The following is a 144179-nucleotide window of genomic DNA, read 5'->3' as shown; positions in this document are numbered from 1 at the left end:
ATTTCAAAGAAAAAAACTAGAAAAAATGTCAAGTATAAATATGACCTATTATCTGGATTTTGGAGCACCTTGAGCAAGATCTATTTCTAGGATTAAGAATAATCTTACCAATGAGATAATAGAAAATGATGTTACAGGCCAGGAGTTTGGCCTAGTGGTAGAGTGCTTGCCTACATGCACAAAGACCTGGTTTTGATTCCTTGGTACCACATACATAGAAAAAATCCAGAAGTGGTGCTGTGACTCAAGTGGTAGAGCTCTAGCCTTGAGAAAGCCCAACGACAGTGCTCAGGCTCTGAGCACAAACCCAGGACTAGCAAAAAAAAAAAAAAAAGAAAAAAATGATGTTACTTATACCTTTATAAATCTGAGCAATTGAAAGAGAAGCATTGCTTTTCATTGTGAAAATTTGCACCAATTTGTTTCTAAACACTGAGAAAATTCTAAACTGTAGAAAGAATAAGGAGAAAAATTTAGGTAAATTTTCCCAACAGATTGCTTTTTTTTTTAAAAAAATGGCATTTTTCTGTCAATCTTATTTTACATGCATAGGAAGTTTGTGACAACCATAAATATTTTCCCATTAATTCATTTCTTTTCTATTTATTAGTTACATATTCTTTCTTTTTTCTCCTCCTCATCTTCCTCCTCCTCCTCCTCCGTCTCCCCTCCTTCTCCTTCTCCCCTTCTCCTTCTCCTCCTTCTCCCCTCCTCCTTCTCCCCTCCTCTTTCTCCTCCTTCTCCCCTCTTGCTTCTCCCCCCCCCTCCTCCTCCTTCTTCTTTTTCCTTTTTGTTGTTGTTGTAGGGCTTAAACTCAGGGCCTGGGCACTGTCCCTGAGATTTCTTGTTCAAGGCTAGCATTCTACCACTGCACTACTTCCTGCTACTGCTATGTGTTCTTTAGCAACTAACCTTTTATGGGAACTCTAGTTCTCAAATACCATTCCATATACATCTTCAAGTAGAAAATGCCTGTGCCTCAATTTTTAGTATTTTTCATAAATAGGATTTCAGACCTGCATTATTATAAGTGCTTAGTTCAACTGATGTTCATCAAAATCATCAAATAAGTTTTAATCAGGATGAGCTGGGTGTGCTGTGATAATAAGCGATGCTAATGTGTCAATGACCTAACAAAATAAAAGCTTCCTTCTTAGCCATACAAAATTATTTTGGGGAATCCAAGCAACCACAATCCATGTGGCACTTAACACTCCAGATCATTCTTTGGGGCCCACTGGGCTAAGAGGTAGAGGTGGGGGGAGGGGAAGTGGGGAAGCCGTCTCCTGTGACCACATACACCCTCACAAGATGGCTTGTAAGTGCCTGCTCTCACCTCCTTGGAGAGAATGTGGCTAAAGCTCCAGTCTTCACCCCATCAAGGTTCTTGTGATTGACAACTGCTTTCTGGCCAAGTCCCAGCAACTGAAGTGGCTGTCAGTAGGCACAAGAAGGTTCCTCTACCAGACTCATTAGACACTGTCCCTTAGAAGCCTTTGCTACATCATTGGACAAAAACAGTGGTATTAGAATTTGAACTTAGGGTCTCTTCTCTGATAGGCTGGCACTCTCTCACTCCACCCCTTCGTCAAGTCAATTTTTTACTGGTGATTTTTGAGATGAGTCTCACTTCCTGCCAAGGCATATGCCTGAGCTGTGAGCCATCTCCTTTTTCTGGGATCTTGGGAGCACCACCACATCCAGCTTCCCTTCCATAGACTCCAGAGATGGAGTCTCACGGTCTTTCTTCTTGGGTTGGCCTTGATTCCTTTCCTCCTATTCTCAGCCTTCCACATAGCTTGGGAGGACAGATGTGTGCCGCTTGCATCTAGCTATCCCCAAATCATGGTTCTCCCATTCCTAGCCCCCACAAACAGTGAGGATTAAAGGGATGAGCCACTAGCATTTAGCTCATGATCCTCCTATTTTAGCAATATAGCCATAGCTATGATGACAGGTGCATACCACCACACCTGATTTCTTCTGCCATGAGGAATTCTCAAGAACTTTTCTGCCAGGGCTGGCAACCATCCCTGTCTCAGCCTCCTGCACTTGACAGATGTGAGTCCAGCTGTTGGTTGAGAAAGGGTCTCATTAACTTTTTCCCTAGGCTGGCCTTGAATCTTAAGACCCCTGATCTCAGCTTCCTGAGTAACTAGGATTACAGACCTGAGGCCCAGCACTTGGCTTCTCTTTTCTTACTAATTACTATTGCTAATCTCATACTATGACTAATTTTTAAATTAAATGTTATCATTGGTATGTATGCATAAGAAAAATGATCTGTAGGTTTTGGGGGTCTTGGATAAAGAGGAATCCTGTATGAATCTATTTGACCTTCCCTTTATGTCTTCTTTTAAGCTAAAAGATGGGTTATTTTTGAGTTGCCTTATGATTGTGCTTATGTTGTTCTGTTAGAAACAACTTTGTGAGAACACACACACACACACACACACACACACACACACACACACACACACACGAGAAGAGGACAGAAAACAGAGATAGAGTCGGAGTGAGAATAAACTCAGAGCTGTGGGCAGGTCGCGAATTCCAGCTCATTCCAGCACATCCCTGTGTCCTCCTCCTCCTGGTCGTCCCAATCTGGGCTCCTCCTCTCCCCTCCCTAGTTCCTCACTGCATTTCCACACACACACCGTTCCTCTGGGCAACATCTTCCGACTTGTGCATTTTAAGTGGAGGTTTTAGTCCTTCACCTTCAAAGGATTAATTTCCCAAGGAGAAATTGCAGGCGCTGTGACAAGCGCCTTCCTTATCCTAGGGCCACACTCCATTCAGCCTTGAGTGATGCTTACCAATCTTCTGTTGTTCTTTGTGCTGACATTAGACACAGAGCCGGGCTCTCGTGTGCTCACCTTGGCCGGGCTCGCTCCACATAAGCAGCTGCCTTTCTTGTCGGCCTTCTTTCTGTCCTTCACCCTCACACTAATGCACAGAACATTCCCAGTTCTGTGGCTTATTTGCCGTCCCGCAGCATCTTCCAGACACTCCATCTGTCTCTGTGCGCTGGCAACATTTCTCATCTGGAGTGTTCTTCATCTTTAGCCAGAGCCACACAGGCAGAGCTACCATGAACCACGTGCTCTTCTGAGTCCACAGTGGACCTCCATGCCAGGGCCTCCGGAGCTGGGTGTCTGTGGGATATAACAAGAACACTTGATTTTTGTGTATAAAACATCAACCTTCCAGAACTTTTATATGTGTTTTATTTTATTTAATATTTTACTTTTAGTGTGTGCAGGGACTGGGATTTGAACTCAGGACTTTTGTGTTCTTGCTTGACTCTTCTGCACGAAGCTGGTGGTCAACCACGGTAAAGACACTTCCCCTTCCTTTGTGTATGCTGTAAAATGTACAGAATATATTTGTTGAGAAATACATGACCATTAAAAATCATTTCTAGGGCATGTATTATTTATTTAACCTTTTAATGTCTCTCATATTTGGATGCATTTTACAATTGATGCGTGAAGAAAGCTTATTCATGATTTAATTAGAAATGACAATTTTCATGGTATATAATATGGAATAATCATGTATAATCCATAGCATATTTCTTACTCAGTAAATTCTTGACTTTAATTCAGTTACCAAATGAGAAAAATTTAGAGGCTACTCAACCTACAAACTTGGTTGTTTCTTATATCTTTTTCAAAGGGGAAACTTCAGACAAATACCACTTCTGTTCAGAGACTGTACCCATTTGGCCACAACTGCTTGCCGAGTTTGCTGAGAAACTAAGTCTAGTCAGGTGTTTAGGAGAGAGAAGAATGTGGGTTTTTAATGGGTATTTAGCAATCTGCCACAAATACAATGGTCCTGTTATAAAAAAAAAATAAAAAGAAATGGAAAATTAAAATATGACATTTGTTACTCAAATCCTTAAAAGCCCACACTAGCAGACATGAGTCCAGTGCTCATTCCTATGTGGACAGTCATGTGACCCTGAAAGTCCTCACTGTGGCTGGAATTGGTGTGTTGTATCAGTGACAGACACATTTTTTTTTTCCCCATTTACCATTACTCTCCAACTATGGTATTGCCATCAGTGACCAGAGTTCCTGAGCTATTAACAACTCTTGATAAAAATATGAACAAAGCACACTCTCCCCCCAATACTGGGGCTTTGTCCCTTAACTTTTTGGCTCAAGGATAGCATTCCATCACTTGAGCCACAGCTCCACTTCAGGCATTTGCTGATTCACTGGAGCAATGTCATGCATTTTCCTGGCTGGTTTTGAGACACAATATCTCTTCCTTAATTAACATGACACTACCACATCCCTTCCTGGAAAAATTCAGTGCATACTAGAGTTCTGTAAACAACAACAACAAAAGAAAAACAAAGAAAGAAAAAAGCAAGCAAGTAAGAAGCTTTACACGTGATGTAAACTAAATAGCTAGACAGGTTCAGATAATTATGAAGATTTTTTTTAACTTCATTAACATCCAATGAGACACCAGGAGGCTCAGAGGGATGAAAGATGACCTTTTATTTTGTAGGACTCTGCTGGGTTTCCAAGATAACTAATGTCCCTGGGTAGCCTTCTGCTAAATTCTAGTAGACGCTACAGATTGCCAAATTGTTCCCTATGGAACAACACTGTTTCTATTGAAAGCCATGGGCCTGGGGCCAGGAGTTTGGACTAGTGGTAGAGTGCTTGCCTAGCATGCGCAAAGACACAGGTTCAATTCCTTAGTACCACATACATAGAAAAAAAAAGCACCAGAAATGGTGCTGTGGCTCAAGTAGCAGAGCTCTAGCCTTGAGAAAGCCCAAGGACAGTGCTCAGATCCTGAGTTCAAGCCCCAGGACTGGAAAAGGAAAAGAAAGAAAGAAAGTCATGGGCCTTGCCCAACAGACACTTGTTCCAGTCACCCACAGATGCATGAGTAAGTAAGTCAAAATTCACTCTTCCTGGCATACTGATAGGAAGCAAGGAATATGGATGTATTCACAATGCTTGTCTTGTGCTATACTTGATGATATTACATATCTTAGCTCACTTAATCCTCATGACAGTAAGTATAAATAGTTTCATCACAGTGTGTGAAGTGGGGCCTTAAAAGGTGACTTAGTGGGCTTTTTCAAAGCAAAGAAGGGAGCTCCTGCCCCTCCTAAAGCCAAAGCCAAGGAAAAGGCTTTGAAGGCTAAGAAGGCAGTGTTGAAAGGCTTCCACAGCCACAAAAAGAAGAGGATAGGCCCTTCACCCACCTTCCAGCGGCCCAAGATGCTGCGGCCCCACCGACAGCCCAAATATCCTCAGAACACTCTGAGGAAAAACAAGTTTGACCACTATGTGATCATCAGGTTCCCCTGATCACTGAGTCAACCATGAAGAAGACAGAAGACAACGATACTCAGCTGTTTACTGTGGATGTCAAGGCCAACAAGCATCAAATCAAACAGGCCGTGAGAAAGCTCTATGACATTGATGTGGCTAAGGTCAATACCCTGATCAGACCTGATGGAGAGAAGAAGGCCTATGTTCCACTGGCTCCTGATTATGATGCTTTAGATGTTGCCAACAAAATTGGAATCATCTAAGCTGCATCCAGCCGGCTAATTATAAATATACATCTTTTTCCCACTGGAAAGGAAAAATTACTTAGTGGGTCTGCCCTCCCTTGATCAGTAGGTGTGGGGGACGGGAATAAAACCTGGACCATGACTCGACTCCACAGTATTCTCACTGTTCTTAGGATGACAAGGTGTCTCTGTTTACATCTGTTGTCCAGGATTAATGATTACTAACACTCCACTTTCAAAGGGCCCAAGTTTGGGTAATAGACTACATGACCCCCTGAATATTACATTCTGTGATTTTCACCATTATCTATTGTTGGTAAGGTCAGAAGGAAGAGTGAAAGAGAAAAATATTCTTTCATTTCAGACATCAATGAGATGAGTCAGGATGTGCAATGTGCTTTCTCTTTAGCCTCTGTGCCTTCACTTCTTAGGTCATTTGTGGAGGTTTTAGTACAACAACTTCGTTTTGATGTTACTGGGTTTTGAACTCCAGGCCTTGTGCTATAGAACTTGAAGTATGCTCCTAGTTATTGTAAAGTAATTTTAAAGTCAGCCAATAAACACATTTTACACATTCAACTTTTTCCCATTGAACAAGATGCTGTTGTTTCTCTTTCGGCTATGATGTCCATCGAGTAATGAAAGGATACATTCTCTTGTATCTGAGAAAGAGCTATACACAGAGGAAGAAGAGATGCTAAGACATTCTAAGTAAGGTGAGAAGTCAAAGTGTGCTTGCTTTGGACGAACTGCTCCCATTTTACACTCCTCTCTCTTTTAGGTCTATCACATTCACTTGTTCTATCTCAGTGTTACTGGGCAATACCAGAAAAGGTTTCTCAGGGGCAAGTGGGCACCTAATCATCGTGCCCTTCTTGGCTGGACACATGCAGTAAGTGTCTCTCTCTCCTTCCATATCATTTGAGTCAAGGGACACGCCCCCGCCCAGTGCTCTGCTAACCATTGGAGTGTTGCTTTCGTTCTCTGTAGTATATATTTTTTTGTCTCCCAGTCTCACCATTTACTTGTGAGGCAATGTGGGGTCATCTCATATCTTCCTCCCATTGCTAGACATAGCTTCAAACATGGACCAACTGAAACCCACTCAGGCTTCTTTCCCAGCTTTCACCACTCACCTTCTCATAGGTGCTTGAAGATGCTTCTTTAAAAAAAAGGCATATAGAAGTTGTTCTCACCTTCTTGGTTTCCCATCAAAAGCTCTGACATAGGGAGTCCTGGTGAAGATGCTTAGTAATGTTTGAGCCTGTTTGTGGGAAGAAGTATCTCCGACTCAGATCAGACTGGTATAGAACAGGGAGGGAGCGCCTGAGTGGGGCTTCTTTACCCAGGCACCACTGACAAAGCTTAGGCATGTGCTTGGCCAACAGTGGCAGAGATTAAGTAGAAGGATTGTGGTCCAAGGCCAGTCTGGAGATAAAAGCAGGAGATTCTCTGCCTGAAAAACAAGAGCAAAACCCTGGAGGTATATCTCCAATGGTAGAGAAACTGCCTACCAAGCACAAGACCCTGAGGTCAAACTTCAGTGCTGCTAAAAATATATAAACAAATAAATATTGTTAAAAATAATGATGATGAACTGGGGCTTTGAAAGACCATCCTAGTACAATGGCTTCTTTCCTTTTCTGTTCCATCAGCCAAGAGGATGACTGGATGTCCACATGTTAATTAAGCTTTGATTTTTTTAAGTAGATCATAAAAGCTCAGACCTTGGCAAAGACCAATCTATAGGTGGACATTGTATCTTTTCATTTCCTTCCACAGGCAGTTCTTAAAAATCTCCATTCTGAAGACCTCTTGTCCTTCAATCATTTTTCACATCTTATACAAGCCCCCAGAGTCACCCTGAACTCATTCCTCCAAGTCACCCTTCTTACCTACTGTTCACACTGCTACTGCTGTTTCTAGCACATAAAGCTGGACGACTGGCAACCAGAATGCCACTATGTTAGGGAGGTGAACAGGCAGTTGTCAAGGCAGACAGGCTTGGGACTGGAAGGGACCCCCTAACAGCTCTTATAAATGAAAGGACTCTAGGTTTGAACAAATGTCCTAGAACTAGAAGTAAAGAGAGAGGAATTGGATAAAAGAATGCAGAGTGGATTCCTGAGCCCGGTAGTGAATTGAAGAAAAAGAAAAAAAGGAATAGATTCAGGGTCTAGGGGACAAGAATGGCCAAAGAACACTTCAAATCCTTGCCCCCCCCCCCAAGTCCAAAGTAAGTATAGAGAGGAAAGTTGTTTTGAATATCATGCTAAATAAACATAGAAAGAAGAAAAGTCCTAGAGATGAAGATCAACGTGTAAAAAATAATATGCAAGACATGCGCACCAGAGGGTGGGCCTCTCAGGTCCATTTAGGATTCTGTCTACCTTTGCCCCACCACTCCTTGTGTGTCAGCCAGACCTCTATGGGCCCAGCCTCACAGAACAACTCTTCTCTCTGGCTAGTTCTGCTCCCTCTGAGCCTACTGCTGACAGCCACTGAATTCTCTACACAGAAGTCTCTGCCTGAATATCTATCTCCCAAGGACTCAGATCCACAATAGCAGTGCTGTAATACCACTGTAGTAGATGGCATAAAGAACTGATGGTAAAAATGTAAATATATAGAGAGATACAAGTAATATCTGGTGGGGGGGGCTTCTTTAAAAAATGACTGAAGTTGAACATGGTGGTCCATACTGTAATCCCAGCTGCACTCTGGAAGTAGTAGCAAGAAGAGTTTGAAGCCAGGCTAGACTATATAATGAGACCCTGTTTCAAAAGAGAGGGAGGGAGAAAGGGGGGGGAGAGAGAAAGAGGGAGTGGGAAAGGAAGAAAGGAAGGAAAAAGATGTTGACAGAGCTATAGGTGTCAAGTCTAGGACACTGTACCAAAGGTGAATGACAGCCATGATAAGCAGTGGTCATCCACCAGTTTACTGGAGAACTTGATCCCTCTTTATCATCATCACAACCATCATTGTGACATCATGCCTACCACACACTATACACAAAGAGCTCTCTTCCAGAAATAGCTAAATATTTCACCCACTATCCAATGAATCATGATACCAGAACAGCCAAGAGTAGGTAGAGTGAGACAACTTGAATGCTGAATCAGCTACTCCATTAATGGCAACGTGGATCCATTTATATAATCCTCCTAAGCCTCAGTTTCCTTACCTGTAAACAAGGGCTGGTATCTATTCAGTTTTCCATATAAAACTCAACACAATGCTTCATACAACCAAGCATTTCATAGATGTTAGCAAGTTATTATCTCGTTTAATTCTTAAATAACTTGGCAAGAGTGTTTTGTGGCAGAATAAACAGAGGTTCAGAGGTGAAGTGGCCTCTCTAATTCAACAAAAGCTGAACAGTGCCAGAGGTAGGATTGTAACTAAGTTCCTTCTGAGCATCAGCCTTCTTATTCTGTCTCATTCCAGCATCCCAAGGATGTGTGGGGTGATGAACCAATGCTGCCTTAAGTAGAATGTAGAAGGAAAGAAAAACAAAGATATTCTAGGAAAGAAATTCTGTGAAGAGGAGCGCCTGCTCTTCCACCTGACCCATTGGCAGGTCAGCGCTTCCTTAGTGGCATAAGAGAGAGCTTTGGAATCTTGTTTTCTGAAAAGCTAAACTGAGCTCCCTAATGCAAACATTCTGAAATTCAAGCAGCTCTGAAAATCCAAAGCTTTCTTTAAAAAAATTGTTGTTTCTTTCTTTTCACCCTGGTGGCATATTTTTTTTCCCCAAAACTCTTTTTGTAACTCACCTGGTGGCCAATAGGCCCAGAGAAATGCATGCTTTTCCCAGTCATCTGGCCTCATATGGATGTTACATCAGCATCAGGGTTTGGGAGTTTGGCCTAATTAGACCCAGATTTGATTCCTCAGTACCACATACATAGAAAAGAGATGAAAGTGGTGCTGTGGCTCAAGTAGTAGAGCTCTAGCCTTTAGAAAGCCCAAGGACAGTGCTCAGGCCCTGAGTTCAAACCAGGACTCAAAAAATAACAACAACAACAAATAGAAGATGAATTTTTTGGTGGTGGGGAGGATGTTATGTTTGTAAAATCTGAAAAACTGTGTTCTAGACAAATCTGACCTTTTGAATATTACAGATAAGGGATTAGGAAATTTTAAATTGTTTATTTACTTGGTCATTTTATTTATCTATTTATTTATTCATTTATTTATTTTTGTGTCCATATTGGGGCTTGAACTCAGAGCCTTTGTGCTGTCCCTTAGGGTTTATTTTTGTTGTTGTTGTTGTTGCTGTTCTGAGCTAGTGCTCTACCTCTTAAGCTATATTTGACAGCTTCTGGAATTTTAGTGGTTAATTGAAAATGAGACTCACAGACTTTCATGTCTAGGCTGGATTCAAACTGTAATACTCAGATCTCAGCCTCTTTTCTTTTTCTTGTCTGTCTTGGGGCTTGAACTCAGGGCCTGTGTGCACTGATCTTGAGTTTTTTGCTCAAGTCTAGCATTCTACCACTTCTGATTTTCTGGTAGTTAACTGGAGATAAAAATTCACAGGCTTTACTACCTGGGCCTGGCTTTGAACCACGATCCTCAGATCTCAGTCCTATGAGTAGCTAGGATTACAATGTGAGCCACCAGTGCCCGGCTAAAGCTCAGCCTATTGAGTAGCTAGGATTACAATAAGAGCCACTGGCTCCCAGCTTGATTGAAGTCTTTTGAGATCCCGTCTGAGTAGCTTCACTGATTGCTAGACAAGAAAAATCACTGACCTACCACAGTATATTCACTGAGAAACCTTTTGAAGAACATTTATCTGAGTTGGGGTAGCTCAAGTGAAAGAGTGCCTGCCTCATGAGCTATAGGTTCTAGGTTCAAACTCCAGTACAAAAAAATAAAATTAAAAAAAAATTTATGTAAGGGCTTTGCAAAAATTCCTTGTTCTCCAACAAGGAAGAACAATAAAGCCTTGGTCAGGTCATAGGAACCTGCTCAGATCTAACTGAAGGCAGGACCAGTTTCTCATTGACCACTGACCAGTCTTTTCTATTCCCTAGCACTATGGATTTTGACTCTGTGCTGTAGAACTTCCCTGCCTCCTGCCCTTGCCCCAGAATGCTGAGTGTGGTGTGATATAGGACTAAAGGATGGGGAATATTGTAGCTTGGCATCAAGGAGCCTCCAGCTCCTTTCCTGGAACTCCTGGATCAGTAACCACTTGATCACAGTGTTCTCCCCTGTCATCTAAAAGCAGAAACTTTACACATTTTGAATGCATCAATTCTGCACCATCTTCTTCATCTTCACTGTTTATTTAAATGAAATTAAGTGTCCAATGAGAGACGTGCTTGGTCTTATTTAAAATAACAGATTCAGAGTTGCAAAGGAAGAGTGCCTCCGAATAAATGACCCTTGTCTCAGAATGTCTGTTGAGTCTATTTTCTACCATCAAAAACCCCACTCAACTGCTTAAATGTGGAGCTGAACAGGTGGAGCATCATTTGACTACCATTTGTCTAGCTGTGCTTTGGCAAATGTCAAGTTCAAGTTTGTGTATTTGGATGGCGGTGGACAAAAATGAGGTCAGCAGCCTCCTGGTGGGCTTTCTGTCTGACTCACCCACCTTTACTTGGCTGGTAATCAAATGACCCATAGGGAAGCAGCGGATGACTGAGGCTTCTGGCAGCTTTCCCCTCATCAGGTTAAAATTAAAGATCAGTGGATGCAGATGACGGCCAAACCCCAGCTCCAGAGCTGACCTAAGAGCAGATGCAGTGAAGACGTGAAACATTTAAAAACAAATATAAAGTGTATGCTAGTATCTCAGGTCTATAACACTAGCTATTCAGGAGACAGAGATCTGAGAATTGTGATCTGGAGCCCACCCACCTGGGCAGACAAGTGCTCAACAATCATCTCCAATTAACTGGCAATAAATGGAGACATGATTCAAGTGGTAGAATTCCAGGTGAGAGCAAAAATACCAAGTAAGAGTGTGAAATCCTAAGTATAAACTCCTATATCAGTTACCTCCACCCCGCCTCACCCCACCCACAAAAATAAAAAGCTTTGAGGCAAAGCTTGATGGCATACATCTGTAATTTTAGGACTTAGAAGGCTGAGTGAGGAGAATTCATGAGTTCAAGAATGGTCTGGGCTACATAGCAAAAACAAGTAAGTTTCTACATTTGGTCACTCCTAAGTTATTCTCAAATTTAGTCTGTTTGGGGTTGTGTCTTAACCATTCCTTTCTAATGGATGATCTCTGGCCAGCCATAGAGGTTGGTGATCCTTTTTCCAATACATTGGTGAGATGCAAGGGGGAAGAAAAGTAAGGTCAATCTCTTTGGAATTTGATCCAATTTGGCAAACAAAAGGGAGTCCTACCAAAGAAATGGAGTTGTGAGCTGGGAACAATGGTTAAAGTGAAGGGGGTAGACCAGATGACTCTCAGGAATAAGCCACTGATAGACAGTCTAAGAAGAGGCTGCACAAGTACATTAGAGTGGCAATTAACTTCACTTTGTAAAGTGGTGAATCAAGAAAAACTTCCTAAGGGAGGCTTCCTTGGGTGATATGTAGGATAAATAGGAGTTATTTGTGCAAATGGACACAAAGGAGACAGACATTGCATGCAGAGGTCAGTCTGCACTGAAGCTTGGATGATATTGCATGGATTTTATTTTCAAGTCCATCCACATTGATCAAGAGAGGGATGTATGCTCATTTTAATCCAAACTGTAGGGGTGATCTGTCAACATATATGGGATGTGGTCAAGAGTACAGATGCCATAGTGCTTCATTAGCTGTCAAAGTCATGAAATGTCTATATTCAAGACACCCTTTCTGGAATAGCTTTCACAGTCCTTTTCCTACAGAGGGAATCATGTCTTCATATATGATTTTCCACTGGTAACAGGCCTGGTACGCCAGATATGTGGATGGCTAGCAATATAATGTGGGCCTTCCATGTTTGTATGAGAAGACAGAATTCTTCAAGTTCAAAAGTCCTTCAGAATGGCCTACACAGCTAAGACCATCAGTCTTGTGTGCCACTTAACACATGATTCTTGGCCTGACTTAGCTCTACTAAATTTTGGAATATTTCTTTATTCTTCAAGGTGTGTGTCAAAGAGCAAAGATCAGAGCTTAGAAGAAATGGCTGTGTATTACTATGATGCCTGCTTTTGGTATAACAGAATTCAGTGGGGGTTTTGTCCTCAGCACAACCTGCTCAGATCCCTTAGTTGGGCAGTCGTGGTATCTATGGGTAAGATTCTAGGATCTGTCTCTCCCTTTAAATATGGCAGGCTCTAGATATTTTGCCAAAAGAATGCAATTGTCACATTCAGCTAAATTGGCTAGAGTTACCTTCCACAGCATGGCTCCTGAGTTTGTTTTTGATGGTGCTAGCCATCCTTCCCTTCCACTCTGGAGCAGGAGTCATCCAAGGTGGCTCAAGTTCAGCTGAGCAGCAGGAAGAAGCAGATCCCATGGAAAACTGCCCACATTTTACTAGGAAGAGAGTGCTAAGCCCTGACAACTCTGCAGAGTGACTGAAACACAAAGAATAAGAAGATCTTTTGGCAGTGGAGGAGACAGGATCAGGAAGAACAGGGTGTGTGAGGATGAGGCTGTGAGCAGCAGGTAATGTACACACCACACCTTTATCAGAGGATATTGGGTTGGCTCAAAGCAGCCACTTCTACCCAGCTGGACCAATCGGCTGTCCACAGTTAAGTTTATCTATCTGTTGCTCTTCTACTTGCCTCTCCTAAGTCTGCTCTGCCTCCCATTTCCTGTTTATACAGTGGAATCACCATCATCCCCACAATTTTAATCACCAAGTGTAAGAACTTCTACCAGTGAAACACCTCTTGACTTCATCCCCACTGGGCCCACTGGCCTCAATTCTGCTTCTCTTTGTCTCTCCTTTGGAGCAATGTCAATGCAGGAGGCCTTTCTGATCTCCCCATACCTGCATCATCAGCTATGGCACAGAACAGCTGCCTTCCCGAAGTTTAGATTAAAGACCTGTACAGACAACTCGTTGCCCTCAGACTATGGTACATTAGAAGTACTTTGATCACAAGGAATAGGAACTTAACTAGGACTAGCTTGAGTAGAAAAGGGAGATCAATCATTGGTTCATATGACTGAATTGCTAAAAAAAAATGTAAATGTTGCACCTGTGCAATCTGAAGGACTCAAATGCCATTGGAATTCTCACTCTTTGTCTATATGTTGTCAATGCTGTCTTCTCTGCTACCTTGCCTCATTTCCTGGGCAGCCTGGGCCTCTGATCTACCTACTTGCACCCGTTTTTATTTGTTTTTCCTTTTTAGTTCTGTTTTGAAAATCCTAGGGAAGTCTTTCTATTAGTCTGGCTAAGGATTATGAATGGGGTAAGGTCAACAAGATGGATTGTATAGGCTCCTGGACAAGGGCCCAAGTGTGATGTTACACTGGTAACAATAAACATCCTTAGATAATCCACTGTTCTGCCCAGATTCCACCCTCAGCCTTGGATCTGGTTGAGGAGTCAAGCCCTTATGCTTGGGAATTAGAAGTACCAGCTCTTCAAATAAATTGTGTGGTCTTAGAAATGGATGGAACCCCATGAGCCTGTTTCCTGATCAGTAAAATGGAAAAAAGGAAACATAGTGAAAACTTGAGGAAATAAGGCATTAAAAGCCCTTAGAACACATCCTGGTTCACCATGTGTTCTTCTCAGCTCTTCCTCCTCCCAGTAGCCCTGGCATGAGTGGGCAGCTTCAGGAGGCAGCAGGGCTTCAGGCTACTGCCTGCTGCCAACTGAATGAGATCAGGGTTAATCAGAGGAACAGTCTGACCTGATTCCCAGCACCCCAGTGAAGTGGCCCATCTGACATCTTGGAGAAGATAGTGCCAAGAAGAGGTGCACTGGGAGCCTGTTCCTCTCCATAAGGCAGAGCTGAGAGGTCCATTCAAAGCACCTATGTCTCCTTGCCAGAGCAGGACAACCTCTGGGAGACAGAACGTTTTCAGCTCTGTGGTTATAGTGTTGCTAGCCTTGCAGGCCTCAGCCTAGAATCATCTCCTTATTAAATAATAATTAAGACACCCCTGTAAAGGGGTTCTGGGTATAATTATCTGACTCATTAAGCTGCCCAGTTGAAAGTGGGAGACCACTTTCCTCTTGTGGTCCTCACTCCTAGGCAATTTTCTTCTATCTAGAAGCTTCAAGTGGAGCCTTACCTTTGCCTTTCCTTGTGACATGAGGGGGGGGGGAGAGCTGAGACTCTAGGTCACGTCTTTAAGTACACCAGTCGCTCAAGAAAGGCTCCTGCCAAGCATCCAACTCCATGTCCTCCCCTTTCCTGTGCTGCAAGATCAAAACTGGTCTTGGAACAGCAAACATAAGGAAGGGCCAAGGGACTAGCTAGGCAAAGAATCAGCTCATTAGTAGCCCCTACAGAGGTGTTGAAATTAAACAAGTTAAAAGCAAATTAGTTTAAATGAGACTTTTTCTAAATGAAGGGAGGTGTTTAGGTAGGAAGAAAACGTAATCATTTTGCAACCCGGGCCATAATTTGATAATTAATGGGAAAGTTGTCAGTATAATCTTGAGGGAGCTGCAGGAAATGAAGAAATCTGTCTTTATTAAGGAACACAAGAGAAAAAGTTATTGGAATGCAGGCAATTCACCAGCAAGGCCCTGGTAGCAAGTCTTTATGAGATATGTGTGTTGGGACAGTCTTTCTGCCACATCTGTATTTTGTCCTGATTCTACAGGTCCATTACCTCCTGGAATGGAACTAGAGACAACAGGAGAGAACATTTCAGGAGTTGCAAGCAAACATAGGTTTCTTTTCTGTTGCTAAGAACCCTGGGGCACTGGCCCCAGAACAGGGGAAGACAAGCTACCTAGCTCTCCACAGGGTTGGCGGCATTCTCTATGTTCAAGTCTATCCTACTCTTCCAGGCCTTGGGAAGAAACTCCCCATTAAGTCCCTAAGAAGAAGAGCTAAGCAGATTCCCAGGTGTTCAGAAAAGGGATGGATCCTGAGGAAAACCACCGCCCTTCCAGCAGTTGCATCAACCAATCAGATGCCTGGGTTCGACACTCTGCTTGGCCATGCAGCATGCTTGATCTTGGCATGTCATTTAAGTCTCAGAGTTCAGTTTCCTGGTGTCCATCTCAGAGGGCAGTAATGCTGGCACCTACAGTGTGCTCAACAGCTGTCACTGTTCTTTAGAGTTTTGTTGCTCAGTACCCCAGCTACTAGCCACAGGTACTTCATGAGCCCTAGAAATGGCTGCTCCTGGTTCATATGCATGTGTAAAGAAAATATACACAGATTTTAGAGTCCGTTTGGGAAAAGGAATAAAGTATATAATGTTTCCTTGGTACGTTTTTTTTTAAAGAATTTATTAATGTTGATTTTTACATCATATTTTAAATGACAAGCTTAACATACAAGTGTTCGAGGAAGGAATCTCTATTTACAATCACTGGGACTTAGTATTTAGAACTTAATCACAATTAGGCTAAGGGTTTGTATGTCATAGAAACATATTAATTTATGAAATAAAACATTATGTCTATAGAGTCATAGCTTGGTATGTTTTATATTGATTAGTTACATGGATTTTATTGATTGGTTTCTACTGAGTTAAATACATTAAGGTATATTATCAAATTTAATTTCACTTATTGCTTGTATGTTTTATTTTTTTAGTTGATACTGGAGATTGAACTCTCAGGGCCTTATGCTTCTTTGACAAGTGCTCTAACACGTAAGCCCTGTCCTTAATTCTTTTTGCTTTAGCTGTTTTCCAGATACGGTTTCAAGCTTCAGATTGCAATCTTCCTACCCTGCCTTCTGTGTATCTAGGATTATAGACAGGTACCACCACAACCAGCTTATTTTTGAGCCTAGTTTTTTATCTCACTTCGATCTGGGCTGGCCTCGAGCATCAATACTCTTGTGTATACCTCTGGAGAAACTGAGATTTAAAGTAAAAATTGTTGTGATAAAATAGCTCTGAACATAAAATTTACCATCTTGATTTTAAGTGCATAGTATGGTAATGTCAGGTTCTCATTGTTCTGAAAAAGATTTCCACAATGACTTCATGTTGCAAATTGGAAGCCATCTCTCCTCATTTGTACTTCTCCTCAGTCCTGGCAGGCTTTGTTCCCCCTTTTTTCCCCTACAAATGTGACTACTCTAGATAGTTCATCTAAATGCAATGGTAGCATTTGTCTTTTTGTGCTGCCTGTGTCTACTTAGCAGAATATGCTCACGAGGGGGCATGGCTTCAGTGGCAGAGCTTTTGCCCTCAAAGTTTTGCAAACTCAAGGCCTTGTGTTTGACTCATAGAACTCCACAGAAATGTCATGTATGTTGGAGAATGGGACAGGTTGGCCAGAACCAGTGTTTCCCGATACTACTTGTGCCAGATCACCTCATAACCACTGATTTTAAAAACTATTCATTCTTTAAAGCCATCTCACTCTTAATATAACTTGCCATACACATAAAACTTTCAGAAATAATATAATGGACATCCAGATAAAAAGGATGCAGGAAAGGAAATTATTTCAGTGCATGGCTAGACATGTATAAAGACAAATAACCAGATGCTTGAGTGCCTGTGCAGAATCACCATTAATGGAATAATGTTACAGGATAAGAATCAGAAGTTTAGACATGGTAGTACCATCAGAGATGATGTACTTTTTTCTTCCTCTTAGTTTAGGAGAAAATTTAGAGCCTAGGGTTTGCTTCCTTTTCTTGCCAAGATGGCCTTCTATTACTTGAGCTATACCCACCTCCATCCTAGAAGTGAAGGCTCCAGAATTTTTCTTCCTGGGTTGGCTAGAACCACAATACTCCAGATATCAGCCTTCTGAGTAGCTGGCATCATACACATGAACCACCATGCCTAGCAGAGATGGAATTTTCTAAATTGCAACAACTCAGTCAAGTTCCAACAAAACTAAGCATGATTTTCTCTCTACATATAATTCTACTCTTGGGAAAATGAGATAAATTTAAATGGAGCAAAAGATATGAGTATATATAGAAACTGTAATTAGATTCTAGACCTAGAGACTTCCAAATAGGTTTTTCTATCAAACATTCAATGGGATATTTTGATAAGTGCTCTTAGATATGAGTATGCTAGAGCAATTTTTCATTATGCATGGATACAGGATCTTATACCCATTGCAGGCCCAGGTATCCCCATCCTGGGACAGCCCCCCGTTTCTAGTTTCCTCGTTGAAGGCAGCAGAGCTACCTAGAAAAGCATCCGTGTTATGCTGTGAAGGAGCAGTTTGGTAACACCATAAGTTCCTTGTTCTGTGGGCTTTTTGCTTTCCTACCTAGTGGTTCCAGGCATCTACAGATCCCACCTTGGCTTTCAGTGACTCACCATGAGATTGGGATGAGTCCAGCATGTTCCAGGAGCTTCAACTCTGAGCTTCCTCCTTGAACTTCAAACACGAAAGACTCAGCATAATTCTCTTCAAACCCATGCCCTTCCTTGACATCCAGGCTCAGCATCATTAATGTTTTCTTAGGCCCAGAAACCTCTCTCTCTCCTTCCACTTCAGCCCAGATGTTTCCCAGCCGCAGAGTCACTGATACAGTTCCCATTGCCTTATTGCTCTTTCCTTTCCCTGCCTACAGCTCACTGCTCCGTTTGGTCTGTGGCTTCTCTGTGGCTCCTCATTTCTCCTCCTGACTCTAATCATCACCACCCCCTCCCGTCCAGTCCATGCCAGTCTCCACTGGTGTGAGAACTGGACCACATCCGCCAAGACATCAACATTCTGTTCTCTACAGTCAGGCAGAACCTTCCTTTGCTTCTCCTGTGAGAGGAAGGTGATGTGGCCTCATGGTGAATCCCTGGCTCCCTGGCTGGGGTCAGCAAGGCCTATTTCTTCTTTTTTTTGCCAGTCCTGGGCTTGAGCTCAGGGCCTGAGCACTGTCCTTGGACTTTCTCAAGGCTAGAGCTCTACCACTTGAGCCTCAGCACCACTTCCGGCTTTTTTCTATGTATGTGGTACTGAGGAATCAAACCCGGGTCCTCATGCATGCTAGGCAAGCACCTTAACCACTAGGCCAAACTCCCGGCCCCAGCAAGGCCTATTTCTATGTTGACCTAGTTTTATATTGGGTTCCAATCCACACTTAACCCATTATCTGCTGTGGGCAAGAAAGTCAGCCTCATACATGTCCTTCTGCTCTCAAAATGGCATCATATATCTGCTTTGTGGTACTATCCTGGAGAACAAACACAAATGAAAATGTGTTTGTAAGACACCAGGGGTTAACCTAACATCCAGGAAAAACTAAGTGATTGCTGGGTTTCTAGATCACCCTTTCTTCTTCCTCTCTTCCTCCTCCTCCGAATCTCCCCAGTACTGGAGTTTGTACCCATAGCTGGCATTTGCTACCTAGGCAGATGCCCTACCACTTGGCCTAAACCTCAATCCTCCGACACTGTCCTCAGAGACAGTAACAACAACCCCCTCAGTAGTACAGCTGTGCTAGGAGATACCCAGTAAACTGACACAAAAGAAGGATGAAAATGAGGGCCGGGAGTTTGGCCTAGTGGTAGAGTGCTTGCCTAGCATGCACGAAGACCCGGGTTCAATTCATTGGTACCACATATGTAGAAAAAAAGCCAGAAGTGGTGCTGAGGCTCAAGTGATAGAGCTCTAGCCTTGAGAAAGTCCAAGGACAGTGCTCAGACCCTGAGCTCAAACCCAGGACTGGCAAAAAAAAAAAAAGAAAAAAAGAAAAAAAAGAAAGACGAAGATGAGTATCAGATCATGAGGGGTGGATGGGAGAGCTGGTCCTGCCCAGGATCCACAGCTCTTATCTCACCAGGGAACTTTGTTCTTTCCAACACACCTATGCTGGGGCACTTAGAAGGAAGCAGCTTCCTCTAGGAAGATTTTGCCCCAAATTATCAGGTAGAGATCAAATTTAGGAGTGGTCCTTGCTAACTGATGGCTGAAAACCTTTACACAATGCCTTAAGAAGATAAAGTCTATTTAATGGGGTCTACCATTGGCTGGAGAGGAAACTATTTTGGCATCAAAATCCAAACATCCATTTGGAACCCTTCCTAAAATAAAGGAAAAAAAAAAACTCATTCCCAAACTTGTTTCTTCCCATTATAGAATCTACTTGAAACAAAGCTTGAACTTTGTAGGGTTCAAGTTCATTTATTCTTTGCCTCTACTACTTAAGCAGCTTCTTTATTTTTAAGAACAAAGGCTTGTTAAAAGGAAAAAAAGTCTTTAAAGTCTCCTTGAACATCAAATAGTTCTTCAGAGGAAACCCTTTGATGAGTTAAGTGTAAATGAGTAAGAAGCATAAGGATTAGATTTCTCATGGAAGACACATGGACTTGAGAAGTGAGGGGGAAATCTTTTCTGGAAAATGTGGTTTGCATTTGGATTGTGCCTCCTCTACAAGCTCTGATGACGTTCAAGAATATGGATTTTCCTTGTGTCTTGCTCCCCACCCTCCACCCCAGGAACTAGCAATCATCTCTCTCTCTCTCTCTCCAAAGAGTAAAGTCAGATACCCAAGGCCCCAGATGACTGGGAAACAGAGAGCACACACATTACCCATGTTGAAGAACCAAATATGATTTTTCTAGTAGACATTGTTTGCATACACCTCTCCTTTAAATAAATGTGGCTCGGTTACCATGAGAATCCCTGAGCTTTGTGTTGGTGAGCAAAAAAAAAAAAAAAAAAAAAAAGGAGGAGGAGGAAGGAGGAGGAGGAGGAGAGGGAGGAGGAGGAGGAGCAGCAAACAGTTTACCGTCTGGTAACCAGATTCTGTGGCTGGTAATCCCATTTGGGGAAGCTTCCTCCTCCCCTTGGATAGATGGTTTTACCAGTTGTGGCCTTGATGTGATATTATTCACACACCACAAGCTGAACCAGATCGAGAATGTTTTCTTTGAGTCAGCATGAGCTTTCATTTCATTCTGTGCAGATGGGGATTAAGTGGGATTAGATTTGTGAAAGCAGTGGACACAGAATGTGGCACAGAAAAGGTGCTCATTAATTGTTGGTTCTGTCTGAAAAAGCTGAAAATAGACTTTGATTGCCTCTGAGGATTCAGAATTGACCATCCCAACACTGCCGGCGTAAGCGAGGACAGGCTGGGAGGCCCAGGCAGCCCTGCTCCCTGTCCTCATCATGCAGAGCCTGGAGAAAACAGAGAAACAGGTCTGGCCAGGTCTGAGGCCCATGTCTGGGTGTGTCTTATTTTATTTATTTATTATTTATTTATTTATTGCAGTACTAGAGTTTTAAACTCAAGGCTTCAAGTTTGATAGAAACTTCAACCCTGTGTGCTTTAGGTATTTTTCAGATAAGAGTTTCGTGGGTTTTTTTTGTATTTTTTTTTAATCTGGGCTGGTTTCAGACCAATTGCTAAACTTTCCTATAACTAGGATTATAGGCATGAGTTATCATGCCCAGCCAAGGGTCTTGTTTTGTTCAGTAAACAGCTTTAGTGAGAGGTAGTGATTTATATGCTGTACTATCTTCCTACATAATTCCACAACAGGCACAAAAGTTATCTCAAAATTGATTGAAGAATTAAGTGTGAACCCTCTTATAGAAAATGAGGGGAAAGCTTCCAGCCATTGGATTTGGCAATGGCTTCCTGGCTATGTTGACAAAAGCACAGCTAGACAAGTGGAGTGATATAAAAAAAAAAAAAGTCTACATAGTGAAAGAACAAAACCAGAGTGTGGTTTAAAAAGTATCCCTATGCCATTAGAGAAAGAATTTGCAGATCCCATTTACAAATGGGATTATTCTCCAAAATAGGTAAGAGCGTGCAAAAACAAAACATAAAAACAAAAATAAAACTAATACCTTGTGGGCAAGTGGGCAAAAGACCTGAACAGGTATTTCAACAGACAAACAAGATAGTAATGGATGTGTGAAAAGAGGCTTCACATCATAGAGCATCAGGGAAATGAAAATCAAAACAGTGAGATCAGCTCCAAGCCTGAAGATACATGACAAAGTTTTCTTAAAGATATAAAAAAACAAAGCTACACCATGCTTCAATATTACTTCTTGGTATATTTTCAAAGAATCTGAAGTCAAAATCACAAAGAGATGTCCTTGCATGTTCACGGCAGTCTAACTTGCATTCGCTGAGGTAAGGAAATAATCAAAGTATCTATGGGTGGATGGACAAAGAATATGGTTCATGTACACAATAGAATATTACTCAGTCTTTAAAAAGGAAGTCTTGACAACTGCAACATGATTGAACAGGATAAGATATAATGCTACATGAAATAACTCAGACAGGGAAAACACTATGTGATCTCCTCTTATGAGGAATCTAACAAAGTGAAATTCACAGAAGCAAAGCTTGTCAAGGCAGATGGGAAACCAGAAGAAATTAATGAATGGGTGCAAGATTTCTGTTATACAAGATAGGTAAGTTCTATAGATCCATGCTATTGAATAGTGTCCTAAGGTAACAATATTATACTATACTGCTACCGATTTTCAGAGAGAGCTATCAGGTTAAGTACTTTTATTACAAAAGAAATATTAGCTGAAATATATGTGTACATACATACGTATGTAAAATGATACATATCATATACATACATAAAGTGGGTGGTTGGACACTTTTGGAGGTGATGGATAAATTTATGATCTTGATTATGTGACAGTCTCATGGGTGTGTACTCTAAACTCAATGAGCTGAATATAGTGATTGTATGTCAATCATTTATCAATAAAATTGTTTAAACATAATCATATAATTCAATGATCTTTGATATATTCACAGATTTGTGCAATCTTAGAGCATCTTCATCACTTCAAAAAGTAGCCTGAACAGTCTTCAACTCTTTCTTTCCCTTAACTTCCTCCCCATAATACTGAGCATTGCTCAGCCATTTCCTGTCTCTATAGATGTTCCTACTGTCGGTATGTTCCATGAATGGAGCTATGTAATATGTGACTTTCTATGTCACTTCACATGATGTATTTAAGGTTTATCCAAATTGTAGCATGTGTTGCTATTTTATTTATTTTCATGGGTGACTATATATGGACTGTACATATATATGAATAAATGAACACAGCAATTATTGGATGGACATATTATATGGATAGATCATTTGTTCATCTATTGATAGACCATTGGGCTGCTGATACCTTTAGCTGTTGTCAGTAATGCTGCTTGAAGCCATTTTGCTGAGTGAAATATGTCAGTCACAAAAAGACTATATGGTTCCATTTACATGAGGTATCTATAGGAATTGAATTCATAGAGCAGAGAACAGATTGGTGAGTGCAGGGACTGAAGGAGAGAAACAAGCACTGTGAGTATTCTGCTTAAGTTTTGTAAGATAAAAGGAGTGCTGGAAATCAGTTATACAACATTATGAATATTCTTGATACTGTTGAGTTACTCACTTAATATTTTTAAGGTGCTAAATTGTGAATGTGTATGTCTATGTGAGGAATACCAAAATAAATATTTTGAGGAGCGCTCTCTGCTTCATATTCTCTTCCTTTTCTGGTCATATATCTGTAAGGCTAGCCAGGGCACACGTGAGGCAAGACACTAGCTAAGATTTAGGACCTGTCCAGAAGAAATCATGCCTCCCCTCCCCACGAGCATCCTCACTGGGTACCTTTCCTCCTCTGCAGGGCATGAGATGAGATGAGGGCAAAGTCAGTGCCCACTGTCACATCTGGAGGCCCCCTTGGCAGCCAGCACAAGTAGAATGCATACCAGGTATTTGTCTTGTAGATGCTCCAGGCTGGCTAGGTTGAATTGACTGTTCTCTTTTCTGGCTAGGTTGAGTCAACCCCACTTTGGTCTCCAATTTTGCTCATTTCCTGTTGATTCTTCTTTTCCCCAATCACAAATGCTGCTAGAACAAGATGAATAGGCTTAAGTAAGCTTATGGCATGGTAACCAAGAATACTGTCTAAGACAAAATAGTTTGAAATAAGGAGGTGTAGGAAGAACCAATTGTTCCCTAAGCCTCATATTTTGCAGTCAGAAAACCTCTGTATGAGTATTAGGTGGATTTATGTTCACTTTGATAGCAACTGCAAAAAATAATGGCATCTGTCATTTATTGTGTAAGTACTATTTTTCCACAGGACTTAAAATTCCCTACGCAACTTTATCTCATAATTCTGTAATTACTACCTCCAGCTTATAGATGGGGAAATGGTTTCACAGAGAATAACTCGAGCAAGATGTAAATCCAAGATTCATGCCTGTGTTAGTCCACATGGACAGTGTGTAGACTTGATTTGTCCATGAACATTTCTGAAGGGCCCATTTGTGGACAAGTCTCTGACCTATGAAGTAGTAGAAACAACAGAACAGAAGAGAAAGAACCCATCCACAGTTCAGGACAAAGGAATAGCTTTACATAAGTGCACAGCATTGTTCACGAATGCAGGCTGACTAGGTAAGTTTCCTACACCAGAAGAGGATAATAAACAGTCTAGCTGATGCTGTATCTGCATCCTGGGATGTTAGGGTTGGAAGGAATCTGATTCTCTGTCCCACTCAATGTAGAGATCTCTCCTGAAGCATAAGAGCAACCTGACTGTCAGCTTAAAGACAACTGAGTCATTCCACTATTTCTAATCACTGGGGTTTGACAAGTTTCTGCTTTTCAGCAGCCAAATCAATCTCCCTTTGGGGAGTTCTTCCATTGGTTCCTATTTCCTCTTTGAGATCAAACCAAATAGATTACCTTTCTCACTGTTTTGATTGCCTTCTTCACTTGGAGAAAGAGAACAGAATCATGCATCGACCACTAACTTAGCTCCTGGCCTGTTCTAAATAACTTGCGTAAAGATGGATGATGATGTCTCTTGTAAGGATTCTGAGGCTAGGAGACATTAAAAAGTGTGCCCAAAGTCACACAGCCTAGTAGACTGGAGCAGAATTCATGCTCAAATATACTTTTTTTCTGCCATACCATCCCAGTTGTCATCATCAGATTCTTCTCTTCCCCAGACCACAGAAAATACTGAGTTTTTCATCATTCCTTCTCAGGACCTGTTCTCCAACTCTTGTGATGAGATCCTGGAGCGTGATCTCTGAACATGCTTAGGTTGTCAGTGTGTCTCTTCACACGCAACATGAGAGGAGGGATGTGCTCAGTGATTGCAGGCTATCTTGTCTGCCTGCTTGCCTACTCAGGCTTCATGGGCCTAAGACTGGGCTGTGCTTGGCTTCGGCTGATGTTGGGGTAGCTATAACCTCAAGTCTTTTTCATATGGTAGTTTTAAGGTATATTTGATCTCACTTATGTCATTCATCCTCATAAGTTGGTGAATTCTCTCTTTCTTGGTTTAGAGTGTTCCACTGCATTCATTTTCTGGATTGTTTTTATGTTTGCCTCTCTGGATGGCGATTAATGGAAACATTTAAAAGAAGGTTCTCAGTACTGTCATGGAAGTCAGGGAGAATATTGAACCTGCTAGGACCAATGGCAGGATCTTGAGACATTCCATTATAGACAGTCTACTCAGTGGCTAGTAAGAGAGTAATTTGTGCCCATTAGGGACAGTTGTCTATCCAGCTGTGATTACAGTTAGCTGTTTTTAATCTCGCATTTCACTTCTTTCAGTTTGCATTTGCATAATGCAAAAGCTTTGTAAAACACTTTACTGAAGTTTGTCTTAAACATCCTTTTTCCACATGTGTTTTGCAGGTTTTTTTTTCAGTAGAATAAAACTAAACACATTTCTTTAGTAGACGACTTCTTAGAGCCTCTAATGTTTACAATGCTTTTCAGCTCTCCAAAAGGAGCTATCTGTGTTTCTCAAGATGGGTTTGTGTATGTTTTTTGTTGTTGTTTGCTAGTCCTGGGGTTTGAACTCAGGCCTGGGCACTGTTTCTGAGCTTCTTTTGGTCAAGGCTAACACTCTATCCTTTGAGTCCCAGGGCCACTTCTGGCCTTTTCTGATTAGTTTATTGGAGATAAGCATCTCTTGGACTTTCCTGCCCAGGCTGGCTTTGAACTGCAATTCTCAGAGTTCAATCTCTTGAGTAGCTAGGATGACAAGTGTGAGCCATTGGTGCCTGGTGATTTTTTAGGTTGGATTTTTTTTTTTGCCAGTCTCAGGGCTTGAACTCAGGGCCTGAGCACTGTGCTTGAGCTTTCTCAAGGCTAGATCTTGAGCCACAACAACACTTACACTTTTTTTTCTATGTATGTGGTACTGAGGAATTGAACCTGAGTCTTTGTGCATGCTAGACAAGCACTCTACCACTAGGCCAAGCTCTTGCCCAGGGTTAGATTTTTGCCCTGAGAGTTGTTCATCTGTGATATTCTCTTGGCTTCCTGATCTGTGAATCCAGATTGGCCTCATACAACTTGTTCTTAGTTAACCTCTGCTCTCCTGTGGGGCCAGGCCCAAGCCAGCCTTTAATAATCTTCTCTAGGATTTATTGTGGATTAATGTTATGCTTGTTGATGTTGTTTTCAAAATCTACTTCCTTCCTTTTTCCTATGTGACACTTTCTTATTCATCTGAGCTTTACCAGCAATATCTCTGCAATTCAGTGTCTCAGAGTTCCTGCCCAGGAGCCCAGACTAATAAACTCAGTTAGAGGTTGTCTTGGGCGTTGGTACCATTCTATCTTAACTAAAAACTTGTAAAAGAAATCCAAGTAATCAGGTTCTCAGTCAAGGTTGATTCCAAATGATCCTCCCTGAGAAATAAGCTGGGTGTGTGGCTCAAGCCTGTAATCCTAGCTACTCAGGAGGCTGAGATCTGAGGATCAAGATTCAAAGCCAGCCCAGGCACAAAAGGACCTGAGACTTTTTTTTTGTTGTTGTTGTTTGTTTGTTTTTTTCCAGTTCTGGGCTTGAGCTCAGGTCCTGAGCACTGTCCTTGGACTTTCTCAAGGCTAGAGGTCTACCACTTGAGCCTCAGCACCACTTCCGGCTTTTTTCTATGTATGTGGTACTGAGGAATCGAACCCGGGTCTTCATGCATGCTAGGCAAGCACTTTAACCACTAGGCGAAACTCCCAGCCCAGGACCTGAGACTTTTATCTCCAATTAATCTCTAGAAAATGGGAAGTGGGGCTTGGCTCAAGGGTAGGTCGGTAGCCTTGAGCTGAAGAGCTCAGGGACAGCACACAGGCCGAGTTCAAGCCCTGTGACCCCCCTCCCCCCCCCCCCCAAAAAGACCACCTCCTCCTGGAAGCATTTGTGAGTCAGAAACTAGATAGCTTTGACATCTGGGAGCAGCTTTCTTTGGGTGGGAAAAGGGGTGAAAATGTGTGATTCTGTTTCATTTCCTCAGCCATCTTTTAATACCATCCAGTCTTCTGGTTCCCATCAGCAAAAAGAGGCTGGGAAGTGATTACAGGATTGTAATCTTGCAGAACAGTGAGTTGGACTCTCCCTGAAGCCAAACAAGTGAGTGGTGTGAGGCTCAGTTAATGCCAGAGAGCAGTCAGGGGCCTCATAAAAGGAGGATGTTGCAAGTAGGAGGAGTTTTCTCTAGGAAGTGTATTAAAAAATGTTGTAGTCCCTGGAATACATTTTCCTCAAGAATCCATCATCACCTATTTGAAAAGCCTTTGGTGATTACATGCAAGAAGAAAGAACAAAAAAGCAAAAATAGTCACCCCAACTAAACTGGCCACAGCAGGATAGAATTAGCAGAATGAAAGGTGATTAATTCAATTTGGGGAGCAGCCACCAACGGCCTTTTTTTTCTGGGTTCATGAAAGTAGTGAGCAGGCTTTGCAAGATGTGAAAGGACATCTTTTCTACACAGAGGCAGATGCAGACGGTCACATCCCAGAGCCTGACAGAGCTCTAGAACCTTCCACCAATGCTGTGGTGTTTATCTGAAAACCAGAAAGAAAGGAGCTCATCGAGGAAGCAGAACTTCTTTTTAAACGTTCAAATCCCATGAAGTAGATCTTGAAGAGGTGGGGTTGGGGTGGGGAGAGGAGCCTGGCATCAGTGGCTCGTACCTGTAACTGGCTACTCAGGAGAATAAAAGCTGAAGATTGGGGTTCAAAGCCAGCCTGGACATATATCCAGGCTGTTAAGGCTGATATCCAATTAACCACCAGAAAGCCAGACATGGAGGTTAGCTCAGCACTGGCACAAAAAACATAGGGAATGAACCATAAAAGTGAGGACCAGGGGCCTGCAGCAGTTGAACGAACACTTCAGCTCTGCTTTTGCAGCCTGGCAAGGCACCTTGCAGCAAGCTCTGTTAGCACAGGATCCTAAGGAGAAGGTAACAAGTCCATTAACAGTTTAAAAAGGGAGGAAAGAAACTGAGGGCTGCAATCTTTTGCTTTAGAGCAGTCCTTATAGACAGCTCTTGGGTGGATTAAGTTGATCTTGGAAGGATGGTACCTGGATACTGAATGAAGGCCCTCATGAGGAAAGAGGGGCCTCCAAAAGAAGAGCTGGGTTTGGGAGGATATATGCTTGAGGCTCAATATTCCCAAATGACTGGGAATGATTGCTGTAGGTGATGCTACCAGAGCCCCTACAGCTAGGAGCCTGCGGCTGTGGGATAGGTTTGGTAAGAAAACACCATGGCAGATCAGATCCTTGTCCCTTGCCCTATGTGCAGGCAGGAAGGTGGAACATCTAAATCAAGTAAGACCTCCCAGTTCACTGCCTTGGTGGATGAATCCACGTCCAGTGTTCTTCAATCTGAGTGAGGTGGTAGGCCTCAGGGAGGGCGGGGGCGGGGGTAGTGTTATACTTCCTGCTGATATGGCACATTGGGATTTGAGATTAATTGGAAAAATATGACTTGTGGCTTTGCTGAACTCTGGGCAGGTGAAGCAAGTTAGAGTGGTTCTATAGGGGTCAGGGTGCAGACTGACTGTGAAGTTAATGAAAGGAATGCTCTTAAATCCCTCCCCTTGCATGGGCTCTTCTAAGGTGGGGGGTGGGGAAGCAGCCTTGATATTGGGTCACTCAGCATTGGATTGTGTGACATTTTAAGAGTAAGAGCTACTGGGATTGTGAATTACAAATATAAGACTCCATAAAAACCTGGAGGTTTGAGTTATAGCTGTGAATTAGCATCAATGGGACATAGGTCCTATGATCTCATTTCAACATGGAGCTGAGGAAGTAGAGGCTGCATGACTCAGAGCAAAGGGCAAGCCAGGTGTAGCTGAACCAGAAGATCTTGTGCGGGTCTTCCCAAGAATCAGACACAAACCCTGCACTGGGTTATAGGAGTTGTCCACGGCCTCTCTTCTCCCACCTGGTTCAAAGAGCAGCAGATGGTAGGTGAGGTGCTGGAGATGGATCGCTCAAAAAGCCTGCAGTCTAGTTAAGGAGATGCAACCACCATCAGAGGCAAACAACAACATCTAAGAGAAGGAGCTTGCCCATGTGCAGAAGGGATTGGGAGCTTACAGGGTGTATCTGAGATGGATTGGCCGGATGGTGGAGGCAGGATTTGAACCACAGAAGTCTGGCATGTGAGTCAGGATTCTCCCACTGATCCCTCTTGGATAGAGAGATCAAGACTCACATTCTGTAATTAGGTTACTTGAGTCAGCTCACTTGTTCAAACCTCTTGTTTCTCCATCTGTAAAATGGAATGACACCACTGAGGATCTGGTGAGGAATCCATCTTCTCCTCCTGACCATGGGAATTACAAAGCTGGTAACAGGCACATAGTCAACCTAAGTGTTAGTGTTTAATATCAATTATTTTGCCATGTTGGACAAAAGACACCACTTACCCAGCACATTAGTAAAGTGTTGGAAGCAGAGCAGTTGTGTTTATATCATTGTACCAAACTTAACAGCAATTCTGCTGTTCCCAGCAATGTTGTCTGGGAAAAAAAATCAGTGATAAGTTAAATTGATACATCAATATGTCTTGGAATAGCTATTTGTCCTTTCTTAAGTTTAGCTTACAAAGCAAATCTGAGGCTGACGAATGTATTTTCTGTGGGTACCACAGAACTCTTCCTGTTGAAATGTCTAGATACACACAAGCTGCAATTCCGGATAAGGATAAGGTGCTGGGGAAGGAACCCCCAACTGAGTTGACCCGAGTGGCCCAAGTGTACATTTTTGAGGACCAGGATCTTTTCATGTGCTAGGTGGGTTGGCTTTTCACACTCCAGCTGAGGCTGGTATTTTGTGAACCACAAGTGGCCCAAAGAGAACAACAGGAAAACACACAGAATGAATGAGAGTGAACTGGTGATTCGGAGGCAATATATTCTGGGGCAGATACAGTTGTGATTTTTAAGCATCATATTCTCCAGTGTGCATACCGTTCCTCTGTCAGCAGACTTCTGACCACACCAAGAAAAACAGGAGCCTGGTGACTAGTTTAATAGGTGCTCTGGCAGACTCAAGGCTGTTTTAACAGTAGCTTGGGAACTTTGAGCCCTTTGTGTTTTTTCAGCTTTCACCCATCATTTTGAATTGGGCCGTGGCTAGGTTTAAGGGGGGAAAATTGCTGAACACTGGCACAGCGATACCAGGCATTGGCTTCTGTGGTCTGAGGAATCCGGCAGCAGGAATTCACGTGGCCAGGGGCCACTGCTGCCCAGCTTGTGAAACTTAAGGAAGGAGCTGACCCATGGCTAGAATGAAAACTTTAGGATGGCTTTGTGGTCATCTTGACTGCTTGCAGCAGCAATAAGTTGTTCCCAATCAGTGAGCAGAATCTTGACCCATAAGGAAGACTGGAAGAAAATTCCAACTCTCTCAGCAAAATCTCTTCCTATGAAGTTAAAGCTGGGGGTATCTAAGTGCAGACACTGGGAGAATAGGCTAGGATGATGAGATACTACATCACCAGATGGATAAGTATGGAGGTATCACTGTCATCTACTGCCCCACTCCCTTCTGTGAAGAGTAACAGTTCAGAGCATCTGGCCAGTGAGTCATCACAGAAATGCTACTTTCTACTTTGGTAAACCACTGTACCTCCACAGGGCTTTTGCTCTTATCTATCCTCCCTAGATATATATGGAGGATATAGATATCCTCCCTAGATACACACACACACACACACACACACACACACACACACACACACACACACGTTTATGAGAGAGAGCAAGAGAGTGGGTCTCAGAAATTAAAGCCATATGCATCACATATTAAAAAATAAAAACCCTACCCAGACCATTACATTATTGCTGACCATAGGAATTCAGCCTTTATGATTTACATTCTTTCCCATACTTGCTGTTTTCCAGAGGTGAGGAACAGTGCTTTATGACCTCTGCTGATTGTAAATCACATTCCTGAGGGCAGAGGGAGCTGCTACAGAGAACAGGATTTGTTTTCCAATGGCTTAAAGCATGAATCAAACTAGCAGAAAAAGAACCTACATGGAGAAAAGAGAAGAGGTGAGGCCCTGTATGGCATCTTGGCCTATTTAAGCCACAAAGGAATGGGAAGACTGGGAACCATTTGCCCATCCAACATGGTAGATCCTGATAGCTGACGCCCGTCATTCCCTCTACTAAACACATACCCAGTCAATGCTACCTTGAGCCAACATCCACAGAGCAGCTTAGCATTTGCTCAGAAAGTGATCCCTGAGAGCTGAGGCTCCTTGGACGCAGGGAAAGACCAAGGAGCTAGCTGGTCACCATCCATGTGCCAGCTGCTTGGGAGTGGTCATGAGGGAGCTTGGTGCAGACCTCTGAGGGCTGAGGTCGGGCAGTGGGGCATAACACTGCACACCATGGCAGTAGGCCAGGGAATCTGGAAGGTGGAAAGAGCCTCAGGTCTCAGGGTGACATGACACCACCCTCTTCCACAATTAGTGTTCCTGAGGCAAATACCCAGCCCCTCTTCATCTCCTGTTCTTGGGAAATAAGTTACCACCCCATTCACAGGACTCAGAAAGAGCAGCCATTTTTGTGGGGAATCTACAATATTAGGAATTAAGATGTTACACTTGGCTCAGTAGGAAATCCAATTTTACTGGCTGGTGGGAAAATAGATGAGCAAAATGGGGACTTTGTCTGGGGAATTTGTCATCAGGAAGCCCTGGTGAGATTACTCCCCTGTTCCTGATAGAGTTTTCTCCCCTCTAAGGTGAAGGATCCTAAACATTGTGTATGCTCAACACCTTTAATTCCATCCTGGGACTTGCCTCATAAATAACCTCACCAGTCCATGACATTACATAGCAGTCAGATGGACCAGAGGGAGTGCAAGCAATCCTTTGTTAGGGTGGCAGGACAGTCAGGTTTATAGCACACATTTCCAAGCACAGAGCATTCTATAACCCAGCCTGCAACTTGACTCTGTCATTAAAGCTATTGTGTGTACAGTTCAGATGTGAAAATGAAATCTTTTGGTTCTTTGGTCAGAGAGTTTAAGAAATCATTTTCTTTTAAAGGCAGAAAAAGAAAAAAAAAACCCACCTCATTTCCTGTGGTCTGTAAAGCCACAAGTCCCCTTTACTCAGCATCCAGAAAAGAGACACACCCTGCCCTGGAACTCTAGTTCTGATTCCTGGGAACAGGAGGAGGTTAGGCAGTTGTGAGGAAATCTTCCTGCTATGCCAGAGCATCATGGGGTCCTCAACGTGCAGGCCTTGGGCGGCATGATGCTTTTAGAACATTCCAGCAGCGAAGAAAACAGTCATGAACGCAAGAGCACAAAAAGTACAAGCAAGAGCCCAGGTCAGTTGAAGTGGCTTAGGCGTTGACTCAGCTGTGAAAGCAAAGCCCTCCGGCAATTTCTTTCTGAAAGATGTTAGTGGCTTTGTTCAGCTTTTGAGAAAGGGAGAATTACTGAATGCTCTGATCTCTTCTCCATGAAGACAATAAGGCTGGTGGCCTGGGAGCCTCTTTTACTATGTCCCTGGGCAGAAAGCTTATCTGTCACCCCCCTCTTTAGCCAGCCAGGTAAGCTGTACCTGGAGTCTGGTTTTCAACAAGAGTATTATGATATCTGAGAATTACAGGGTGTAAATTCAGCAGAGCCATGTGAAACCTTAAAGGGATCTGCATTTGTTGCTGCCTTTGAATGGTGTTGGGTTCTGGCCACAAAGGCAATGGTGCTTAAACTCAGGACCTAGGTGCTCTCCCTTAGCTTTTTTGCTCAAGACTAGCTCTCATGAGTCACAGTTCTGTTTTTAGCTGTTTAGTAGTTAGTTAAGAGATAAAAGTCTTTTCTGCCCAGGATGTTTTCAAACTGCAATCCTCAGATCTTAGCCTCCAGAGTAGCTAGGATTACAGGGCCTAGCTATCGATGACATTTCTGAAATATACTAATGGCAGCTTTAGTGGACATGAGAGGCAGGGATTTCACTATGCTTACCAATGAAAAAGAAGCACAAGTCCTCTCACTTCTGTAGATATAAATGATTCCTCATTCACAGAGGAGAGCAGACTCAAAAGGCCATATTCATTTACATCAGATTCCAAAATCTAGTTAAACATTGCAACCCTCACCTATGAGTCTTTAGATTTAGAATAAACACTAATAGCAGAAATGCCATAACTATGGTTTTGCAATGTGAATGCAATCCCTATCTTGACCATTCCCACATCGACCCTTGCATCTCAACTAGTGCTGGAAATGAACGTATACATATAGAAAAAGAGATGTTGCATTAGGTGATGTAATACTTATCAATAATCCTGGCCCAGCCTCACATTCTGATTCCCATCAAGCACTGCAATAGTCTGCCTGTGGGATTTCTAGCTGTCATAACAATAAGAATGACATAGACAACACCCATCTGCTAAACATCTTGGTGGGTCTGGAGATTCAGAGAAGCCACTGAATACAATGCAGACAGCATAGAATACACACCAGGTTCAATAACTCACTTTAGTCTAGCTCCTATGGTTACATTCTTTTCTTTCCCAGTCTACTACCTCTAGGTCCAACCTCCTTCCTTCTTAGTGACTCCTGTCATCACATCACTGAACCCAAGCCTCTCTGCAAGCCCACTCTCAACAACATCTGGATGCCATGGAGTCAGTACCTTATGAGAGCAGACCAATAAGGCTGGACCCAATGTACTTGCTAATGAGTTTTCTTTCTCCTGGAACTGGAGAGCAGAGTGTAAGGAAGACAGGCATTTCCAGGAGGTTTTCTGTCACTGTATAAACGTGTCAGAACATACTTAACATGATCAGAAGGGTAGTTTGGCCAAAGCTTTTATGAACAGTGAAGTGGACAGACAATGGGTGGGGCCTGAGGCAGCTCAAGGTCCCTCTAAGAGCAGAATGATGAGCAGAAGAGAGTACCTAACATTCAACACAATAAGATCTACTGAGAAAAATGCATTAGAGCAATCACCATGCTTTATGCCTTCAACAGTGCCGTCTTGAAAGTGCTGTAATTTGTAGTTGGCATGAGGTGATGTACCATCAAATCATCTCAGGTCCTGAAGGCTGACTTTGAGACATTCTATTTTCATCAATGTGAGGCCCATTGCCATAGAGACGGGTAAAAAAGTAGGCCAAGCCCAGCAGTGTGGTTGGGAGGAGAAATGGCAGTCATGGAAAGTGCTGGCTTTGTAACCACTGGAGTCAAGAGCACGACTCAAAGGGGGAAAAAAAAGTCTGAATTCAATGAAAGTGCATGGAAAGTATTGAAGGACTTTCCCAGCTATTTTCTACAAAGCCACAGAAGAGAAATTGTCCCAGGCCTACACCACAGCAAAGTCAAACTCAACCACCAAAGTCTACAAGTAACCTTCTCTATCTGATAGTACAGAAAAGACACGGAACTCTGTTAGAGGGACTGGAGTACCTATCAGAGTGCTACGGTACAAGGCCTAGCTCTCCTGGAAACCAAACTTGAAAGCTCTCAGTGATTTGCAATGGGTACAGACACCATGGAGGAAAAACAGAAGCCTTCCCAGCTCAGAAAGCAAAATGCAATGTGAGACTAAACAAACTAATCCACTGCAAAGTGAAAAACTAAAGATAAGCCAGGTGCTGGTGGCTCATGCCTGTAATCCTAGCCAAATTCAGAAGGCTGAGACTTGAGATTCACAGTTTGAAGCCAGCCCGGGCAGGAAACTCCATTAGATTCTTAGCTCTGATAATTAAAAAAAAAAAAAAAAAAAAGCTGGAAGTGGTGCTATGGCTCAAGTGGTAGAGTGCTTGCTTGCCTTGAGCAAAAAAACTCAGGGACAGTGCCCAGGCCCAGACAAAAAATTAAAAAGTAAAAATTGTAACTATATTCAAACAAGCTTCAGATGGGAAGAGTGCAAGGCAAGTGGCTCCACGGCAAAGCAATTACTTAATATGTTCCAGACTCTGGGTTTAATTGCCAGGGGTTCAAATCGGGGAGGAATGGAGGAGTACAGGCAGGTATGCAACAGGCTCCTCTTTGCCTCTCTTTGGTACTTTTATTGGAAGATTTCAGATGCCGCTGGAGAGCGAAGGACAGTTCAGAACCGTCCCAACAACTCCCATAAATCTCCCATGGTGTGGGCCAGCGCACTGGTCTCTGCCATGTCTGGCCTGCAGGAGCAAGTCTGTGGGTGGCTCTGAATGGAGTTGTTGCCTGGAGCATAGGAGGTGACCCTGGCTCTGCATGATTCATTTAACCCCTTCACCTCAGAGTTCTTTAGCAGGAAAAAACAAAACAAAAAAAAGTATGACCCTTCTACTTGCTCCAGAAAAGAAAATACAACCCAGTAACTATGACCATACTGGAAAAACAGTGACTATACTGTTTGTTTCCTATGGGGTACAAACTAGGATATGGGAAGGTCAAGAACTGGGGTACTTGTGTACATACACACATACATATATATGCCCTTCAATCTATTTTTCTTTTGTTACCATAAAAAACACATACACACACTACACACGCATAATACTTTCCCCTAACATTACCCAAATAATACATATTCCTACTAACAATAGAAATACTTGCAAAAACAGACCTTCAATGAACTTTAATGTGAATTGTTTTATTTAAAACTGGAATCCATCAGAGGTGGAGAACTATCAGAATGTTCTAGAGCATGGCACGGATGAAAGGTAATACTCACCAGAACCTCACACAGGACTAAAGGACAACATGGTCAACACACCGTGGAAGGAGCCCGAGCACACGTAAAAGGCACCTGGCAGAGGAGGAGCCGTGGGGTTGTGCCCTTGTTTGCAGGGCCGCTTTTGTGTGCGGTAGATAAATCTGGACACGTGACATGTGGAATGGAACAAAAAGGCTGCAATTGGGAATATAGGCAGCTAGCCTTCCGCAGACACCTAATGTGGTCACCTAACGTGGAAAGCCTGATGGTACTAAAAGGGGTCAGAGTTGCCAAAGAGGAACAGAAGAGCCTCTCCCACTCTCCCCCCCTAATTTGTCTCTAAAAGGAAAGCCTCCCTTGTTTTCAATTTCAGCAGTGGATTCTGGAGGCTTGTCAGTTTCCTGACTTGAAAAACAACAAAATAAAAGACAGTCCAGTGGCCTGAACTGAAATCAAATGGAAAGGCAGACTCACAAAAGTAAAAGCCAGTGACCAGTCCATTAACGGCCCAGTTAAGGCTGCTCTGAATGAAGAGGTTTATCTGCACCCACAAGATACATACAGCAGCACACAGCTGTGCCTGTGACAGCCAGCAGCTACCTTGTCCTTCTAGCACACTGCAGTGTTAGCAATGACCGCATGCCAAGGGCTGAAGTTAGGAGAGACCCCCCCCAAATTGGCAAAGAACTCCAGGCAATGGTCTATCTGATGTGGCCCGGGTTTGGGGAAACAAGACTTATACTCTCAAATCAGGACCCTCCTTGATCCCCCTTCTCTTCCTCTTTGCCCTGTACATGTGATCTCCTGATGGGAAGGTCCAATGAGTCCTGTTTCCTTGCAGTTCTAGGCACTCTCTGGAACATCTCTGATTAACCAGGGTCTTTCATTTCTTCCCAACTCCATTGGTGACTTTGGACTTGGAATGTCGGTTCCGCCTTCTGGAAGAATGGCTTTCATTGTTGCCTGAATGCTTGGGTGGGCTGTCTTCAGAACCTGGTGAAGGGAAGCAGAACCCATGGTCACCTGAGGCTGCCAGGCTTCCAAAACTCCTGGGATCTGGCTCTCCCTTTGCCAGCCAGCCCAGGCCTGCCAACCGGGAACGGGCTCATCCCTGATCCTTGCTCGCCCTCTAGTGGACTCATTAAGAAATGAAGGCCAACCATGCAGAAATCTCAGCACTCAAATGAGTACAGGCAACAACTACACAATAATGAAGTGGTTCTTGAAGAAGTTTTACAGGCACATTGCGTAAGGGAAATGGTGATGATGACGATGACACAATGAGGACCTTGGCAAGTACAAATGATCTCAAAGTACAAACTGCAGGGCAGCTGAAACTCAATTCACATGGGTGTCCATCCTCCTTGAAACCAAAGGTCAGGCTACCCACATTTGCCCACCTTGTACCACACATGGCAGGGTTTTAAAATTCTCAGCTAGGAAAGGATTTTTTGGTATGTACTGAGGTACCAGGGCTTGGATTTAGGGCCAGAGCACATTTGCTTATTAGCTTTTATGCTTCAGGCTGGTAGTCTTCCACTTGAGCCACGGGATGTTAAAAAAAAACAAAACCAAAAAACTCGGGGACTTTTCTGCCTAGGCTAGCTTCAAACTACAATCCTTAGCTCTTACGTCTCTAGAGTCGCTAGGATTATATAGGCATGAGCCACCATGATTCTTGACTTTATAAAACTGCCATGATGGAGCCTCAGTGTCTCACTGTTTCCCTGGGCTACAGGTAACACTCTGGCCAAGTACCGAGCCAAAGGCCGCTCTGCCCCAAGCCTCAGATCCATCCACCATCATCACAAACCTCCACCAGCATCAAAAAAATAAAGAAAAAGCTTCCAGACAAAAGATTTGCTCTGAAGGCTTTTTTTTGTTTGTTTGTTTGGTCTTCTTTCTATTCCATAAAATAGTTCTGCCTAGCACTGCTGAATTCTTTTCACTGGAGCATCCAAAGGAGTCCAGGATTAACCTAAAAGTGAATGGCTCTAAATAAGGCAGGCACTCCACACCATCTCTATCAACAGCTCAAACCACGTGTGGATTGACTCCTGGATTTGTAAGAAACCACACAACAACTCAGCAAGGTTCATACCAGCATCTTCTCCCAGGCAGGATGCAATAGCATGGCCCTGGAAATACCTCCACATGCTCCACAGTCTCTAGGAAATTCTAGGAGCTTGGTAAGAAGCATTTGCCATTCTTCCCATCAGCCCTACTTCCCAGGGACTTCATGAGAACTATGAGGAAACGCTCCCCAATGAGGCCTTCTAGTTTCATTATTCCACCACCTCATTCTTTCAAATAACCATGGGCCCTTCCTGAAGAAAGGCCAATGGATGACCGCTCGATACATTTTTATAATGCCTTTTCCCCTGCTCTGGCCTTCTGCACAAATACTGCTAAGCTGACCCACTTCTTCTGAAAGCTTCTCCCCCTGAAATAGCACTAACCTTTTCGCTAATCCTTTCACTTGTGATAAAAGCCGAGAGGGAGAACATTCTTGTGAGGGTGGAGCATGATTCTTGTTTTCCTTTTGTTCCAGTAGTACCCCGAGCCTCCTGCATGTTAAGTAAGTGCTCTAGCGTGCAAGGCACGTGCTTAGCTAGAGGTGTCCCTACCACTTCCAGCCTGTATATGTGCTACATTAGTGACATAAGACATAGACCCTTTGGGATCTACATCACCAGTGCTCAGAGACTGAATATCAGTCACCTGAGGGGGACAGAGGACCTAGTAAAGTTTTAAACAATGAGTAAGATAAAGATAAATTTTCTACCTTTCCCGTGGTGCCAGGAGATCTCTGGACTGTACGTGCCATCCTCGCACTCTGAATAGGTCTAGGGAGAGAAACAGGCTTAATAGGAAAGAATTTCAGGCTTTCCTAGGAGGCAAAAACTGATCCCAGAGCTCATCTGAACCTGGCAATGATCACAAAACCAAAAAGCTTTTTTGCTGGGTCATGTAGAATCTAGAGAATGCTTTAGGCTTTACACTATAAAGGTTTAAATGATAAAAGCATCACACACACACACACACACACACACACACACACACACACACACATTTTTAAGCACTTCTGACAAGGAATGGTTCAAGTGCTTAAACCCATTCACACCTAAGTTCTAATGCTCTGCCTCGAAGGGACTGAGGGAGGGGAGCAGCTGTCTGTTGCCTGCAGACAGGGTGGTGAGGCAGGATCGCATGAAGAGGCAAACCGCTCAAAAGGGAATACAACCCAAAGATGGTTCCAAGGCTTTCCTACTTCTTTTTATAAAACATATAATTAAGATTTCAGCCCCCTTCCCCCTACAAATGGAAGGGGAAAATACTGACTTCCCAGACGTAAGCAGGGCCAGCTAGCGACAAAATGAATCCTGACTCAGTTAAGTTTCTATTGGAACAGGACTGAAAGAGCTCCCCGCCCCCCCCAGCCCCGCAAGGCTTCTCCATCCCCATGAAATGTGCTTCTTCCATGAAAAGTGCTTGGGCTACCCTCTGGGCCTGGGGAGATTACTTTAAAGGAAGGCCTGCTCCTTGCTGTACCTTTTCCCGGTGGCCATAATGCTCCGCATACCAGACCATGCCATACAGGCAGAGGAATGTGGTGAAGGCCTGGAAGACAGAAACACACACAGTCGTGTTACAAATGGTGACGCACAATGATGTTCTACTTCCTGGAAGTTCAGGGTTTCCATGGAAACCACAGAGGAGTGAAAAGCACAATTCTGTCACCTACCCCAACAGGCATGTTACACAATGACCAGGTGTGACAGGAAAATGAGTAGCCTTGGGGAGCACACCTGCGACCAAGAGTTAGGGTGAGGCCGCAGTGGCCACTTTTGACTATGTCAGAAGAACTTCAAGAGCATCTCGGATGAGGGAGGTGCATTGTGACTTCTGAGCAGGAAGAACCGAAAGGAAGACTCTGGACGGCTGATTTTCTTGGCCTATTCCCTCTCTACCCCCATCACTGGTCATAAGACTCCGATAGGGAAGAGAATTTCTGAATGAAAAAAAAGAAGTCTCATTCAGCCCTCCACAAAGGTGCCTGAGGGCAAGAGGACAAACAGCTCAGTGTCCAGCACAACCCAGCAACACAATGCTGTCCTTTCCTGGTGGCTTCTGAGTGACACCGGCCCCAGCCTTATTTAGGGAGATAGGAAAACAAAGAGGTAGCCATGTTTTGTAAGGCTTTGACTGAAGTGAGCCTTGTATCCATGCATACCCAAAGGATTACCCACACCCCATCTGTACCCTCTGTCTCCCAAATGATACTCTAATGTAAGAAAATAGTCCTTTCTTTAAACCACTGCTCCACCCTCCCTTCTCCCCATACCCCCTACACTGCCCAACCAACAATAGATCAAATACATTTTTTTTAAAATTGTGTCTATACTATCCTTCTCTGAAAATTGTCTATACTGCATAACACTGTTTAAGGCGCTGCATCTGGGTATTACAAACATTCAGTGTTTAAGTTTAGGAAGTAATTTAGAGACTTTCATGGGAGAGACTTGCGTATCAGTGGAATTCGGTATCCACAGTGGTTCCTAGAAACAATCCCCCATGGATACCAACGGATGCCTATACAAAAATCCAAAACTTTAGCTGGCTGTGATGACTCACCTGTAAAGAACTGAGGTTCAAACCAGGCATAGAGTTAGCAAGAACACATCTCAAGCAATCAAAAAGCTGTGTATATCTTAAGCACACTTGTTATTCCAGACAGCCAAAGGCAGAAAGACTGTGGTCCAGGTAAACATGAGAGATGTTACCTAAAACTAACTACAGCAAAAAACGGTCAAGGTATGGTTCAAGTGCTAGCGCATCTGCCTAGCCAATGGAGCCCCTGAGTTCAAAACCCAGTACCACCAAAACAAATGAAAGCAGAAACAAGTAAAAAAAAAACAAACAAAAAACAACCAAAGCAAAACAACCACAAAAAAGCAAACCAAAGGGCTTTGGAGGGGGAGGGTGTAATGGCTCAAGTGGGAGAGCAAATGTGAAGTCCTGGGTTCAGACCTCAGTACCAGCCTGAGTGTTAGGTCCTTTGCAGCTGGCACATCGGCTGACATGAGCATCACACAGGAGGCTGGAAGTTAGCCTCCTCAGGCTTGTGGGTTGGGGAGGGTCAGGGTAGGCAGGTAGAACCCTCCATTAGCCAGTCATTGCAAATTTTCACCACCAGAGGGAGGGTTCTTCCCTTTCTTCAGTTAGGCACCAGCAGCAAACAGCAGGCAGCGCTGGCTTTGTAGAGGGGATAGAAAAATCTGAGACAAGCAGCAAGCAACAGGTGCTTATCATCATGATCTTTGAACAAAGGACCTGCTGCAGTTGCCAAATCTACCACTTTACCTGGTAAAAGAGGCTTATACGCTTCTACTCCTCCCAGGAGACAAAAGCTTGTAATGTATGGGTTTGCAATCACACCTGTGATCTGTAGGCACATATCCATTTAAAGTGTCAAAGTCTGGATTTAAAATAGCAATTGTACAGATGCTGTTTAAAGAACGGTGGGGGAAGAGAGAAAAGAACACTGCGTGGGATGGGAGTCAGGCAGCCAGTGACTCGAAGGTATGGCAGCAAGGATGGTGCAAACATTCTGGCTCGGCTTCCTCGATATGGTAATGAGTATTAAAATTCATGATTATTGATCAGACCTAACTGCATTAACCAGCACTGAGAGCCTTGCTTCCACATTAATCTCAAGTTCTCTGCATGTCTCTTGCCCATGGAGGGGAATAATCAGGGGCTTTGTTTCTGAACAGTGTGGGAGGCAAAGTATAACTTAATGCTCTCTTACTGAATAATGATTGGCGCATTCCTGAGCTAGAGATCAATCTTGCTCTTTAAGAAAGGCTACAATATAAATTTTTTTTAAAAAACAAGTGCTAGGATCTTGTTTCCATTCTTCCTTAGTGAGTAAATGGGTAAGGTAGTGAGGAGTCACTGTAGTTTTGGTCTTGAATGTCCCCTGAAGGCACATGTGTTAAAGGCCTGTTCCCCCCTGGCTTAACACTTTGGGAGGTACTGGAACTTTGAAGTGGTAGGACACTGTAATAATCTGGCAGGCTTAGCTGCCAAATTGTTTTTGTAAAAGATGCTTCACCAACTCGACTGCCTGCATGTGTTCTGGCCACCTGTGTGTGGTCTATCCCTGTGGCTATTGTCTGGACGGCCTATGGTGACGAGCACCTGTATCAGCTACACATGAGTGGTGTTTACTTCTAAAAGCTCCATCCCACTGAAGGTTTCTATCAGCCCGGAGGCGGAGACTCCTGAGTGCTGGGGACTCTATTGTTGGGGGCTCAGGGACCCCCCCAAAATGGCTGGGATATTACAACATAGTGGGGAATCTTAGGTGAGAGGGGAGAGGGTGTCTTCAAGGGGGGAAATGGGACACTGCCCCCCCCCTGCACCTTTCCTTCCTAACACATGGTAATGGGGCTTTGTTATACCACGTGCTCACACCACCATATGCCACCACCTCACCACAGGCCCAAACTATACGGCCAAATGACCAGTGAAGCGTCCATAACTAGGAGCCAGCACTGACCTTTCCTCTTCAAGTTGATTATCTCACACTTGTTACAAAAATAGGAGGGTGACTAACCCAGTGGCCTCTTCTGGACAAGTCCTTTATCCTCAATCACTACAGTCACACTCTGCCTGTCTCTAGTCTCACTGTCTTGCGATTGTTCTGTCTGGTGTCTATTAAACCTAGCTGCTCCATGGAATCCCATCAGGTAGCTTCTCAGCCTCCCAAATGTCTCCTAACTCAGCAGAATCCCATAGCTTTAACTGCCCTACCCCGGAACAGCTCCTAAATCCTTTATCTTCACCAGCGACCAAGTCCCTTCACTGGCCCTGAGCAGACTAGAATTTCTAATGAGACAAGTCTTTTCCTGGAAATTCATAAGGTTCCTGCAACCCCAAACCTCCTCTTTTCATGGACACCTTCCTTATCCTCTCAATCTCTTATTAGCTTAAAGTGGAAACCTTAAAGTTGTCATCGAGTCCCTCCTCAGCAATCATTGGGGACCAGTGTCCGAAACAGTTCTCAAGTCCAGGCCGCCTTCCTCTGTACTTTCATGCTTAGGTCTTCAGTGCCTCCAAAGACCCACCCCCCAGCACGCTCTCCCTGCAAGCTCTGCCCACCTACCTTCCCCTTCTCTGCGCCTCAAGTCGATCGTATCATTTCCCCACAACTTTGGGGCTGTAACAACAGACACACAAAGTTCTTCCTAAGCAGGTCACGTGACCCGTGTCCTCCTCCCACTGGCCCTGGGCACTCTCATTCCCCACGCAGGTCATCATCTCCCTGAGCCACTGTTGGGACACGCTGGTGCTTCACACACTCTGGACACTCATTCTCCCCACTCTCCCCAAACCAGTCCTTCACTTCCGGCACATTTGTCTAGTGTTTCTGTACATCAGGCCTTGGGCTCATGACTGTGGAAGCAAAGCTTATTCTTTGTGAACATAAAGTATAATGTTGAAGACATTGCACGAATGAAATCTCATTACAGGGTAAGAGGAGTTACGTGAGATTTGTGACTGGGTGGCCTGTGACACATGCCATGAGGATGCTCTGCGATGCCCCCATGTCCAGTGGCTCTCCTGCACTAGGTAAAAGCAGCAGCCACTCTCTGCTCATAGTCAGGTGACATTCCAGGCCAAACCTGAGGAATGGATCACGCCTGAGGAAAACATCTCCACACTTGTCAGGCACATTCCACTAAGAACATCTTTCTGTGCCTCTCCAAGAACAACTGGTACCCAAGTAATTTTGGTTTTGTTTTTTAGGAGACACCAGGGGAGTACAATCAACATAAAAGTAATAACTTATAACTTACCACACAAAGGAGCCAAAGCACAACATACAGTATTTGAGTCTTAGAGAAGAGATCTTGTCCAAACTTTATGCAGACAATAGCTTCCAGGAAGCCAATGACCCTGAGGAGATGGAGAACAAGAGGATATTAATATTAGTTCATCCTACCAGGCCATGGATGTTCCCGGAAATGGGCACAACTAAAGAAAAAAGTCAAGTAGCTACAGGTTTCTGCTGGAATCCTCACAGCAGGCTCCTACAGAATGACAGTGTGCTGACCTACAGCACTTTCTTTAGAAATAATACATTTTACCCCTTCCTCCCAGATCCAACTCTTGGGTGTAGATTTCAGTAGCGAGGGCTCCTGGTATCACAGAACTGATTCTCTCCTCTTATGGGAGCCCCCCGTGGAACCCTGGGAACAATCTCAGGAACAATCTCCCACATTCTTCACATTTTGTGTGAGATGGTTCACTGGTAAGGTCAGACTCAAGCTGCTGGAAAGCTCTGCCCCCACTGCCCTCAGCCACCATCAGAGGGCGCCAGAGCCTGCCAATGGGTCAACTGCATTTTCCGTGTGCCTTCTAAGAATTTCCAGATTAAATATCCCCTGCTTTTACTGACAACGCAGACTCCCACCTTCTGGAGATTTGTAAACAATTCTGCTAAATATAAAAAGCTCTCGGCCAGGAGTTTGGCCTAGTGGTAGAGTGCTTGCCTAGCATGCATGAAGACCAGGGTTCGATTCCTCGGGACCACATACAGAGCAAAAGCCAGAAATGGTGCTATGGCTGAAATGGCAGAGTGCTAGCCTTGAGGAAAAAGCCCAAGGACAGTGCTTAGGCCCTACATTCAAGCCCCAGGACTGGCAAAAACAAAACAAAACAACAACAACAAAACCTTCTCTCTCTCTCTTATCTTCTCCTCATTTCCCCTCTAATTAAAACTTTTTAAGGTTTTGATTAAGGTTGCGAGGTTAAAGGTGAGGATTATATACAGTTGGTCATGGCTCCCAGAAGCAGCAGAGGACACTGATTTAAGACAACTCCACTGTAGAGGCTCCTTGCTCCAGAAGGAATCTGGAGAGTCAGGGACTGCTGTGTTCCTACAGGCACAGGTGTTCACTGCAAAGGCAAGAGGGGGCCAAGAAGGCTTTGGTCTCTCTGCCAGTGACAAGGATACCAGACACATGGCTGACTCAAATGACTATTTTGTCAAAAGAGAAAAACAAACGGAGTCTACTGAATGTTATCTCCCACCAATGTGAGACTGTCCTCTCAGCTTCCATGAAAGGTCAGGAGTGGCTAGCTTGAATTTGGAGCTACAGCTCCTCCCCACTCTATAACAAAGCCAGTCAAAGATGAAAGGAGAAAGCATCACTTCAGCCCTGCAATACACACAGAAGGCCTCTCCCTGTAGTTGGTGATCTGACATTACAAGGTGGCTAGGTGAGGGCTATTTCAGCCTTTCTGGCCAACTCCTACACCAGGAGGAGTGTGGCCCCGAGTAGAGGGCCTCTCATTGCACAGCTCTGAAGCAAGTCCCTTAACTCAGTAAATACCTGTGATTTGCTGAGCCAGGTGTCTCAAATTACATTTTGATGGAATTCAGCCAATTTATCTAAATACTTTTTGATGCCTGTGGCAACCCTTAACTTTCTCTAGTAAGGTTAAAAGGCAAACGCTCAGGATGACGGAGGTGCTGGTTTAGGGGCAGGCACTGGAGGGTCCTCATTCTCCCTGGTTTGCTGCCTCTCTTGACAGAGCTGCACCTTAGGTGATGCTAATGTAGAGCCAAGTGTGAGTAGTTTCTCAGCAGACAGAACAAAACTATAGGCAGGGATTTTACAGAAACTGAGGCATGGTAGCCCTGGGGTCATGTGAAAGCTGGGTGCATAAGTCGAGCCTGGGCAGGAGAAGAAGGGCTTTTGGTCGGCCAACAAAACCTGCACTCAGATTCTGACGACATCTCAGCACAGGATCGTTCTCAGAGTACCCCGAAGGACAGGAGGTACAGCTCTTCTGCCCTGCTGGAGCTAGTCCTCTACAGTGGAAAAGAGCTGTGTATCTGTCCGTGGAACTCAACTAACACAACTGCCCAAAGATCAAGAGTACATGGTTCCAGTTCTGACTGGGCCAAGATACTTTTCTAGAGGAAGTGAGAACTGAGCTGGCCTTAAAATAAGAGAGAAAATTGAAATCATGCTCCAGACTTTCAGAGAACTTCAAGAAAAGAAGAGGGTGGCAGGGTATGCTGGTACTACCGACAGTACTGTTATGTACTGCCTGTGTGGGGTTAGGTCAAGATGTCAGCAGAGGAACGAGAACACGCTGCTAAAAAACACCTTTATAACTACTGCTGGAGTTCGTGAGATGTCATTGGGTAGGGACATGGGGGGGGGGGATAAGTGTTTTGAACCAAGGAATATGGACATGAAGGATACAAACAGGAGTTGGAGTTAGTTAGGGTGGAGTGATAGGAAAGATATGGCAGGTAGAAAACTGTCTCTAAAGCTACACTGGAAGTGTGAACACAGGTGAATGTTTAGGGCTAGAAAGAAGGCTGAGACAGGTCAGTGTGTAGGATAACTGTGACCCACTTGTCAGCAAGTGATGACAATGACCTGGAAGTGATGGGCACCCACACTGATATGCCCCATAGAGAAGGTCCTACCTGTTTTATTGTTTCATCTGCCCTTAGGAAAGACAATTTGAAGCTATGAGCCTGAAGAAAAATAGCACCATTAACGGGTAATTCTAGAGTGGGGTGGAATGAAAAGCTTGCAAAGGAAACAGAAAACTGGGAGGAAAGAGAGAGTAAGCCAATTTTTCTATACTCTGCTGCTCTCCTCTCTGGTAGAGTTTCTTTCCCCTAGTTGGATAGAGTCATGCTCTGTCAGGTGAAAAAGTATAAATAGTATAAAAAGTTTTTTTTTAAAGCTCAGATTCATGTTTCAACTGAAATATGACATGATAAGCCTGTACTTAGCTAAGCAAGTACATCACAGAAAGGGTCTGATGGGTTAGTGTCTACAGAAGAGACAGTGTGCCCTTGTGGAGAAAAAGATGTGAACGGGTGGGAAGGAAGCCTCAGGTGGGAAGCTGTTAGACCTTCATTCTACACCCTTGAACCAGCCTCTCCTCCCCTCCCAAATGTCAAAGTATCATTATAAATGCCCTTCCACTGTTCATTCTCTTTTCTTCACACTTGCTAAGGCCAGGAGTCACTTCTAAACTATAAGCCACTAGTTAGCAAAAGGAAACAGGATTGTTTTCTGTTTTGATAGAAAAGGAAATAAGAGAGCAACAGGGAGGGAGGGGGGAGAAGGGGCAGAAGGGGGAGGTGAAGGCTTAGTAACAATGGCTGGGTCATGGAGTTTGCTGGGTACCATGGGCTCCCTTCTGACCATGCAGACAGCACCGGCAAAGGCAGCTCTCCCCAGGGTCAAGCACGCAATAGGGTCCCTGTGTGTAATCTGTCAAGAGGGATTCATTATTCTCTTTTCATATGGCCTACTGGTTCTCCCCAGTGCATTCATCTTGACGTCACTATCCTACAAGTTCTCAGTTCTCCAGAAAGCAAACGGAATAATCACTCTTTTGCATCTTTATTTTAATCACTGTCCAAAGAGGCAGAACTTTCTACCACAAAACTTTCTATTACTCTTACTCTCTTACCTTCCCTTTCCCTCGTCTCTTGTGACAGTGACTCTATTTTTCAGCCCCATGAGAAAGAAGCCATCCAACTACTACCTTCCCACCAGATAAATTAACTCAACATCCACAGTAGTGTGTGGCCCCGTGGGGTGCTCTTAAATATAAACGGGAAAATGCAAAGGAAGAATAAGTGAGAGTGAAGAGCTTGGCAAAGCCATGAAGAGGAATGGCCTACCAGTGGGACATTTGCCTCTGCTGAGTCTGGCAGAATTCTGGATGGTGTGTGAATTTTCCTTCTAGCTATACATACTAAAAACAAAGGAAATCTTAGCTGCCTTATCACTCTCAAAGCTGCAATCACCAGAGTGGGAGAATGGGCTTATATAAAAGAACTTAGGAGAAACAAATTGACAACAGCTCTTTGTCTTCTGGAGGTGGAGAGGGACTTACTGAAATCTACCCTGGGTGTCAATGTTGTCATCCATTAAAACCACAGAAGGCCAGGCACGGTGGCTCACACCTGTAATCCTTCTGAGTAGAAGGCTGAGATTTGAGGATCAAGATATGAAATCAGCCTGGGCACAAAGAGGCAGGCTCTTTTCTCCAATTAACTTCTAGAAAATGGGATGTGGGGCTTGGCTCAAGGGTAGGGTAAGCTGAAGAGCTCAGGGACAGCGCCCAGGCCGGAGTTAAAGCCCCATGACCCACAAAAAAACCAAAAACCCAAAACCAAAAAAATCCACAGATGATCTCTCAGATACACAAGCAAAAGGTGGCTGGAAGGAATGAACGATCACAGTCATAGTCTCTAAAGGGCTTGAGTTTCGTCCACATTCCTTTTGTAAGTTTCATCCATGTGTTTCCAGGACTGTTTTTTTGTGAGTTTTTTCAGTGCTGATGCTGGGGCAGGGTCTGGATATTGTCCCTGAGTATTTCTGCTCAAGGCTCTACCACTTGAGCCATAGTTCTACTTCTGGCTTTTTTGGTAGTTATTTGAAAATTAAGAGTCTCATAGACTGCTTGAGCTGGCTTTGACCTGTGTCCTCAGCTCTTAGCCTCCTGAGTAGCTGGAATTACAACATGTGCCACCAGCATCAGGCTATGACTTTTTTTTTTTTTTTTTTTGCCAGTCCTGAAGCTTGAACTCTGTGCCTATCTCTGAGCTTCTTTTGCTCAAGGCTAGTGCTGTACCACTTGAACCACAGAGCCACTTCTGGCTTTTTTGAGTAGTTTGTTGTTGTTTTTGTTTTTTTAAATTCAATCGAACATAAGAGTCTTGCAGACTGAGCTGGTTTGAAACTGCAATCCTCTGATCTCAGCCTCCTGAGGAGCTAGGATTACAGTGTTAGTTAGTGTTTATACAGAATAGCTTTCCTAAAATACTGAAGAGGGGCTCCTGTATAATGGCAGGGAAAGAAGGAAAGGGTAAAGATGGGGTATGAAACTATTTCACATTAGTTAAATAGTAAATTAAATCACAGCATTTGTATCCACAAGACAATAAACTATAAACACTGTCTGTGTTTATTCTCTGAACAATAAAATTAGACAACCAGTAACTCTTTCAAGGGTTTCCTAACCGCACAAGAACGTGGAGTATGGATGGCTAAGTCCATAACAGGAGGACACCCTGAACTCAAGACAGGGTCAGAGGAAATTCAACCAATCCATTTTCTATTTCATAAAACAAGGTCTCATTCCATATGCAGAGTATCTTCTGAAGTCCTAATACTATTTTTTTAAGGTAGAAGTTTCTCCATTTCTATCATTTCTCAAGTAACTCTCATTCTTCTTTCTGAGAAATTACATTAAAAGGGCACTTCACGCACAGCCAAGATATACCTCAAAAACCTAGGGGCTTCCATGGGCTTTTAAACCCCTGCAATAGCTGATACTCACCCAAATACCCAGCACTGCGTCCCCACACGTTTGCACTGCGTATCAGTCAGGTAAGCGTAGTACTGTCTGAAAGAAGAAAAGCTGGAATTTACTGAGCTCTTCTGGAACAAGGCGCTTCACGATGAAATCAGCAAATGTAAAAGCTACCTTGTCTAGCTCTACTCAAGGAAGCAGAAAAGCAGACCAGTGAAATAGTCCTGTAAGGAACTCAGAATCTCACTAAGGTGGGATGGAGGAAGGGTGTGCAGCTTCAAGAATCACAGTTGGCCAAGATGGTCTTGATCTGTGCCTTCTCTCAGCTTGTAGCCAAAGCAGTCCTGTGGTTAATTCAGCCTCTCTGGAGGTGATTCCCAAGGGAATGCTTTGGGTTCATTAACCATCTCCTCTGGCACTTCCAGGAAAAAAGATGCTGATAGTAATGGGGTAATTGGTTCTCTGAAGCCAGACTAGGATACCAGTTCAAAGCACTGTTGTCCTTGAGTGTTGATGACAAGAATAGAAAAGAAGTCAGCATGAGCAGAGAAGTGTTGGGACTCTAATCCCCAAATTAGCCAGAAAAAAGGCCAGAAGTGGAGATGTGCCCAAGTGGTCAAGCACTCTAGCCTTGAGCAAAAAAGCCAGTCAAGAGTATGAGGTCTTAAATTCACAACACAAAAAATATTCTTTTAATTTTATTTTTGTAAAGTGCCTTGCCAGAGTAACTTACACAGTACTGTTCAAAAACAATGTAAAAGCACAAAAAGCTGTTGATTTTTTTTTTTTTTTTTGGTGTGTGTGTGTACACGCACCAGTTCTGAGGCCAGTCAACTTAGGGCCTGGGCACTGTCCAGAGTTTTTGCTCAAGGCTGGCACTTTAAGTGCTTGATTTTTTTAAGTTAAAAAATGAGTCAGGTAGAAACTCATAGGAGATGGCCAAACTTTTGAGTTCTCAAATTCAAAACACTAACTTTTTGGATTCTATTCTTAGTCTGATAATATTAACAGTGCTGAAATTTCATGATAAACCAGTTGAGGTTTTTTTTCCCTCCTCTCATCAGTTTACTCTTAATTTTATATAAAAACAACTCCTATATGGGTATGGTAAACAGACAGGTCATTTCACCACTGAGGCAGCAGAGGCAGGAGAAAGATCATAAACTCCAGGCCAGCACAGGCTATATAGTGAAAGACAATGTCAAAAACAAAAACAGCTCAACTAAACTCACTAAATACTTGTTAAGTCTCAAGTGAAATGCAATTTAAACCAAGAGAGCAATATGTAACAGATTAGGACTTCAAAGGGCAGCTGGCTTACCAACTGATGCTTCATTGGTTCAAAGTAAAAAAGAGACATGGAATTTTGGATGTAATTCCACAGTACTCGGATATGTCTTATTTGATTTGGTTGTTCAATCTAGGATAGGGGAGCTTGCTTTTCCATTTTCAAATATAATAATGAATGATGTCAGGAAGAAATGCTCTATTTGGGGTTTCTGATTCTCCCTTAACAAGTAAGCTTCTTGACTTACATGGTTAGCAGACATGTTAAACATGAGGTTTCTTTTTTTGGGGTAGTACTGGTGTCTGAACCTCTGTCCTCTGGATTTCAGCCTCTCAAATAGCCAGCAGCTGACACCAGAACTGAAAAGCTAACTCTTAACTTACCTTTGTTCTTAGGGCAGATCTTTGGTGTGACTACTGACCACAACCTATACTCCATAAAACCCAACTGCCATTTTCCAACAGAACTGAACTGAAACAAGTTAACATGTGTGGCTCTGAACTACCCTGGATTAGTGTCAGTACGGAATAGTGTGTGACATCATGTTTAATTGTAAGAATAGAGAACAAAAGACTAGAATTCCAGATTGTAAAGGTGTTAGAAAATAATGAATAGAATTATTACTGTGGCACTGATTATTTACTTGCCTTCCTGAAAGCCTCGGTAAGATACCAATGTCTGATAGCAGAATGGTTTCTTCATATTCTGGCTGCATAATTCCTTTAGCATGGCTTTTCATGGATAGCTACTGGTCAATGTGATTATGCTAGACAGAATAACATGGAATGCACAGTCTTACCTCACTGTGGGAGCTGTGATGCAGCCAATAAAGAGAATCCTACACCAGCTTAAGGGATGGCTGGCTTGGAACACAAAGATGTGCTTCAAGAAGAAGGTATTCAACTCTGTCAACTGACAAAAGGAGGAGAGATTAGTCACCCTGCCATGTTGTGTTAAATCATAAGCCTATATCCTCAAATAGATACTCTACAGCTAAAAATAGCTCAAACACCCAAAGTATTCACAGAAAACATCGGGGCATCGGGGATGTCCCAAGGGTTGCTATTCAAACCAGAAAAAGCTATCACACACACTCTGCCCAGCTCAGGCTCTGGAGAAGCTGGGGAGCACATGTGGACTCAGGACATGAGCTATTTGTCATGTTTACTGGTTTGCATGACTGTTATTTGGATCATGAGTGATCTGCAAGGACAGTCAGGACAGATATGCTTTGGGCACGGCACAAATCATTCAAATAGGTGCTATGCAGTGTTATAGAAATTAAGCTAAGTCCAGCCATGGACAAGTTAGCTTATATGGAAAGAAGCCTGAGATGCAGCTATTAGGCAGGTGAAATGCCCCGTTAGTCACTGGGATGGATCAGACTTGTGGCCACTTGATGCAGGTATTAAATGCAGGTAGGAACATTTGGTCCAAGCTCCACCCTTCCCCAGACTTAGCATTACAGTGCAGATCACCACAATGACCCCCAGCACATTCTATGATGTGCCTGCTCTGCCCAGAGCTCATTTCCACCCCTCTCACAAGGGGCAAAGACCATGGGGAGGTCACTGGGCTTTGAGAATACATCACAATGGAATGGTAGGTACATTTCAATTACAATGACTTCAAGGATACAAACAAAAAGCAGATCACTAATTCATAGCCATGAGAAAGGGAAGTTACACAGGTTGCTTCCAGGGGTTTCCAAGTTAGGCTGAGATTACAGGGGTGAGCCATGGCACATGACCCAAATTTCTGATTATTCTAAGAAGATCCTTTAATCAAAAGCTAGTTTTCTTTGGTATGTCTCCAAAAATTGATACCTCCGGGACAGGAGGCTCAATACAAAAAAAAAAAAAAAGGCTGTCTCTAGAAAACAGATGTTTTTTGCTCTCTACACATTCTCCAAAGTGGAATGCCCAATTCTGAACATCAAGCAATGAATTAGGAAAAGAAAAAAATACTCGGGCTGGGGATGGAGCTCAGTGGTAGATCACTTATATAAAGGCCCTGGATTTGATCCCCTGAACTGCAAAAATTAAAAGCAAATAAAAACTAAAATAAAACAAAAGTATTATTTGTGTGTGTGTGTGTGTGTGTGTGTGTATTTGTGCATGTGTGCGCATGCTGGTACAGGGACTGATAGTCAAGGTCTGGGTGTTACTTCTTAGCTTTTTTTTTTACTCAAGGCCAGTGCTCTACTCCTTGAGCCACAGCTCCACTTCTAGCTTTTTGGCAGCTAATTGGGAGTTTAAACTGAGATTCTCAGATCTCAGCCGCTGAATGACTAGGATTACAGGTATAAGCCACTGGCACCTCACTTTGAAAATGATCATTGTGAAAAGTGAACCAATGCCTAATTGGTTGCATGTTTTATAGGAACTCTAATCTGTTCCTAGTTTGTAATTCAAAGACTGATATTTCACAAGGTCTTCACATAAAGAAAGATGTAGGCTTAATTATTCCATATACCAGCCAAATAGTATTAGATTGTAAACATCTGACTGAAAGGCTACACGTAAAGCCCTATTCATTCTAACTTCCCAGAAGGTTTCTGTTGCTTTTTACCCCATAACTATGGTATCTGAAAGAATTACCTGCCAGATGATCATAAAAAGGTATATTCCAGCCACTCTCTGGAAAGAAGATTTAGGGTCAAACCACCTAACATAGGTCCAGCTGGCAGGTGTGAATTGTAGCACAGCTCGCTTGATCTTGCCTGTGGTGGTGTGGATGTCTCTGAAAGGGAAGAATGGCTCAATGACAATCCAGAGAGACAAGAGAAGAAGGGAAATACAAGCAGGAAAGGGGGAAAGTGTATATTGAGGATATTCTAACAGATGCTCAGAACCCAAAGCATCTTTTCTATTTGAACAGCCCAGTGCAAAGTGTTGCTATTCACAGGTAGAGCAGATGACAGAAACACATGTCGGGGGGGAGGGAGGGGGGGGAGAGACTTCAGCACTGACAGGCAGGGTTCAGAGCTATCATTAAGGTCAAGAGTCAGGAGAAATCTTCATTTGTGAAATGAAACTCACCCAAGGAAGAATTTGGCTACAACCAAGATTAAACTACCTCTTACTGCTCAGCTGCCTTCCAGAGGAGTGTTAGGTAAAAAGGCACTTGCTCTACCCACACTCCTCAGATTACCACGTCCTTATTTCTTCCCCATACTTTGGGCTGACAAGCAGTAATATTTAGCTTTTCAATTTTAATTCTAACAATCACTCAATGAAAAATTTCATGTGTTTCTGAAAAATTTTCAGAAACAAACAGTCCCATGGTTTACAAAGACTAGCACTGAAAGCTTCAGAGCTGAGTGCAGAGTCTAGCTTTTGCATATTGGGTCAAGAGAGCTGATATCCAAAGTAATTATCATTTAATATCTGGTATTTAATTCAATTAATATCTATGCCAAGGGTTTTTATATCTCAGACAGCAGGCTGAGTGCTAAAGACATAAATACCCACATGACAAACCTTTTCTTCATAAGGGAAAGAACACAGCAGTAAAAGAAACAACGTCTAGTCCTTTATTCATACCTTTCCAAACATAGGTACTTATGGGGAAAATATCACAATAAAAAGACTTGCAGCCCAATGGCAACAAATAAAAATTATCAAAGACCTGTATATTATTTTATGTATTTATATTTGTGCCAGTCCTGAAGCTTGAACTCAAGGTCTGGGTGCTGTCCCTGAATTCTTGTGCTTAAGGCTAGTACTGTACCAACTGAACCACAGTTCCACTTCTGGCTTTTTTGGTACTTAATTGGAAATAAGAGTCTCATGGAGGTTCCTGCCTGGGCTGGCTTCAAACCGTGATCCTCAGATCTCAGCCCAAGTAGTGAAGATTACAGGCATGAATCATCAATGTCCAGTAAACCCTCTATTTTAAAATGGTAAATGTACAGAAAAGACCTAGAAAACAGAAAATAGCGCTATGACACAAATCACAAGCCAATTATTTAATACAATGAAGAGGTTAATTTAATTTAAATTGATCTGTAGTCATTTATACACTTCACGGGACTTCAAAAAGTATGAAGCATTTTCATTTATAGTCATTGGGCTTCTAATTTGGAATCTTAACAAAATGATTCTGAAGCTGACTGAACTTGAAGAATAAATGTAAAAATATTGGGAAGGATTATATCATGTTAAAAAGGTCAGCTTGGTGCAAAACTGGATCCCATAGCTCGCAAGCTGATCATCAGGAAAATCACTGAACCTAAGCATCAGTATCACTGTCCTTAAGACAAATAAAGTTGTAGTGTTGACCTTCAAGACTGTCGTCCCATCACAACAGCCCAAAAGCTAGGTACATATGGCCATATAAGATGAGTCTAAGCGAAATAAAATCCAGGATATGGAAACAAAGAGATTTATCTTTGTGACTATTGTTCTTTTTTTAAAAAAAAACTTTCTTTTTTTCTCATTTTTTATTGTAATTAATAAAAGGGTTACATGATATTTGCCAGATAGAAGATGCATTAATTCACATACATTGATACCCTTTCACATGTCTTGGTACCCATTACCCTCCCCCCGACCCGTCTTGGATTTCCCCCCTTCCCTATCAAATTTCAAATAACCAAATACAAATAAATTCAATATATCAGATAACGAAGTGAAATACTGTAACAGTATGAGATTCCCAAGGGACAGCAAAGGAGATGAGAGATAACATAGTACATTAAGGACAAAAATCATTCGTTATATGGCTTTGGTTCAATATCCTGGAGGTCCTTTCAATTAGCTTCATATTATATAGCCTTATGTATCAAGATTTTGCTCTACTGCAGATGTACTATGTGAAGTTATTTCTTTTCTCTCTTTTTTCCCCTTAAGGTTTATCTCATGTTATTACTGTATCTGACTTATTACTGTATCTGACTTTGGTACCTGGTATATTGTATATATGTTAATTTGTTTATTTGAAATGGGGAAGGGAAGGGATAAAACAAGATGAATGAATGGGGCTGAGGGGAAGGAAAGTGGGAGAAAAACATGGGAATGGGTATCAATGTTCAAGTAATGTACCCACCATCTGATGAATGTAACTGTAACCAATCTATGTATCACCCCAGCAATAAAATACATAAAAAACTATTTTTTAGAGGACAAAGAAAGTTGTAGTCTTGACCTTCAAGATGGGCATCCTATCACATATTGCCTTACAGTACTGAGAAATCCTTCCAAGACAATGTCAAAAGAAAGAATTACTAATGAAAGGATAGGAAAAATCAGTTATCTATGGTAATAAGTGTAAAGTCTCATCCTTATAGCACATGCCAAAATAAACCTGAGGAAGATCAAGTGAGTTACTTACAATAGTCAGAAGAATAGAATAAGAACAATAGCTATTATAATTTTTAAAAATACCACTATTGGCAGGGAGTATGGCCTAGTGGTAGAGTGCTTGCCTAGCATGTATGAAATCCTGGGTTCGATTCCTTGGTACCACCAGAAGTGGTGCTGTGGATCAAGGCTAGTGGTAGAGCACTAGCCTTGAGAATGCTCAAGGACAGTGCTCAGGCCCTTCAAGACCCAGGACTGGCAAAGAGAGAGAAGAGAGAGAGAGAGAGAGAGAGAGAGAGAGAGAGAGAGAGAGAGAGAGAGAGAGAGAGAGAGAGATCACTATTAAAGATTAAAAGAAAATACAGTTCATACTACTTAATAAAAGCATAAAAAGGTTTTGGAGTATTAACTGAAAAACCTACCACATAACAAATTAAAAAGACACTAAAATGAAAAACATACAAATTGTTAACATCCTAGAACTCTAAAAAGCAGTGCTAAGAGAAATAAATTAATATTAGATTAGAAATCTAGTATCACACCATTCTATATTACGTAAAATTTTAAAAATTCAAGGAAACAGTGAATGGAAACACAGACACACATATAGTAGGTAAAAATATTAATCTGTGTTCCATGGTTCTAAGAATTTGTTTGCAAACAAAAATATATGCACAAAGCTATATGTTCAAGAATGTTCACTGTAACTTTCTTTATAGATCTACAAAACCCTTGAAACAACTAATGAACCATAAAGGAAATGAGTCTGTTTATATGTCGAGATATTACAAGCCCTGTAAAATCATGCTTTGGAACAATATACATGGAGTGATACTCATATTTTTACATTAAATTTTAAGCGTGGTGAGAACAATACTATGTTCATGACCATTTCCATGTTTCTCTTCTTCACCAAATGGCAGATTCCTGCCATGAAGTGGGAAGCAAGGCAGATCAAGCAGAATGAAGTAACAACAGTGACCTGTGTGCCTCTCCTTGTAAGCAGAGAGGAAGAGTATGCCAAGTGTCTTCCCAAATGACTAAGCAACAAAAAGGATGAGTGGCCTGGTCTCCAGAACACGACCAAATCCCAGATAAAGAGAGGAAAAAGTGCGTGCATGGTCATAGAGCCTCAGGTACCTGAGAAGATCTGAAGATCCCTCACAGCCCATGGATTATACAATTTGTTCTAAAAACCAGAGAAAGCCAACTCAGCGGGTAACATGATAAACCCGATGTTGTCAAATAGTTCATGCAGGCATTGGTGTGAGAAAGACTGGAGTGGAAAGGAGGGCCTTCCCTCGAGACTACGGACTACTCAATTACTCCAGGGACACAGGTTGAGGCAGTAGAAATCAAAGGGAAAGGACAGATTTGAGAATTATTTTGAAATCAAGGAAGGCTTGAATTCACATATGTGGGAGGATCAGGAATAAAAAAGTTGTAACATGATAGTATTTTCTGAGTAAATGGCTGAAATTAGGTTTACAGTCATTTGTGAGTTCTGATTGCAAATGTAGAATTTATTCCTTATCATCAAAGATCACTCTAGGAGTGTGGCCTAGTGGTAGCTTGCTCACCTAGCAAGCACGAAGCCCTGGGCTCAATTCCTCGGTGCCACATACACAGAAAAATTGCCAGAAGTAGTGCTGAGACTCAAGTGGTAGAGCCTTGAGAAAGCCCAAGGACAGTACCCAGGCCCTGAGTTCAAGTTCCAGGACTGGCAAAAACAAAAACAAAACAAACCTCCTAGCAAAGCATTTGGACATTATGCAACAATGTAAATAACCCCAAAAAGGACTCACTTGAAGCTTGCCCAGTGGTAAGTCCTCATCTCTAAGAACCGGCAGACAACCATACCCAGCCAGATGCCACCTCCATTGCACAACAGGATGTCCAGAATAACTTGGTCCCACCAGCACTCGGCGAAATTGGGCAGAAGATGCATGAAGAAAAGCTGAGGAACACAAAAGAAGATGGTTGGGGAACGCAATAAAAAAGCCAAACTGGGGTGCCAGGCAAAAAGACACATTTCCTTCCAGTCACACAATGGTTTAGCAAACATTCTTTTATCTCCCCTCCCTCTCCATGTTCCGAGTCTGTAGTCTGGTTCTGACTGATTATTTGCAAACATCTATCCTGACAGCTTTATTTGACAGTGGACTTAAAAAAACAAAAACAATAATGCCTCTTTAAAAAGTTTATGTCCCCGACAACAAAGTACTGGCACAACTCTCCAAATGAGCAGCTTGAGAATCCAAGCTGCACATTTTGGAAATATTCCATACATTTGTGGGTATACAAGTGAGGGAATTGCAAAAGCAGAGAGGTTGGTCCTGATTTGAAATGAAGGCAACAAACTGACAACATAATCTTTTGTTGTTGCTGTTGTTGGTCATGGGGTTTGAACTCTAGGCCTGGGCCCTGCCCCTAAGCTCTTCAGCTTAAGGCTAGGGCTCTACCACTTGAGCCACAACACCATTTCCAGTTTTCTGCTGGTTAATTGGAAATAAGAGGCTTACAAACTTTCATGCCCGGGCTGGCTTTGAACCACAGTCCTCAGATCTCAACCTCCTGAGTAGCTAGGATTACAGGTGTGAGCCACTAGTGCCTGGCCTACATAATCTTCTATTAGGCATACATGATGTGCAGTGGTAAGACAAAAGGAAGTCAAAGTTGGTGATCTCAAGGAGTAAAGTCTAATGTATACCCAGAACCATGAGTCAAAAAGTAGGCTTGACTCAAGCAAGATCAGAGTGGCATACATAAGAAAGCTGGGACAAAAGAGATTCATTTGTAAGCAGAAAAGACTTCTTGAAGGAAGACATATTGAACTGGGAAGACTGATTTCAAGAGGGAGATGAGAAATAAGAAAGTTCCAGAAAGGCTGGGCGTGGTGGCTCATGCCTGTAATCCTAGCTACTCAGGAGGCTGAGATCTGAGGATCTAGGGTCAAAGCCAGTCTGGGCACAAAAGGACCTGAGATTATTATCTCCAATTAACCACCAGAAAATGGGAAGTGGGGCTTGGCTCAAAGGTAGGGCAGGGTGGTACCCTTGAGCTAAAGAGCTCAGGAACAGCACCCAGGCCACAGCCCCATAACCACCCCTCCCCCCCCCACACACAAAAGTTCCAGAGAAGGGACAACAGGGAGGATAAGAGACCCCTTCTGGGAACTTCTTGCTCTCTAAAAAGAAAGGGTATATATGAGCTGTGTGCAGAGCAGCCTGACCTGCTATGTGAAAACTTAATTTTAGAGGGTGAAATTAGAAAGCTCATGCCAGGGAATTAACTGGAAAGAGATAACTCTTGTTATCTCCAGACCTCTGAAGTAATCGGGTAAATATTACAAAGTCAAACCAGTATCCATGAATGCATTTTGCAAGCCAAAAACAAAAGGTAAAGTTTTCTCTCTCAATATGCTTACATGGAAGCACTGGGTGAAGAACTGACAAGACCCCTGGGGTATATGCCCAGGTTCTAAGCCACAGGGCAGATATGAGAATCAGGCCTTGATGAGGAAGACAGAAATGGAAGCAGAAGCCAGCAATCCATTTTCATAACTATGAGGAGTGACCAGGAAGGATTAGATTCTAGAGCAAGATAGGTCCTGAAAGTCAGCCTACAGAGTTGGAGCTGTGTTCATTCACTCAGAAAGAACTGTCTGTGATGTGCAAGGACGAAGGAGCAGGATTGAAAATGGAACTGGTTAGTGTTGGGGGAGGACGGAATTTCTTCAGGTGCTGAGCCCTGGAGGCAGCAGGCTAGTAGGTAAGGAGCATGGGAGAGAGTTGACTTGATTTGGCTGAGGGCTTTGGTGGGGAAAAGCCCAAGATCTTCAAAATAGAGAAAACACAGATGACTGCACCGCAGTGGTTCAGTGAGACTGGCTGACAGGCAGTGGGCAACTCTCCACAAGCCTCAAAGTCTGGAGATTCTGTTTTAAAAGCAAAGGACAATTAACTGCTCAAGGACTTTTAGGGGGAGAAGGTCTGCTTTGGCCACAAAGAATATTCAGACAAGCACCGCAGACAGAGATGATGGAGGATTGGATATGAGTGGGAGAAGAAGACTGTGATAGGCTGTATACAGGTATAACCAGAGGTCTGAAAAATGAAGGGGAGCACAGGAAGATAAGGCAACAGAGAATGTCCAATCCGACGAGTAAGTGAGATGGAGCAAGAATAAGGTTGGCTGATGGCCAGATGCACTGCATAAGGTCATGTGGAGGCAGAATGCATTGTAAAGGGGAGGAATGCAGGCTTTGCATATTGCAGCCTGGCTAAGATTGTTCTATATGACTGGTATGATACACTGCTGTCTTGGGTTGTTGTTGTTTTTTTGTATATGAAGATTTGCATATGGGAGGTGTTGAATAGTGCTATGGATGGGTTGAACTGTATCTTCTCAAAACTCTTCATATCTAATTCCTCATAAGTGAGTTTATTTGGAAATGGAGTCATTGCAGAGACCACATGGAGTAGTGTGAATCAATCCATCCAGACTGGTGACAGAATATAGGGATGCTCAAAAAATACTAGCTAGTCATGAATTCAGTGATTCTGGTGATGCAACTACAGGTCCAGGAAGGACAAAGAACAATAGCAAACTACGAGAAGGCAGGAGACTTCACTGGAAGTGGTCTTGCCAGCACAATGACCTCAGACTCTCAGTCTCTAACATCGACAGAAGACATGTAACTGACACGCTTCTCTACATTAGGATCTAGACAGTGATTGACACCAAGAATGTACCAACTGTACACCTGGCCAATTCTATTGCTTAGGAATGATTAATAAGCCGGATGTTGGTGGCTCACACTTGTAATCCTAGCTACTCAGGAGGCTGAGATTTGAGAATTGTGGTTCAAGGCCAGCCTGGGCTTGAAAGCTTGTGAGACTCTTATCTCCAGTTAACCACCAGAAAACCAGAATTGGAGCTATGTATGGCTCCAGTGTCAGAATACTAGCTCAAGGATAGGGACCAGGCCCAGGGTTCAAGCCCTTGAGACCTACCAAAAAAAAAGATGATTAATAATAATAAATGACTGAACACTAACAGTTTTGTTCTCCATTTGTGCTGGTCCTGAGGTTTGAACTCAGGGCCTGAGTGCTGTCCTTGAGCTGTTTTGCTCAAGGCTAGTGCTCTACTACTTGAGCCACAGCTCCACTTCTAGTTTCTTTCTTTTTCCTTTGTTTGTTCTTGGTAGCTACAAGCGAGAGCCACTAGCACCTGGCTTTCAAATTTCATTTTGCTAATTTTTTCAAAAATGTGTCTTTTGTACTAATTAAATAAGACAAAGTTTTGATCACAGCTAATGGAGTATATTGGAAAGCCATTTTTCACCTAGTAAAATACCTTTGGATAGCTTTGTAATTCCTGAATACCTTGTTCTGTTGTTCTCAAACTAGACACTAGTGTGCAGGCAAAATGCGTTACATATATACAGAATTCCTTCTATTTGTTTATCTCACTTAGGATTTTAATTCCATTCTTTAGCTTGATTTCATAGAAATGAAATACTTTTTAAGATGTATGGCAGTGAGGCAGATTTAAGTTAATGAGGATTTACTTTAGTTTGTATATATAGACAGTATCCTAGGTGGATACTGGTGGCTCACGGCTGAAATCCTAGCTCCTTAGGAGATTGAAATCTGAGGATTGCATCTCAAAGTCAGCCCAGGCAAGAAATTCTGTGAAACCCTTTAAACTAACTGCCAGAAAACTGGAAGTGGAGCTATGGCTCAAAGTGGTAGAGCTGTAGCCTTGAGCACAAAAGCTCAGGAGCAGTGCCCAGGCCTTAGGTTCAGGCCCCACAACCAATTTTTTAAAAAAGAAGGTAAGGAAGGTATCCAATGTTCTTTATCTGATGGTAAACAGAGCTTTGTATCCCAGTGCTGGAGAGAAGACTGTTTGCTACTTGCCTACTTTGCCTCCTGTACATAGTTGCAGTATAGAGTCCAGGACCAAAGTCTCAGACCATTTCTTACCTCGGTCAGCTCCCAGGTGATACTGATTGTCCAGCAGAGGCCGTAGCTACGGATCAACAAGGCCTTCATGGCCCAACCCCAGAAATGTCCAAATGCAAATATATCAAAGTGGCTGACAATCCTCTCCCAGGTGATCACATGGCAGTTCACAGCGTATTCCTGTTGAGCAGAAAACAAGCAGCAATAAACAGAATTCTAGAAATCAATTTCTTCCCAGGATTCAGGTACAGAATCAATGGACTCAAAGATCCTGACACCCAGTGTATATATCTTGCTAAATTTTTATGTTTATTTGTGCGTGCACACACGCGCGCGTGTGTGTGTGTGTGTGTGTGTGTGTGTGTGTGTGTCTGGAGCTTAAACTCTTTCTACTCTCTCTTTGCTATGTAATTGGAGATATGGTTCTTAGACTCTTCTGCCTGGGCTGGCTTCAGATCGCAGATCCTCAGATCTCAGCCAATTGAGAACTTAGGATTAGAGGTATGAGTTACCAGTGCCTGATTTTTAAGAAGTTGTTAAAGAAGATTCTTGGAGTAAATGAGCAAGTATTAGAGTTTATACATGAGAATTACTTGGCTCTGAATTGTAATACTGGGCTACAATGAGAAGTACAATTTTACAAAGTCTCAAGGCATTTTAAAGAAGTCACATTACACAGACCACTTACTTGACCACAAGGCAAGTGAGGAAAAGCCAGATACAGAAATGGAGAGAATCCCAGTAGATACAGAAATTAAAATTTTTTCTAAAGATTATATTTAAAGAGGAAGTCATAATAAACTTTTTAAATTGAGTATCAAAGAATGAAAATATTAGGGAGGGGAGAGGCTATGTAGAACTCTGAAGAAAACACAAAGCCTGAAATGCTCTACTGGAAACTAAGAACTGTATCAATCCATCGTCAGAAATAGGAAGAAAACAGAATATCCCCCACCTAAAATACATCAGCTACTACAGAGTCCAAACACTAGAAAATTCTAAAGCTTTTAAACAAATTGGTTCCATCTCTTTGTCTTGACTATGACATATATTTTTAAGCAATTTTAAATCTTCATGTATGTATTACAAAAGTAGATATCAGGATATTATATGAAAGTACACATTTCCAGGGAATTTGTTCCTTTCATATCCTTTCTTCTCTAAACTAATCTAATAGTAAGAGTTGGAAAAGATCTACCTTTTATCAGCCCAACTGGAAAAAATTCCTACAAAGTATACTAGGCTCAAATTTTAGAAGCAACACTTTCTGGAAGAAAGAAAGAGCAACTCAGTGCTTTCTAATCTCTTCTGAATGCTACCATCTCTGATCTCCTTCTGTGATATACTGCAGTGCAGTTCGCACAGCTGAAAGGACTTATTTTCAAATCTACCTCTGAAAAGCAGTGGGATGGGAAATTATTATGCATAAGTGGGAAATCTAGAGAAAACAAGAGAAAATCTAATAAGGGTAAGTCAAAGCTTAAAAGCACAAACAGCCCTGCACTGCAGAGAAAGATCTTTTCTCAGATTCTCAACCGTATTTTTCTGTCACAGGGACTCCCAGGCTGATACACAAACATCCCAGCACAGGCCATTTATTAGGGTAAGGAAAGTAACAAGGTGCCACCATCCTCAAGTTTCTCAATCTCTCTTCCCTCTGCTTGCTTTAGAATAGGAGTCTGGGGCAGCTAGGCCAGGACAAGGGGTCAAGAGTGGAGATGTCTGTGTCAGAAGAGTGCTCTCAATTGTAGGATGAAGGTAACCAGCACACAGTTCAAAGCCAGCCTGGGCATGGAAGTCCATGTGACTCTTATCTCCAATTAACCACTAGAAAACTGGAAGTGGTGCTGTGGCTCAAAGGGTAGGGCAGTAGCCTTGAGCTGAAGAGCTCAGGAACAGAGCCCAGGCCCAGAGTTCAAGACCCACGACCATCACCACCACCAACAACAAAAAAGAATTATTAACGAGCAGATGTGCCAGCTAATGACCTGACATTCTGGTCCTGGGACAGCCATAGGGGATACAACAATTTATAGTTGTGTCTTGGTCTCTGAGTGACCAGTGCCAGGATACCTCAGGATACTAAAATCCATGAATGCTTACATCTCTTCTAGAAAATTTACACATTGTTTATACATATCCTTGCTATATTTCAAATCACTTTCATATGATTTGTCACCTAGCAATGCAAATGTGTTCTAAATAGCTATAACTATACTGTTAAAGGAATAATCAAGAGAAGTGTTTGTCCTCTAAGTATCTGTGACCTACAGTGGGTTTGAACCCATGGATGTTAATTAAGCCCAGACTCAGAGGTTCAGTGGTACTGGAGCCTAGGAGCTCCCCATAAGCACAAGTTAAGAACCTGGAGAAACAGACTTTACCTGAAGACAGACTGGAGCCAGTACCTGGAAATAGGTGGAGTGGGCAGGTGTATCACTTAATGTTAAGTAAAGATAATTCTGCCACTTCCCAACCCAATCACCATGTGGCCCATCCTCAGGCTAATCTTGCTGGTTCCACCCTCTCCTCTATAACCAAATTCTAAGCCCTATACATTTACCTCTCCAACTTTTTCTCACTACGATGTTATTTCTTGCTCACATTTTTGCATATGGCTTTTTAAAATTGTGACATGTTTCAGGGATACAATAAAGTATCACATAACACTGTAATGTATGCCTGGAAAACCACCCCCAGCTTAACACTATACACGTTTCACTGGTTACCCTGGGTCCACTTCTGCTGTGTGTGGGGGAGATAGTGGGGAGGGACCCATGCATGTATTTGAACTCAGGGCCTCCCACTCTCACTTAGTTCCTTTGCTTAAGGCTGACACTTTTACTTCTTGAGCCAACCCCTACTTTACAGCTTTTTGATGGTTAATTGGGGATAAGTGTCTAGAAGGCTTTCCTGCCCAAGCTGGCTTTCAACCTCAATCCTAAAATTTTAGCCTCATAGGTAGCTAGGATTACAAGCATAGGGCACCAGTGCCTGGCAGGATGCAATCTAAAAAAATACAATAAGATTTATGTTTACCTTTCTCTGGTATTGGGGAGCCAACCCAGGCTTCATTCATGCCAAAGCAGACTTACCATGAGCCACACCCCAGGCCAGAACCAATATTTTAGAAAGCAGCCAACTGTTCAGACTATTGGATAAGAAAAAGACCCTCCAAGGATTATGCCCTATCATCATCTTAATTTATAACAAATTGTAAAGATAGGGGGAGTATGACCTTCAGTGGCCAGAGAAGAGTTTATCAAAGTAAGTGGGAATCAGGGTGAAAGATAAGGAGAATAGATAGCTGGGACCAGAGCCACAGATTGTCCATCCTGTACCAAGCAACTTCTCTCTATAAATCCTGCAATATACAAAGTATTTCTTCACAGAAAAGTGTAAAACTACCTGCAGGAAGCAAAAACTGGCGAGGGAGAGAGAATAGGAGGCCATTTCAGCTCCAGTCAGAACTCTAGAAGCATCTAATACTCTCATGCTTTTCATAGCTTGGCAAGAAGAAGTGGACCTTACAGGAGGTTAGATATTAGAAGCCTGTTGCAGCTATTTTGGAGCTACAATTGTGATCAAATGTCCTTGTGATATCAGATTACCAAGGAAGCTAGAGGTCAAGTACGTTATTGGATCCAGTCTCTTCCTAGCAGCTGGGAGAACTGGATGAACAGGGCATCTGCAACTTAATTTGCTTTGTAATATGATCACTTTTGCTCAAAGGCTTAAAAAAAGAAAAGATGCCTGGGAAAATATTTTATCTCATCTATCTTCCTCCCACTTTTGATTTTTCAAAGGCTCTATCTAAAGCCTACTAGTACTTTTTATTGTAACTAGCAGAACTGGAAATGAAAAGGAATTTTGAAGGGAGAGAGACAGCAGCTTAAGCTGAGTGAGATGCTTAAGCTAAAAGCTTCTATTTCCTTCTCAGTGAAATGATACAAACACTGAGCATACCTGTGACAGGCTTATACAGACTATCAATAAACTGCTCTCATCATTTTCACTACAACTGTGCTCTGGATCTGCAATGTGTTCCAAATGCTTGCTCCTACAGGGAGGTGGGGTAGGCTTCAAGATGGAGCCTAAGTGGGAGGTTTTAGGTGTGTGCCCTTGCAGAGGACTGTCCATCTCTCTGCTTTTCAGCTGCCAGGTGGTCTGCAGCTTTCTGTTATGTGCTCCTCAAGGCCCTGCCTTGCCACAAGCCAACTGACTCCTGTCAGCTGACAAGAGTCAACTCATCTCCCAAACTATGAACAACATTTCCTCCTTTTAAATGGATTCTGTCAGGTATTGTTATAGTAAAGGAAGGTTAATACAATTATCACCCCTTGCCATTCATGTCTTTAGAATAAGAAATCTGCAAACTGCTCTTGTTATTTATAATTTCTGCATTATCTTTGTTTTAATTGTCTTTAAAGAAAACTGAAGTTAAGCTGGGCACTGGTGGCTCATGCTGATAATCCTAGCTACTCAAGAGGCTGAGATCTGCGGATCTTGATTTAAAACTAGTCCTAACAGGCAAACTCCTGAGAAGATTATCTCCAATTAAAATTCCAGAACTCGGATATGGCTCCAGTGGTAGAGAGCCAGCTTTGGAAAAAAAAGCTAAGCAAAAGTCAAGCCCAGTCTGGTACACACACAAAAAGAAAGACAAAAGCAGGAGAGAGAAAAAGGAGACAAAGAAACTGAGAGAAAGAAATAAACAAAGAGAGAAGGAAAGGAGGGAGAGGGGAGAGAGGATGGGGAGGGGGGAGGGGAGAAGAAGAAGGGAGGGAGGAAGGAAAGTAGGTTGGTTGAAGTTAAACTTTAGAAACACTATTCTAAGAAGAGTGACTAGAGTCTGTTATGATAGAATTATCTTTTTATTAATTCCCTGCATATAATTTCTTGATTGTCAAAGCAAATATACCAACAACCCAAATGCCTGTTAGTTCTCTTGAGTATCACCAGGTTACTTTCAACCTCCATCAAGTATTAGACATTAAAAAAAAAAAAAAAAAAGTGGTTGGGCTGGGAATTTGGCCTGGAGGTAGAGTGCTTGCCTAGCATGCATGAAGATGTGGGTTCCATTCCTCGGTACCACATACATAGAAAAAAGCTGAAAGTGGTACTGTGGCTCAAGTGGTAGAGCTCTAACCTTGAGAAAGCCCAAGGACAGTGCTCAAGCCCTGAGTTCATGGCCCAGGACTGGCAAAAAAGAAAAAAGGAAAAAAAAGAAAAGAAACAGAAAAAAAAAGAAAAAAGAAAAAGAGTAAGGAACATTATAGTACAAAATACTGCAATATAGATTTTGGCCTTCATACATTAATTCCTAGCACATAGCTCCTTTTAATACCTATGCTATTTTGGGGGGTGCTTAAGTGTACTTTTTGTTATAATGGCCTTTAACTCCAGTCTCGGTCCCAAAACAGAATTCTCATTCCCTTGGGATTTCCCAGGTGGCTGTGATGGTTGTTCATTCTTTCATTTTTTTGGAAGTACTGAAGTTTGAAGTAAGAGGCCTCACACAGGTAAGATAGGTGCCCTATCACTTAAACCACATCCTCAGCCCTTTAAAATTGTTTTTTTGGGTAGGGTCTCCTACTTTTTGTCAAACCTGGCTTTGGACCATGATCCTCTTACTATGTCCCTCATACCCTGAGATCATAGGTATGCACCACTGCTCCTGGCTTATTGGTTAAGATGGGGGTCTCACGAACTTTTGATTAGTGGGGGGATAAACCCACACATTTGCTCAAACAAATTAGTTTACTGTGCGCATGGAGAAAAATAAATGTTTCAGCAGTGCCTGGAATAAAATTAAAAACACAGTAATCTTAGGCAAGTATACAAGTTGTTTGGGTGGTTTAATAAAAATAACAACTGGCCCCTTTGTGGCTAACAATTGGAAGGACTGTGGAATTGAGACTCAAGGATTATGGGCAGAAATGCCAAGGATAACCCTGATAGGATAGTGGAAGCCCATGGAGACTGGTATATGTCAGGCCCTATGCAGGCCCTGTAGCCAGCAGGGTATACAAATGTACACAATGCTACTTCCGTTTAGTTCATAACTAATGCCCAAAATATGTATTACTATCCTTACCTTATTAAGAAAGGGACAGGGTAAAAGACTATTCCCCAAGTCCTTTAGTGAGCACGATACAGGGAAAATTCAGGCACAGATAAATAATAAGCACCGTTGTTCCCACTGGCAATTCCAGCTACCAGGGAGCAGAGGTTGGGAGGATGTGGTTTGAGACTAACCCAGGCAAAAAGCTAGTAAGTTTCCACCTCAAGCAAGAAGACAAACTTGGTGATTCAAATCTATAATATAATCCCAGTTGAACAGGAGGCATAGGTAGGAAGATTCAAGTCCCAGGCCAACTCTGGGTACAAACTTAAGACCCTATTAAAAAATTGCTAAAGCAAAAAAAGGGGGGGGGCTGTGTCTCAAAAAACAATTTTTTTAGTTTAGGCACAAGTCTTAGAACAATGTTTATTTTCCTTAATGTGTGTGCCTTTCTTTCCTGATAAGATTTCATTCCCTAGATCACTTTACTTTTGAAAACCATGCAACCCAACAGCTCACCTGAAGGTTTTAGTTCTGTACACAGGAACTATGGAGAAAACCAACTTAAAATATCAGCTATATCTGGACGCGGTGGCTCATGCCTGTAATCCTAGCTACTCAGGAAGCTGAGATCTGAGGATCGGGGTTCAAAGCCAGACCAGGCCCTAAAGTCCATGAGACTCTTATCTCTAATTAACCAAAAGAAAACCAGAAGTGGTGCTGTGGCTCAAGGGGTAGAGCAGTAACCTTGAGATGAAGAGCTCAGGGACAACACCCAGGCTGAGTTCAAGCCCCATGACCAACTCCAGAAGAAGTCCGGTCTACACATACACCTGAGAGGGTACCTGCTTCTCTCCAGTGCCACTGACAGATACATACCATGATATCTGCTTCCCTTGTAGCATAGCGAAGATTTGGATCTAGCCAATACATTAGGGATTTGACCTGCTCAAAATTCAGGAACAGGAGGAAGACCAGGAACAAGAAGTAGAGCACACTGAGTCCTGCCGAAACAAAAGCAGATTCACATTAAGCAGAGACACGGCACACACTGAACTTGAAGATAACCTGTACAATTACTATAACACAGTCCATAGAGACCTTAGCCAGCCAGATATCTTTGATAGTGGGGTTTGCGCTCAGGACCTGGAGTTTGCTTAGAAAGTGCCATACCACTTGGGCCACATCCCAATCCAGGTGATTTCTTTTCATGAGGGAGCCTGATTCAGAATCCTAAGTCAGATCGAGAGGAATCAGCGCGACTGTCTTTGAGCAAACAATACTGGAACTGAGCCTTGAAAGACTGGCCATCAAGGGTTATGTGGGGCTTGTGAGGAGGTCCCACAAACAAATGTCTATGACAATATGGCTCAGGTGCTGGAAGAGGGCAAGTGGCAGTGAAGTGACAAGCAGGGCTTGGGAACCCTGAGAGGCAAATGGGGGGGGGGGGACATAAGATGACCTAGGAAACATCTAAGGAGATTAATGGAGTTGACAGGCTCAGGCTGGATTGAGGACATCTTACCTTAGCCTTGGGGTTCATTTGGGTACTCCCTGGGTAGTGAGTCCATAGCCTCTCATCCTAGATTTGCCCTCCATAACTGTCTGTCTGCCACCTATCTATCTATCTATCTATCTATCTATCTATCTATCTATCTATCTATCTATCTACCTATCTACCTATCTACCTATCTACCTATCTATCTTTTCTAGTCCTGGGGATTAAATTCAGGGCTTGAGAACTGTTCCTGGCCTTTCCTTAAGGCCAGGGCTCTACCACTTGAGCCACAGCACCATTTCCAGCTTTTCTATATAGGTTGTACTGAGGAATCGAACCCAGGTCTTCGTGCATGCTAGGCAAGCACTCTACCACTAGGCCAAACTCCTGGCTCCTGCCCTCCATATTAATAAAATTAGCCCTTGCAGGCTTCATATTCCTGTCATGGCACTTCATAATTGCGATCCTAATAACCATGTCAACTAAAAAGGAATATGTTAGGTCCACCTGAAAGAAATGACTTCTTCCCTTGGCTCTCTCCCCCTGTACCCTGGAAATCCCTGCCTAGCACCCGTAACCCTGGCAACTGGCATGCCTGGGGGCAGTGGGAGGTCCCCCAGTCTGAGGTACTTCCCTGTCCTCTAAGATCACATCCACTTCCACTGTGGCTACCTCCCTCCCCCTATATAATCTCTCACTTCCCGCCATAAGCTCTCTTGCTCGCCCAACTCCATCTTGGGTGGCAGGAATCTGCTCTTTCCTCACATAATAAACCCTCTTCTCCTGAACTGCATGGAGTTTCCTTTCAGCAGACCTTACAGAATAGTAATACATTTTTTAAAAATTCAAAATCTCAGAAAGATTTGAAGACCAAACTCGGAGGCATTCCCATTTTTTTTCAGCTGTGCTTCTAAGAAGGAAGATGTTGACACAGGGCATGTAGCCACAGTAATACACATGCCCTTTGGGCATAGCTGTCCCCACCCCCAGGCCCAGCTGTAACTTCCAGAGAGACACTTCTCAGAAAAGAATAGCCATGGCCAGTCTCAATTTCCAGGAAGTGCTACAGTGTAAGCTGCCCAATGGGGCTTCTTGGGTTGTCAGGGAGGGCGGGGAGGCCAGGAAGGATGGGGAAGGATCCACACCATGCATCCCTGGGACCAGGAAAACAAACTTCTAGGCATGTGGTTATTGCAACTGTCCTAGGTTTACCTCGACATACCAGTCACTGATATAAGCTGCCACCTTAAATGTCCCTTTATGCCTTTGAAAATGAGTACTTTGAGGGAGAAAAAAATATTCTGTGAGATAAGAGGTCTTAAACTTGAATTCTCAGCGGGGCTTCAAGGTCCGGACAATACAAGCAGGATGTGCAAAGGGCACATGGATGTGGCAGACATACACACACTCCTACACGTGGACTTAAAGCATAGCAACCCTAACTTGGCTCAAGTCTTGGGGATTATTAAAGGGCTTCAGGTTCCAGAAAAACTCTCAAGTAAAGACCAACTGCTTACTAGCTACAATCCGATACAATGAATTGATCATTGAAACAAACAACCAAAACAACTCACAAGTGCCAGATAAGATGAAAATAACAACACTTTAAGCAACAATGCGCCATCCAGAGCTTGTAAGTGTAATATAGCCAGGTCTGACTTTTTCAAGATGTGAATGCAACTGCATCATCCTCTGAGAAACATTTCTGTGAGATTTCCCAGTGCCCTCTGCCATGCCCTTTTCCCCACCTGGCCCCAACACTCTCCAAAGCTTCCGAACCTGCCAACTCTGACTGCTTTTTTAACTACTCTCTCGTGTTCAGTAAACCTGGGCCATGGAACACGCCAAGGTCAATTTAATACTGTGGGGCCAATTTAGCGGCCTATCTCTGGCTGGAAGGCCTGCTTCCTCAGTCCTCTTGGACTTACTTTGCTCCCAGATTTTCAGCTAAGCCACCCCTTACTACTCAAGCTTAAAGAAGTCACCTGTGAGTGGCCCTCATCCAGCTTTAACTAACTCCCCAACAAAGGGGCCAGCTGATATTTGATTCCAGAGTTGTTAAAACGGGTTTACTATAGCTGTCTTCCTTCCCTTGACTTAAGGGTGGCTCCTGAGGGCACCTCCTGTTTGGCCTGCCATACTATCTATCATACTCAGTGAGTGGATGCTGAGTGAAAAAACCACAGAGACAGAATCTCTGGAAGTTGAAAGGCTTAGCAAAGTATTTATTATTTATAGAGTCCTTTTAACATTTTTATACAAGATTACATTTCATAATTCTAAAATAATTTTATCTGATATCTTCGCTATGTAAGATGAAGACAAATAGTCAACCTTTTTGAAGATTAAAAAAAAATCTATTCAAGCAATTTCCCTTTTGGAAACAAAAAAATCAAATAAAACTAAGATGCTCAGTAAGGTCATGTTTACTGAAAACTAGTTCAGATGAGGGCTCTGTCAGAATTCTCTCACGGCACTGAGGAGTTTGTGAGTCACTGCTGTGTTTGCATTTCCTCAAGCCGACAAGACCAACATTCTGGGTAGCAAGAGCAAGGACGCACGTGGAATGTGCTTGAGTCAAATCTGTGTACATGCAGAGCCACAACATCAAAAGGACCAAGTAGAGGAAAAACAGTGGAGAGCATTGAAACCATCACCAATAACATAGGTTGTGTCAAAGACATGTAAAATCTGTATTGGGAGCACTAAAAAAGTAAAAACAAAACAAACAGGATAAAAGTTTAACTGTAGAATGGTAAGTCTAAGTGTTATGTAACATATAGAAAAAGACTTTTTACAGGAATGTATGCTTTCATCTATTAATGCAACTTACCAAAAACCATTCTCCATAAGGCTGGATGGGGTCGGGTAAATGGACCTGCAGATAGAAAATACAAAATTAGACAGAATAAACTGACTTGAAATAGGAGAAAGGTGAAGAAAGCTCTGATGATCCACCTGCAGATAATAATAGCAGAAAAGCTCCACTTTCCCTGCTTCCTTTTCTTTCCTTTCTTGTCTTCCTTCCTTCCTTTTTCCCTTTCTTCCTTCTTCCCCACCCTGCTTTACTTCCTGCCTTCCACTCTAGTCAATTCAAGCCAAAGTCAAGGTTGGAATATTTTACCCACACTGTGACAGTTGATTACAAAAATGATCAGAGACTCCACTTTCCATAGGGAGATTTTTTTTTAAGATTTGTTTTAAAAATTAGAACATAACTTCCTATGGCAACAACATTGTCACCTTGAATAGATAGATCAAGAGGCTAGCCTCTGGCATGTGTAATACACATTCTGCTTCTCAAGGGAAATCTCCTGGCAGCCCTAGAGAGAGAAGGGAGTTTAGGATAGTTTCTGGGTATCTGTGTCTGAACCTAAGCAGGGAGTGAGAGAAAGAGAAAGTGCGTGTGTGTGAAGAGGAGAGTGTGAGGGGGAGACGGAAGGCTGGAAAATGAAGGAGAATGAGCCTATGTGTCAGAAGGGAAAACAAAAACAAAAACAACCTGGGATCCCTGGAACTTGCTAATACAGAAGCTTTTTCTTATGACCTTTGGGAACAAGACAGCCCAGCTCAGATAGATTCCACACAAATGAAACCAACACAGAACAAAACTTACCTTTGTTGCAAGGGATAAGCCAATACTTGTAAAAAGTAAAGAAGCAAGTAAACTAAGGCCCTAAGTTACAAAGCAATTTATCTCTAACTGCAATGTTACAACTCACTGATCCATAAAAAGCAGTACCCTTTCTTCTTGGACACCTATCCAAATATGAGGTTCTCAGGCCTTTCTACACTATGAGAACCGGCAACATTACAATACCCAGGGGACACACCCGAGCTTGTTTCCCACCTTTCTAGGAGGAGAGGTCTATTCCCAGAAGTCTGGCTTGGCACTTGGTTTCCAAGCCTTCCTGCTTGCATGAGTCTGTCCAACTCAGTTAACATGTAGAGCCAACTTGTGTTGCTTACAACCTTGAATCTTATCTGAGGCAACCATTACATTGTAATTTTTGTTCTGGAATTCATTTTTTAACAAATGAGGTTCATATCAAGCATTTGATTTATAGTTTCCACCACAATCCGAATTTACTCCATTGCTGAGTATCTATAGAGTGATACCTGTGTCATCTAGACACATTGGCTTCCTGAGCTAAGGACGGCAGGAACGAAGTGTCTGGATGGTGAGAAACTGTCAAAAACTGCATCTATGAAGCAAGGTTAGATATATGGGGAGATAGGAAAATAACATTACTTTTTTTTTTTAAACAAATAGAAAAGGGCCAGAGTCAGAAGTTAAAAAGCAGGAAGTACAACAGGAAAAGCTGGCCAAGCTCCCTTCCCAACTCATTTAACACAGAGTTCTAAGTTAAGTGGGAATTCTAGGAAGCGCTACTAATCAGCTATCTCCTTTGAAATGGTAAAAATCTAGGAATTCTTTTAGAAAGCAACAGCAAAGGAATGTCAGACAAAAGGACATCCTTCTGTCTGGCCCCAGCACTTTCCAGAGTGCCCACAGAAGACTCCCTTGCTCACACAGCCTTCAAGTTTTCCTGACACTCTGGGATGGTGGTGAGGCTACAATACCTGTCCACTTACAGATCACCAGTCCGCAGCGGAAGTACTGCACTGGGCCCTGCAGCCCACAGGCTCTGCCCCTGAGGGCAGATTGTACTCAGTCAGTGGGTTAGGTGGTGAGCTACTCTGAGTGCCTCCTGTGACCTAGAGCACAGGGTCACCTCACGAAGAGAGCAAGGGGGGGTCCAAGGTTTGAGGCAGGACTGGTTTCACTGCTAATTGTGTACTGGAAAGAGACAGGGAGGAATGGTTAGCACTGGTGCCATTGGAGGGACTGGAAGCCACAAGAATAGGAAAAGGGACAGGATGCCTTTGGAGATGTCAGCCAGGGAATTACTAGAAGCGTTTGCTCACCAAGGGTGACAAAAGGCTTTGGAATATAAAGTGGCTCTGTTAGTAGGTGACATCACATCCAATTCAGGTTCTATAACAACCTCAAATCCAATCCATGCTGCCTTCCCTTCATCAAATATGCCTCACCCAACTCCCACCCAGCTGGAATTGTGCAGCTTGTCATACTGCGTACTGCCTTCTAAGAAGCAATGCATACAGCTCAGATTTTAACTATATCTTTATACAGTAAATATCTGATGTGTATATAATATACATATTATATAATTTTTATTTTCTATTCCTTCATTATAGTAAAATATTTTATAATTATAAATTATATAATTTATAATATAGAATACAGCTTATACATCAGCTATATTTTATACATTTACATATACATTCATATATTTGTACTTATATTTATATAATATTTATATCATCAATATAACTTATATATTATAATATAAATATAATATAAATATGTATCATTTATTATTGTAATGTAATATATGTATGTTATATACAATACACAAAACGTAATATATATGTATGTAAAATAATATATTATTGTAATATAATAGTATGTATTGCTTATGTATTAACTATATATAAAATATTCTTTATATTTGTTTATATATAGTACTTAATATGTAATTAATATGCTTATTATATATTAAATGTATAATAAAATATATTGTCATAACATATATTATTTATTATATTTACTTATTTAGTTAGCCAGTCCTAGGGTTTGAACTCAGGGCCCGGGCACTGTCCTTGAGCTTTTTCAAGGCTAGTACTCTACCATTTGAGCCACAGCACCACTTCCAGCCTTTTCTGTTTATACAATACTGAGGAATCGAACCAAGAACCTCATGTATGCTAGGCAAGCATTCTAGCACTAAGCCACATCTCAGCCCTTTTATTCGGCTTTTCACACATAAAAGCAATCATCTTGTTTTCCCCTTCCTGTTGGAGACATTCTCCCCTTCCCTGAATTCTTAGCATAAGAATGTGCCTGCATAGTTCCTTGCCCTAAGGTCACTAAGCAACCCTTGCCTGCTTGTATTGATATGTAAACATCCTACCACCTGACCTCCTACCCTGAGCAGTACCCCAACCCCCTCTTGCCTCTCCTGAAGAGGCATATAAGCCCCTGTGTGAAAAATAAAATTCGCAGCTTGATCAGAACGCTTGTCTTGCTGCCTTCTTCATGTCTCCTGTCCCTTTCATTCCTCCCTCTAGGTTCTTGGCCCTAGTTGACGTCCCGCCGGACGGGACACCTTCCCTTTCCTATTTCAAATACACACACACACACATATAATATACAAGGTAACAAAGTCAGATACAGTAACAATATGAGATTAACCATAAGCGCAAAAAAACAAAACAAAACCCCAAAATGAGAAATAACATAAGTGCTTTAAGAATAACAATAGCACAAGATAAAGCTCTTGTTTCCGTATCCTAGAGTTCCTTTCATTTAGTCTCATCCTATATGACCTTATGTACCTAGGTTTAGGGCTATCATAATCCTCTGCTAGGAGAGTCCTGGATGCGTACTAATTATTACAAATGAGGGAAACCATTGAGCCTATGTTCCTTTGGCTCTGGCTTACTTCACTTAAGATCGTTTTTGTCCAAGCCTTTCCATTTCCTTACAAATGGGGCAAAGTCATTCTTTCTGGTGGCAGCATAGAATTCCATTCTGTATAAGTATCACATCCTCTTGATCCAATTATCTACTGAGGGGCATCTGGGTTGGTTCCATATCTTTGCTATGGTAAATAGTGCTACACTGAACATCGTTGTGCTAGTGGCTTTAGTATGTCCTTGTTTCTGCACATTTGGGTAAATGCCAAGTAGTGGAATTTCTGGGTCATAGGGCAGCTTTATGTTTAGTCTTTTGCAGAATGGCCATTTTGCTTTCCAGAGGTACTGAATGAGTTTACCCTCCACCAATGGTATAGTGGTGATCCCTCCTGGCCATATCCCTCCCAGCATCTGTTGTTATTAGATTTCTTGATAATGGCCTTTTTAACTGGACAGAAGGGGAATCTCAAAGCTGTTTTGATTTGCATTTCTTTTATGGCCAGCCATGTCGAGCTAGAATACATAATTTTTAAATCAGATAATAAAAGCAAGTTTAATCCTAAAAAAAAAAAAAAGAAAGAAAGAAAAAAGCTAGCATGCCACGAGAGAAAAGCAGTATTTTTTTTTTCTTTTTCTTTTTCTTTTTTTTTGCCAGTCCTGGGGCTTGAACTCAGGGCTTGGGCATTATCCTTAGGCTTTCTCAAGTCTAGTGCTCTACCACTTGACCCACAGACACCACTTCTAACTTTTTCTGTGTATGTGGTACAGAGCAATTAAACCCAGGGCTTCATGCATGCTAGGCAAGCACTCTACCACTAGGCCACATTTCCAGCACTGAAAAGTTGCATTTTTAAAACTACCTCAACAAGTGTAAGATGGTGTTCGATTAACCAGAAATGGTTATACTTATAAACAAATAATAAGGAATGAAAATTTAGGGAAGTCTAATTTTTTTTTTATCCCAGACCAGATGTTGCCTGTTCAACAGTGACACATTTGTACCTGGGACCAGAGGCCCAGGCCTTCCCTTTTAGTCTGCTTCCTCTTTTCATAATGATTATTTTAAAGTTCAAATTCTTGTATGAAAACTTAGAATAAAATTATCTGAAAACATGTTGAGACCTAAGGATGAATTACTGTTTTTAAAAGAAAAAAGTACTGAATATAGTATTATTATATATGTTATATATATATATATAATATCATATATTACATATTTTTTTAAAAAATTTTAGAAGACAGTAAATCTTCTAGATCACTTTGAATCATCAAGAAGAAAAGTAAAAGAAGAAGAGCCAGTGTGGGGGAACTGTACAACACAAGTGGTAGAGCTGGAGGTCCAAGGACAGTGCTCAGGCCCTGAATTCAAGCCCCGGGTCTGGCAAAAAAAGAAGGAAGGAAGGGAGGAAGGGAGGAAGGGAGGAAGGGAGGGAGGGAGGGAGGGAGGGAGGGAGGGAGGGAGGGAGGAAGGAAGGAAGGAAGGAAGGAAGGAAGGAAGGAAGGAAGGAAGGAAGGAAAATTTTAAGCTGAAGGTGAAAGGAGGGGGGCGTGGCAGTGGAAAACAGCAGAGGAAGCAGGAAGTAGAATCTCACACTCTTTCTGGCCTTGTCTCCCTCTAGGACTCAGGGAGCTGTCCTAGAACCCTGTTATACCAAACACCCGCTGATGGTCATGTGTGCGCGCCTCTCCATGTGCCTCAGGGGAATTCTAAAGCCATGGAAGTAAATACTAGCACCTGCTCTTTCCCAGTCCATTGACAGCCACCTCTGGGTGTGGTGAATTCCTGTCCTCCAGATAGGCTGGAGCACAGGAGGCCTGAGGCCTCCTGTGAGAAGGACCAAGTGGACCAAAGAGCTTCTGGGAAAGGTTGCTTCAATGAAAATCATACATCTATGGACCCAGAAACAGCAAATTAAAACCAAAAGCAAACAACTATGAAGAAGTGATCACTGAGAGCTAAGAAACATAGAACTTAGGGAAGCAGAAAGTAGGGCTGGAAGAACAGACCTGTTCTCTCTGCCTGGGTCAGTTTCCTGAGCGTGTGTTTGCTCCATAGTTGAATGTGGGACAAACTTATCAAAAACAAAAAAGAAAGAAAAAGAAAAAAAAAGGAAAGAGAGGAAGAGAAAGAGAGAGAGAGGGGAAGGAGAGAGAGGGAGGGGGGGGCATGAGAGAGAGGCAGGAGAGAAGAAAAGCAGGAAGATAGAAGATGACATGGCAGAGTCTAATAACTGAGAAGCAAGCAGCAGAGTTGCTCAGGACTGAATATGGGAAGGCTTGAGGTTTTGATGTAGCTTTGGGTTGAACCAACAAGATCTTGCATGTTGGAGACAGGAGAGAAAACAAGGTTAGCCAAAAAGCAGCTAGTGGAGATTTTTCTGGGCAAATTTTGCAGCAAGGTCAAATACACATCTTTTTTGTTTTTGGAATTATGGGGATCACACCCAGGACCTTGTGATTGTTAAACAGGTGCTCTCCCTACCCCTTGAGCCACTCTACCATCCAGATATATGTAATAATGTACATTTTGTCTTCATATCTCAGGAACTGTGCATTATCAGAGCCATTAATCAGCACACAAAAGTCAAATCACCCTTATCGTATCTGCATAAAGTTTTCAGGTTTTCACAGAGTGAAAGGTTTTCATTACAGAAAGATTTTCATTTAAAAGCTTCAAGCTGGGCCTGGTGGCTCATGCCTGTAATCCTAGCTAATCAGGAGGCTGAGATCTGAGGATCATGGTTCAAAGCCAGTGCAGGCATTAAAGAACATGAGACTCTTATCTCCAATTAATCACTAGAAAATGGGAAGTGGGGCTGTGGCTCTAGGGACAGAGTGGTGGCCTTGAGCTGAAGAGCTCAGGGTCAGTGCCCATGCCCAGAGTTCAAGCCCCATGACCCACAAAAATTTAAAAAAAAAAAAAAAGCTTTAGCAGTTAAGGACAGTTTTGCTTAGCTCCTGAATGTGGCCAACTAGGACAAAGTTGTTCTAGGTTCCCAGAAAATCCCTCTAGGTTCTCATAACCACTGAGGCCCCTGAGATAAGCAAAACAGAATACACTTCCACTGCGCTGTCTTGAAGGCTGGGGGCATTACCATGAACATTCCCAGGTAGCACTGAGCAACTCTCCTAAGCCTCCTACCCTACGTAACACAGACGCTTGAGAAGTAGAGGATGTGAGAAAAGAGACAAGCCTCAAAGCCTGTTACTTAAAACCTAAGCTAGTGCCACCTGCTGACTCACACCTATACTCCTAAACTTATCCAAAGAGGCTGAGATCTGAGGATCAAGTTTCAAAGCCAATTTAGGCAGCAAGTCTGTTGAGACTTATTTCCAATTAAGCAGCAAAAAGACAGAAATAGAGCTGTGGTTCAAGTGATAGAGCACCAGCCTTGAGTAAAAAAGCCAAGTGAGAGCTTGTCACCCTGAGTTCAAGCCCCAGTATGAATGCAAAGCAAAAACAACCACCACAACAAACCTGATCCAGCCTGAGGAGCAGATCCTATAAGTAAAACTGGAATAATACTCAGATATCAAAGATATAAAGAAAAAACACAACACAAAAGTAATCATTTATAAATGATTTCCTTAGAATGTTCTAAGGAAAGGCATAAGGATTAAGAAAAAAAGAAAGCAACTTGGAAGAAACAATTCAGAGGAAACCAAAAAGTCATTGAAAACATGGCTGCAGACTAAATTTAGTTTTCAAATGAAAGTTTTGCCTTACTCTCTAGAATCATGGTTGGTAGTGGGAGGTCAGAACATCCATGGTAGTCGTTATCTTTTTAGGGGGTCAGTCCTGGGACATGAACTCATGGCTGACCCTGGGCCTCTTTGTGCTCAAAGTTAGCGCTCTACCACTTGAGCTACAGCACCCCTTCCAGATTTTTCTGTTTATATGGGATCGAGGAATTAAACCCAGGGCTTCATGCATGCTAGGCAAATACTCTGCCACTAAGCCATATCATCTTTTTTTTCCCTAACAATAAAATTCATTTTCCAAAAGTATAATCAGCAAAGTTAGTTGTGATAGGCTATTTGGGCTAACAAATCATTTAACTAATATTCTTTAGTCGGGGGAAGGAGAATAACAATGATTATTACATAACTCAGCTGATAAAAATAACAATAGGGCATATCTGGAGCTTATAATTTGTCAGACTTTGTGCAGAGTTTTCTTGGTTTCGATGTGGTTTGCCCCTGGAAACTTGCTCATAGTGTGGCAATGCTAAGAGGCAAAACCTTTAAGAGGTGGGTGATCACCGGTGGTGTTGCCCTCAAAAATTATCAGTGCAATTTTCTTGGGACCCTTGTTGGTATAAATAAAACATCAATCTCTCCCCAATCTCTCTGGCTTCCAGTCTCATCATGTGATCTTTCCCTTGCCAGGTGTTCCCACCATGCCATGGGCACAATATGAAGCCAAGGGGACTCTCATTAGAGACAGAAACATGGTACTGGATGTTTAGTTTCTAAAAGTGGGAGCTCCATGAACCTCTTTTCTTTAAAAAGCACATAGCCTCAAGTGTCTTGTTATAGAAATGGAAAACATACTAATACATGGGATTGGACATGTATTAATTTAGCTGTCTCTCACAACAGTACTGCCTTGTTATCTCCATTTCATAAAAGATAAACCAAAACACTCTGAGAAAGCAAAGGGATTCTGTGGATCCTCAAAGCTAGGAAGCAGTGACAGGGTAAGTCTACCTCCAAAGCCTATACTTCTGACCATCACACAAAACCGTTTGCTCTTTTCTCCATCTTCCAGTTTCTTCTTCTAAATGCTTCATGCCACAAAAAAAACAAAAAAGCAACAGCAGAAGGTATCACTTACCATTGGGAAAAGCCAGCACACTGATGATAAGGAAGAAGAAGACAACAGAGAGGATGCCTCTCCAGATGTTGTCTTCAGGAACAGAATCATCCCTGGAAATAGAAAAACAACACTGAGAATTCATTTCCAGATCAAAGAAGTTAACCAGAAGAAACCACCAGGCCTTCTACCAGCTCCCCATGGGAGACTGCTCTGAACAAAGTCCTTGTGCATGTTTTCACTATGTACCATCTTGTCCTAAAATCACCAATCTCATAACCCATAGCCAAGTTCAGTTCCTATTAGAGACAAGTGGAGGGCTAGGGGCATAACTCAGTGTGTGTGTGCTTAGAAGGCATAAAGGCTTTATTCTATCCTCAACACACACACACACACACACACACACACACACACACACACACACACACACACGCACACTGCCTTGTATACAACACACATTCTTAGACATGCATTTGAGAATTGAATCCTAAGATGTCAAAACATAAAATTTATTTTGGAGAAATGTCTTTTTGTCTTCAGAATAAATAAAGATGATTTTTGTTGATATAAAATGTGACAAAGAAAAATGTCAGGAATCAGAAAAGAGCTTAATGTGATGGCTTATGTTTGTAATCCCAGAAAACTAGGAAGCAAAGATGGGGAGAACCAGTCAATAAGTTAGCAAGAGCCCGTTTCAACAAATAAACTAGGTGTGATGCTATGTGACTATCATCCAGCTACTTACATAAAAGGCATAGGTAGGAGGATTTTAGTCCAAGCCTGGACTTACGCAAAAAGCCAAGACACTGAAAAGTAAGTGAAAAGAGATGGGGACATGGCTCAAGTGGAGGAGCACTAGACTAGCAAGTATGAGGTCCTGAGTTCAAACCTCAGTCTGGCCAAAAAATTAAGAATCAAAAAGAAAGCATAAGATGATAAAGAAGAAGGCAATACAATAACATAAGTATTCTTATAAGTGGGCAGTGCTATTTCAGAAGGATGAGACATAATTCAGTGCGTGTATTATGGGCTAGGAGGATTCCTAGGTAATAAGAAAACACCAGTAAATATAAAAGTTAAAGAGCTGGCAAATATCATGTAACCCTTTTATTAATTACAATAAAAATATAAAAAAAAAGTTATAGAGGAAAACAAAATACATGCTTTAAAACCAGACCAGAAGCTGGATGTGGTGGCTCACACCTGTAATCCTAGCTACTCAGGGGGCTGAGATCTGAGGATCATGGTTTAAAGCCAGCCTGGGCACTAAAGTCAGTGAGACTATCTCCTATTAGCCACTAGAAAACTGGAAGTGGCACTGTGGCTGAGGGTAAGGCAGTAGTCTAGAGCTGAAGAAGTCAAGTCCCATCACACACACACACACACACACACACACACACACACACACACACACGCGCGCGTGCGCACCAGAAGTAAACTAATTGTGAAGAGAAGGGATGAGCACTTTTCTCCTGTGCTTGGTCATTTCCCACATGTGACCTAGTTATTGTCCCAATGCTCATTTGTCGTCTTCTGTGTCCCTGTCTTCCCCACAGGAAGCAGAACTCTGCAGCAGACAACTTCCAACTTCTGTTCTGAGCCTGGCAGAACATTTAATACATACCTGTGGACTGCTGTTGATTAGGGAGATTATTTATTGGGTAAAACCAAGGCATGTTTCCCAAATGGAAGTTCACATTGATAGATAAGAATGACCTAGGGCGTTCCACAGTTTATCTAAAAAAACAAGAGTCAAGAAACTCACTTGAGATTGACGAAAAGCAACTGAAAAGGGGAAAAGAAAAATCTAATAATATAGTCCAGAGAAGGTTTATGAATTATTGATAGTTACTGAGAAGCCGGGGAGGAAAAAGGTTTGAAAAAAGCATTTTCAGCTTTGAAAATTGCAGGATGACTAGGTAGAAAATTGGGTGTGGAATGGAATGGAAGGAGATCTTTTAGATACAATGAAATGGCAGCAATCAACTAAAGATGATCAAAGAAGCTGACCTTAGGGAGAGCAGAGCTCCAAGGGAAAGAAAGATTTTGAAAAGCTTAACAGAAAAGCAAGTCTGCATAGATAAACAAAATCCAGATCATCAAAGATGGGTTGGGAGTTTGGCCTAGTGGTAGAGTGCTTGCCTAGCATGCGCAAAGACCTGGGTTCGATTCCTCAGCACCACATACATAGAAAGAGACGGAAGTGGTGCTGTGGCTCAAGTGATAGAGCTCTAGCTCAAGGACAGTGCTCAGGCCCCGAGTTCATGCCCCAGAACTGGCCAAGAAAAAAAAACAATGAATTTCCTCATTGAGCTCTCAGTCCTAAGAAACAGGTTCACAAACATGTTAACTTCAAAAATCAGTGTGGGCACAGGTAGCTCATAGGCATGATGGCTCACACCTGTAATCCTAGCTACTCAGGAGGATTGTGGTTCAAAGACACTCTGAGTAGATAAGTCCCTGAGACTCATCTCCAATAAATGAGCCAAAAAAGCCCTAAGTAGAACTATGGCTCAAGTGGTCAACCTAGAGCAAAAAGCAGCTCAGGAACAGCATCCAGGTCCCAGTCCCTAAATTCAAGGCCCAGAATGAGCATAGACACATACTAAAAAAGTCTGCTTCTGTCTAGGAAGCTAAGTTTTGGCACCAAATTCAACAGCTTCTATGGTTATAACAAGATAGAAACTGGATTTTAAAATAAATGCACACAATATTTCCCCTATCATCATCTTTACCCAGACAGCACAATGGAACAATTAGTGTTGTTACCTTCCTAGATCAGATTACAAAACCAAACCACAGAATCAGGCCACCTTTGTGAGCCATCAAATGCAATTTTATTTGAATGGACACACTAAACAACTGGCTATCTGCCCAGAGGTTATGAATCTGCCCTACAAATGCCAGCATGGTCCTTACCAGGCTATCTAAAATGCTCTTTGGCTTCAGCAGGGAATCTACCAGGGTGATTTCCAGAATACCAGTTGTGACTGAAGAATGGCTGCTCAGGGAAGGAACACATCTTCCATATAGCTAGGGATGGTGGAACAATAACAGCTACTGTTATCAAATGTCAGCTGAACCAGATCCCCACAAGCAATGCATCAGCACTACTTCTAAAGGTACACTCATCAGACAGATGTGGTATTATCAACTACATTTTCAAACTGAATGACAATGGCCCAGGAAAATGAAGTCAGATGCCCAAAGCTGCACAGTTAGAAGCTGCAAGGTCTGCATCCATACCCATGTGTGCTACAGTCTCAGCATGACTGACTTCAACCTGGGTCACTGTCCCACTGGGAGATTATCCATCAGCAAAAGTTGCAAAAAAGTAGTAAATACTTGGACAACACCTAAGCTACAAATTAAAGGCAAGGCAAAAGTTAGTAACTGTTGCTTGGGAACAGAAGAGAGTGTCTGTAATTCAAACTACACTAGCATACATTCTGGATGACTGGAAGAATTCAAGGTAAACTATATGTGTATATGTATGTATGTATATATATATATGTACAATACATACATATACATATAGAGGAAAAATAGATTAATGGAAGAATTAAAAACAAACAGAAATAACCAACAAGCTAAGCACTGGGGCTCAGACCTATAATACTAGCTACGCAAAAAGCTGAAATCTGAATTGTGGTTTGAAGCCATCCTGGACAAGAAAGTCTTTAAGAACCTTATCTCGGGGCCAGGAATTTGGCCTAGTGGTAGAGTGCTTGCCTAGCATGCAAGAACACTCAGGTTTGATTCCTCAGTATCACATACATAGAAAAAAGGCGGAAGTAGTGCTGAGGCTCAAGTGGTAGAGCTCTAGCCTTGAGAAAGTCCAAGGACAGTGCTTAGGCCCTGAGCTCAAGTCCAGGACTGGCAAAAAAAAAAAAAAAAAAAAAATCTCATCTCCAATTAAATAGCAAAAAATCTAGAAGTAAAGAAATGACTCAAACAATAGGACTGCAAGCCTTGAGCAAATAAGCTAAGGAACAGTACCTAGGCCCTGAGTTTCAAACCCCAACTCCAGCATGTGCATACACGCCTTCACACATACTCACACACACATACGCATACACATCGTTAACAATCTCAGATTGGGAAATAGTCTGAAGTATTTAGCAAAACTCAGAACTCATAAGGAAAGAAATGAATACAGAAAAAAAAAGTCAGCAACAAAGACCCAAGATATAAACGTAAAGGGAATATTTGTGGCTCCTATCAAGACAAAGGGCTAATTCTAATATACAAAGCACTCCTTCTAAAATCAATTAACAGAAGAAAAACAAGGGGATACAGCAAAGCAAACAGAAATAGGCAAAAGATACAAAAATTGTTGACAGAGTAGGAAATACAATAGCTTTCAGAAAGTAGAAATCACTCAGGCTCAAGCAGGAAAGGGGTCAGGTAAATCAGCACGCGGGACCACTGCTTTGTATGCATCTTATTGACAAAGCAAATACTGAATGACCAAGCTGGTGAGGACAGGGAGGAATAGATAAATGAGTACAGATACATATATTACTAGTGATATAAAAAATGTAAACCTCTTTTCTGGATGGCACTTTGACAATATTTTACATTTACAAATACATATGCCTTATGATTCAGCAATTTCAATTCTTGGAATTTATCCTTCAATTAATTCATGTATTTAAAAATGAGATGAACACCAACCAAGCTGTGCACTGCAAAACCATATCATCACAAAAGACTGGAAACAAGCTAAATGCTCATCGGAGCAAACAGATTAAGTTATAGTCTCATTACCCAGTGGAAAACTAGGCAGCCGCAGGAAGGATAAATAAGAATTTAATGACTCAACTGTCACAGTAATTTAGGTATCATGAAATAAAGAAAGGTGCAAAGTGGGTATAAGAAATAACTATTGGGGCCAGGAGTGGTGGCTCACACCTGTAACCCTTGCTACTCAGGAGGCTCGTTCAAAGGCAGCCTGAGCACAAAAAAAAAAAATCCATGAGACTCTTATCTCCAATTATTCACCAGAAAACCAGAGGTGACGCTGTGGTTCAAGGGGTAAGGTGGTAGCCTTGAGCTGAAGAGCTCAGGGACAATGCCTAGGCTTAGAGTTCAAGTCCCATGACACACAGAAAACAAAAACAATAGTAGATATGATGATCCATACCTAGAATCTAACCATTTAGGGAGCTAAAGTAGGATCATGAGTTCCAGGCTAGACTGACTGTATAGCAAGACTATGTGTCAAGAAAGACAAACACAAAGAGCAAAAGCAATAAAAACTATAATTTGGTAAATTGTGAGCAATTTAATTGGAAAGATGTAAATGCACAGTCTAGTTTCAGAAAGAAATGAGGCAGAAACAACAGTAAGAAATCTGAAAATTGGCAGTTTCATTTGTGTCTAAATAGAAAGTATCAGCCAGGCATTGGCGGCTCACATCTATAATATTGGCTACTCAGGGGGCTGAGACAAGAGGACTGAGGTTTGAAGCCAGCCTGGGGAAGAAAAATTCAAGAAAACTAACTAGAAAAAAAAAAAAAAAGCTAAAAGTATAGATGGGACTCAAATGATAAAGTGACAGCTTTGGGGGAAAAAAAAAGTGACAGTGGATGCCCTGAGCCCAAGCCAGCCAGCCAGCCAGCCAGCCAGCCAGACACACACACACACACACACACACACACACACACACACACACACACACACACACAGAGTATGGAAGAGACAATGTGGTGTTTACATAAGCTGAAGATATAAGCACTGAAAGATCAAACTACTGTAGTCAAAGAATAAGGGTGGGCAAGCTCAGGAAAAAATCTGAGTCCTAGCAGATCCCAGGGTTGACCTTCACATACTAGTATAAGTTTCTGGAGCACAGAGAGGTTATACCTATGGTACTGTTTGAGCACAGCCCTTCTAAGTGGTTTACGTTGCTCAACACCCTACAGGCCCCACAGCAGCCTGAGCACACAGGGCCATGCTGGAGGGCCTGGGAGTCCCTTTCTCTAAACTCCAAGTAAGCCAGAGTTGATCATGTACCGAAATTTTCTAGTAGATCATGAGAAGGCACTTGGCTGGAACTCACAAAACCCCATCCCTGGGGACAACAACCATACTTATGGCCTGTGTGCCACATCAGGCACACTCACTGTTCATGAACACTGAATCCAAAGTGCAAACTTTCTCCTGTGTAGGTGGCCATATGTACAATGTAGTTATAAAGAGTACCGGCTCTCTCTGCAGGTACCAGCTCAGAATGACAGTGGGCTGCTGGCCTTGAGCAGATTATATAAACTCTGAGTTTATTTTAGATAAGTTTATTTTAGTTAAGTGGCAAACAAGGAGTGCCCAGGAAGATGAATTCCAAGGTCCAAATAGTTTCATCAATGTCTACTCATTTCTTTAAGTGAAGTGTCGTCTTTTCACAGAGGCTGTAATGGAGGCTGAAACAATCATATTCTTGGGAGGATCAAATGAGAACAACAATGAGACATCCAAGTAAGTGCCAATTTGCTTTACAGAAAAAGAAAAGACCTCTTTTCCAGATGTGATAGCTTCCTTTCTCCAGAGTCTAACTACAACTGCTTAGCAAGCAAGAGGCTCCACCTGGAGGACTTCAAGTTTTCCGAAGACCCTTCAAGATGCTTTTTCTTTCCCTGCCTTGCAATACCAAGGAGAGAGGAGCAGGATGAACATAACCCTGAGAATCTGGGTTTGTTCTACCCACAACTACATGTGGAGGGAGCGGAAGGTGCCAGGGGTCACTGGAGTGCTAACTCTAGGTCATGGCTGCTCATTCACCAATAAGACTCAAGTATAGGCACAGAGAAGCAAAGTCCACTCAGCATGTCAAGAGTGCGCTTGATGTGTGTCACAAACAACAGTGAAGACACTGCCCAAGGTAGCTGCAAATAAGACTCTACTTTTCATTTATAATCCCACTGGGGCGCAGGTTTTACCAGCTGCAAGTACCAGCTCAGAATGACAGCTGGATGGCCTTGAGCCATCCACACCCCCTCCCAATTCCCCAGTGGACTTGCAGCACCCAACACAATGCTTGCCACATAACAGGTATCTTCAATATATGCTAGGTAGCAAGAATGTGCCAAATGACACCCTGGGTGGACCAAGCTACTCAGATAACACATAGGAGATGCCAGCCCCCACTAATGGCAACTTTCTTGTCCCCAAGCAAGTCCCCAAGGGTCACCTGCAAGAGTCTACTGAGATGATGATCTACAAGTCCCTAAGAGGTTTTCAAACACTTTAACTCCAGTGGAACATGTTATTGGGAAGCAGAATGTCCTGGAAGCAAAGACAGTGAAAGGGAAAATCCTGAGGTTAAACAAACAAAATAAAACGTACTTTTGGACTCAGATTCTCTGTGTGTAGTATCTGTTATCTGGTTCAGGAAACCAAGGTGATCTCCATTCACTCAGACCAGTGTACAAGGCTCTCTCTGGGAGGCTGGCAGACGACAGCTAGCTTTAATCTTGACCACTTAAAAGTCTTCCGGGCTAATTGCCCCTCTCACGTCCCATCTTTCTCCTTCATTATCTTTCACTTGAGTCTTGGAATTACACATAACAGTGTCAGGTGTAGCAAAGGTATAGGATTCTCTCTCCCTGGCTCATACATTAGACCTATGTCAGTGAGATTTGATATTATCTTTAACCTGTTTGAAAGAAATGTATGGTCTTCGTGAAGAATTATTGCTGAGATAGTGACCAATATTTCCTTTATATCCTCACTTGATATATGATTTCTGATATGCCAGTTATTCAATGTTTACTAAATGCCTATTCTGAGATGATGAAGAAGCTGACAGAAATAATTATTACATGATGGGACATTAGAAGTCCCTCACCATGCTTTGCTTGGTGCTTCTTAGAACATCAGGAAGGCTGTCCATCCATCTAAATGGGGTATAGAGGACATTATGGGCTTGGGAATGGCCAGGGGACATTCCCTGTTCTAGAGGACACTAGGTGTGGAACCATGGAGCTGCGTGAGTCTGTAGGGATCTGAATGAAGGGGGGGGCAGTTTACACTGGAGAAGAGAACTAGTAAGACTTTGGGATCTAGCTTATCCTTCCCTAGGGGTGGTTAGCATTCAGTAACAGGAGACAGATAGGATTACAGTCTTGAATGGGCTACAGGGAGGAGTCAAAGCCTGGAGCCAAGCAGTATAGGGGGAGGTGTGCTGAGTCAAGGCTTGGAAATGGGTGGAAAACAGCTTCCACAACTCCAAACACCCAATTAGACTTGCTGAAGAGAAGCCAGAGGATGGCAGAGACAGGGCCTCAGCAGAACAGAAACTGTGAGATGAGGAAGTTGTGTTAGATGGGATGCCAAGGCTGAGGAAGCAGAGCAGTTGGCTGAACCAGTCCTAATTTCTAGATTAGCTGAGTGAAAGCGAACTTCTAGAAATCTAGAGCAATAAGGATTACATCACAAGATGGACTGCGCTACGTTTCAGATCAAGCAATTATTGAAAGAGACTAACTTGAATGAAAAATCTTAAGAGGCAGCACCTCCAAGGTAAATAAACTCTCTGGAGTAAGGTACAATCTAAATCAAATAAATAGCTAAGTCACTCAAGTGCTTTTTATTTTATTTTATTTTGCCAGGTCTGGGGCCTAAACTCAGGACCTGAGCACTGTCCTTGGGCTTTTTCAAGGCTAGATCGCTACCACTTTAGCCATAGCACCAGTTCCAGCTTTTTCTATGTATGTGGTACCGAGGAACGCAGTTTTAAAATATGATTTAAAGAATAATTAAAGAAAAACAGTAAAGACCAATGTCAGCTGAACTTCAAGTCCAATCTAATGAAAGCAAACCTAACCTAATGATGCTCCATCTTCATCTCCATGCTCAGTTTGACCCCAGGATACAGATGCAATATTTGGTCAATTAATATTGCTAGTGTCCAGAACAAGGACATCTAGGGCTTCTGTTATGGAGAGATAAAGAACATGCCGTACATGAGGAAATGGAACCAAGGCAACTGAGACAGCAGCATCAGGAGACATTTTCTTGTGGGCATTAACATGGTAGAAAGGAAGAATACAGGAAAGGTTATTAGCATGGACCCAAGAGAGATTTTTTTTTTTGAGGGGAGGGGGCTTGAACTTGGCCTGGGGCTGTCCTTGAGTTCCTCATCTCAAGGCTACCACCCTACTGCAAGGCCTGAGTTCATCAGCTGAAGACTATTGACCTAACCTTGAGCCAAGCTCCACTTTCCATTTTCTAGAGGTTAAGTGGAGATAAGTGTCTCAGTTTCTTTTGTGCCCAGGCTGGCTTTGAACCTTGGTCTCGGATCTCAGCCTCCTGAGTAGCTAGGATTACGGGCATGAACCTCTGTACCCAGCTCCCCAAGAGAGATTCTTAGAGAAGGTCAGAAATATGATCAACTCAAGGTCCAAAGCCAGTGAGGGAAGTGGAATAAAAAACCATTATCAACAAGTGAGTCCAATACATGAAGCCTATCCATTTCCCTGCCTTCATCTGTCTCCTAAACTCCGTCCAGGAGAACACTAGCACCAGCAAATTGATGGCCACTCAGATCTAGCACTCTCCAGGAAGGCAAAAAGCCATGTTTGTGTGTGCAAGCTAGCACAGGCTCATTAGGCTGTTTAATGGCAGGTACCACTTAACCAGAATGAAGCTTCTAAGAACGTGGTTCGTAGATTCTGATGTTTTCAAACCTAAAGCTTGAGGTTTTGCAATGAAGGCCATTAGCATTTCCAAGTCTACCCACTATGAAAGCCAAGTAAGTAGGAGAGTACTCAGCGCTGACTACATTCTGAGCTGGAGATAAAAGGCTGAACTTGCCTCGCTTCGGATGAATAGTTAGCATCTGCCTACACATCCACTTTATAATTTATTCTAAAATATGGCAAAACGAGCTTTTCAAGTCTTAGGGAAATGGTCCGATAACATCTGACAGTCATAGTGATAGGGACTGTAGGGTTGAGCACAGGTGTATGAAGGATTTGGCTTAGTTGCTATCTGTATCAGTCAGCATTAAGGCTGTAATAAAATACTTGACACAAGGCTACTTAAGAAGAGGAAGGAGTTTATCTAGCTCATAATTTGAGGGTTCAAAGTCTAAATGGCATAGCATAGGCTCTACGATGTGAGACACCCCTTCACTGTAGCCTTAAGTTATAGGTAACGATGATGGGAACAGGTGTGATCACACATGAGGGCAGAAGAAGAAAGAACAGGAGCAGGCAGGTTGGTTTACCCCATATATAACCACTCTGTGATGGGGGGGCAGCATAAGAACCTAGCAAGAACACACCTCCCTCCCCTGCCCCCAATAACTTAATTTCTCTCTCTAGGCTCTACCTCTTAAAGGTTCTACTATCAAACCACACCCAAACCATAGCACATTATTAAACAAAAGAACTAGGTGGGCAAATCCAAGCTTTCCACAGACTCCAGTGTGTAACTTATCTAATCCCCCACAATTGTAAAGGTGGGCATCAGTAGCCCAGGACATACTGCACCAGTACGAATTGCTAATATCTGGTATGAAGTCGCACTCAAACTATTCTCCCCTGTTCTCAGATAACTCATCTTTGCAAAATAAACTTCATAGCACATTTTTAAAATTTTTGCTGGAAAAACATGCACTAAACAGTAATCTAAGAATCCTTACAAAGCAAGCATAAGGTGCCATGATCACTATAAAAACCTGTGGGTTGGGGTCGGGAGTTTGGCCTAGTGGTAGAATGAAAACTGGGGTTCGATTCTGAGGTACCACATACATAGAAAAAAGCTGTGGCTCAAGTGGTAGAGCTCTAGCCTTGGGCAAAGTCCAAGGACAGTGCTCAGGCCCTGAGTTCAAACCCCAGGAATGACCAAAAAAAAAAATCTGTGGGATGAAAGTATTTCATTTAAGGGGTCATTATTTTCTATTTTTAAGAACTGTCATATCTTACTTCAACATATCATAAATCACTACAAAATGAACAAGAAATAATAAAACTAATTATTTGTAATTTCATGTAGGGTGAAACTTATGTGTCTTCTTATGAAATTATAGTAAGAAGCGAAATTGTTACCACGTTTTGAAAGAACCATAATATTTTCAGAGCATGGTTTTTCTATGATTTTCAGTCTTCATGTTAAAATCCATGCTCATTTCTTACACTTTCACTGCTGCAGTGCATCAATGGCTTTGGTGGAATAGATCATGAAGAGAACACTAGAAGAATGGGCCTTTCTGTATTTGAAGAAAAGATCTATTTTGAAAATGCCTAAAATAATATTAAAGGCTGGACCAAACTGCTCATTCCTGCTTTTCCTTCTATTTAAAATATCATTACTTTTCTCATTTCCAAAAAAAAAAAAATCTCTCAAGAATTCCATCATTTCAAACTCATATATAAGATAAATTGCTGCTCATGTAAAGCTGACAGGAATGTTATTCATGTCTGTTTTCCAATGCCTTTTATCCTTTTACCCAATGCAATTGTGTCTTACACAGTCAATACATTTTATGTAGTAAGCTAAACAAAGATTATCTAAAAAGATGAATTTAATTCTCACAATCCCATACAGGATTAGTATTGCTGTTTTCATTTTTCATATAGATAAGGAAATTAAAGGTTAGCAGGATCAAGTGGATAGTAAGTGGGAAATTTGGGCGACATGATGTATTATTTGAGGGTAACCATAATGAGAACTAAGAGTGACTTTCTCCAAAGCTGGATAGATGACTGGTTAGATGTTGTGGAAAGGAAGGTCTGGCCTGGACAACACTAGCAGACTTTACAAAAATGGCAGCCCTACGCTCTTCTCAGTTATTAAAAAAGTAATTGTTACCCATGCTTTTGTATCCTTTGATGACTTGTACAAATAAACACATAATAAAACAAGAATCTGAATGATTATGGAGATAAGGAAAATAGTGATGGAAAGGTTATATGTTCTGAAAAGCTGAAGAAAAAAAATATGCCGTAATTCTCAAGGGAGATACCACTGGCACTTGAAAGATGCTTGAGTGAGCAATTTAGTCTTTGATGTACAATGTTGTCCCCCATGTTATATCTTTATCCTCCCTCCACTAAGTATCAGGAATGTTCTTGATACTTGTGACCAACAGGCTTAAAATATCCCTGTACATTTTCCCTTGACCCTGACTGAGAACCATTGATTATTAAAACTATCAGGAGGCCAGGTGTGAAGGAACAAGTCTGGAACCTACACCACTCAGGAGGTGGAGATGGGAGGATTTCAAGTTCAAGGTTTGCTTTGGATACACAGTGAGACACTAGCTTAAAATAAATACTGAAAAACGAGATGAGAACTGACATTAATTGAGCATTGTGTAACAGGTACTCTTAATTAATGCATTTAGACATTGTCATTCAGTCATTGTAACCAGGATGAGGTAGATACAGACTTTATCCCCATTTTTACAGGTGTGGAACTTGATATTCAGAGCATGTTAAGTGACTTAACTAAAAACAACTAGCTTTGAAACCAACAGACTGTCTCCAAAACTACAGTAGCCTAGGTACCTGTCTTTTCAGCCTTCATGGTGTGGTGGGAATGCATTTCTTTAAGGAACTTCATTCAGAACCAGAAAATGGTAAGTAGAAATTAGAATATGAGTATTAAAAACAAAGCCAGGGGTCTATTAGCTTCTGCTCTGGGGTGCAGGGACCCTGTGCCGTCGTGGAGCCATGTGGTGTGTGGTGACCAGGCAGGTGGTGTATGGCAGGATGTTTGCTAGTGCTGGCACCTGTAAGACACCTGGTGCAGCCAGTCATGGGTACTGAGCTGTGCCAGACAGGAATGGTAGAGCAGTGCTGTGCTATCTAGAAGGGCAATTTCTGTCCTGATATCCATGGTAGGTTTTGGGGGCTGGGGGAGAAAGGTGATGCAAGACGGTTTGTATGCAATGTATGGGGGAAAGACGGGAGAGACAGTGTCGTGTGTGTGTGTGTGTGTGTGTGTGTGTGTGTGTGTGTGTGTGTGTGTGTGTGTGTACCTGCTCGGCAGCACTGGTAAGCTGGAGGAGATCCTGGGGAAAGGAAAGACTGGGGGACTGTATGTGTGTAGTGGTGTGTGCTGAAAGTGGTGCAGACCAGATGATTCATGCGGTGTGCTGGAAACCGAGCGGGGCTGGAGGGGGCTGCAGAGAAGAGCGAGAGCGCCAAGTCGTGACGTGGGTAGAGCAAAGCTGCGGGCAGAGGGTGGGGAGGGAGGGGTACGCTATCTTGCCTGCCCAGGGGGCTGGCACGAGTTCCCGGGACGGCCCGGGGCTCCCGGAGGGCGAGGCGCGTGTAGAGGTGGGGTTGGGGGCTGGGCTTAGGGCGAGGCACCCGGCGGGTGGAGGAGTCGCGCCGGCGGGCGGCGGCGGGCGTGGGGAGCACCCAGTCGGCTCCCTCCCCTCGGGCCGCACCGGGCCACCCTTCCCGGCCGCCACCGCCCTCCCCGCGGCCCCCGCCCGCACGCCGCCCGGCTCTCCTCACCTGGTGAAGGCGAAGTACATGAGGCTGACGATGGTGAAGCTGAGCAGGGTGATGGTGTGGGGCCGGTAGAAGAAGTCGATGGTGATGTCCTCCACTTGCTGCTCGTTGATCATCCGGAAATGCATCTTGTAGTTCACATCATCCTTGCTGAGGGTCCGGCTCCCCACGCAGGACGCCATGGCCCGCCTCCCCGTCCTGCCGCGGCGCCGGTGGCCCCGGCCCACAGAGGCTGGGACCCCGGAGGTGACAAGCCGCAGCCGAGAAACAGCCGGACGGCGGGGCCGGGTCTGGCGCCCAGCGGAGGCAGCGAGCGGAGGGAAGGACAGGCGCGGGAGGGCGGGGTCGCGGCACAGCCCACGCGCCCTCGGGAGGAGGGTGCCATCGGGGGCCCCCCCAGCCGCTCTTGGAAGCGGGGCGTTTCCGAGCATCCGTCAGGCCTTCAGACTCACAATCATCCAGTTTTCGGGGATGGAGCAACAGGAAGAAAGGGTGTCACGGCCCACGGCTGGCTGTTTCCCAGACTCACGGCTCGCGCCTCCCCCCCCCGCACAGCTGCCACTTGGTACGGTCCACTCCGTCCGCAGCCCACGTGGGCCGCGGAGCCCGGCGGCGCCGGGTCAGACCCGCGCGTAGCTCGAGTCCGGGGGCGCGCGGCTCCCGGTTTCGGGGGTCCGGAGGCCGCGTCGGAGCCCGAGGCCAAACACAGGCCGCGCCTCAGGTAAAGCTGGAGCCCACCCGGAGCGCCAGGGCCGCGGCCCGACTTTCAGGTCCGGCTGGCCGGGTCCGGCCGGGTGTGGTGCCTTTCCCCAGGCCGCCGGCCGGCGTGAGCCGCCCGGGCCGGAGGGACGCGGGGGACGGCCCCGCGTGTCGGCCGGCTTCCTGCGGAAGTTGGGTTTGGGGAGCCGAACTGGGCAGGTTGAAACGGCCCGGGCGGGGGGGGGGGGGGGGGGGGGGGGGGGGGGGGATCGGCGTGGTTTCAGGGGCCCCTTTATTACGAAGCCGCCGAGTTCCTTTAGTAGCTGCAGAAATTTGAACCTGGCATCTACTTTCAAGTATTTACTCCTGTTCCTAACGAAGTACCGGCTGTGCGCTTGGGAAGTGGCGTGCGATGTTAACGTGGACCATGGACTGCTCTCTTCGTCGTTGTTTTGAGACAGGTTCACTATGTAAGACTAGGCCGGACTCGAACCCGCGATATTTCGTGTCTCAGCTTCTTCAGAAGCTCTATATAGAGTTTTTGAGGATATTTGCTTTTTTTTGTATTTTAATTTATTTATTGCATTTTTTATTGTAGTTAGTAAAAGGGTTACATGATATTTGCCAGATAGAAGGTGCATTAATTCACATACATTGATACCCTTTCACATGTCTTGGTACCCATTTCCCTCCCGCTTTTTTTTTTTTTAATGTGATAAGGTAGAAGATAGTGCAGCAGTCAATAAAAATGAAAGGATAAACATGATCGTTCTTTTCCAGCCTGATGGGATTTTACAAGCGAATCCGTCAGAGTGGGTTTGGAGATTCTGAAGTTTGTCTTGAGGCCCGGTGAAATGCTTAGACAAATATTGGGATCTAGACAGGGTGGACATTGTGGCACACAGCCTGTCATCCTTATCTCTGGAAGCTGAGACAGGAGGCTCCCTAAAATGGAAAAAAAAAAAAAAGTTAGTGCTGATAAGGACCCGAAAATCATTTTATTGTATCCCTAACCTTTACAGTAAGCAGTATTTTGGTATGATAAGAACACTGGTGATCCTGAGATGACTCTACAGCAACACAAAACAATTATAATAATTGAAAAATAGTTTTACTGAGACACTGTAACGAGCTAGATGGAGTGCTAGGGCAGCACAGGAAACATCATCAGGTAGTATAACTGAAGTCTTCTGCTCCCAATTTAATACTGTGATTGACTTCAGTGCAGAGCAAAGGTGATTTGGAAAAAAAAAACAACAACAACAAACCTGACAGGTCAGTGGAAACTCATTTTCTACCAAATTTTAACAGATACTGTCAATACCAGAAGGTTACTGTTAAATACTTATTTTCTAAGATTACTTCAAAGTGAGACTTCTTTTATAAATCTTTTTCAGTAGACTTCCCCAAGTTACAAATCTCCCAGAGATTAGACCTCTAATATTCAGTCTAATTCAGCACATGAAAATAACCTCCACTATATGGGAAGAAAAAAATCACAAAGTTGTATACAATAATTAGTGGACAGAATTAATGGAATTTGGCTATCTAGTTAATAACCACGGCTCACATTGTTAAGCATTTATTTACTTGACTCCATATTATGATTTATGTAGATTATTTAGTATAAGATTATATGCATCAAATTTGCCTAGTTAGCCTAATATAAAATTACATTTAGGAGCTTAAACTGGCAAAAAACTTTCTTCTTAAAAAAAAAATGCCAGGGCCAGGAGTGTGGTCTAATGGTAGAGTGCTTGCCTAGCACACATGAAACCCTGGGTTCAGTTCCTCAGTACTGCATACACAGAAAAAGCCAGAAGTGGAGCTGTGAGCTAAAGCAGCTCAGGGACAGTGCTAAGGTCCTGAGTTCAAGCCCCAGGCCTGCCCCTGCCATTCCCTCTCCCTCCCCCCAAAAAATGTAGGGCACTGGTGACTTTTGCCTTTCATTCTAGCTACTTGATGGCTAAGATCTGAGGCTCACAGAAGCCATCCTGGGCAAGAAATCCCTAATTAACCTCCAAAAAGCTGGAAGTAAAGCTATGGCACAAGTGTTAGAACACTACCCTTGAGCAAAAAAGCTCAGGGACAGCACCTAGGCCCTAGGTTCAAGCCCAGGACACCAGTGTGTGTCTGTGTCTGTTTGTGTTTATACGTAAACGTATATATAAATGTATCCTTTTATATTTCTGTTTATAGGTACACAACACGTATAAGTGTGCTGTTTTTGGTAAAATGATGTATTTATGCATCGCTACTATCATTTCTTTCTGACACTTAGTCTTGTTGCTTTGTTGAGATAAGTCTTTCTTGTAGCCCAGGAAGGCCTTGAACTTCGCATTTTCTTGCTATACATCCTGAGCATTATGATTATACGTATGCACCTGTCACCAGGCCTGGTTTTCTGTTTTGACCTTTAACTTTTTTTTTTTTTTTTTTGCCAGTCCTGGGGCTTGACCTCAGGGCCTGGATACTGTTCTTGAGCTTTCTCAGGGCTAGCCTTACCACTTGAGCCACAGCACCACTTCTGGCTTTTTCCTGTGTTTGTGGATTGGAAGCCAGGACTTTGTGCATGCTAGGAAAGCACTCTACCACTAGGCCACACTCCCAGCCCCAACCTTTTACTTTTGAAGGCTGTTTTTCTTGTTACCGACAATGAAACAGGATTTAGCAAAACTAGTTCTATTCAGTTCTGTCTTGAAGAATAGTATTATGTCTGAAATAGCAGTGACATCTAAGGATAAAAGAAGAAACAACCTTTGGTTATGATGATACATTTAGAACAGTAAATTTATTTTGTGACTACACACATAAAGTTGTATTTGAATTAATTCAGTATTTGATTTTTTTCTCCTTTGTTTTTGAGACTGTCTCTTCCTATATAACCCAGGCTAGCCTTGAACTTGTTTTGTTTCATTTTACCAGTCCTGGGCTTGAATTCAAGGCCTAGGCACTGAAAGCTAGCACCCTATCAACTTGAACCAAGACTTCACTTCTGGGTTTTTGATGGTTAATTGAAGATAACACTTTCCTGCCCCAGGCTGGTTTCAAACTGCAATCCTCAGTCTCCGCTTCCTGAGTTGTATGAAAAGAGAGATTAGCCAGAACTCATACTTGGTCCTGCCTCAGTCTCTGGAGTGCTGGGATTCCACCTAAATGTCTAATTCTGTCACTGTGTTTTCTGTTTAAATGATGAAACTGTCAGGTATAAACCAGGATTGGTGGAGAATGCCTGCAGTTCTAGCACTTGGAGACTGGGGAAGGGGGACTGTGAATTCAAGTCCAGTCTGGCTATATAGTTAAACTGTCTTAAAATAAGTCAATAAGTGTGCTAAATTGTTAGTTCATCTGGACTTTGAACATTTACAGATTTTTGGCTTAAATGTTTTTCTTAATTATAAAAGAATGTCTTTGTTTTCCAATTCAGTAGATATAATTTTATTTAAACTGCTTTCATTTAAAAAAATCCAATTTATCCTTTGTTTGAATACTGCCTTCAACATTTAAATAATTGAATTTCTCTTTTGATGGTTATATTTTTTCCTTTGTAGGCTACTTTAAGAAAAATGGCCCTTTCAGCCCAGCAGATACCCAGATGGTTTAACTCAATTAAATTGAGTAGCTTCATTAACGCCGTACAACTCACAAAACATTTTCCAGGACCAGGGAGAACCCTGTTGCATGGCTTTTCTGCTCCAGCTCACATGTCCTCTGATAATTGCTTTGTCCAGTGGGGATTTAAGACGTACAACACTTCCTCCTTGTGGAATAGTTCCCAGTCTATTAACTCAAGCAGCATAGAGAGCAGGCCTGCCCAGGATGCTCTGGCTCCTTCAGTGAATGAGCCATCAGAGAAGATACCCAGCTTGAATTCTGAACTGGCCCTGGAAGGTAATGCTAAGTTTCTGGGAACGTCCCCTTTGCCTACTTTAGGGTATGAAAAGTTGCTATTCTGATAGCCCATCAGGTCTTATTATGTCAAACAAGAAAATAAACAATGCCAATTTTGTCCATTTACTACTTTGTGTGTATGCCCATGCACACATGTGAATGCTGATACTTAGGCTTGAACTGAGGGCCTTGCTCCTGCTCAACTTTTTCACTCATGGCTCCCTTTACCACTGGAGGCATGCCTTTTCACTTCCAGCTTTCTTTTACTGGTTCACTGGAAATAAAATCTCAGGCTTGCATGCCTGGGCTGGCTTTGAACCAAGATCCTCAGACATCGGCCTCCTTAGTATCTAGCTGTGGTGGTAGACTCATTCTCTCAAAAATGTGCTTGGAGGGCAGTTGACCTTTAACAGTTTTACTTGTTAGTGAAATGTGAAGGAAAAGAGTCCCTCCACCAGGTAGAGTGGCATATTCCTTTTAATTCTTGTTGTTGGGATGCTGAGGTGGGCAAATAGAAGTTACATGTCTTTAAAGTTAGCCCCCAGTTTTCCTATGTTTGAGAAACTGTAGTTGGTCTAAGGCAGAATATTTGGACTTCTTAAACTTTAGTGATGAAATGATCCCAGTATTTTGCCAGTGAAATATGAAACTAGGAAAGAGCTGATCTATGTAGAATACTTTTAGGTTTGTACATTACAGTGCTAACATGGCTTTCTTTCTGTATGATTGTCTTCTAAGAACTGGATGACTTGCCTGCACGGTCTCCACTGGATCCGATTTCTGAGGAGGAGGCCATTCAGATTACTGTATGCCCTCCATTGCCCCTGACTTCACACACACTTCGAGACTATGTCGATCATTCTGAGACTTTGCAGAAGTTAGTGCTGCTAGGTAAGTTTCTAACCTACAGGTACATTACTTCCTCATTTAGTTTTTGGCAGTACTGGAATCTGACTCCAGTGCCTTAGGCTTCCTAAGCAGGCAGCTGCAACTTGAACTGCTCCCTTACAAGTACATCTTGATGAATTCTTGGTTTGCTTTTTCCCCTTTTTAAATTAGCATTTTAATCTGATCGAAGGCAGAGTATTGTTGGGTTTCTTAAATATTTAATTATGAGATGATCCCAGTATTTACCCCTGAGCAGAAAACTCAATGCTGTGACCAGGCCTCCAGTGGCAAACTATATTCCCTGCTCTGTCCCTCCTAACTAGACATCCCAGTCCCTAGAGGTACCCACTTTCATCATTCTATTTATACTTGACCCTCTGGGCTCTGTCGCTAAGCTGTTTTGCTCACAGCTGGTATTCTGAAATGAATCACAGCTTCACTTCTGCTTTTGGTGACTAATTGAAGATGAGCATCTCATGGACTCTCCTGCCTGGGCTGGTTCAAACCACAATCCTCAGATCTCAGCCTCTTGAGAAGCTAGGATTACTGGCAACAGCTACTGATATCCAACTAGGGGCTGGTTTTTTTTTTTGGGAGTGAGAAATGACATTTGGTCTTGAGACAGTCCTTGATTCACCTCAGCCAGTTTAACATCTTTCTCTATGGATTTATTCTGTTTCTCAAGTCTTGTGGAGTCAACCTTCATCTAGGGGCTCATTTGTCACTCACCAACTAATCTTATCCACTCTATTGGCCCTAAAAATCTAGGTTGTATTAATGTTCTTTCTATAATGTAAATCTGATCTGGCCAGTGACTTAATGTTCTTCAAAGTGTTTCCAAGCCTCAACCCACTCTTCCTGCTTTCCTCCCCGCTGTCTTGCCAGCTTCCTTGCTTGTTATATTTATTCTCCTTTGTTCTTCAGTTATTACAGCCTGAGAACTTAGCTCAGAGTTCCAGCAGCTTCTGAAATGTTTTCTTTGACTCTGCACACAGAATCACCCTTAGCTCCTACTTTCTTCCTCACTTACTTGGGTCTTAGCACTAATAAAAAAGGGTATTATATTCACTTGGCCCTGTGCTTAATTACCTAGTTGTTACTGAAGTGTGTCAAGAATGATCTTTGTTCTCAAGAAACTGCAAATGTTCAGAAACATCTAAGCATACATATTTAAGGCCATAGCTCAGTTGTAGAGTTCATGCTATTAGCATGTGCAAAGCTCTGGCTTTCATCCCCAATATAGTAAACAAAACAAAAAACAACTGAAGTGCCAGGGTGAAAAGTAGGAAGTTCCTAATGGAAGATTAGATAAAGTTTTCCATGAATCAGTCTTAAGTGTGTATTAGTTAACAAATAGATGAAACAAATGTGCTACAAATATACAATTTCTTCCCTCAAAAGGAAGTGCTGTCATTCACATCAGCATAGATGTACCTGAAGGACATTATGCTAAGTGAAATAAGACATACTGGAAGACACATCACATGATCTTACTGTAATAATGACAAACACAACCAAAGCAGAAGATAACATAATTGGGAAGAAGAAAAAAGGAGTTGATGGGAAGATTTTGGACAAAAGGCACAATTAGATACATGTCCTTGGAAAGTCCTAAGAGTAATTTTGGGTTTTTTTGTTTTTTGGGGTTTTTTTTTCCACTCTAGTAGGGTTTGAACACAGAACCTTGTATTTACTTAACTTGCTAGCTCAGCTGGTGTTCTACTACTTGAGCCATGCCCACAACCTAAGTTTTTTGCTGGTTACAGTCTGGCAGACTTCTGTGTAGCTGACTTTTCACTGTGATCTTTGGGGTCTCTTCCTCGTTAATAGCTAGGATGACAGGCATAAGTCCAGTGCCTGGATTATCAAGTGTAGATTTTAAATGTTCTCACCACAAGAAATGATATGTGCACTGATGCATATTAGTTAGGTTGGTTTAAGTCATAACTTATGGGGCATGTATCAAAACATCTGTTAAACCCAAAAGTGCAGTTTCAAAAAGCTGTTCTCTAAGTTCGAAGATGAGAGGTAACATTTGCTGCTGGCCACAAAACCAATCAGTCACCTTTTCTTCAAAATAGTTTTCTTGCTTTATGGCAAGCACTCTGGGTGATGCAAGATTTAATCTTAAGATATTGCCTCTACCTTTAAATGATTTTCAGTACACTAAGAGCTTTGGAATATATTCCATCCTTCCACTCTACAGTGATAACTGAACTTAACTGACAAACATCTAAGAACAACAATGGTTTGTCAGTGTTTTTGAGAACATGAATCTTGGGCCTTGTCTATTTGCTTGACAGATGTTTTCTGCTTTTCTCTGCTTGCTTTGTATCTCAAGAGGCCAGTCCCTGGGCCCAAGGGCTCTGAAGGCGGCTGGCTTCTGGGAAGCTTCAGCCTGTGGGAGGCACCTGCAGGGGAAGAGGCTAGGAGCCAGGTGGAGTGGTTTCCCCTGTTTCCCTTCTCTGGTTCCTGTAACTACTCCCTGCATGACAACAGGTCTGCAGGAGCAGCCTTTAATATTTAAGAGCTCCCTCTGGACTCTTACTGGTTAACATTCTGGCCTCCCTTTCTATGATGCTCTGTGTGTTCCCTTAACTCTGCTTGTGCCACTCTACTGAGCTCCACCCTTACAGTTCTTTCTGTTTAAGCTTTCCAAGGCAATGTATTTATTCCGTGTAACCATAAATGAAGACAATAGTCATATTTGTAGCTATGAACTGATGAGATAAAGCCCCAAAGTTGATCATGTACTGGTTAGATGGTATAGTGTTCAGTTTGTCTATCCCAGTGTTTAGCAGAGGGGCCTAGCAGGCATTCAGTGACCATGTTTTCAGGTTAATGAAATGATGAGTGAGCCCAGGTGAATTGACTGAACCCTGTGCTCTCCTGATGAGAGTCTGCTCTCTGGGGGCTTAGAATGTAGCTCCTCTTGGTCTCTGCTTGTACACAGTTAGGGTGTGTGAGCAAGGCCCTTGAACACCTATAAGTAATACCTAGTTAAATGTGAAGTCTGAACCTTTTATGGTCTTTCATTATCACAGATTGGAATTTATTTCCATTTTATTAATTTATTAAATTTTCCTGTTAATTGCTTTAAATTATAGAAGAATTACATCTAGTTATATAAATATTGCCAGAGCTAAACTTCTACTTTTCAAAGGTAATCACTATGAGTCAATTTGTTAAATAGCTTTCCAGCCCTTTTCTAAATGTATATGGTATGGAAAGCAATACATACAGTTTATAATTTTTGTAGTTCATAGTTTTCAAAAAAAGATAGTTTATTCCAAGGGATAAACCATGTAGAGTTACATTCTCCAAAAAGCCATAGACAAGAAGAAATAGCCTAGTATCCTTCGTCTTTTGGGAAACTTAGGCACAAATTCCCTTGTTTTCTGTATACTTGTCTTCAAAATGCTATAATGTATTTGACTCCAATCCTGTAACCAGTAGAATTAAAAATTACTTTAAAGTTCCTACTTCTCAGTTCTTCTTTGAATAGACTGTTGGTGAGTAATTGTTGGCCTTGTCTATATGAAATTCATGGCTGAATAAAAAATTATCTTTACACTGTATTTCTAATTTATTGGAGGAGTGGATTTGTCCAAGATAGAAAAACATCCAGAAGCAGCCAACCTACTTCTAAGACTGGATTTTGAAAAGGACATTAAACAAATACTCCTATTTCTCAAGGATTTGGGTTTGGAGGATAACCAACTGGGACCATTCCTGACTAAAAATTACGCCATTTTCTCTGAGGACCTTGAAAATCTTAAGACCAGGTAGGACTTTTAGAATAATTCTCATATAACCTTAAGAAGTGGTGGGAGGACACTGGGCACAAGAAATTTGTAAGTGCTGCATGGGGAGCACTGGGGTGATGAGCATTAATTTTTTTGGTATTATAAACCTTTCATCTAAGTTAAGTGTAACAGTTCTTTTACTGAATTACCCATTATTACTTTATCATTTTAACTTATTGCTAAGTCAGTATACTATTCCACATCAGAGTTTTTTTTTCTAAACATTCTATTAACAAAAAGCTGAATTACCTTGAATAATTATGAATGCATGATATTTCGTATTTTTTTCTCTTTAAGCCTAAGAACTTTTTAAGCCTTGAATCTTGATCTTCTCATATGCTGAGACTGAAAACATGTACCACCACTGTAGACTTTGCTGTCTAATCATTATTATTATTTGGGTGGTACTACAGTTGAACTCGGGGCCTTGCACTTGCTAATCAGGTGTTCTACAACTGAACCAGGCCTCCAGCCCTTTGTGTGCTAGTTATTTTTGGCATAGGATCTTGCCTTCTGCTGGATACACTTGGGGCTTATCTTATGCAGGGCAATAGACACACACAAAGAGTTTCATAAACTTTTCTGCCCAGGCTTGCCTTGACCTGTGAACCTCCCGATATTAGCTGCCCACATTGCTAAGGTTGTACAGGGGTGAGGGGTGAGACACCAGTGGCACAGCTTGAATCTTTTTTTACCAGTCTTGGGGCTTGAACTCAGTCTGAGCATTGTCCTTGGGCTTTTCCTCAAGGCTAGTGCTCTATCACTTGAGCCACTGCACCATTTCTGGCTTTTTCATGTATATAGTTCCAAGGAATTGAACCTGGGTCCTCATGCATGCTAGGCAGGCACTCTACCACTAGGCCAAACTCCCGGCCCTAGCTTGATCTTTTTATCTACCAGACCAGCCAGTGTATTTGTCTTCAGCTCTACTTGGAATGCCTCACCCGAGGACCCATCAGTTCACACTAGCATCATGGCAGCAGCCTCTTGGTTGTCTGCCTGCTTGTAAGCAGGCACACTACTTTCCATACTAGTGTTGAGCCTCCTGACATCTCAGAGAGACGTACAGTTCCTTAACCTTCATGTTCTAATACCTTTTCCCTTTTCTGAATTAGGGGAAAAGAAAGAAAAAAAGCAGCATTCTTTTCTTACATTGAACCAATTATATCTGGATAAATTCAAAACACTTTAACTAGCTATCAGACATGAAAGACTTGCTGTCTTCCATCCTGGTACTCCAGTCTGGTATCAAACAGACAGACAAACACTGTACAGGGGAAAAATAATAATTCTGGGAAATTTCCATCCAGTTCTTTCCTCTGACTGCTAGGAATTTCTTCACCATTCAGAAACCAGCTTGCCCTGATTGCTCCAGATTTCTTTCAAGGAAACTGGAGTACAGGAGATAAGCATTATTTTAGAAGCTACACTGTGTTCATCACTGTCTCTGAAGCAGAGAAGTTCAATAATTTACCCAAGATTGCTCAGTATGAGTGGCAGAGCTGGGATTCAAACCCAGTGCATCTAACTTCATAGTCCTGGCTGCTGCACCATAATATCCCCTACCTGTAAGTCTGCAAGAAAACTTACAAAGTGAATTTAGTCCTTAATTTTGCTCAAGACCACATATTCCTAACAATTGAGGAATATTCCAAATTTAGGTTATAGTACAATGTTTCACTTATCCTTTCTAATATATCCTTTCTGATTTAGGAGCTTTTTATTTTTTTTAAAAAAAGTTATTTTAGGAAAATAGCATGACATGAGTAAATGTTTACATGTACATTTTAATTTCTTAATAACGTGTATTATATATATGTATTTTTTATTTTTCTAGGGTGGCTTATCTACAGTCAAAAAATTTCAGTAAGGCAGATATTACACAGATGGTCAGAAATGCACCATTTTTGCTGAGTTTTTCAGTGGAAAGATTGGATAACAGATTGGGATTTTTCCAGAAAGAACTTGAACTCAGTGTGAAAAAGGTAAAAAAATAAATAAATAAATGGAGAGATAAATATACATTTCTACACCTAATACTTTTAATGACTATTAAATAGCATGTTCTTAATACCTTGGCCATAAGAATCCCATAAATTCCTGATACTTTTTGTACAAAATGAATTATTCTGCTAGGTTAAGATAAAGCTATATAGTTCAGTAATTTCCCACACTGCTTAAATTTTGTTTCCTTTTTTGGGGGGGATGGGGTGTGATTCCCAAGTTTTTTGTCATTTCTTTGAGTCATCTTTTCATCTTTATATTCCTAATAATGCTTACTTTTTCAAATATGCTTAAATGTGTATGTATAGTAATAATAGATTTTGTTTCTAACTGTAGACTAGAGATCTGATTGTTCGTCTTCCAAGGCTACTGACTGGAAGCCTAGAGCCTGTGAAGGAAAATATGAAGGTAGGACAGCCTCAAGAGTTTGAGAAGTCCATTTCTTTATGTGTTTATGCTCTTTGGAGAGAATAGATATTGCTATTGTCCTGTTAAAGAAAACTGTGTTTTAAAAGAAGTTGGTCTCTAAAAAGATGGAAATAGAACATGATATCTGGCAAGTAATTTATTTTGGTTAACAATGTTCCATGTGGTGTAACACCATGTGTTGCCAGACTAAATCGCCTTGCAAACATTTGTACCCACAATCCTAAGGTGACAAAGAGGGATACGGGTTGTATCTGAAAAGTACTTCTGTTACCTGGCCTGACAAGCTACATCTGTTTTCTTAATATCCTCAGTCTTTGCAGCTGATTAGCTTGCCCAATACGAGAATCTCTGTGTATGTCTTAGGGAGTTTGGGATGCTGGATCCAATGGATTTTTGGATTTGGGGTTTTTTGGGCTTGGTTCTGGTGTTCATATTCATGGCCTTGCACACTAGGCAAGTGTTACACCACTAAGCTACTCTCAGCCAGCTCTGCATGTCCGAAGGCACACTTTTTCTTGTCATTCCTCTGAGAGAGCAGTATGAAGTAAAAGACGACTGAGGCCGGGTGTCCATGGCATATGTATGTAATCCTAGCTATTCAGGAAGCTAAGATGTGAGGATTGTGATTTAAAGCCAGCTGGAGCAGAAAAGTCCATGAAACTCTTATGTCAAATTAACTATTAGAAAGCTAGAGATGGTGATGTAGATTAAAGTGGTAGAGCACTAGCCTTATGCACAGAAACTCAGGTGCAGCACGCAGGCCCTGAGTTCCAGCCCCAGAACCAGCACCACCCCAAGGTGGTGACTGAGACTAACTAGTTAATATACAAAGTGGCAGTAATACTTGAAATTCTTAATGTAAGGCCTGTTCTCTGAAGTGCTAAAATGTTTCATACTCAGTCATTGATGAAACTGTTAGTGAGGAATCACCTGCCCAAGTAACTCTGTGGAGCGCTGAGAATCCATTATGGGGAATGAAGTTGGCTTTGATAGCAGCAGTGGCTTGGTGATAAGGTATGAGTTTAGCCTGGATAGGACACTGAAAGTACATAGAAGGGTTTCTCCATATGGGTTAGTTTTGTCATCTGGTTCTCTGGAATCTTGACATACAGTTTTTCAGTAACATGTATATTGGTATGCTTGAAAACGGAATCTCAAAAGCACTGGAAAGCCTTGAAGAGCTGGCTGGCTTGAATCTGGTCCATACGAACAACCTCCCCAGGTCTCCTTAGACCCATTATTCTATCCAAGAATCATGTGCTCCTTCGAGGTGACCACCATGATCGCTGTGCTGTGAGAAGTTCATCCTCAGGAGAGAACTGGAAATTCAGTTGTTCCTGAAGCGGAAGGCACACTCTCTTGAGGGCATTGATGTATCTATCCTAGATATGTTTAATGTCATTACTTTCCATTTCAGACAAATCAATCAATTCCTGACTAACAGAAAATTTACTTTCTTGTAGGTATATCGTCTTGAATTTGGTTTCAAACATAATGAAATTCAACACATGATCACTAGAATCCCAAAGATGCTAACTGCAAATAAATGGAAGCTTACACAGACATTTGATTTTGTGCATAATGTGATGAACATCCCCCATCACATCATCGTCAAGTTCCCGCAGGTACTGCATCCTGGCTCTCTCTACATGCAAAGTGTGGGCATTTATGTGACTATCACAGCTGGGTAAAGAAAGTAAATGGGAAGGGACTTACTTGTCCAGAGTTACTGACTTCACACATGGCAGAACCCAGAAAATAGAGTGAACCCAGGCTCTTTATCAAGATACTCTCCCACTCTGGAAGTGATCTCTGTCAGTGGAGGAAACTTTGAGCTATCAGATATACAATAGTCATTGGTGGCAAGCCCAGTTGTAGAATAGTGGCTTCCACAATGAGATGTTTCAGCTTGCTGGACTCTTTTGAAAAATGAAACAAGATAGAAAGGTTATTAGTAAGAAAAACACATTGATTGACAATTAGATTCAACAGAGACTTTAAATTCTTGCAAGTATTTTGAAACTCCATAGTGTAAAACTTAATTTTCTCACACATACAGTTCTGGTTAGCATATATAACTTACGATACATTTTAAATGGGCAAAAAGAATTATCACCCAGGAAAAAGATCATGAAAGGTAAGGATAATAGAAGCAGTTTCAGGATAGTGTACAAGAGGAAATTACTGGTCCAAAGATGGGAGTTATATTTGGGGCCCTAAAACCTTGTCTTGACCTTCCCATAAGAGGTTTTTGTGAAGGCAAAGCTGGGCTCACCTTAGGATAAGGACATAAGTAATGTATCAGGCTAGGTTAGGGAGTGTTTCTAAGAGAGCTTTTGAACTTGGAAAAAGCATACAATTCTCTTATGTCAAAGTGACTTTGACAAATGGTTTTGCAGTACTGCAAGTTCCAAAGCAGACCAAGCTACACAGGGTCACCTGCCTTTACAATAAAAATATGAAATAAATTACATAGTAACCTCGGACCACTGGAGAAGTAAACATAGCTTCTGGTCATAAACTATATGTATGCTTCAAAGTATTGTTAAATTTAGGAAATCAATCAGTTTCAGAACCTCAGTTGGGGTTTTTTTTGTGGTTTTCTTTTTTTAAATTTCTTGGTTTTATAAGTCAACAATCACTGCCTAGTTACTGTACTGTCAAAGACAACAAAAGACATCTCAAGCTTCTTATACCACTTGTGGTAATGATGTGGTGAGGGACATTTACTTACTAAAATGAGGACAGACTGGAATGTCATTTGTGTTTTTGCAGAGATATACAAGTCATTTTTATCTCCCAGAGCATATGAACTCCAGTTTTGAGTTAGTACCTGATGTTTTTTGGTTTGTTTGTTTTTTTGGTCACTGTTTTCAAGTAAGTTTGTTTGCTTCAGCAGTTGCCTTTCATTGTCCCTTCCAAGTGAACTATTACTACTTTGTTTCCTTTGTATGCCAGGAAAGAGGCCTAGAGGCACTGAGTTCTAGCCTTACAAGGCAGGATCATCCCCGCAGTGGGCAGTCTGCTCCCAGAATCATCCCTCCCCTCCCAGCATCTTGCCCTCAGGTTGACTCTGGCTGCATTTCTGCAGGCCTTCTGATCCTTTGTAATTTTCACCTCTCACCCAGCTTTTTTGGGGGGGCAGGCGGACAGGGAGGTTATTGCTACCTGACAGGGTCAACTTTATGGCCCCACTTCATTTTGTTCATTTTGCTTCTAGTTGTGGAGCAGCAGGAATTCTTTAAAGGGAATTTCACAGGTCATGCGATCTTTTTTTTTTTTTTTTTCTGCTGACATGGATCTTTAACATTGGTTCTCTCAAACTTGGCAAATAATCAGACTCATCTAGGAAGCTTGATAAAGCAGATTTCTGAGTCATTACTCTTAATATCTGATGAGATAGGTTGGAAATGAGGCCTGAGTATTTGGTCTAACACATTCCTGTCTGTCTCTGGGGTAGTCTTGTTTTCTTTGCCCAACATGTAGCTTTTAATTGTTTGGATTGGTTTTTGAGAAGTTTTTTTGATCGTAATGTTTTTTGGGGAGGGTGGGGGAAGTTATCATTTGGTTTTTGAGAGAGGGCTTTACCTTATAGCCCAAGCTGGATTCATCTCTCAATCTTTCTGCCTCAGCTTGCTGAGTGCTGGGATTGCATGCATGTACACTACACCTGGCCTATATTTAATGATGTGTATTGTTATTCTGAGAATCAAGCTAGGATCTCACACATAATGGCCATGTAATCTACTATTAACTTTCACCCCAGCCTCTTTTATTGTTACTTCTTTTTTTTACAGAAATTAAGATTAAATCTTGTAATATGAATTATGTTAACTTCTTAAAATATTTAGCCAAGAAATTTTTTTGTACTTCACCTTTCATTGTATAGTTTTCTTAAATTTTTTTAACAAAAGTCTTTATTTTTCTTTTCTAGGTATTTAATTCAAGGTTGTTTAAAATTAAAGAAAGACATCTGTTTCTAGCCTATTTAGGAAGAGCACAGTATGATCCACAAAAACCTAACTACATCTCTTTGGACAAATTAGTGTCTGTACCTGATGAAATATTTTGTGGAGAGATTGCTGAAACTTCAGTAGAGAACTTTGAAAATTTCTTAAAAACGCTTTAGTTTTTAATGCTAATGAATGCTAAAATGAATGATTATAAAGTGTATATATATGTAAATAAATTACTTTTAAAGAGTCTTAGGTCTCAATTGATATTAGAAATAGTGGGTTGATATTGTATATTTGGGTATACATACTCCTGTGGCTCTTTCTCGTAAGTTCTTTCTTTTTAGACTCAACTATAGCTTTTCTACTCAGGAAGAAGAGAATTGAAATAACAGCAAGCTTAGAGAACGCTTAAGGAGTATATCTGTGAGCTGGTACTTTGCTATTCCTGTGAAGATGCAACAGGGTGTTTCTTCTTCTTGCATTCACAGACTTTTTAAATGGTTTTATCACATGAAATAAACTTTCAGTTCCTGGAGCATAATATATCATATCATACACTACTTTGTTCTCAGAACACATTGTTTTGAACTGTATACAGTGTTACGTTTCTGAGCACAGATATTTGAAATGTTTCATAGCCACCGAAAATCAGGAAAGAGAAAAGGATAGGGAGGAAAAGTTTGAAGTAAATACAGGCAATGAGATTTAATAACACATAATAACACTTTGGCTTATTACCAGCAAAGCAAATTTATAGTATGAATTGACATGTTCTCCCTAGGGTGAAAACTATCAATCTCCTGTGTCTTTGCTTCTTTGTAATATGAGACATGGCTTGAGTCATCTGCCTTAGAATCACCAGGTTGTGCTTCAGTGATATTTAGTGGTATTTCCCAATGAGCCACACCTATAATCTGTACTCTTGAGAATACTCCCCAGTGATTCTGGACCAATCTGAATTGGCAGTGAGACATAAAGCAGAAGTTTGACAAGCATTTGCACATGGGGTTTGTACTCTTGGGACATTTTTCTTGGAGACCTAAGCCATATTTAAAGAAGTCCAATTATTGAAGAAAGTAAGTGAAGAAGATTCCTGGACAAACTCCAGCTGGTCCTCTCATACCACCTGAATACCAGACATCTGAGAAACTTTTAATATTTTATAAACTTGTTTGACCTAACCTTCCAACTAAAATGGCTTGGTATAGCTCTTTATTGGAGAAACCAAAAACCAAGGAGGTTGTCTTTCCTAGATATGTGTGTGACTTGCAGTCCTAGAATTAAGGAAGCCTACCGTTTGTACCTGGATTCTTATAGTTATGGGCACAATTTACTCACCTTGACTGAGGTTCAACCTCCCTTTACAATGGAGCTTATCACAATATTTAGACCATAGATTTACAAGTAAGTGAGGATAGTGTGGGCCCTACATTTCTGGGAAAATATTTCCTAGGAAAATATTTTTTTTAATGAAAATTAAACCTGTGTTGCTATCGAACATGTTTGACTTTGTTGTCATTCCTTATATAACAACTTCTTGCAATCATTTAGGTACTGAATTTGTATCAGTTATTCAAAGTAGTCTAGTCTAGAAAGGTTAAGGGTGTCAAGTAGTACTGGGTCTGCCTAGAGAGTGCCAGACCTTGAGCTCAAACCCCTGGACTGCCCTTCACCAAGTGGAGATGATTGAAAGAACAGAAGATGTGTGTAGGTTTCCTTTTCAAACGACATTTTATATAAAGAACTTGAGCATCCAAAGATAATCCTCTGGGGTCCTAGAACCAATTCTGTCCTCTACACATTGTCTGGCTCTTCCTGCTCCATCAGTACAGCCCAAACTCTTAGTAAGTAGCATAACCTAGACCAACGCTCGGGCTCCTAATTCCTTCCTTAGTATGTGTGTGTATTCTGTCCCCTTCCTTCCCTCTTCTCCCCACCTCCGCGTCATCCCGAGGCCCTTGCAAATACTCCACTTACCGCCCTCTGGTGGAGAGGCAAAGCAGGTTGCTCACTCACATGGGCCGTAAGAACTGCGCCTGCGCATACCCGCCCCCTGCGCGACTCGACGCTAGGCGCCTGCGCCTTGGGCCCGGTGCCCTCTAGGACTTACCCAGAAGTCAACGCTTCTCTCTCCGGTCACAATGGCGGGCAGGTCTGCTGGTAAGTGACGGTCCTCCTCTGTTCTGTGGCGAGCTTTGTGGTGTTCGACTTTGCTTTTTCTGTTCTGCGTGGTCGGGTCTGCGCCTACGGGGAAGGGAAGGCCCTGTCTAGCCAAAGGACGAGTCTGGCTGCTTTGCGTGTCTAAGCATATGGGGTGAGGCCTGTCGGGGTTGGTGGAGTCCCGGGTGTCCTGACCCTCGGGCCGGCGGTGGTGGCGGTGCCCGGGTGTCCTGACCCGCGGGCCGGCGGTGGTGGCGGTGTCCCGGGTGTCCCGACCCGCGGGCCGGCGGTGGTGGCGGTGCCCCGGGTGCCCTGGCCCGCGGGCCGGCGGTGGTGGCGGTGCCCCTGGTGTCCTGACCCGCGGGCCGGCGGTGGTGGCGGTGTCCCGGGTGTCCTGACCCGCGGGCCCGCGGTGGTGGCGGTGTCCCGGGTGTCCTGACCCGCAGGGTCAGCCCGTTGGGCTGCTGCTCAAAGCTTAGTGTGAAGCCTCTGGAATATTGAGCCTTTGGCAATGGAATTTGGAATAGCCTTTTTTTTTTTTAGAATTTTTTTATTGTAATTAATAGAAGGGTTACATTATATTCACCAGATAGAAGGTGCATAACTTCACATACATTGATACCCTTTCTCATGACATGGTCCCCCTTTCTCACCCCTTTCCCCCCATCTTGATTTCCCCCTTCCCTATCCAATTTCAAATAACCAATTAAGCACATATAAAATATATCAGATAACAAGGTGCAATATTGAAATATTGTAACAATATGAGATAACCAAGGCATAGCAAAAGAGATGAGAGATGACATAGTACATTAAGGACAACAATCACTCATTATATGGCTTTTGTTTCCTTATCCTGGAGGTCCTTACATTTAGTGTCATACTATTTGGCCTTATGTCCCTAGATTTTGTTCTATTGTAAATCTCTGCTAGGAAAGCCCAAGGTTTCTACTGATTTTGACAAATGAGGGAGACTTGTGGGCCTATGTTTCTTTGAGTCTGGCTTACTTCACTTAATATGATTTTTTTAATATGATTTTTTCTAAATCTTTCCATTTCCTTACAAATGGGGCGATATCGTTCTTTCTGACAGCAGCATAGAATTCCATTGTGTATAAATACCACATCTTGTTGATCCACTCATCAACTGAGGGACATCTGGGTTGGTTCCATATCTTTGCTATGGTAAATAGTGCTGCAGTGAACATCGTTGTGCTAGTGGATTTAGTCTGCCCTTGTTTCTGGATGATTCAGTAAATGCCAAGTAGTGGAATTGCTAGGTCATAGGGGAGCTCTATGTTTAGTCACTTGAGGAACTGCCATACTGCTTTCCGTAGTGGTTGAACGAGTTTGCATTCCCACCAACAGTGTAGTAGTGATTCCTCCTGGCCACCTCTCCAGCATCTGTTGTTATTAGATTTCTTGATCATGGCCATTCTAACTGGAGTGAGGTGGAATCTTAGAGTTGTTTTGATTTGCATTTCTTTTATGACCAGAGATGTCGAGCACTCTGCCCTTCTCCAGAAATTGTGAAATGTCAAGAAACAGGCTGCCAGATGACTCTGTTAACCTAAGTGACATTGAGTTTTGTGAAAGTGAATAAATAAGACGTTTAAGAACTTATGTGTGTGGTGGTGGTTCATGCCTGTTAACCGAGAAGTAGTAAGGCTGAAGCAAGCGGGTTTCAAATCAAAGGTCACCTACACTACCACGGTCAGACTCTGTTTCAAAAGAAAAGAAAAATCAACCACAAAAATAATTCATTTTTGGGGGGAGGTCTAAAGGGTTGAACTTGGAGCCTGGATGCTGTCCCTGAGCCTGTTGGTGCTCAAGGCTAGCACTCTACCATTTATGCCACAGTGCCACTTTTGTGGCACTGGAGATCATTGGATATAAAAAGTCTCACATCTCACAGACTTTCCTCTCTGGGTTGACTTGGAAGATCTTAGCCTCCTGTGTAGCTAGGATTACAGGTGTGAGCCATCGGTGCCTGGCAATAATAATTCACTTGTATTGCTAACTTCTCTACAGGTTTATTACAAATAAACCTAGCAAATATGGGTAAAAGCAAACAGAATAATGCCTGCTACACTGAAATGTTTAGTGAACATTAACCTTGCTCATTATTACTTGCCAGTATGTTTACAAGTTATCTTCCACAAGTATATTTGCAGATAGTAAACTATGTTTTTAGATAGTTGACTGATAATTTTTCCCCTAGAAATAGTTTTATACATGGTGCTTAATTTCCAAGGAGATTTTTCCAAAGCTACGTAATCTGTAATGTATTAAAGAGCTTGAGGTTGGAATGAAAAGACAATTTGATTTTCTTCTTTGATAAGGGGCTAGTCTAGAAAACATTTGTACGTGCATGTGCCAATAATTGTATTATTTATTTTGAGACATGATCTCAAACTTTGCAGTCCTCTTGCCTTAGCTTCCTCAGTGCTAGAATTACAAGTATGCTCTACCACACTCAACCTCCAGAGTTTTCATATTTACATATTCATTATGTGTTCAAATAGTCATTCCTTCAATGGAAAGTTAGCTACAAAGAAAACTAAATGACATAGTGGTAATACAGATAAGAGAGTTTGGGTTTGTGGCCCCGCCAACCTATCGTGAAATCCCCACCCTCTTTTCAAGTACCTTCTCTGAAGAGAACAGTGTGCAGTTCTTGTAATTTATTTCTGCAGCCACAAATTGTAAAAATGTTCTAGGCCCCATTTCTCATCCCATATTCCACAGGGGATGTTAGGGACTGACATGCTAAACTTTTGAGAGGCTGACCTACAATAATTATATCTAAGGATCTTTTTGTACATTTGCTTGCTATTGGAGCTTACCCTCTACTCCCATGATGTGACAAGTATTTTTACCTAGTCATGTTTTGATCGCAGATAAAGCAAAGATATTAACTTTTCATAGTACATTCCTTATATTTGTATGAAGATAGCTGTGAGTACTGGTTGCTTATGTTCATAAAATTGACAATACTAATTACCAGTTTCAGCCTCGGGGCGGTGGCTAGATGGTGTTCGAAAATGGTATTACAATGCTGCAGGATTCAACAGACTGGGTGAGTATCTTAACTCCTGCTTTCTTTTTCTCCTTAAGAGAGTGCTGCTTATATAAGAGGCTTATGATTCCAAGAAATACTTTGTTTCTATACATATTAAATGATTTTAAAATTAGACTATACTTTATTGTTATATTATTATTCTATTGAAAAAAGGGATGAAATCTTCAAGAATAGTTTGAGACAGCAATGGTTTATAGGAGCAGGTTATTCTTACATTTTCCTCCCAACTCCTCCATTGAAGATGCTTTGGTGTCTTTTGTACCTTGTGATTTTAACTCTTAGTATTTCACCCACGGGGTATTTTGCTCATTAAGGGGAAAAAATACTTTCATTTTTTAAAAAAAGATTTATTTTTCTATCTCAGGGTTATTGCGAGATGATACCATACAGGAAAATGAAGATGTAAAAGAAGCCATAAGACGGCTTCCTGAGAAACTTTATAATGACAGGGTGTTTCGCATCAAGAGAGCACTGGACCTGTCAATGAGGCAACAGATCTTGCCTAAGGAGCAGTGGACAAAATATGAAGAGGTAAAACAGCTTTTGTGTATTTGACATTGGTGGCCATGAAGGATGGAGTATAAGAGGAGTGCATTCATTTCCACTGTTTTAGAACTGTCCACATTATGTTATGTAAGTGACCTGACCGTAGCTTTCTAAGCTCAGTAGAGCAAATATCAGCTCCAATTTAGAGAAAAACACATTGAGACATAGAAGTAGCATGACCTCCTAAGTTCGAAGGAAGCTCTCTTAGGGTAGAAGATCAAGTGTAGAGCTCAGATTCTCTGCTTCCTAGACCCTTGTGATCCCTCTTGACTCTAAAGTCCACTGAATGGTCCTCCAGATCCTGGAAGGACTTTTGTGAAGCAAACCCTCACCCTGGAACTAGGCAAAAGCCTATAGACCATCATTTCTTTTCTTTTTCGTTTTTTCTTTTCTTTTTTCTTGACACAATTACCTTTTGTAACCTGTCAGGGTACCCTATAATATTTTTGTGGGCTTTTGCATCTTAAAAAGCAAATTGTGTCTGTGTATTGTAGCATAATAGTATGGAATGTGGAGGGTCTCTGTTCAAGGCCAACCCAGACAAGAAGTTGAAACTCATATCAATGAAATGGCATGGTAGCATGTGCCTATGATCTCAGGTACAGGGAAGCTGTGGATAGGAAAATCAAACAATGAGGCTAGTTCCAAGCAAAAAGGCAAGGCCTAGACTCAAAGAAACATAGGCTCAATGGTTTCCCTCATTTGCCATAATCAGTAGAAACTTTGGGCTCTCCTAGCAGAGATTTACAATGAGCAAAACCTAGATACATAAGACCATATAGTATGACGCTAAATGAAAGGACCTCCAGGATATAGAAACAAAAGCCATATAATGAGTGATTGTTGTCCTTAATGTACTATGTTATCTCTCATCTCTTTTGCTGTCCCTTGGTTATCTCATATGGTTACAGTATTTTACCTTGTTATCTGATATATTATACATATGATTATTTGGTTATTTGAAATAGGATAGGGAAGGGGGGAAAACAAGATGAGGGGCAGGAAATGGGGACCATGTAATGAGAAAGGGTATCAATGTTTGTGAAGTAATGCACCTTCTATCTGGTGAATGTAATGTAACCCTTCTATTAATTGCAATAAAAAATGCATTGAAAAAAAAAGGCAAGGCCTTACTTGAAAAATAACTAAAGTAGAAAAGGGCTGAACAAGGTTCAAGTGGTAGAACACCTACCCAGCAGGCTCAAGGCCTTGTGTTCAAACTTCAATATTGATGAAATAAACACGTGGTTCTTAGTCTGTTTGAGGATTTATATTCTTAAATTAGAAGTAAAAAGTAGTTGTGGATTGCATTTGTTGAGACCTATTGAGTGTTTGGAATGTATCAGAATACAGTCATGGGTTCTAATCATTTTTTATTTGTTTATAGGATAAATTCTACCTTGAGCCATACCTGAAGGAAGTTATTCGGGAAAGAAAAGAGAGAGAAGAATGGGCAAAGAAGTAATCCCATACTTGGAATCTGTGAATGCAGTTGTCCTCAGAGAATCCTTATTAAGTAGACAACCTGAAGCATACAATTTAAGAATTATTTAAATAAATGTCTATAATAATCATTGACGGAGTTTTGAATTCTAAACTTCATCCTGATGACTCCTGAATTCACTTTGTCACAGTTCTTTCCAAACCTGTTTGTTTGCTGGTTGGTTTGTTCTAGCACTGAGACTTGGAACTCAGAGCTGGGTTGCTCTCTTTAGTTTTTTCACTCAAGGCTGACAGTCTTACCACTTGAGCCACACCTCTACTTCTATTTTTTTTTCTGTTTAGTTGGAGATAGTGTCACAGATCTTCCTACCTGGGCTGGCTTCAAACCTTGATCCTCAGATCTCACTTCTTGAGTAGCTAGGATTACTGGTGTAAGTCATGGGCATCTGGCTTTGAAGACTTTTTTTGTGGGGGGGAGGGCGGGTCATGGGGCTTGAACAGCCTCCTGAGTAGCTAAGATTACAGGCATGAGCCACTGTGCCCTGCTCAAGACTTCTAAGATAACATTTACTGCTTACCTGTTCCTTGAATATCAGAGGCCATCTTTTTCTCATTGGTTGAGTAATTTCTTGGTTACTAAAATAACAATCCAGGCAAAGTCACCTGTGCCTTCGTAGGTTATTGGTGTATTTGGAAACAGCATCAAGGCCTAACTTACAGGACTGAGATCAGGCAAAGAAGTGAATGTCAACGAGCGCCTAAAGTGAACAGCATGCAAGCAGACTGGCCTTCAGCTTCAGAAAGGACAGCATTGCACAGCGTTCTGTAGCGATTGTGAGTTATGGCAATATCAAGACTGCCTCTGCACTACAACATCTAGATTGGGGTCTTGCCTCAAAGGACAGGAAGGGAGGGTGCCCCCCACACTGGTTTATCAGGACTGGGACGTAGCTTCTTTAACCACTGCCTTAGCAAACACACTTGCATAGTTCTACTTAGAAAGAAATTTTGTATATATCCTTATAGGGGCACTGTATAAGCTTTATATAATGTGCCTCATTCCTAACACATGGGTGATAAAACCAGAAGGCACTAGAAAATGAACAAAAATGTAAAAACATAATACTTAAAAGCTTTACAATTGTAAGGTAGTTAAAAAGCTAGTAATTCAGTAACATTATTTTTACCTCTAAATTCTGAAGTGCTTTCTGTGGTAGAAGGGAGATCTGGGCTCGTAGTTAGCAAGCAGGAGCAGTATGCCCTATGGTACAGGACGAGATGGCAGAATATGAGGAAAAAGTTTTGTCATTTTTAAAATTCATAATCAAAATATGACATCTTTTCCAGTAAGCAATGCTCAAAAAATATATTTGACCTTTGCAACATAATCACAGAATATCTTTGAAAAGTTTTGCTAAAATACTATCCCCTTTGCCAGGATATTAGTAACTCACTCCTGTAATCCTAGCCACTCAGGAGGCTGAGATCTGAGGATCATGGTTCAAAGCCAGCCTGGGCAAGAAAGTGTGACTTATCTCCAGTTAACCACTAAAAAGCTGGAAGAACTGGGACTCGAGTGGTAGAGCACTAGCCCTGAGCACAAAAGCTCAAGGATGTCACCCAGTCACTGAGTTCAACCCCCCCCCCACACACACACATACACACACACAAGCTTCTCTGTTATTGGACTGTAGTTGAAACATCTGTCCTAAAAATTGGGGAACTGGAATGTGGATACGTGATGAACTGGAATGCTTGCATATCCAAGGCCCTGGATTCCATCCTCAGTACCACCAAAAAAAAATAGATTGGGAGAATCATGTTTTTAAATTCTTTGGTTTTTACATTTTTATTATCTTTAGTTGTACAAAGGAATTGCCGTTCACCAGAGCAGTTTATGAATACATTGCATCTTAATTGATTTCACCCTTTTCACCACCCCTCTCCCCTCCCCACATCCCTCCCAACTCTACCCCTGCCCTCAATTTTCTTAATTTTGTAGGGTATGCATTGAATTTTATGGCTGCATTCTCCCCAGCTCACCCCCCTCTATTTGCTCCCTGGCTCTTTATCTTACCCCTCCTTTTCAAGTCCATTTCCTGGTGTTTATTTTGTTGGACTGTGAACCTTTCTAAGGAATCACTTTGGAATTCTTCCCTGAATATACTATACTTCAGTTAATACATTGTGTCCTCAGTTGTTGTCTAGCCTGAGACCCTCATGATTTTGCTCCTATGCTATAGACATTCAAAAGAAGACTTAAGGGTACTACAGAAGCTGACAGGCTGAGGAATAACAAGAAGGGGAGCCCCCAGACACCACCTGCTTGCAGTGCAAACGGTAACATGACAATCTGGCAGCTTCTTACAGCCAAGCTGCCTACTTCATTTTGCTTGATTACTTGGTTCTAAATGAGAATATGAACAAGTACAAGTATGATTTTCTTTTGAAAACCATAGGGTACTACACCAGTGTTCTTAAGTATAGATTATTATTTGGCTTGTCATGAAGAATGAGAAAAATAGAACTAGTATTTGGCTTCATGAGAAATTAACCCCAGAACCTTTTAACTATGAGAGATTTTGTTTCTGTGTTATCAGCAGCCATCCAACAAGTAATGGCAGAGTGTCTGAAACACAAGCCTTCCTCCTGAAGACAACAGGGGAGCACTCAGGGCTGATTCGGGACCAGGCTTCGATCCATTTACTTATTATGTAAATTTAGGAATACAATTTTATCTCTGTGTCAGTTTCCGCAGCTCTAATATAGGGCTAATGAGGCAGCCTATTTTTACAGGGCTGTGAAAACTATTACATTATATATCAAACACTTAGAACATTTTCTGGCATGTAATAAGTGCTATGTAAGAGCTTCATTAAAAGAGAGAATAAGTAATCGGGCAAAATGCTAAGTGTAATCAAGTCTAATGGGCCAGTAGCTCTGGTGCAGGGTGTTCTGTTCTATCTGCCTCAAGACATTCATGGTCCATCCATATCTGACCTTCAACAAAGTACTCATCACCTGAGATGAGTAGAGGAACTAGGTCATGTAACGTTGGTTTAAACTCAGGAATGCATTTTGTTCTATTCTTTTTATTCTACTGTATTTTTCCATTTCTTCCAAACACCAGACACTTGGTTTAACTTCACTGTCATGCACCTGTTATGTTGTCTAGGCGTAGGCACTTTGGGGCCTCACACTTCCCAAATGTGGATTCTGGTCTGAATTCTATATTAAATGGAAATATCTGATAACATTCTAAAGCTAAGTTCTCATTGCCTATTTATGTGACTCTATATGGTACCTCATTGTGAACTAAGTAACCTTCACTAACAGTACTTTTGCCTACTTTTAAATTCTAGAGTTTTCATAAAATCCAAAGTGAAGGTTGTTGTCATAATTTAAGGACTCCCTTGATTTGCTCTGCACTAATGATTCAAGAAAAGAATAAAAGCTAGGTCAGAGCTACGTTTGCCCTAGCTCACCTAGCATGTATGAAGCCCTGGGTTTGATTTCTGGATACCACATACACAGAAAAAGCTAGAAGTGGTGCTGTGGCCCAAGTGGTAGAGCAATTAGCCTTGAGAAAGCCCAAGGGCAGTGCTCAGGCCCTGCATTCTACCACAGGACTGGCAACAAAAAGAAAAAAAAAAAAAAAAGCTAAGTCAAAGCCCACAATCCTTATAGCCATTATATCATTAAATTCCTTCCAAAGTCACAAACAGGATGATATTTTAAATTCATAGACATCCTATCTGTGCCTCAACTTTAAAAGTGAAATTGTCATAACCAGATCTGTCACAGTTGGGTGGATGGAGAGCAGATGGGGTACACTATACAGAAAACATTCACGGGCTCCAGGATAAACAATTACCAGGTGCATGAGACAGCTCCAGAAAACATGGAAGAGTCCCTCCCTTTCCTTTAACTGCTGCCGCTAGGTGGCGATGCACTGTAACCTTACAAGGTAAATGTACCACACCCGAAAAGATTTATCCAACTCGTACCTGCACCAATTCCCTCTTGCTCATTTTTCAGGATGACAACACCTTAGAAGTTTATGGCCATCAGGAGAATTTACAACTAAGTTACATACTTATGTAATGAAATCTAATATATGCTGTGCAGTGAATTATGAGATGTGATTTAGTTTGGAGATTTTATTACTTTAATCAGTTATGACCATTTTTCCTTTTATATGATTGCCCACTCTTTAAACTTACCAGATGACTGTATAAGGAGCACTTAATAAAGTATATATGTTAAAATATGTGTAATATGTTTGTTGTAATTTGCGTAAATGCTGGTTATCTGGGTGTTTATTAAAAGCTATAACAGGGTAGTATATGAGTAAGCTATCAGATTTGATGATGCCCCTAAGAAATTTGTATTAGCAATTGAACAGAAAGAACTGTATTAGTACAAGGTAATTAATTTTTTAGCAGATGTGTCAGAAAGCCTGTTAATATTTGAGTGGTTTGTGACAAACTATTTAAATAGTCATTCTGGAATCTGACTATATCTCCTTTAGTAGAAAGAATGTATTATTTGTTTAACTTTGTACTTTAATATATTCACCTATTTTTGCATAAATGCCAAAAATGTAGTTTTAAAATAAACCTTTGTAACTTCTAGTAACATTATTCAGTTGAATTATTCTGTTAGTGTTCTGACTATTTTTAAGAAAGTTTTACACATACCTGTACAAATTGTTATTATAAGCCAAGCCAAAAGAAGGTAATTGTTTATTTTAGATGAGTCAGCTTACAATTTCTTCCTTATGCATGCATTTAAAATGTGGTTTGCCATGAAACTGGAAACCCAGATGCCAACAATTTGGCAAGGTCATTAAGCCTTTATCCACGGGGCTTTTCAGCTATGCAATGAAGGCATTTGACTATAAAGTCTTCAATACTGAGCTGAGTGCTGGTGGTTCACATATGTAATCTTCATTAGTTAAGAGGCTGAGATCAGGAGGATCATAGTTTGAGACCAATGTAGACATATCCATGAGATCCCTTCTCAACCAGAATCTAGACACACTGGTACACACCTGTCATCCCAGTTATGTAGAAGGATGAAATTGAGAGAATTATGTCCAGGCCAACCTGAACATGAAAAGTTGGCAAGACTCCAACTCAATGGAAGAAGCTGTGCGGGAGACTAACTGTAATCTACATGCAAGTTTAGATATATATTGAAACACTACTATATCTCAAAATAACCAATGCCAACAAAAGAGCTGGAAGTATAGCTCAATGGTAGAGCACTTGCCTAGGAAGCATGAGGCCCCGAGTTTAAACCCTAGTACTCCTCTCCCCCCACAAAACAATGTCCCCAAGTCTTTCATACTTATTTCAGCACCTAACCATTCTGGGTCTTTGATTTTATTCACACTTATTATTGTCAGGATGAATTAATATGGATGAGGCACCAGCTATGTGCCAGACACCATTCCCTCCATTGTCTTTCTTCATCTTCCCTGCAACATCCTAGCATAGAGGTTAGAATATCTAGCATTGAAAAAAATCCAGCCATGGTGGCATATACCTGTAATCCAAGCACTTGGGAGGCTGAGAAAATGTCTTAAAGAATAGAAGTTCATTTCAGTGTATAGTTTTAGTTTTGGTGAGGATGTTATATTTTGTTAGGTTCAAGCTAGTCAGAAGCTAGATATAGGACAGGCTTTCTCAACCACAATTAGGGGTGTGTGTGTGTGTGTGTGTGTGTGTGTGTGTGTGTGTGTGTGTGTGCATGTGTGTTGGGGGGGCTGTTACTGGGGCTTGAACTCAGGGTCTGAACACAGCCCATTAGTTTTTTCACTCAAGGCTGAGTTACATCTCATGGGATAAGAGCCCCATGGACTTTCCTGCCCTGGCTGGCTTCAAATCATGATCCTTGGATCTCAACTGATGAGCTACCAGTGCCTAATTTTCTATTGACTTCTTAGGCTGAATAGCTTTACTGTAAGGGACTACTTGAACATTGTAGGATGATTAACAATATATTTGGCTTCTACATTCCAAATACTAGTACCCTACTCTTTCCTTAGTTGTGAAAAAGGAAAGGGTCTAGATACTTTCAGAAGTCCTCTAAGGGACACAATTTCCTCCAGCTGAAAACCATGTAGAGGATACACAGAAAGAAACAAATATGGTGGAAACAAATGTGTAATTAGATCCACAATATGTTAACATGTATATAAGCAAATATGTAAATTATCTGTTTTGTTTTGGGTTTTTTGCATTTTTTATTGTAATTAGTAAAAGGGTTACATGATATTTGCCAGATAGAAGGTGCATTAATTCACGTACATTGATACCCTTTCACATGTCTTGGTACCCATTTCCCTCCCCCCACACACCCCCCACCCGTCTTGGTTTTCCTCCCTTCCCTATCAAATTTCAAACAACCAAATACAAATAAATTCAATATGTCAGATAACAAAGTGAGATAGTATAACAATATGAGATAACCAAGGGACAGCAAAGGAGATGAGAGACAACATAGCACATTAAGGACAACAATCATTCGTTATATGGCTTTTGTTTCAATATCCTGGAGGTCCTTTCAATTAGCTTCATACTATATGGCCTTATGTATCAAGATTTTGCTCTATTGCAGATCTCTGCTAGTAGAGCCCAAGGTTTCTACTGATTATGACAAATGAGGGAAACCATTGAGCCTAAGTTCCTTTGAGTCTGGCTTACTTCACTTAATATGATTTTTTCTAAGTCTTTCCATTTCCTAACAAATGGGGCAATGTCATTCTTTCTGACAGCAGCATAGAATTCCATTGTGTACAAATACCACAACTTGTTGATCCACTCATCAACTGAGGGACATCTAGGTTGATTCCATATCTTTGCTATGGTGAATAGTGCTGCAATGAACATTGTTGTGCTAGTGGATTTAGTATGCCCTTGTTTCTGGATGGTTGGGTAAATGCCAAGTAGTGGAATTTCTGGGTCATAGGGGAGTTCTATGTTTAGCCTTTTGAGGCACTGCCACACTGCTTTCCATAGTGGTTGAACGAGTTTGCACTCCCACCAACAGTGTAGTAGTGATCCCTCCTGGCCACATCCCCTCCAGCATCTGTTGTCATTCGTTTTCCTGATCCTGGACATTCTAACTGGAGTGAGGTGGAATCTTAGAGTTGTTTTGATTTGCATTTCTTTTATAACCAGAGATGTTGAGCATTTCTTCATATGTCTATAGGCCATTTTTGTTTCTTCTTCAGAGAAGACTCTCTTTAAGTCTTTGGCCCATTTTTTAATGGGATGGTTGTTACTTTGGAGGTTAGTTTTGGAGTGATTCAATTTTTTGAGCTGTTGATATATTTTAGATATGAGGCCTTTGTCCGTTGTTTGGTTGGTGAAGATCTTCTCCCACTCTGTAGGCTTCCTAATTAATTTACTAGCTATGTCCTTTGCCATACAAAAGCTCTGCAGTTTAATGCAGTCCCACTTATCCAGCCTTTCTCTGATTTGTTGTGATTCTTGGTCCTTATTAAGAAAGTTTCGACCTGTGCCAAGGAGGCCTAGTGTATCTCCTATTCCTTCCTGTAAAGTTTTCAGTGTGTCAGCTTTTACCTCCAGGTCTTTGATCCATTTGGAGTTAATTCTAGTGCAAGGTGACAAAGAAGGATCCAACTTTAGTTTTCTGCAGGTGCTTAACCAGTTCTGCCAGCACCACTTGTTGAAGAGGCTATCTTTCTTCCATTCTATTTTTTTGGCTCCCTTGTCAAAGATTAGGTGGCCATAGGTCTGTGGTTTAATATCTGGGTCCTCAGTTCTATTCCATTGGTCTTCAGGCCTGTTCTTGTGCCAGTACCAAGCTGTTTTGATAATTATAGCTCTGTAATAGAGCCTAAAGTTTGAATTGAAATTCCTCCGGCACTGTTCTTTCTGCTAAGAAGTGTTTTTGCTATACGGGGTCTTTTATTATTCCATATGAAATTTTGAATTGCCTCTTCTATTTCTTTAAAGAATGCCATTGGGATATTGATGGGTATTGCGTTGAATTTGTAGATAGCTCTTGGCAAGATTGTCATTTTCACAATGTTGATTCTTCCAATCCAGGAGCATGGGAGGTTTTTCCATTTCCTTAGTTCTGCTTTAATTTCCTTTTTTAGGGATTTAAAGTTTTTGTCAAAAAGGTCCTTTACATTCTTAGTTAAGCTAATTCCTAGGTACTTTATTTTCTTTGAGGCTATTGTGAAAGGAGTTTCTTTCCTGATTATTGCCTCATTCCTCTCACTGTTGGCGTAAAGGAAGGCAGTTGATTTTTGAGGGTTGATTTTATAGCCTGCTAGTCTTCCAAAGTTTTGAATCAGCTCAAGGAGCTTGGGAGTAGAGTCTATAGGATTCTTTAAATACAAAATCATGTCATCTGCAAAGAGGGATAGAATTATCTGTTTTTATAAATATATATATATATATATGATACATGCTATGGAAACAGAAGGGAAACTCACATGGGTGGAAAATAGAGTAGACCCTCTGACAATTTGGCTGATTTCAGAAGAGCCAGCAAGCTAGCAAAGCCAAGAAATAGGGATGGGTTTTCCAAGCAAAAGAAAATATGCAGAAAATTGTATAGGATTGACGTCATTTGGGGAAGTGTGGGAGATGAAAGGTACATGTCAGGTTAGCTACTTGGACTTCATTTGTGAGCAGCCAGTGTATGGATTGATTTGGAAAAGTGAAGGTGTTCGGTCTTGGGATTGAGTATTTTGTTTCTCACTATTAACTGCCAATTTTCTTTTTTAAAGTCTGTTATAATTTATACTTCCCAATGAAGTTCATGAGAGCTATTTTCAACACATCTCTACACTGAGTGCTGTCATGAAAAACTCTTTGTGGTAAACAGCACTTGAGAGGCTGAAACAGGAGGCTCCTGAGCTGGAGGCCAGATAGGCTATTTAGTGATTTCTAGTGAGACCTTCTCTCAAAGCAATAAGCCCAAACAAACAAAAGAAAGCCTCCTCTAAAAAATAAAATTTGAATTTGCCTAGAAAAAGTTTCTTACTGAAATTTGTATTTCTTAGGGTGAAAAAAATCATGTTTTCATCTGATGGTTTCAATTGGCCTTCCTTCCTTCCTTCCTTCCTTTCTTCCTTTCTTTCCTTTCTTTGTCTCTCTTTTTCTTTCTCTCAGTTTTTTCTTCCTTTCTTTTTGCAAGTGTGTCAGGGCTTGCTCAGGACTTTGTCTGCTCATGGCTGGCATTCATAAGCCTCATCTCTAGTCCAGCTTTTTGCTGGATGACTGGAAATAAAAGTTTCATGGACTGTTCTGCTTGGGCTAGCTCCAAATCATAATCTTCACATCTGTCTCCTAAGTAACTAGGATTACAGGTATGAGCCACCAAGGCCAGCCTGGTTTTCCTTTTTCATCAATTTAGTCTATGTCCTTTGCCTGTGCATCTATTTTTATTTGCTTGACTTTCCTTTCCTCTTAGTTCCTCCTATTCTCCAAAGTTTAGTTCAGTTTTTATCTATTTATGAGACCTTTATATATTTAGATAATACTTCTGTTACTTAAATTTGCTGAAATATTATTTCCTTGTTTGAGGTTTATTTTAGTTATTTTTATGCCTTTTCAACTTTGTTCACGGTGGCTTTAATCAAATGAAAGTTTCCCATTTTTGCGTAGTTCAAACTATCAATCTTCTCTGTGGTTTTGCCTGGAGGGTCTTGCTCTGAGAAGCTAGCTCTCTCTTTAAGGTTATATAAATATCCAGTGAAGTTTTCACCTAGTAATGTCAGCTCTAAAAAAAAAACCAAACCATAAATATTTAATCCATATGGAATTTAGGTAAATGGTGTGAGAAGAGTATTGGGGGGCCATATTAGGAGGTCCAGTTGGTAAAGCAGATGATGGATTGGGGTTGTGAGAGGAAGGTGTGGAAGGAATCTAATAAGGGAAGTCTCCTGCCTAACTTCTTTCATATGCTTTTTATTCTATAAGTCAATTGCTATATGATATTCCAGATCAGCTCTTGAATTCCCATCCTACCCAAGAGACTGATCACTGGAGGAGTCACCTTCTAGACAGAGAAAAACAAGAGAGCTGGGAGCTCACTCCTGTAATCCTACTTGAGGAGGCTGAGATCTGAGGATCAAAGTTCCAAGCCAGCTAGGGCAGAAGAGCTGACTTTTATCAGCAAAATGGTAGAATAAAGGCATAGCTCAAGTTGGTGGAACACTAGTGGTGAGCCAAAAAGCCAAGCAAAAGTTCAAGGCTGCCAGGCACTGGTGGCTCATGGCTGTAATCCTAGCAATTCAGCAGGCTGAGATTTGAGGATGGTGACTGAAGCCAGCTGGGGTAGGAAAGTCCAGGAGATTCTTATTTCCAGAAAAAACCAGAAGTGTGCTGTGGCTCAAGAGGTAGAGAACTAGCCTTGAGCAAAAGGAACCTAGGGACAGCACCCAGACACAGAATTCAAAGCCCTAAGATTGGCAAAAATAAAAAAAGGAGTTCAGGGCCAGGACTTTGGCCTAGTGGTAGAGGGCTGGCCTAGCATCCATGAAGACCCAGGTTTGATTCCTCTGTATCACATACATAGAAAAAAGCCGAAGTGGTGCTGTAGCTTGAGTGGTAGAGCCTTGAGGAAAAAGCCTAAGGACAGTGCTCAGGACCTGAGTTCAAGTCCTAGGACTGGCAAAAACAAAACAAAACCAAACAAACAAAAACATAAAAACAAAAAAAGTGGGCTGGGAGTTTGGCCTAGTGATAGAGTGCTTGCCTAGCATGCACGAAGACCGGGGTTCAATTCCTTGGTACCACATACTTAGAAAAAGCCAGAAGTGGTGCTGAGGCTCAAGTGGTAGAGCTCTAGCTTTGAGAAAAATCCAAGGACAGTGCTCAGGCGCTGAGCTCAAGCCCAGGACTGGCAAAAAACAAAAACAAAAACAAAAACAAAAAAAAGTGTCCAAGGCCTTGAGTTAAAGCCCTAGAAAGGGAATGGAGATTGCTAAGGGAGGATTCCCTTCCCCCCACCCCCCACTGCTTTTCTGACCTAGCATAGGTATCTAGCATAGACCAGCTGGACTCCCACAGGAGTCCCAAATCTTGCCACTTGAAAATGCTTTGGGATCTGTCTCTGGCAACCCAGTAACTGACGTTGGCTAAGAGTCATTCAGCAAGAGTCCACACAAGTTCTCCTGCAAGAGTGTGCCCTGCCAGAGCCTGTCTCCTCCCACCCCCTACCTTCTGCCCACCACAGATCTGCTTCCAATCACAGCCCTACCCTTCCACTCAACTGAATGCACATAATGCCATCACCACAGAGATGCTGTGTGATGGAAAGCAGAAGGCTCTCCCACCCAGACATATCGCTAGACAAGTTCTTTCCTCCCTCTTCTCCAGACACACCACAGAATTCCACCTCTCACCTTTGTTCCTCCTGTACCCATGTCCCCTGGGATGCTGCTAGCCACCTTCTCTATGCTCACCACTTGACCAGATTCCAGCTTACCTTCAGGATATTATGTTCTACTTTCCCCAAGGAGCTCTCTCTGATCCTCAGACACCTGACATTTCTACTTTCCTTTGCATTTCTCAAGCAGGGACTGCTTTAACCAATGGTTTAGTACTTAACAATAGTGAGTGCTATTCACGTGGTGTTCACAGAGTACCACTTATGGTCTCATTGCTTCACAATTGGAAATGTTCTCAAAGGTGTGCATCGCTATCTCTTTCAGAGGCTGAGAGATGGAAGGTAATTGGTAAAAGGTCACAGCCAGAGAGAAAAGTGGAATGGAAGTTTAGCCTGCTCTGCCCTGCTGGGCTGCCCTCCATTTATGTAAGGTGTACAACATGGTATTTTGCTACCCAGGGTCTTGAGGTAGCAACTTAAAATACCCATCTCCAGAGTCTTCTGTGCTCATGGGGTAAGAGTGCATAAAAGCTCTTCTCCCAGCAGATTGTCAATACACAGTGCAGTATTGTTCAGACTTATTCATCATACACACTTATGAGTGTGTCCACTTATTTATATATGTATGTATGTATTTAATTATTTATTTAGGTGCTACTGGGGCTTGAACCCAGGACCTGTGTACTATCTCTTAGTTTTTCCATTTAAGGCTGGCGTTCCAGTATTTGAACCCAAGGTCCACTTATGTCTTTTGGATGATTAACTGGAGTGAGAAGTCTCAGGGATTTTTCTACTCAGGCTGGCTTTGAACCAGGATTCTTGGGTCTTAGCCTCCTGAGTAACTAGGTTTACAGATGGGAGCCACTGGCACCTGTTGAGTCTGTGTGCTTGGACAAGCTTTCTCCTCATTTCCTACTTCCCAACATCTAGGAACCACTGGGTATGTTTGAGGTTTTCAGAATCCACATATGAATGAAATTGCTCAGGATGTTTCTTTCTGTGTCTGTCTTAGTTCACAAAATGGAATAGCTTTTGGGGTCCCACTCATATTGTCACAAATGGCAGGATCTTGTTACTTTTAGAGACTGAATAATATTTCATTCTATATACACAGTACAATTTATTTATTCATTTATTCATCTGTTGGCAAACACTTCACTTGTTTCTGTATCTTGACTGTTGAGGACAGAGGCACGTGAGCTTGGGGTGGAGGTGTCTTTCCCAGGTAGTTATTTTTTATCTAGAAGGGAGATAGTGAGATCACATGGTAGTTCTATTTCTAAGTTTTGGAGCACTTTCATGCTGTCTTCTTGCACCAGTTTACAATTCTACTGGCCACATACAAGAGGTCCTTTTCTCATATCCTTCCCAGTACTTTCTGTATCTTTTTCCTAGGAGCTATCCTACCAGTGTGGGGATAGCTTACTGTGCTTTACATCCTCAGTGACCTGCTCATTACTGATTGGCTATTTTTACATATTAAAAATATATATTCAGGCCCTTTACTAAAAGATATATTCAGGCCCTTGGCTAAATTTTTGATTTGGGCTGTTTTTACCCTATTTTGTTTGTTCTGTTTTGTTTTGCTTTGCTTTGTGCCAGTCCTGGGACTTGAATTCAGAGCCTGGGCAATGTCCCTGAGCTTTTTTGCTCCATTCTCTACCACTGTACCACTTGAGGGATAATTCTACTTCCAGCTTTTTCATGTGGTTAAGTGGAGATAAGAGTCTTACAGACTTTCCTGCCCAGACAGGTTTTGAACTGTAATCCTCAGATCTCAGCCTCTTGAGTAGCTAAAATTATAAATCTTGAGCCACCAGTGTCTGGAAATTCTTTAGTTTTTTTTTTACCTTGTATTAACTTTTATTAGCAACAGAAAAGAAGATGCATGTATCCAATTGATGGGGGAAAAGGTTCCAGAAAGAAGGAAAACAAAAGCAGGGCAGTACTACACTGCCTTTTCTGTTACATTCTTCTTCAATGTATTCCATTCATAGTTATCATTCTTACATTTACGAATGAAATTTCAGTGTGTATTTGAATTTTGCTTACTGCTTAAACTCAATCTGTTAGATGAAGCCTTTTGTTTTTTAAAATGGTGTTAAATAGTGGACTTCTTCGAAGATGACGTTTGAACTGTGCCTTGGGTGTGTGAGAGAACACACCATTCTGATGCTGAAGCTGCTCTGAAGAGAGGACCACCTGGTGGCCTTAAACACAAGCAATAAAAGCAAAACAAGAAAGTGGTGCCTGAGCACCACCTGGGAGATTCTGCATTACTTTATGTGTCATGCAGCCTGGGATACTGATGACTTCATTGGGTAATGGAGGCTGAAAAATACTTGTCTAGAGGAACCAGCTGAGATAGCAGCAAGTGCAAGGGCCTGTGGGAGGAATGAATTTGGGTGGCACTGATGGAGATGGTGACTGTGCTGAATCCAGATGACAGAGGAAGGGAGAGTACAGACCCTGCAATCAGAAAAGTAAGCACAGCTAGTACTGGGACAGTGGCTAGGGAAGTGGGGAGGAGAGAAGGGAGGGGGAGGATTTAAGACCAGGAGAAGCTGTGAAATATGATTACAAAGAAAGTGCAATGTATGAACCTACCTTATTCTTTTTAAGGAATGCGTAGCTCACTGGGTTATGGATCTACCACAATTTGAAGAAGCACTTGGCTGTTGGTTGACATTTGGATTCCTTCCAATCCAGTGCTTTTACAAAGCCAGCCACAGTGAATATCCTTGTGCACTTGTACTTTGGAATTTTTGTGGGATAAACCCTGCTGGCTTAAACAATTTAGACAGGGAACATAGCTGGTGGAAAGGGGAGAAATTCATTTAGGTTTTCCTGTCATGCCAAGTAGCGAGCTCTCTCAGCTCAAATGGCCCAAATGCACATTCCACAGCAGTCTGGACAAAGCTGAGTCCATCAGACTGTCAAGATTTTGCAAATAGATACTGCAATGCCCTACAATTGCAGGCAGGCAGGTGTGAGAAATACAGCCACAATCAGTGTTACCAGCAGAACATTTCCTTCTCTTTCAGTTTAACACCGTCTCAATTGTGTTGTCACTCTGCCTTCGATTTCATCCAAGTCATATGTCTGACATATTGTGTGTCATAAACCAAGGACAGTTTTCTTTTCAGATGACTATACTTAAAAGATTGTCAAGAGAAAAGGAGTCTACTGTGAATAGATACCTATACAAAATTTCTTTCCCTTAAGCCATGTCTACTTTTTTTGAACGTTTTTATAGGTTTCAGTTTGTTCATACAATCAGTATTTATTCATGCATGTTACACGTATGCAGCCCTTGTCCTTACTGAGTTCCAGTGTGGAGAGAGGGGAGAGTTCGATGAGCAGAGACTCACAAATCAGATGATGGGAAGCAGGGTGTGTGTGGGAGCACAGAGGTTGGTGACATGACAACACTAGACCAGGGCTTAGAGGTACATGTCGTTCAGGCAGTCTTAAGTAACTGAATGGACCATGGCTTAAATAGAAATTTGATATTGGGAGAACCCCATAGAAATCAACAGGTATTGAATTTGTATGGCTGTTATAACAACGCAGACTTAGTTTGCCACAACACAAAGTGCTGGATTTGGTGGCTTCCCTCTGTAATCTTAGCTACTTGGGAAGCTGACATCAAGAGGATCATGATTCAGGCCATCTCAGGCAGAAAAGTTGATGAGACCCTACCTCAAGGAAAAAGCTGAACATGGTGGTTTGTGTTCATCTCCTCAGCTAAAAGGGGAAGCATAGCACAAGTGGGTCTTGGGTCTTGGTCTAGAAAGTCCAGGCAAAAAGGGAGACCCTGTCTCAAAATAATCAGTGTAAAAAAACATCTGGAAGCATGGCTCAGTGGTAGAGCTCCTGAAGTTCCAACCTCAGTGCCACCAACATACACTCATACAAAACACACACACACACACACACACACACACACACACACACACAATGTATAAGGATTTTTTTCAACATTGTCTACAAGAGATTTATCCTTGTGGCTGTTGTTTTTAATGTACTATATGAAGTTATTTCTTAACTACTTTTTCTGTTATTGTTATTTTTCCCTTATGGTTTATTCCCTGTTGTTGTTATATCTGACTCTGGTACTTGGTGTACTGTATATACATTTATTTTTTTATTTTAATCAGGGAAGGGAAGAGGAAAAACAAAATTATGAGACGAAGAACAAAGCATGAACCACAAGATAATATGTTGGAAATGAACTTTACAACTTGGGAGGGGGTGGGGGGTAGGGAAAGTGGAAGAAAAACATGGGAAGAGGTAACCATGTTCAGGAAGTAATGTACTCACTACCTTATGAATGTATCTGTAACTCCTCTATACATCACCCTGACAATAAAATAAAATAAAAACATTGTCTATAGTAGCAAATATGGGTGATGACTGTCCAAGAAATACTATTCAATGATGGGGTATCATGTGCATCCTTGATAACTAAAAGAAAACCTTTCACATCAAACATAAAATGCTGAAATTCTTAAAACCACATATGAAGCCAGGGACCAGCAAGTCACACCTGTAATCTATCTGCTTAGAAGGCTAAGACTTGAAGAATCATGTCGTGGAGCCAGCCCATATAGAAAATGCCCAGAAATTCCCTGGCCAATTAAGCAGCAAAAAGCAGGACTGTCTCAAACGGTAGGGCACCAGCTCAGCAACCATGAGGCCCTGACTGTAAACCCTGGTACTAGCAAAAGTGAAACAAAATACAAATAAATTTGGGAAAAAAGATTGAACAATAATTTTATATATATTTTCAGCTCTCCAGGCCATGGGTCTTTTGAAATCTTTTGAGGCAACTAGACTCCCTGAGCTAGGAAGATGTCACTGGGTAATGGAATTAGAGATGACCTTAATTTTTTTAGATGTGATTTTACAGTTTTTCAGTGCATTTTTTTCTAAACAGAGCATAATTTTCAAAAAGTAATAGTACCGGAAAACTTGAGTTGCGCTATGAGGGCAAGACAGATTAATAGACACACCCAGGGTATGTGTTTTATCCACTTGGGTCTCTTTCTCTAAAATAAACACACCAGGCTCCACTCATGAGATTCGAACTTAGCTGGGAGAACAATCAAACACATAAGGTTCATCTGGATTCCCTGGCTAAGGATCTCCAGAGTTTTATTAATTGTAAACGTGTTCATAGTTTCTGTGCGTAAAGGCAGACCCCAAATTTCCATCCAATGGCCTGTTCATTTTTTTTTTTGGGTAACTAAGGTAGTTAAACACTCTAAAGTTCTTCTGTTCATTTCTGCACTTCCATCCTACTTTTGAGCAGCATCTATCTAGCTGGAAAGCCCTGTTCTGTGTCTCTTTTTCTTGGCCAGCTTCTTTTACTTATTTGTTTTAAAAGACTGGGATTTAAACTTTGTATCTGACATTTCCCTTCATTGGCTGGTGCTCTACCACTTGAGCCATGCCTTCATTCCATCCCTCCAACTCCTCTTTTAATAAATATGATTGTTATCTATTAAATAGTTGGGGTTGAATTTGCTGGCAGAACACTCTGAAATCAACGTAAAAACTTGGTGATTAGAAGCTGAGTTGAAAGGAATGCTTCAGATATCTTTTATCAGGAACAAGCTTTACAGACAAAGTGAAGAACATGACAGGACATCATGCTGGAACTTATTCCTGGGTTGGACAACACCTCCGTCTTCCCTTTACTCAAATATTTGTAACACCGGGTAATAATGATTGGGCCCAAAAGAGAGCAGTCACTTTGGGGTAACAGTTCATTTTACTACTTTCCCTGAATTGCTTTTGCACCTAATCCATAACAAAATTTTGATATAGGATTTTGTTGACTCCCTTAAACACATCACCTAGCTTACTGACCCATATTTCAATCCTCTAACCATCAAGACTGTTGTCTGAAGATTGAAAAATTAAGAAAATGGATTTGCCAATGAGCAACTGTTTCAAATTATATCTTGGTCGACTTGAAAGCAAAATATCAACATGAGGCCATGACACTCTAACTTGTGACTTTGTCTGGGGCTTGAGGGAATTTATAACTTCAGTTCTGTAGCTTGAATATTCTGGAAGAAAAAATATCTCTGGACTTTGGTTCAGAGACTGAACCAAAGGGCTCAGGTTGATAAAGACTGTTTAAATATATTTCATTTGAGAATATTTTTTAAAAGTTGAAGCATTGTGCCTGCAATCAGCCAAAAATAAAAAGAGGAAATATAGTATTTTTAGGTTTCTTTCTAATAGTGTCAAAAACTTTTGTCTCAACTCAGAGTTATTTGTACTGTGGGGTCTTAGCTTTGGTGGTACATTGCTCCCATTTCCACTGAGCCCTGACAGAGATAGCTTGGATTCATCCGAATCTAGAAATGGTATATCCTTGGATTCATCCAAGTTTCCTGCATTTTCATGAAGAAGATACAGGTAGATGAGATTCTGAGGTGGTCTGTGATGATATGAACTCCAGCATTCTGAGTATTTCTATGCTGTTGGTGACATGCTGGTAACACTGATGAGCGAAACAAACTGTCCATCTTGGTGACATGCCAACAATGAGTTAGCCATTTGAGAACAGGATATGGGGGTTCAGTGAACTTTCTAGACCTAAACTGCCCCCCTTCCTCGCTCCATATTTGCCTACACATACATACATACCTATATATGTCTATGCAGAGATATACAGATAGATAGATAGATAGATAGATAGATAGATAGATAGATAGATAGATAGATATACATTTTTGACAGTATTGGGGTTTAAACTCAAGGACTAGCTCAGCCACATCTCCAGCCCTATTTTTCTTAGGACAGGTTTTCAATTCCCACCCAAGCATGCACCTAACCCTAATTTAGGCTTAGTATCGATACTGGGATCCTAGGCTTGCCACTTGTCTAGCTTCCCACTGTGAAGATGGAGTCAGGTAAACGCTTCTGGTTCCACCACATATCATGTATTGTAGGCTGATTGGCACATGTTACTGCGCCCAGTTGTGAGGAAGAAGGAGTCTTGTGAAATATTTTATGCATGCTATCCTTGAAATATAATCTTCTTCCTCTTCACCTCCCAAGTAGCTAGCATTATAAAGGTTAGGCACTAGTGCCTGGCTTAGTTATTCATGAATAGATTTGTGCATTTATACCTGTGCCAATCTAGACCACCACGTTCTTTCTGGACCCGCACTCTATCACTTCAGCCGTGAGTCAACTGCCTCGCTTCTATTTATGCTTCCCTCATAGCTAGAATGATGGACTTGGCCTATCCAAGCTTTTTTTTTTTTTTTTTTTTTTTTTTTGGTGGGAGAGGGGAATAGAGTCTCTTGCATAAAGCTTTATGCTTCGCTGGCCTTGAACTTTGATCTTCCCAATCTCCTCCTGCCAAGAGCAAGGATTACAGACATGAGCCATCACACCTTATACCTGTGTCACTTTTTTTGACAGTGCTGGTGAAGCCTTACAGAATAACATCTGCCACAGGCCAAACGTATGTGTGTTTCCCCCTCAAATTCACGTGCTGAAACCGGAATGTAATGGCATTGGGAGATAGAACTGCTGCAGGAGAGTGCTGTATTGCTGTATCTATCTTCTATAGGATTAGGACTGTATAAGAAGATTCACAACCTAGGAGCCAGTGGCTTATGCCTATCACCCTTTAATACTCAGGAAGCAAAGACTGGGAGAACTGAGGATTGAGATCAACCTGGGTGGTGCAGGGGGAGAGCTCTTAAGACCCTGCCTCAACAGCTGGATGAGATGGTGTATACCTATCATCCCAGCTGTGGTGGGAAGCGTAAATAAGAGGGTCACAGTCTAGCTCAGGGGGGGCATAAAGTACAAGTATTTCCAAAATAACCAAAGTAAAAGGGCTGAAGGCACGGCAGAGTGCCAGCTTATCATGCTTGAAGCCCTGAGGTCAAACCCCAGTACCAGAGAGCTTTCTTCCTTTCTCTCTGCTCTCTGCTATATGAAGATATGGCTGTCTACATGTCAGGAGAGATGGATAGTAGGTTCTTGGTCCTGAGTCAACTTTCACAGAGCAGATTTATTCAGTAAAAGCTAGATTTTATAAAAGCAGAACTGATCACAAAGTATATACCCCCAAGAGCAACAGAGACTAGGATGCTTGATCCTGTCCTGAGGATAGGATGCCCCAAGTTAAGGGTTTAATGATTATGCTAAGAATATGCACATAACTATGGAATTTCCCAAGTAATGGGAGGGCCTTTCCAAGAAGCAGGAAATGGGGCGTGGTTTCCCTGGTAAGTGTCGTAGGGGAGGGGCAAGATGGTAATTTGTGAGGAGGCGTGGCAATGAAACCACAACTGTCTTGAGATGGAAATATGGCCTCTGGCTAACTGATAGAATTAGGAAGTCACTGTTGGGGTTGCTGGCTGGGGTTGCTGTGCCGAGAAGGGTCCCCAACGAAAGTCAACCACAAGGGTGGACCAGAATGCTTGGCAAAAATATATCTGGATATTGTCAGGCACCTGTTATTTCCTTCTGGTGCTCTCTTATTTCATTTATTCCTACTTCCCCCAGGAAGAGGCCCTCAAACAGGAGGCCTACCAGAGGTGAGAGGTGGTAAGTATGCTTGAAGTTGAAGTTGAATCATGCTGTTTATATCTGACAGATCAGTCAAGCTAAGATGGAGTTGACAGCCATTGTTTATTTTGTAATTCATAAGATGAATTCAAGTGGCATGTCCTTATGAACCACTGAATGAACAAAAGAATGTCTGCAGCTCTGGGGTCCCAGTCCCCTCCTCATGTGAGGCATACCTTGTGACTTTCTCTCTCCGTCCTTACCAGCGAGCATCAGCAATGAAGATGCTGTACTAGTGTCTGGACCCTCTGATGCACTGGCTGGCAGGCTGGCATGCAGAGATCTGCATCTTTGGAAAGACCAGGTATACAGAATCACTGAGGCTACCTCCTTCCCCCACGTGCTTCTTCTGTTCTTCCTAGTAAACTGAACATGCTGCCTGCCAACCATGGGAATGAGAATGTGGTGTGTATGTGTCTATGTGGGAGGAGGGGTAGGAAGAGAGAGGAAATAGTGTTGGCATAGCCTGGCGTTCCAAATAACTTTACTTAGGCTGAGCCCGTGTGGGCATAATTACAAGGTTCTAAAGTCAGGTTGCCTGGGTTTGAATCCCAGATATGCTGTAAATCAGTAAGTTACTTAGCCTCTCTGGACTTCTGTCCCTTCATCTATGAAAACTATTACACACTTCATGAGACTACTCTGAGGTAGGCAGGTACATAGAGTACTGCCTCTTATGATTTCGCATAGCTAACCATTTGATGTAACAGATCACCAGAGCTGACAGATTCCTCTTCACAGATTTTCCTCTGCATGAAGAGTGTGATAGAGGAAAGGAAAGGGATGGGTTTTACCTGTGGACAGGCAAATGGCCAGGAGTGCAGTGTTAGAATAGTAATTTAGTTCCTAGGAAATCAACACCAGACTCACTGGGTAGAGAAGCATACTTCTGTTTCCCTAACTCTACCCTTTCAGGTGGCACCTCTGAGTAGCTGAGGGGTAAGAGGCCTAGGGGCAGATACAGGGCAGAGATTGACCTCTGGTCCATGCTATCCTTAGCCCACATCTGCCTTTCCCCCCTCATCTAACCATCTGTACCCAATGACCAACAAAGTATTGCTTGTATAATACTTTGAAGGAGGTTTTGAAGGAGGAAAAGTCCTAGATGCATATATTGGTAACAAAAAAAATAAATAAAGCAACATTATCTGACCTACATCTTTGCCTCTTGTTGCCAAGGGCAGATGGGTGGCATCCAAAGTTTCTCCACCACAGAAAGCTGAGCGTCCCAGTGTAGCCTTCATTCTACATCAGGTGAGACTGACCTCAGAGCTTTGTATTTATCACTCGACTTTTGCCAAGCAAACTAGTTTAATGAAAAATGTGGAATTGAGACTGGATTCATGAGGCCAAAACCTGAACAGTAACAAGAACAGAAACTTGGCTCTTGGGTCGTCTTTTTTTTGTTGTTGTTTCTGAAACTCTTCTCTTATCCTTTCCCTCCTATCTCCCCGGAGTGCTGAAACATCTGAATAAAGATTTCATTCAAAGGAAACTGATGGGCCCTCCTGCAAGTGGGGCGGGAGATGCGTCAGAGAGTGTCAGCTGTGTTGCCGAAGGAGCCAAGGTGGTGTTGCTGGCACCATTTCGGTTGAGAGATCAGCTTTCTCTTTTGGCTGGGAGTGTTTTGTTATTAGAGTTTGTTCAAAACTTCGATCCTTAGAGTCCCATTCTGAATTAGCACCATCAGCATTTTTCTAAGCGGCGAAGATGTTTCGTTCCCTGCCTCCAACCTGGCCTTAAAAAACCAGACCAGGTCAGTCGGCTTGTTTCAATCTTCTATACAATTGAGTTGTCAAGTTGACTTTCTAAAGTTTTAGAAACTATACTACTGAAGATGAGAACTCTGATGAACAGACGAGTTTTATTTTTTGAGTTTTTTTTTTGCCAGTTCTGGGCCTTGAACTCAGGGCCTTGGCACTATCCTTGGGCTTTCTCAAGGCTAGAGCTCTACCACTTGAGCCACAGCATCAATTCCATCTTTTTTTCTATATATGTGGTACCGAGGAATCGAACCTGGGTGTTTGTGCATGCTAGGCAAGCATTCTGCTACTAGGCTAAACTCCTGCCCCCCCCAAAGAGACAAGTTGTGAAGACAAAAGGTCAATGTTAATAAAACACCAAGTACAGCTCTTTGTCAACAATCATCTGGGCTAATGCAGACCTTACAACTAACTTCTTAACATATAGAAGAGGAAGCATGGAGGTTTGGGGATTGTCATAAAATTCATTTCTAGCAACAACAAGCTCCTGCTTGACAAGCGATGATCACACCAGGCCAAAGGTAGAAGGTAAACATAAACAGAGGATGATGAGGACAGAATGAGTTGCAAGTTTTAGCGCGTGGTGACATGGTGATTCCTTCTATCAGAAATGAAGGAATAGGCATGCAGACAGAAAATGAAGGCTGTTGAGCTTAGGTTTACAAATGATATCCTGCTATCATAAATTCCATAAAGGCAGCAAGACTTCTCATGTAATTTTGCATCTGGAACACAATGTGTATCTAACGTGGACAACACGTGAGTGGATCCATGTGGAGATATCCACTATATAGGTGGGAAAACCATCCTGGTGCCAGGCAAGGAAGACCAGGACGATACCTGAGAAATGTCTTTAGAGCCCTGGTAACAGATCCTGGAGAGACGGTATGCTGAGTGAGAAGATGAGAGTTCTGAATAAACATGGGAGCTGCTCATGATTCTGAGTGTCAGCACCTGGGTATCTCCAAGTCTTCCACATCGTGAGGACACACCTACTGGCTTGTCACTGGGTTGAGCCAAAGTCTAAGAATTAGCTGTAAATGAGAAGTCATTGATAGCTTCCACAAAGTATCTCTACCAAGAGGTCCATGGAAAAGGCAAGGCCAGGAAAATTGTGCCACTCATATTTAGTTGCAAGTACAATAAAAGACATCCATCTATCTGGCTTTTCCTTGCAGGTTTGGTAATATTCTAGTTCTTCAACAATATTTTGCTTGAAATGTTCTCTCAAAACCAGCCGAAGAGTGTTTTAATTTTTGTATCAGCTTGTTTTCTGAGCCTTAGCCTAGAAGTAAGGGCACTAAAAACTAGTGGACAACCCAAGCCTGGGAAACCACTGGTTTAAAATTATGATCCTACATTTTATGGTGTTTTGGCATCTTGCAAAATTCAGAGGGCTTCACATGGCCTAACTGTAAGCTTTTCTCCTCTGTCTAGAATGAGGTCGAGCTCTGTCTCATTCTAGTGGAAGAGATACCAGGTACAAAGAACCTGTAGCAAGGATGAGTTTGGTCTACATAAGGCATAAGAAAGAGGCCAGTGAAGAAGACAGACCAAGTGTACAAAAGACAAGAGATAAAGCCAGAAAGGTGAGGGAGACAGACCACAGAGGACTCAATGGAGGATCAAATAGTGGCTGCTTCAAAATATATATCCATGTCCTAATTCCCTAATGTTCCCTAATGTTCCTTTATGTGAGACGTTTGTGGAGAAAATAAGATTTAAAGATCTTGAGAAAAGAGCCTGTTCTGAATTACCTGGATGAGCTTTAAATGCAATCACATATAGTCTTGTAGAACAGACACTCAGGGGACAAGATGATGGGATGATGGCTATACGCCAAAGAGTAGCAGCAAATACCAGAAGCTGGAAAAAGTAGGAAACATGCTTGCCTTTAGAACTTGCAGAAGGCTTGTGGGCCTTTGGACGCCTTGATTCCAAACTTTGCGACTCAGAACTATGAGAGAATAAATTTCTGCTGTTTTAAGCCCCCAGCATTGTGGTAATTTGTTATGGGAACCCATGGAAAGTAAGGCAGGCCTCAGGAATTCAATTTGTTTTCTGAATGATCTGGAGAAGAACTGAGAGCTTTGAGCTATAAGAGCAATATGATCTTATTTTCACTTAAAAAATCGCTTTGAACCAGTCACTCTTTGAGTCAGCAATCATAGCTACTCAGTTTGAAATCAGGTCGAAAAGTCTGAGAGATTTAATCTCCAAAACAACCAGCAAAAAGCCAGTTTGGAGGCATGGCTAGAGGAGTAACTGCAGTGAGCAATCAAGCCCTGACAAAGTGTAAAACTCTTGAATTTCAGCATGCCAGTACCATCACACACACACACACACACACACACACACACACACACACACACACACACACGTGTATTAGGCTGGGGTGAGGAGCACAAGGGGCAAAAGCAGTGAACCAGTTTAGGAGATTATTTTAATGAAAACTGGGTTGGGTGTGTAGCTTAGTGCTTGTCTGGCATGAGCTAGATTACCAACATTGCTCTCTCCCAAATAAGAGACGGTGGCTAAATGGTGATGGATATTTACAAACATGGTGACTAGGACCAGATTTGTAGAAGGGAAGGTAGTGAGAAGGGATTGGGTTCTTCTCATCTTTTGAAGCTTAAAACCAAGAGAATGTTTGATAGCTCTGATGTGTGGAGAGGGGAAAGGGAGGAGTGGGAATGATCAGACTGTTTTGCCTGAGCCATTGGAAAAGCAGAGCTGCCATTCCTCAGGTAGGGCAGAGAGCGGCAGAAGCTTCTATGGGTAGGAAGGGGGGTGGGAGCAGCTATGTGCTTCATTTGGGGCATGTTATTTTTGATCAAGATATCCACATAGAAATATGGAGTAGCAGCAGATACAACGGTGCAGGGTTCATGGGAGAGACTTAGGCTGCACATGGAAACTGGAGAGTCGATCACACACAGGATGGATTTAGAGGGGGGACATTAGTGGGTGAAATGTTTTACTTTGTATTGACATGTAGCTTTGATGTGGCCCTGGTTGCTGAGTCAAAGGAGCACACCCTCTAGATGTCCACCCCCACGAGACACTTGTCTGCTGAGCTGTCCTCAATTGACTCTGAGCGTGTGGATTTCTACCACCAAGCAATGATGTCCTCTGGCAATGGTGCCGATTTCAGACTTGCAGGAATTCAAAAGATTTAAAAATCAGTGATTGTGCAAAAACAGCCCAAGCTTCCTTTCTCTTGCAAAATATGGCCCAGTGTTCAAACAGGCTCCACCAGCACAATGTGAGCAAAACTCAGTAATGTGCTCTTCATACCCCAGGGGACACTTCCCAAATGGCACACATTCAAGGATAGACTATAATAGAGTCCATGAGATCCCGTTTTCAAAGAAAATAGGTTTATACATGGCTGTTGTTAAGTTGAAGGAGGTAAGGGCAAGCTCTTGCATTTTGCTGTAAACAAATGTGACAAGTATGAGCACAACAATGGCCTTCGCCTGATAATCAAGGTGTTTTGCCCATGTGCTTCATTTGCACAGTTGGTTTCACGTTCAGCATCAGAATCCCTTCCAGCCTTCTCTGTAAATATCATGGAGTGAAAGAAAAGATAACTTTAAAAAGCAGGGAGAGTAGAATAGATGACTTAGACAGACTTATATATGACATATATGTTTTACTTTGATTTACTTTATTCATAATAGGGCTTTAGATGAGATGAATGTCCATTTGTTTAAACAGTTGGGCTTGAGAGGCAACAGGGTGCAAGAAGGAATGTAGGTATTGATTTCAGAACCAGGCTCAGATTTAAAGTCTGCCCTTCACCTGCCTATAACCTTGGTCAGTGTGTCATCTCTCTAACACTAAGGCGTATCCCTTCCTAAGCGGGGACAATAGTAACTGCTTCCTCCACTAGGAAGCTGAAGAGAAGCATTGAGCCTTAGGCAGAGCAGAGCACACTGCACTTGCACACTGGGTTGAGGCCAGTGGCTCTTTTGCATTCTCCTCTAATTTCCTTCCCAAGTTAAGTGTTAAGCTCCTTTTTGGTTCTAAATCTACCATAGGAGATGCTGGAGGTTGAAGGATAAGTAAGACACAATCTGTGTTCTTGGAGGCCCCACAATTCCTTGCACAGTTCATCTGTGCATGCACATATTTATCCATTCATTCGACAGGCATGAATTAAGTGTTTGCTGTGGGTGCTTCACATGTCCCTTCAACCACTGTGGATCCAAAATATTTGTTTAATTGCAGTTATACTGAACATGTACAGATTCTTTTTTTGTCAGTGTTCCTTGAACAATTCACAAACAATGATTTACATGGCCCTTATTTGGCCTAAAGGATTATGAGTAATCTAATTGATGGCAAGCCTATGAGAAGATGTGTTATATGCAGATACAATATTTACTGGGACTCTTGTCCCTTCAGCTTTAAGTATCCTGGCTTAAGTACCTTTTCCTAATTGTCTAAGAGGGAAGGGATTAGATCTTCTTCCAAAGGAACTTACCTTTCACTGTAGGAGACAAAACCATCTTATGAATCAATAGATAATTCCAGGCAGGTATGGGGTGAGAACTATGGGAATGTAGAGAGCTCAACAACACCAGGTGAGTTGTCATTTAGGTAGTGTACTTGGGGACAACCTCTCCAAGAGCTGGCCTTTGAGAAGAAATGCAAAGAAAGTGATGGAGTGAGCCCTGTGGTTCTATGGGAAGAGAGTTCACAAAAAATACAAAGCTTTGAGATGGGGAGGCTCTGAGTTTGGGGACTGAAGAGGGGGGCATTGTGGCTACTGAAAAAGCTGGGTGAGGAAACAGTGAAGGAAATGAGACTGGAGGTAAAATGACCCGGAGTTGGAGGCAAGGGGCAGACTTGCATGCATTTTGCTGGCAATGCAATCCTAGTGTTGGGGGAGTGGGAAAGGGTAATTCTGCCTGGGAATGAGGCCTAGGGGGAGAGGCACAGGAAGCTGCTTCTCACAGGGTAGAAGAGAAGCAAGTCCCAGTAGCTGCTTCCAAGCATGGCTGATGCTGTGGTGCAAAGATAGGATGGTATCTACAGAGATCATGAAACATAATGCTTTTCCATTCAAGTCTGCCTGGATCTATCTCCTGATGCTACCATGAGTGGACAACATGAGTGGATGCTTAGAAAGCAGAAATGCTTGCCTAGCATGCACGAAGACCTGAGTTCGATTCCTCGGTACCATGTACATAGAAAAAAGACGGAATTGGTGCTGAGGCTCAAGTGGTAGAGCTCTAGCCTTGAGAAAGTCCAAGGACAGTGTTCAGGCCCTGTGCTCAAGCCTAGACTGGCAAAAAAAAAAAAAAGCAGAAACAGCATGATGGGTATGGGTTAAATTTTTGATGAAAGCCTTCTATTCTTCTCAGAATATGCCTGGATAGGGTTGGAATCGAAGACTTGTCTAACATGTGCAAGGACCTGAGTTTGATCCCCAACACTGCCAACACACACACCACACACACACACACACACACACACAATCTTGTACTCTTGTACTCCTTGCCTGGTGCACCACAGAAGCCAGGGGAGAGGTTTTAAGCAGTGAAGTGATGAGGATAGCACCCTCTGTGGGGTGGCATTGGAGAGAATCTGAGGGAGAAGAAAGCATGGTAAATAGTGGAGGCAGTAAGCATGGATTTTTCTTGTGAGGTGTTTGGTGATGAAGGCTAAAAAGAGC

At 42.1% G+C, this 144179-nt stretch overlaps 4 protein-coding genes, 1 long non-coding RNA gene and 1 pseudogene across 8 annotated transcripts; 3 read left to right on the top strand and 3 right to left on the bottom strand.

Annotated features, from left to right (window-relative positions):
• Positions 1–2769: 2769 nt before the first annotated feature.
• On the bottom strand, positions 2770–8475 carry LOC150059036 (uncharacterized). 2 transcript variants are annotated; one of them, XR_016536582.1, is made up of 4 exons: positions 7447–8475; positions 6688–7007; positions 3248–3364; positions 2770–3155 (listed from the first exon to the last, which is right to left on the bottom strand). It is a non-coding gene; the product is annotated as an uncharacterized LOC150059036 (long non-coding RNA). The 2 variants fall into 2 exon arrangements; XR_016536581.1 differs by having other exon boundaries at positions 6688–6815.
• LOC150059037 (large ribosomal subunit protein uL23 pseudogene) lies at positions 4866–5569 on the top strand (annotated as a pseudogene).
• A 27008-nt stretch (positions 8476–35483) lies between the features above and the next one.
• Positions 35484–94382, bottom strand: Ptdss1 (phosphatidylserine synthase 1). The gene is made up of 13 exons (XM_090339094.1): positions 93847–94382; positions 80399–80490; positions 71894–71938; positions 68442–68566; positions 61520–61678; positions 57335–57486; positions 52827–52968; positions 51026–51138; positions 48966–49031; positions 43433–43532; positions 39120–39188; positions 38353–38413; positions 35484–36560 (listed from the first exon to the last, which is right to left on the bottom strand). Exons 1-13 carry the CDS (start codon positions 94272–94274, stop codon positions 36451–36453), a joined length of 1662 nt encoding a protein of 553 aa, XP_090195220.1. The 5' UTR covers positions 94275–94382; the 3' UTR covers positions 35484–36450.
• A 63-nt stretch (positions 94383–94445) lies between these two features.
• Mterf3 (mitochondrial transcription termination factor 3) lies at positions 94446–109762 on the top strand. Of its 3 annotated transcripts, none has more exons than XM_090339095.1 (8): positions 94446–94564; positions 98094–98433; positions 99172–99324; positions 102917–103106; positions 104965–105112; positions 105468–105539; positions 107024–107185; positions 109495–109762. In XM_090339095.1, the coding sequence occupies exons 2-8, from the start codon at positions 98109–98111 to the stop codon at positions 109687–109689; spliced, it is 1245 nt and encodes a 414-aa protein (XP_090195221.1). In that variant the 5' UTR covers positions 94446–94564; positions 98094–98108; the 3' UTR covers positions 109690–109762. The 3 variants fall into 3 exon arrangements, with proteins under 3 accessions (XP_090195221.1, XP_090195224.1, XP_090195222.1); XM_090339098.1 differs by lacking the exon at positions 94446–94564 and adding an exon at positions 94589–94613; XM_090339096.1 differs by lacking the exon at positions 94446–94564 and adding an exon at positions 94833–95012.
• LOC150059033 (uncharacterized) lies at positions 107320–114563 on the bottom strand. Its single transcript, XM_090339656.1, has 3 exons — positions 114556–114563; positions 111627–112165; positions 107320–107479 (listed from the first exon to the last, which is right to left on the bottom strand). Exons 1-2 carry the CDS (start codon positions 114561–114563, stop codon positions 111784–111786), a joined length of 390 nt encoding a protein of 129 aa, XP_090195782.1. The 3' UTR covers positions 107320–107479; positions 111627–111783.
• On the top strand, positions 111585–116878 carry Uqcrb (ubiquinol-cytochrome c reductase binding protein). The gene is made up of 4 exons (XM_090339099.1): positions 111585–111676; positions 114684–114755; positions 115123–115289; positions 116692–116878. The coding sequence occupies exons 1-4, from the start codon at positions 111658–111660 to the stop codon at positions 116767–116769; spliced, it is 336 nt and encodes a 111-aa protein (XP_090195225.1). The 5' UTR covers positions 111585–111657; the 3' UTR covers positions 116770–116878.
• Positions 116879–144179: the final 27301 nt, after the last annotated feature.

The sequence above is a fragment of the Megascapheus bottae genome, chromosome 9, assembly GCF_031878675.1.
Source record: "Megascapheus bottae isolate mThoBot1 chromosome 9, mThoBot2.hap1, whole genome shotgun sequence".
NCBI lineage: Eukaryota > Metazoa > Chordata > Mammalia > Rodentia > Geomyidae > Megascapheus > Megascapheus bottae.
This window is presented reverse-complemented; position numbering and strand designations above follow the sequence as displayed.

Coding starts and splice junctions, on each gene's coding strand:
- Ptdss1 (XM_090339094.1), bottom strand. CDS start 94,274: ATGCTCGGAAACGCCCCGCTTCCAAGAGCGGCTGGGGGGGCCCCCGAT. Junction 49,032..51,025: donor ATCACAGCTCCCACAGTGAG/GTAAGACTGTGC, acceptor TTCTTCTTTCAG/ACAGTACTACGCTTACCTGA. Junction 36,561..38,352: donor CTCCTGGCACCACGGGAAAG/GTAGAAAATTTA, acceptor TCCCTTCACCAG/GTTCTGAAGACAGCCCACCC.
- Mterf3 (XM_090339095.1), top strand. CDS start 98,109: ATGGCCCTTTCAGCCCAGCAGATACCCAGATGGTTTAACTCAATTAAA. Junction 98,434..99,171: donor TTCTGAACTGGCCCTGGAAG/GTAATGCTAAGT, acceptor TTGTCTTCTAAG/AACTGGATGACTTGCCTGCA. Junction 107,186..109,494: donor TCATCGTCAAGTTCCCGCAG/GTACTGCATCCT, acceptor TTTCTTTTCTAG/GTATTTAATTCAAGGTTGTT.
- Uqcrb (XM_090339099.1), top strand. Junction 114,756..115,122: donor TGCAGGATTCAACAGACTGG/GTGAGTATCTTA, acceptor TTTCTATCTCAG/GGTTATTGCGAGATGATACC. Junction 115,290..116,691: donor AGTGGACAAAATATGAAGAG/GTAAAACAGCTT, acceptor ATTTGTTTATAG/GATAAATTCTACCTTGAGCC.